The sequence below is a fragment of the Vanessa tameamea genome, chromosome 27 (genome assembly GCF_037043105.1).
Source record: "Vanessa tameamea isolate UH-Manoa-2023 chromosome 27, ilVanTame1 primary haplotype, whole genome shotgun sequence".
In the NCBI taxonomy this organism is placed as follows: Eukaryota; Metazoa; Arthropoda; class Insecta; order Lepidoptera; family Nymphalidae; genus Vanessa; species Vanessa tameamea.
Window position 1 is genome coordinate 5,855,870 of NC_087335.1, and position 121,896 is coordinate 5,977,765.

General features: G+C 33.6%; 1 protein-coding gene across 1 annotated transcript; it reads left to right on the plus strand.

Moving 5' to 3' along the window:
• The first annotated feature begins 48,954 nt into the window (after positions 1-48,954).
• Positions 48,955-121,633, plus strand: LOC113392089 (dynein axonemal heavy chain 1-like). Its single transcript, XM_064219346.1, has 86 exons — positions 48,955-49,139; positions 49,547-49,657; positions 51,162-51,284; positions 53,073-53,218; positions 54,360-54,501; positions 55,369-55,454; positions 57,538-57,642; positions 58,447-58,591; positions 59,501-59,627; positions 59,937-60,058; positions 60,605-60,694; positions 61,261-61,340; positions 61,499-61,586; positions 62,210-62,428; positions 64,013-64,130; positions 64,968-65,109; positions 65,834-65,975; positions 66,404-66,631; positions 66,727-66,825; positions 67,001-67,144; positions 67,472-67,652; positions 67,866-68,026; positions 68,721-68,820; positions 69,409-69,600; positions 70,373-70,550; positions 70,713-70,845; positions 70,976-71,203; positions 71,439-71,577; positions 72,174-72,352; positions 72,473-72,636; positions 73,159-73,335; positions 74,050-74,173; positions 75,544-75,641; positions 76,672-76,744; positions 77,756-77,873; positions 78,310-78,488; positions 78,947-79,109; positions 79,607-79,717; positions 80,338-80,429; positions 82,912-83,066; positions 84,174-84,291; positions 85,367-85,570; positions 86,723-86,936; positions 87,554-87,716; positions 89,382-89,500; positions 90,310-90,515; positions 91,194-91,356; positions 91,437-91,597; positions 92,346-92,561; positions 92,984-93,078; positions 93,943-94,081; positions 94,951-95,113; positions 95,671-95,840; positions 96,839-97,060; positions 97,804-97,965; positions 98,320-98,497; positions 98,688-98,818; positions 99,099-99,204; positions 99,832-99,986; positions 100,117-100,305; positions 100,690-100,819; positions 101,666-101,813; positions 102,079-102,182; positions 102,907-102,983; positions 103,909-103,976; positions 104,642-104,771; positions 105,273-105,416; positions 105,986-106,152; positions 106,705-106,930; positions 108,059-108,254; positions 108,982-109,175; positions 109,750-109,904; positions 110,825-110,924; positions 111,694-111,826; positions 112,269-112,402; positions 113,160-113,301; positions 114,427-114,551; positions 115,603-115,767; positions 116,730-116,882; positions 117,545-117,680; positions 118,415-118,550; positions 119,258-119,353; positions 119,463-119,593; positions 119,678-119,859; positions 120,618-120,747; positions 121,412-121,633. The coding sequence occupies exons 1-86, from the start codon at positions 48,972-48,974 to the stop codon at positions 121,624-121,626; spliced, it is 12,561 nt and encodes a 4,186-aa protein (XP_064075416.1). The 5' UTR covers positions 48,955-48,971; the 3' UTR covers positions 121,627-121,633.
• Positions 121,634-121,896: the final 263 nt, after the last annotated feature.

The following is a 121,896-nucleotide window of genomic DNA, read 5'->3' on the forward strand; positions in this document are numbered from 1 at the left end:
TTTATATTGTTTAATATTAGAATAGAAAATATGACCCTGGATAATTACGTCATAGTTATTTTTACATATGGCAATAAAATACGGTACATCAATATTTCTTTGTATATTCATTATAAATAAATAATATTTTTTTTATCTTATCTGTGCTAATAAAGAACTAAAATGTTTATCTGTATGTGGGGGTATCCTCCAAATTAAAAAAAAAAAACGCTGGTCGAAAAGTACATAATTCCTGAAATATATTTAAGACGAGTAGTAGCAATTCTCCATTTTAAGTACTCATATTCCTATTCAAATTTGTTGTTAAAACCTAAAATTAACGAATAAACGAGATGAATCATAAACACAAATTAGGCACGTGAAAATTCAGGTTAAGATGTACGCATTCTAACCACTGGGCCATCTCGGCTCTTATCTATTTTTATATAATTGATACTTACTAACATTTGAAACCCTCGCTCCGTTATAAGATATTGAAGACATATTAAAGGACAACAAAATTAGACTGCGTTTCAGATTACCAATGACGTCGTTTATCTAACTCAAACAGTTAGTTAGGGGATAATAGTGATAGCGACTGAGGTGCCAACAATACTAATAGGACTGTCAGTTATAACTTTTTTTATTTTTCATCTAAAGTAACACTCTGTTTTTCTGCGGCTGATATCCTGTTAATTTTTCTATATTCTTTAATGAATAAATAGTTTTTATTCGATTTTTTTATAATAAATAATATATTATTATTATTATTTTAAAAATAGCCATTGTTATATTAAATTAATTAACAATCATCAATCCATAATCTACTTGCATTTTGTCATTTATAAACTTTTATTTTTTATCAAAAAAAAACAATCTTTAAAATATTTAACATTGTAAAATTTGAAATCCAGCCAAACTAAGTTACGAGAACTGGTCGTAATTACACTTTAAAAGCTGTGGATGACAACCCTGAGTTAGTTCGGAAATCAAAATGGCCGCTCCTGTCAATTACAGTACGCCGCGCGCCCAAAGGCCAAGAAAAGAAAAAAGAAGTAAGGGATAACGATGCTCCCGAGTGCATAGCACCAGTATCGGTAAATGTCAAAAGGCCATGCTATTAAAGCGAGATGAAATCGATTTGGACCTCAGATGAGAGATTGTGTTGGAAGTGACATTCGAAATAGTAACAGTTTTGCCGATAGCTGGACAAAATCCTATATATGTATAAGTTTCACCACAGCCCATAAACTTTTACTTGACTTGAAAGTTAATTGGAGGTTTAGGGAGCAAATTCATCGCGTAGTTTTCGTGTCACCCTATGTGCGGCCGTCATAACAATTCACTCTCATCTTTTTTTTCAAAACGAGCGAACAGAAGTATATTAAAAAAAAAACATTTGAAATTGATTTTTTTGATAACTTCAAAAAAATATCCATAACCATCATTGGTCAGAATTGGTCGATCTCGATCTGCGACTCCCTATTATAAGACAAACTAATCGATGTTAAAGTAATCGATGTTACATTTGTCGAAACAACTGATCGATGTTAGCCGAATACATCTTAATCATAGAACTGCAATATTATCAGCATAATACGTTACTAAATTAAAAATACAACTACACCCATTCTTTTGTCTGGTTTCATTTAAATATTTATATTTGTAGCATATTTCAAAAGAATTTACACACACATTGAAACGTTACTATTACAATAGCTAACGCTCCACATACGTCTATCAAACGTCAAAACTGTTAAAGCTTTTAACCTAATAGCATCAGAGACTTTTTATGCTCCATACAAAACAGGATATCCGCATTTTCAGCTAACGTTCTACAAATGAGATTAGTTTAAAGAACATAAAGCGATACGTGGTCTAATATGATAATGCTTGTATTTTAAAAAGTCATTTTTTGTTATTCTTCTCTTTGGAAAACACAACTGATACAATTAACGTTATATTTTTCAAGTATAATAAATTATAATTTCTGGACTGGCAAAAGGGTCACCTGTTGATTTGTAGTCACTACTACTTATACACATTTGCACGGTAAGAAATGTTAACCAATCCTCGTATCGCTCATGTGCCATCAACAGTGGAAACTAAGATGTTATAGATTGTGCCCATAAATACACTGGCTCACTCAACCTTCAAACCGGAACACTTTTAAAATATTTCGGTTTGGTAGGTAGAAAATCTGACGAGACGATGGTACCTACACAAATGGGCATACTACAATGTCTTAAAATGTCCCACTGACAGGCATAAGCCTTAAGAGGAGTTCTTAAGGAAAAGATTCGGAGTTTTGTCTACCACCGTCTCCAATACGGGTGAATGGGACACATAGATATTTTCTCGATTTTTTTCTTTAGTAATTATAATGAAACTGTACTGTGAGATTATTTTCATTATAAGCATCTTCTCGAGACGTCTTTGAAGCTGTTTATTAGAATATGACTAGTATTATCATTAGGAAACAATTCATCTTTAACAGCGTGTATTTGACTGTTAGTTTTATGTAAAAAAATAGATATATCGTGGGATTCCGCTATATATTAAGTATTTAATAAAACAATGGAATAAATTAACATAATAAAAAACATTTTTTTTTTAATGTTAGAGGTGGCAAACGAGCAGGAGGCTCACTTGATGGAAAGTGACTACCACCGCCCATGGACATCTGCAACACCGGGGGGCTTGCAGGTGCGTTGCAGGCCTTTCAGGAAAGAGTACGCTCTTTTCTTGAAGGTTCCCAAGTCGTATCGGTTCGGAAAAACCGCCGGCGAAAGCTGGTTCCACAGAGTGGTTGTGCGAGGCAGATAATGTCTTAAAAATCGCGCTGTTGTGGATTTTCGGACATCTAGGTGGTGTGGGTGATATTTTGAATTTTGGCGAGATGTCCGAAGGTGAAATTCAGCAGCCGGGATTAGTCCGAACAATTCATCGGAACATTCCCCGTGATAAATTCTGTAGAAGATGCAGAGCGATCCAACATCTCTACGCAAAGCCAAAGGATCAAGCAGATCGGAAAGGGCTTGATAATCGATAATTATTTATATATATATTTTTCTTATCTTATATATTAACTAGCGACCCGCCCCGGCTTCGCACGGGTGCAATGCTGCCACTAAATATACTGCTTATCTTACAACGTTCACAGTTTTTTAGTCGTTAGACAATACAAACCGCTATGTCTCTGCCTTTTAAATCTGTAATATCTTGAAAATGTTTATTTAAATTACATGATGTAAAGCGCAATCTTGATCCTAATTAACTTCAAAATTTATTTAAGGTACTTAATTGGATAATGATTAATGTTGTATTGCTTAAAATCGCTTCGAAAATAAGCCATTATTTCTCGTAAAAAGTAAAGGATAAAAAATGGTTGTTGTAGGTTATCAATAAGTGATAGACATATACCATCGCTGACTTTTTTGAAGACCTTTATAAGGTATACAATACTATAGTACATTATTTTGTTCTATCTCGTAGGGTTAAGCCACGATTTGCAATGTAAGCGCAATAAAGGATAAGAAATAGTTCTTATAGGTTATTCCTTAGAGATTAGATATATAACATTTATGAACTTTTTTGTAGACCTTTTTGAGGTGTACATTATTGTAGTACATTATTTTGATAAAAATCGTAGAGTCACAGCCAGTGTTTGTAATCTAAGCGCAAAAAATGTGTTTATTTACGACATCATTTCAGAAACCTCTAAAATTATCAGTGTTTCTCTACAATGTTGAGCATGTATTATATATATAAACCTTCCTCTTGAATTAATCTATTATTTAAAAAAAAAAAAACATCAAAATCCGTTTTGTAATTTTAAAGACCTAAGCATATATAGGGACAGACAGCGGTAAGCAACTTTGTTTTATACTATTTAATGATAGCATAAGTCGATTTTAGTCCCATTGATTATGTGACGATAGCTGCATATAAAAAAACGGTTATGAACTCATTTTGAAGAACTCCAGCCATAGATGTGCAGAGAAGTAAAGAGGTTTCTTGATTGCAATTTAATAAATTGTCACAATTTAAAAAAGAATTAATTTCAGAGAGCGGAAAAAAGTTAACGGGCGATTAGACAGTGGTACTGCGGCTGTATAAGAAAAAAATTAAATATGAACATTCTTACTGATTTGACATTAAAAAATTCATTTAAAAAAGTTTTCATCATTTTGGCGTCAAATGTAGATTAGTTACTAGTGACCGTTTACAACTAAATGAAATCAAAACAAAACCTGTCATAGGTTTCTAAATTCCTAAATAACATTTTGAATAAACGCGAAGTTTCACAAGCGACCCACAAGTCTATACAATTAACCATTTTCCTTATGTAACGAATTCTGCCAGTTTACTTCACTAGTAGCCGCGTAAAAGAACTTCGTTCCAGAAGTAACGATTTAAGGAAGCTGTTTAACCTGAAGTGTTTTGTTCCGGATGTTGAACTTACTGCCCTTTCATCTCGACTATGTGTCGTTTGGCCGCTCGCCAACAACGAGTAACACTTACAAGGAAACCGAATTAGTTTCTTCGTAGACTACGTTTGTTTAATTTAGGTTCTATTTGATTTTGCTTTGTTCCAGACCGTCTGGGTAGCTACCATTCACTAACCAGATATTCTAACGTTGAACGGAATTATTAAGTATTGTTCTGTTCTATTTTAAAGAAGGGTGAGTGAGCCAGTGTGACTTCTTTATTCGCAAGCTTTGTGGTGACCCATTTGTCAGTCTGCTTAATTATAAATAATTTAATTTTGAAAAAGTTCCGATATTTATATATATAATGTCCGGGAATATTTGATATTAATAACAAGGATTAATTGCGATTTATTTGTGTGCACATTTGTGACATAATAATCCTCCTTTGAGTAGATTTTGGAACTCATTCCACCACGCTGTTCAATACAGGCCGTTGTATACAAATGTTGCAGATTTTAATTTAATTTAGATACATACAAATTCCTCATGATAATTTCCTTCCCCGCTGAGCACGAAATGAATTATAAACACAAATTAAGCACATCGAAATCCAGTTGTGATTTCCTGCGTTTGAACCCACTGGTAACTGTGAGGGGGTTTAATTTATTTTCTTTCTATAATAATGACTACCTGTGTACCAAATCACAGTTGACGCTTAGGGCGAATTCAAATCACGCATCGGTCCAATTAAAAGTTATTCGTTCAGGAATTATCGGTAAAAATTCGGAGTTTGCAGATTGGCAATATTTCCATATTTCGGAAAGCACGTGAAATCTGATTTTTTGTCTGATTCTTTTCTAGATATTTTCGATTCCTTTTTAGATTCATATATATATATACTATACATATAAATGGTTTGTCGTACAAATTATTATCAACGCGCAATACAGCTTCTCAGTGCGCATCCGCTAAGTTAAGATTTATGGGGGGGGTCGTCTTTGTTTGGAAAATTGGTGTGAACTTTACTCGTGTTCGCTCAAGAAGGTCAGCTAGAAAAATATAATCATTCATACGACTAGTTCGTACTTAACAGATATATTATGCACATATTTATATAATATATTATATTATATATAGTATAAAACAAAGTCGCTTACCGTTGTCGGTCTGTCCCTATGTATGCTTAGATCTTTAAAATTACACAACTAATTTTGATCCAGTTTATTTAAATAGATGAAGTAATTCAAGAGGAAGGTTTATATGTATAATACATGCACAATATAGTAGAGAAACACTGATCATTTTAGAGGTTTCTAATGTGATGTCGTAAATAAACACATTTTTTGCGCTTAAATTACAAACGCTGGCTGTGACTCTACGATTTTTATCAAAATAATGTACCACAGTAATGTACACCTTAAAAAGGTCTACAAAAAAGTTCGTAAATGTTATATATCTAATCTCTCAGGAATAACCTATAAGAACTATTTCTTATCCTTCACTTTTTACGAGAAATGATGGCTTATTTACGAAGTGATTTTAAGCAATACAGCATTAATCTAAATTCAATTAAGTATCTTAAATACATTGTGCATTTAATATAAGGCTCTTTACAGTTTGTAATTTAAATGGATATTTTCGAATATATTACAGATTTAAAATTCAGGGACATAGCGGTTTGCATTGTCTACTGACAAAATAGCTGTGAACATTAGCAGCCTGTAAATTTCCCACTGCTGGGCTAAAGGCCTCCTCTCCCTTTGAGGAGAAGGTTTGGAGCATATTCCACCACGCTGTTCCAATGCGGGTTGGCGGAATACACATGTGGCTGAATTTCGTTGAAATTAGACACATGCAGGTTTCCTCACGATGTTTTCCTTCACTGCCGAGCACGAGATGAATTATAAACACAAATTAAGCACATGAAAATTCAGTGGTGCCTACCTGGGTTTGAACCCGAAATCATCGGTTAAGATGCACGCGTTCTAACCACTGGGCCATCTCGGCTCATAGCTGTGAACGTTGTATATAAATACAGCGACCGCCCTTGATCGCACGGGTGGGTCGCTAATATCCTATATTGAAAAAAAGGACTACAATATAAGCAATTCTGATATCATAATCGTCGTAAACTATTGAAGCGTTTTAATTAAAACTAGAATTTTAAATGTTAAGACTGGGATCATTTCTGTAATCTTCTTAGTACCGGCTAATCAAAGTTATATAATAGGGGTATGTTTAAGCCTACCCTGTTGGACTGATGGCTAGCTTTACGGTTACAGGATCCGAGGTCCCGGGGTCGAATTTCGAGTTCACTCAGTAAAGCTCCAGGTGCTTAATTTGTGTTTATAATTCATACCATCCTTGGCGGTAAAGGATAAGATCGTGAGGAAACCTGCATATGGCGTATGAACATCTGCCAATTATATCCACCTACCCGTATTAGAGTAGAGTGGATTCCAATCTTTTGTGTACGGACCCACTCATCAGATATTCTATCGCCAAACAGCAATACTTAATATTGCTGTGTTTAAAGGGTAAGTGAGCCAGTGTAACGACAGGCAAAAGGGCCATAACATCTTAGTACCCAAAGTTGTTTTCGCATTGATGTGATGTATGGAATGGTTATTATTTCGTACAGCGTGACTACATACGAAGTGACTTCTTTGTCCGTCCACCTATTATATCCTCGCACAGCCACTCTGTGGAACCACCTTTCACCAGCGGTTTTTCCGAACCGATACAACTTGGGAACCTTCAAGAAAAGAGCGTACACATTTCTTAAAGGCCGGCAAGGCACCTGCAAGCCCCCCGGCGTTGCAAATGTCCATGAGCAGTGGTAGTTACTTTCCATCAGGTGAGCCTCCTGCTCGTTTAATTTTAGCATAAAAGAAAAACAAAAGTACAATTGCTTTATAGATTAGCTTTAAATATTATTTATGTTGAAAGATGACTATGTACGGGTACTTGTACGAACTAGTGTGATAAAAATATGCACATTTTTATTTCGTTTCTGACGAATAAGTACTGAAGCTCCATATAGCCTACCCATACAATGACCGCATAAAATAATTTCTCAGTGTCTTATTTATATTAATAATTTCGTGCAGGTCTACAATACGATCAAACGTTAAAAAACTATATATTTTTTAATCGACAACATATATCCGCATAATTCGTATAATCGAGATATTTCTGTATTAAATTCATAAAATTCAATGACATGACAGTTCAACGGGCGGCCATGTTTGACGTTTACGGGTGCGTTCAGAAAGTGTGTTCTAAATAATAATTTCGGCCATTGGTAGCTAGTATATTTATATTTGTTTAGTTTCGTTTATTTTACCCGAGCTAAGCAGCGCGTTTTCATATAGTAAATAATAATCTCAGCATATCCCGTTGCTTCAAAGTAACGAAAATTATAACTTGTAGCATTTTTATTTTTTAAAAGAACTTTAGTGAGGTTAAGGAGCAAACTTCGCGAAATCGATGAAAACATCACTAAAGTTAGGTGTTTAAAGTTACTCAGGCAACTTAAGTAAGTTACCCGTCGAAACTAAGTTGTTTTTAGACTTGAATGAAACTAAGCACTTCGGACGTACAGCATTCAGTATATAAATTATAAATAATCAATTTAGACGAAACACTCGGTGCGATAGAATATTAAAATCGTAGGAAAAAGTAAAACTATAGTTTTATATGTATATATTATTATTTTTCCACTGCTGGGCATACGACTCCCCTCCCTATTGATGAGAATGTTGGCGCTGTTTCAGCGCAGATTGGTGGACACATGTGGAGACTCTCCAATCAATGCACAGGTTTGCGCAAAATGTTTTCCTTCAGCGTCGAGCACAAGATAAATTTCCGTGGTGTTTGCCCCGCGATTGGATACAGAATCATCGATCAGGATTGTAACCAGTTGATTACCCAATATACCACCATGGCGGTTAGTTATATTTAATGATATAGAATGGTACCATTTGGGTATCACCCCATTAGATACGTATTGTTAATGGATACATGATTCATTTTATGTATCAGGCACTTGCCCGGCTTTGAACCCGTGAGTAGGATAATAAATATTAATAATAAAGGTCTAAATTTAATACAATTGTAGCATATTTAGGTTTTATGCATATATTGAAACGTCAATAATTTTGTCCATGGTATGATTTTGACGTATGACGTACTTCCCTTCTCGTGTGGGCCGCAATAACGTGTGCATTGGAGTGCGCCGCGCTTCAAAATTAGCTAGTCTAACAGACTATTATCCTTCTCCTATAATATCACCCATCCCTTGGCTGTGTTCTTCGAGTGTGTGAAGACCAAGGGAGCGCTCCCAAGAAGAAAGTCTCTTCAAAAGTAAGAGCCCAGATTTCGAGGTAACAACTCCCCTGTTTACTCAACTAAATACAGTCCATTTATCTCTCGCGTGTACAAAAATATTGAAGCGTTACTTATTTTAAACAAATATCTATTACAGATCTAGAAGAACACCGAAGACGATGTGAACTCGTGAAAGAAATCCAGTGGATTATTTTTTATTTTTTTCTCGTAGTAATAATTATTAATTTTGTTTCAACATGACACTGTACAAAACTGGCCGCTTCGCCGCAAATTTTCAGTTTATGTCCGCACTGTGTCCGGATTCCGGAAGTCATACTGGCAGTTGACTTCCGGACAAACAGCGAAATCATTGTAATATCGACTTAATTGTTATATTTGTTAATTTGTTATTATTGTTTAATGCAGACAAATCGCAACTTAGATTAAAAATAAAAACAAAAACAGAAAGTATAAAAAGCTAGTAAAATAGTTACAATTTAATAATTTGACGTAAATTAATTTTAAATTCACTAGTTTTCGAGTTAAATCTATCTAATTCTTTACAATGTATGTTATAATGTTTGCATGCACGTAACAGGAACATATTCTTCGTAATATCACACTTACAAAATGGTACAAAAAATAAAGTTTGATTCCGCGAGTTAAGGCGAGGACAATTTAAAATACATTATTAAGGACACACATAGAACCTACAAAGTTATGGATAATTTTCTATAAAAATAATTGATCCCTTAAACTTCTACGCACGCTTAACGGGGTGATGATTAGTCTCTATAATTACTGAGGATCAACATATTTCGTATGATATTTTATTAGCTGGCTGTCCTACAAACTTAGTGTTTTATGGTCATAACTATTAATAAATTTCGATATACTAAGCATACTAGCATCTGCAAATTTTTCCTCCTCATGGATTTATTAAATTCAAAATTAGACCAGCTTGTATTCTATATTTAAAACGATTAATAGATTTCCGGTAATTTAAACCGCGTAATTACCACAGATCCATTATCTATGTAATTACCAATAGTGATGTACACTAACGACCGTTATCGTGTATCGATAAAATCAAGCGTGTGATGGGTGTTCCAGGTCACTCACTGTAATGATTTGGACCGATTGTTCTGTCAATAGCTAAAGAGAGCAGTGCCAATATTATCGTGATTGGAACTATACCGAACAGTGATATAGTCGAAATGGTCGATTGGATGGAACGTGCTCGTTAGATGTTGAGTTGTTCAAGCGTTTAATTTGCATTTCACCTCGTGATTCGCGACTGTTAAAGAAAATATTGCAAGAAAATCGAATTATATTGAAGAGAAAATTACATTGTACTTACTAATAGTGAAGTCCTCCCGCTATGCCTGAACACGATAAACTCAAAAACAACTAAATGGATTTTCATATAATTTGCACTCATTTATACGATAATTTGAAAACGGCATTAAAATCCGTTGCGTAGTTTAAAAGATCTAATCGTACTGACGTCGAAACGACTTTGTTTTATAGTATGTAGAGTTTCAAGTATGAATGGTCGTTTTACAGAATTGCAACAAATATTGTATAAAGATACCATTGGTTCGAAATGTAAATTTTACCCAGAAGAACCGGCAACTTAGTAGTTTCTTGTTTCCAAGATTTGAAACAGAAAGTTGTGTCATTTAAATTCAATTAAATATACCAAAAATTCTTCCTGAAAGCAGGGCCGGATCTACCATATGGCTTTTTGGGCTTCAGCCCAGGGCCCCGTGGATTCAAAGGGGCCCCAGTTAAGTCAAGTCAAAGTCAAATGTAAGTCAATAATGCGAAAGAATGCATAACTTTATTAAATTAAACAAATCGTACGGTTTGCAGTCCAGCGAGTCCTGCAATTAGTCAAACCCATTCAATTAATTTAATTTAAGTCTACGTTCAGATATGTCTGAGGTGGGCCCCTAAGTAGTGTTAGCCCAAGGCCCCCTAAACTTACGGTCCGGCCCTGCCTGAAAGTCAACAAGCATTAGCTCCATCTTTTTTATCACGTATATAATCTTGTTTGGAATCATATGATTTATTTACTAATGTTTTTTCTTAATAGACGATTTGATTTTATGAATTGACAAAGTTAAAATTACAGGAACATGTCTCAGTCCTGTTGTTCGGCAGCAAAGTAAATGGTGTAACGTTGTAACCCAGTGTCTGGTAGTGTGCCAATAAAAGTGTCATGAAGCTCAACAGTACATGACTGCTCGAAAATATTTTTCACGTTCGAAATATCCGAGTTACTAACATCGAGCGTTGGAGTTGAAACGCTATAAATTTTTCACCTCTAACGGTCTCTCGTTTACACTTAATATTTTTCGTGAAACAAAATATTTTGCTCGGAAAGCAATATGGCGGGACATAGTTCAGTTAGTGTGCCGTCGTTTTTAATTAATTACCGAAAACAGAATCGTGAAACGCGATATCTTTTTTATCAATATAATAATGCGGATAATATTGATTTTTTTTTTTATTGCATTCGTTGGCGGACGAGCTTATGGGCCACCTGATGGTAAGTGGTCACCACCGCCCATAGACAAAGGCGTTGTAACAAATATTAACCATTTCTTACATCACCTATGCGCCACCAACCTTGGGAACTAAGATGTTATGTCCCTTGTGCCTGTGATTACACTGGCTCACTCACCCTTCTAACCGAAACACAACAATACAGTGTGCTATTATTTGCACAAAGCCCTACCACCAAGTAAAATATTCAATTAATTTTATTAGGTACAGCATATTTTTCTTTACTCTGTACGGATGATCGAAAGTGCACTTAGGAGACGTTGATCTTCTAGATTTATTATTTATTTATTTATTTGAAATAACATCGACATATTCACAAAAACAAACGTATCAAAAATACAGAGACTAATGCAATGTAATAAATCAGGTATTTAAACTAGTCAATTAAAATAATGAAGTAATACACTCTTAAATTAATTGCCAGTTAAACTACCCATATGGCATAAAAATCTAAGTTTTCAATTTAGGTTGTAATATATGTAAAAATGTTGCCATAAAAAATACATGTGAATATGAATCAAATATGAATTGAAAATAGTTAATGTATAAATCTTGACCGCGTGGAATGGTGGCAAGAATGCTAGCATTTCCCCGTTGAATCGCAATTCCGATCCTCTGGGCCAAAAACGAACCAGCCCTCCTGTCACCAGTGGAGGCAATAAGGCGAGGTATTATACATTTAATGAAGCTTTTTGCCCTACTACTCCAAGGTACCGGTGGATTTATATTTAATTTAATCATGTATAATGTCAATAAATCCTTCTTGGGGCAAGGTATCCGTTTGTATAACAAAATTCCGCAGATATTTTTAACTTTGCCGTTTCATAAATTCAAATCATTTGTAAAAAATCCATTGGTAAAGAAGGCATATTATTCGATACAAGATTTTATAGATGATTAAATATCGTGGAGTTAATGCTTGTTGACTTCCAGGCAGGAGACATAACATACATATATAATTGTATTTAACTAACATGACTGTATTTTTAGATGTTGAAAAAGAGTAACTACTGAGTTACTTTCTTCTTGTTGTTCTTCTCGGTAGAATCTACATTCCGAACCGATGGTAGCTTTACTTTAAATAGTTTGTTAAATGACGATTCAAAAGTGCTTGTAAAAGCCTACTTGAATAAACTATATTTTGATTTTGAATGACTGAATGATTCAAAAGTACTCACAAGAGCCACCTTATTAAACTATATTTTGATTTTGCTTTGATTTGAAAGTGTACCTATCTACATACGTACCTACTAAAACTACATAATCCTGACAAGCATATTATCACAATGGCATCTAAATTGCTAATCAATTTCCGCTATCATAAACATCTTGAGAAGCCTTTGATGCTGTCAATGAATATACATACGTGTCAATAGTTTTTCATTATTCACGGAATTAGTTGCCTTATTAACAGACGCTTGAAATTTGTACTGCTAGTCTGATAAATCGTTGTATATTTATTAATATTACAATATATATATTTTTTTATGTTATAGGGAGCAAACGAGCAGGAGGCTCACCTGATGGAAAGTGATTACCACCACCCATGGTCATCTGCAACACCAGGGGGTTTGCAGGTGCGTTGCCGGCCTTTAAGGAATAAGTAAGTTTCTTGAAGGTTCCCAAGTCGTATCAGTTCGGAAAAACCGCCGGCGAAAGCTGGTTCCACAGAGTGGTTGTACGAGGCAGAAAATGTCTTGAAAATCGCGCCGTTGTGGATTAATTGTTTTATATTCACTAGCACAACAATAATTTACTTGGTGGTAGAGCTTTGTGCAAGCCCGTCCGAGTAGGCACCACCCATTCATCAGATATTCTACCGCCAAACAACAGTACTCAGTATTATTGTGTTCCGGTTTGAAATATGGGTGAACCAGTACTACAGGTATAAGGGACATAACATCATAGTTCAAAGGTTGGTGACGCCTTGGTGTGATGTGGAGTGGTTGATATTTCTTACAGCGCCAATGTCTAAGGGCAGTGCTGACCACTTAGTATCAGGTGGCCCATTTTCCAGTTAGCGATAAAAAAAGAAATATGAAATCAAACAGCAGGGTTACATTTTTTAGTACGTTCATCTGTCCCCTATTATCTTTGAAGATATATATATTTATACCAGTAACTACTTAGTAAATATATATACTAAGTATACTATTTAGAGTTAGAATATCGGATGAGTGAGTCGTACTCACCCAGGGCTTGCACAAAGCCCTACCAAGTTATATAACTATCTTACATAAATTTTTGTTCTTCTTTACATAAGATCTCTTTACCATTCTAAACGCTCAAGATGTTTTAAAACATGACACCGAAGTAACAGTTCTTGTAATGAGTCTTTAAACGTGACTAAGATCAAAGCGAAACTTACAATGACGACAAAAGGAGAAGAAATTGTTTGACATTGAAATATGAAAAATGAATATTGTAAATAAATACTACGTTAATTTTCTATATCAAAATTTATAAAGAAACGAAATTTTTATTTATATAAGTTAGGTAGGCGAACTAGATATAATTAATTTGATGATTTCTACTCCCTCATAAAAAAGACTCTTTAAGCATTTAAGCTCAGATTTTATTTGTAAAACGAAAGACGGATGGAGCGCATTAAGCATTATAGTGCAATAATAAAAGCGAATACAACCTCAAAAGCGAATAGAAATGTAGTATGTAACAATGCGTCTTCTTGTAAATACTTTTTTATGACATACGTAGGTGGACGAGAAAATGGGCCACCTGATGGTAGCCAGTCACTACCGCCAGCGCTGTAAGAAATATTAACCTTTCCTTACATCGCCAATGCGCCACCAATCTTGGGAACTAAAATTTTATGTCCCTTGTGCCTGTAGTTACACTGGCACACTCAGTCTTAAAACCGGAACCTTGTATGGGGGTAGGCTCTATCACCAAGGAGGCCTACATTAATGCTTATATCGTTTTATTATTGTACACCTTAAAAAGGTATTAAAAAAAGTGATGGTATCTGTCGCTTAGGGATAGCCCACGACAACAATTTTTTATCTTATTATTATTTATTTTTACGAGAAATAATGGCTTATTTACGAAGCGATTTTAAGCAATACAGCATTAATCCTTATCAAATTAAGTAACGCAGGGACATCGTTGTTTGTATTGTCTAACGACTGAAAAACTGTGAACGTTGTAAGACATTCTGTAGTATATTTAGTGGCAGAAGTACGGGTCTTAGTATTACGTAAAAAATACATACACCATACAAATATATTCTAATTATACAAGCAAAGGTACACGAACTTGATATGTAGGCGCGTAAAAAGTTTTACTTCCCCGGCTTAATTAAAAATAGTTTTTAATTATATACAAATAATTACAATAAAATAATCATTTTTATTATTGAGTAATGTAATTATTTCATTTTGCACCGCACTGTGACACTCACTTGCAAATTTAATCATTCACAATTTGAATTTGTGATAAAATATTGTTAAATAAGATGAGGTGTGAAGTTGTCTATTTCGAACGACTTGACACTTTATTAGCGGTTTATACTCTGTACAAGATAGCTTGATCTTTTTGACAGATGTAAATTTTTTGACAGATGTAACTTTGACAAATGACGAACATATTATTTTCTTAATTTAATGATTTTAAAAATATTTTAAAAAATACATATACTTAATACGAAAGTTCCTAAAGATTCAAGCGTTATCCGAAAATTTTAATACTTTTTATATTAAATATTATTGCTTCAAAGTAAAATTTAAATAGAAACAATGAAAATAATAGACGCTTGTACAATGTTACATCGGTCGGACGGTAGGGACGCGAATAACAGGCAGTAACTGCTACAAATATCGATTACGAAAATCCTTAGTGAAGATCATTGTTAAATTATTGTTACGAACGGAGGTCCTTTTGGTTGGGGTCTCTTTGGCTGGTATAACTGACTTTAAAAAAAAAAAAAATGAATTCTAATTTGAATTACGCATTCCATCGTTCCATCGACTGTTATATATGTTATATTTTCTGTTTCCCATCACTAGCACGTCTGTCATAAAGATCAAGCTAACTTGAACAGGGTATAGCGAGCAACTTCATAGTGTAGTTTTCGTGTCAACCTGTGCGTACGTCATTTTGTCGTACCGCGCCTAATGAAGTATAACTTCGAAAATACTTAATTGCACATAATTATTAATATTTAAACGACTATTGCCTCGTAATCAGAGATTAGTTTATCATCAAGGATTTTTGGGTTTGCTTATATTTCGAGTCATTTAAATGTTATCACGTACAAATTGCTCGTGATGAGTCTCGCTCTTAAAATGTACTGACGCTATCACGAGATCACTCGTTTCATTTTACAGCCTTAAGGGATTATTTGTTTTGCATCAGCAATGAATTGCAAATCGGAAATATTATTATGGTGTATCCGATTATAATAATGGCTCGAGGGTACTTGAAAAATAACATCTTAATCAAACGATTTGTGAAGATTTATTGGCTTTAAATAAATTGAGAATCGCTTGAAGCGCGGGTTTTATTTCGTCTTTTTCTAATGTTTTTCGTAATTCATCGCCTGAAGATCTTTTATTACTGGTGTTTGCTCAATCGAAATTCGATCATGATTGTATCGAAAATTTGAGAAATAGTAATTTGCGTCAAACATTTATTTTTACCTTGGCAATTAGCAACATTATATCCTCTTGGAAAATGGGCTTGTACCATTGGACGGTCTTTAGCACAGCGCTCGCCCATTGGTCAAATCAAAAAGCGCGCGATTTCCCAGTTTCATGTTGCAAACTTCCGTCCCTTTTCACGAAATCACTCCTACAGATTGCTGGCTTCGACTTTAAAAAAATTAAAAAGAAATTCTAAAAATGAATTTGTATTTAACGTCGCTTTATAACAGTAACAGCCTTTAAATTTCCCACTGTTGGGCTAGGGCCTCTCCGATTGAGGAGAAGGCTGGAGCATCTTCCACCAATGCTCCAATGCGGGTTGACGGATACACATGTGGCAGGATTTCGTTGAAGTTAGATACATGCAGGTATCTCTGCTCATTTTATCGGCTCGCTTTATATCGTAGTTTAATGAAGAAATATATTTATATTTAATTTAACCTAATGTGTGTTATACGGAGCTAGACATTTCTTAATATTAGACGAACATGGCGATTTGGTACACTATCGATCTCCAGTGCGTAATGGTCTCAGTAGCAATGAAGCAACAGCTGCGAGGAAAGTAATTACGCGGATTTCGGATAATGACATTTAATTAATTACGAAGTCGAATTAGGATTTATTTGTGTTAAAATTGTTTTCGATTGCTTTAATACTTTTTTTTTAATAAAAAAAATGAAAGAGTATTATTTAATTTAATTTAGTTTAATTAAACATTCTTAATGTAGGGCTTTATACATGTAATAAAATTGGAGTGTCTGTTTGTAATATTAAAATACCCGCTTTTTACTAAATACATATGTATGTATACACGGTACTTATACCAAAATAACATATTTTTAAATTTTTTACTGTGTCTCTGTCTGTCTGTTTATTTATTTCGGCTAAGCTCTGGAACGGCTGCACCGATTTTGACGGGACTTTCACTGGCAGTTAGCTGATGTAATAAGGAGTAACTTAGGCTACAACAAAACCTATTTTTTTATTCAAACGCGCACGATGTCGCTGGCACAAATTGTCTAGTCTAGAGTAAAATATGTTGACATATTCTACCGCCAAACATCAATACTAAGTATTTTCATGTTTCGGTTTGAAGAGTAAGTGAGCCAGTGTAATTCGTGTTTATTCGTGGTACCTCAATTTTGAACACTCGTCGCTTAAGGAGATTCTGATAATCAGCCGACTTTAAAACAGTTTGATGAACTTAGCAGCGGTTTTAAGTATAAATAGTTTTCGCACGCTTAGTAGATCGATTTCCTCAAACAGCTTTTGGGTTGCATATCTAAAAGGCTTCTTAAGCATCGTTTTGATCACTGATCTCTGGGCTCTTTCCAATTGAAGTAAAGATGTCTTAGGTGCACTTCCCCAGCTCGTAATACAGTAGGTGAGTAATGACTGAGTTAAAGGATAGTAAACAGACTTTAATATATCTCTCGTGGCTGAGACGCGAAGTAGGCGCATAATGCGCCTACTTCGCGTCTCGCGAATTTGCTGTTTTACGTATACGAGATGAAAGGGATTTTATCTGTGTTTTAAAGCTTAAATTGGTGTCAATAATTACGCCGAGGTACCTGACAGTATCAGTGGGTTTTATAGATTCACAGCTGCAGGTATCCACAGAATTGCACTGGTGTAATTTTATAAAGGGTCTGAAACGCGGCGACGAAGCCGATGTTTTATAAAAACATAGAAAATTTGTTTTTTTATAATTTAATGTCAGGAGATTTGACTGAAGCCAACACAATATCTGCTTCATTCCTTGCTCCGCAGTCCGTAACGCTTCATCCCACGACCCTTCTTCATATAAAATAGCTGTGTCGTCTGCGTAGCAAATTACTTCTGCATTTGTACAAGAGTGTATGTCATTCATATACATTATGAATAAAGTCGGGCCAAGAATGCTTCCTTGCGGTATACCAAAGCTAATGGGCTGTAAATCACTTGCATGCTTCCCAATTCTAACACTGTTTCCTATCAGTGAGATAGCTTTTGAACCATTCCAAGGGAAGACCCCTTATTCCAAATTGTTTTTCTAGTTTTCACAGAAGAATTGGAAATGATACAGTATCAAATGCCTTGGCCAAATCGAGGAAGATACCTATACTGCATTTATTACTATCAAGTTGTCTTGCAACAGTAGAGGTAAGCAAATTAACAGCATCCTCTGTCGATATTCCGGTTCTGAAGCCGAACTGTCTTTCCGAAATCAAATTGTTTATATCAATGAAGTTAACGAGTCTCTTATTAACTACTTTTTCTAAAAGCTTCGAGAAAGCGGACAGGAGTGAGATGGGCCGATAACTTTCAATGCTATGTTTGGGTCCACTTTTATATACTGGTGTAATAGAAGCAATCTTCCAATCATTTGGAAACACCCTATGTTAAACTTAAATTTAAGATTTTTGTAAGAGGTGATACTATTACTTTTCGGATTTCCTTTAATATGGCGTTGGAAATACCATCCATACCTGAAGATTTATTCGTTTTAAGCGAGAGAATATACGATTCTACTTCAGTCTCATCGACAGGCTGTAAAAAGAAAGAGTTTACAATATGTTGGCTATTTATGTTAGATGCTAATAGTTCTTAATTAGTGTGGAAGTTACTTAGGGTATTCTGAGCCAGTTTTTGTCCCACTGTGGAGAAGTATTCACAATATAAATTAAGAGAGTCATGAGGACTTTGGGTACCGCTAAGTGATAGTAATTCTTTTGGCTCTTTTCTCTTGCAGTTTAGATGACATATTGATTTTATTGTCTTCCATAGTTTCTTAAAATCTTTGGTGCTATTGGACAGTTCGTTTTTTTCGTACTCAGACTTTAGTTTATGCAGTAAATTGTTGCAGAGGTTTCTATAACGGGTATATGTAATGTGCAACTGTTGGTCATTTGGTGACTTCCGTGTTTTCATGTGCAGTCGATCTCTGTGTTTCATGCAACGCAGTAGCCCAGGAGTAATCCATGGCTTGATATTAAATTTTGAACGACTAACCATAACTTTTCGCGTGTGCTTATTAATTATTTCGTCAAGGCGGCTGTTGAAATCTTTCACTACTTGGTTTACATCAGTATTTTCAAGGACTGTTGTCCAGTTCACTTACGATATTTCATTTTTAATAGCTTCTAAATTTCTTTTGATAGTAAATCTCTCCCTTTTTGTTTGTTTGTTTAGGATAAGACCAAGCAGTATCATGTCGTGATCGGTTATATCTGTGTTACAGATTACACCTACTGCATTTGCAACTGAATTTACAAAAATATGGTCAAGGCATGCTTGTCCTCTTGTAGGTTTTGAAATTGCGGGGAAAAGACCATGTTCTGCTAATAGGAGAAGGTATTCCAGCTGTTGGTTATTTGGAGAAATTATGTTGATATTAATATCACCCACAAGTATAGTGGTTTTATTCTTACTAGAAATATTATTCAATATATTATCAAGGGAAAATAGGAATTTATTAATATTGCTGTACGATGGTGGGCGGTATACTCCCAATATAGTCGCAGTGTTGTTTAGTATCAGTTGCAAACAATTTGCATCAACAATAAAAGGCTCTGTGATGCAGACAGTTAAGTTATCCTTTACATACGCTACGACACCACTGTTTTGATTAATATTTTTTTGAGTGTTACAACTGGTGTAGTTTTCTATTAGAGGAATAATTGTAGAATCGTCAAGCCAACATTCTGTTAAAATTATAAAATCTATAGAAATACCCACTCTAGTAAGTACCGCCATAAAATAATCGAAGTTCTTATTCGAACTTCGAATATTCAGCGACAAAACTTTAAGGTTGTAAGACTGTGTAATTGCGTTACAACAATCTTCAGGCGCCTGTATTGTATGGCAGTTTATACAGACCGAGTCTAAATCATTGTCTGTATTATTGAACATTACAATACAAAATAATTATTGAGACCAAAAAGTTTAAACATTTGACTAAAATACCAATTGTACAGTACAGGCGCTACGTAAGATATAAATACATACACCGTTTCATACACAAAAATAAATGTAACAGTTTCTACAACAGTCTGGACGAAGTACATTATTTTCATTTGACAACTATAATATTCAATGATCCTTATTATTATAAGCTCTCTATTTAATTTAAAATTAATATATTTATAACGAAATAAGACAAGAAATGTAAAGATATAGTAGCCGTAGTAAATAAAAATAATTTGTTTGCGATTCAAAGTAGATATCTTTTCAGCCGAGATGGCCCAGTGGTTAGAACGCGTGCATCTTAACCGATGATTTCGGGTTCAAACCCAGGCAGGCACCACTGAATTTTCATGTGCTTAAATTGTGTTTATAATTCATCTCGTGCTCGGCGGTGAAGGAAAACATCGTGAGGAAACCTGCATGTGTCTAATTTCAACGAAATTCTGCCACATGTGTATTCCACCAACCCGCATTGGAGCAGCGTGGTGGAACATGCTCCATACCTTCTCCTCAACGGGAGAGGAGGCCTTAGCCCAGCAGTGGGAAATTTACAGGCTGATTATATCTTTTCATTCGGCACATTTAAATATACGCGAAAGTTCGACTGCGCACTGGCAGGGCTGGTCTATCCTCGCGTTGCTTGACAAATCTATTTCCATGGGTGCACCAGCAGTAGGTATAGCCATTTTCTTTACACTTCGATCGTGCTTCACGAAAAAGCTGCCTGTTTTCCTTTGTCAATCGTTCATTGTAGTAAGTTTTACTCGCTGGTCCTGTTATATCGAGATCGGCGCTACTGATATTTTTCCTTAATTTTGCTGCTTTGATTATTTCGTCTCGTTTATTTCTACGAAGAAGACGTACTACAATAGGTCGGGAGAATTTTTTATTATTTTCAGAAGACAGCGCAGCCAGAAGTGCCAAGTGATGGAGGTTTTCGCTGGCACTTTCGGGAACTCCAGCTAATTCTAATTCATTGCTCAGGTGTTGTTGCGCTTGCACGTTAAGCTCTTTTTGTAAATCGGACACCTTTCCTTCGAGAGTTTTAACCTCGGCGTCACGAGTTTATAGAAGTTTTATGCGATTTTCGTTGATTGCTATAGACGATTCAAGTCTTGTTTGGCAGCAGTTTAGTGATGCCGTGGCAGCCTCGAGTTTTGTTTTTAATGAAGAGATTTCTCTTGTAAGAAGCCGGACCTCATCTGCCAGTTCCTTTACCTCGGAGTTAACGTACATGTCGCAGTGAGAAGTATCCGTTTTTTTCCTCAAGGTAATGTTCTCTTCCGTACAGCGTAACGGAGTGGAGCTATTATCATCCCCCTTTCTTTGCCAAGCACAACAGTCTGGGCATTTCCATATATTTTTCATGTCGCCTGATAATGCAGTTGTATTAATGCACAACGTGCAGAAACTTTTTTCGCAGGCAGTATTTGAACATTTTATACAGTTCGCTTCTTTTGTGGTTTTCATACAGCCCGAACATTTCATTGTCTTATAATAAAATTAAAGAGAAAAATAAATAAATAAATAAAATTATATTGTTAAGTCGCGCTGATCAGTAGAGTATCCCGTAATACCGGGGTTTGATCCTGTGCCTTGGCAATGAACGTGAATAAAACAATCCAGCGGTATGCACAAATTGCTATGCAGTACTCGTGGTACTTCGAGAAAGTAAGTGTAGTGTTGTCCAATTTATTAACGACTGATGTGACGGGTTAATGAACTTTGTTTAGAGTTTATTGAACCGACAGAAACGACACTTTAAGTTACTTTGAATCGACTTGCAACAGTTTTTTCAATTGTTTTTGTTTTCTGTCTAACACTGATATATATATTATTATTTTTTATGCATTTACTTGTAACTCCAAGTTTACGTATTTAATGTAAATATCTACTCACTGATAGTAATTCGAATTCAAACACTTTTCCTGACACAAATTCAAAGCACAGCTTAACAACACGTCTACCTGCGATACCGACCGAGCGAATATCGTTTAAAAATACATTCCATAATAACTAGATATATAGATTTCTTAATCGCATTTTGAACGCTTTTGAAAGTAGAAACATATCGAAGCTATTTCCAATTATAAAGCATTAAATTAATCTGGCTAAACGCTTAGTATTTTTAGTCAAATATAATTATAATATAATTACACATAAATTATAATTAGTTGGATCCGCGTTACTCCAGCTAGGCGTAAAATTAATAGGAAGTTCTAGTCAAGAAGATAACCCAAGCGCTCACCACAGAATATCGACCGCCTCTCAGTATACGCATCACATGACTTTACATTTCCCAATTTGTCGTCGCTGGGGTCAGCAATTAAACTGACTCATTCAGCGTACATAACAGAATACAGGAATACAGGGTAAACAGTCAATATAGCCCGGTAGACGAATCGCCTTAGATTAGAGATATCTTAAGAAGTTCAAAGGTTTAAATAACTAGATATCACTGACTTTTCTAAGGAATTTGGGACTCACATATCGTGCTATAAGGTTGAAGAAAAAATTAGTAGAGCAATCCTGCGTTTGGTCGAAGGTTTTATAACAATCGTATATCCATTGCACTTTTGGAGGGTAAAAATGCTTAACAAAAGAGAAAGACTTATTTTAGTAGTACAGCCTTGTGGAAGATAAACTCAAAAACGAAATCTGCATGTATGAAATGGAATTCTGACCAATTTGACTAGAGCGATGGAAAAAATTAAAACACACTAGACAATACCAGTAGTAATATATCCAGCAATACGTAAAATAATGATGAAGAAGGCCGAGTGGTTAGAACACTTGAAATTTAAACTACGAAAGTTATCTGCAATTCTTAATTCCTGTTTATAATTTTCTACTCTGTGGCCGAGGAAACAAAAGTATAGAACTTCCTCCTCTAGAGGACGTAAAGGCCTCTGATCAGCAGTTGATTTATGGGCTGTTGTTAGGCAATATAATGTGCGTGTTGCAGTAAAAAAAAAATCATTGCATATACATATCTGTAAGATTTGGTCATATCAATATTTCATCGGCTTACGCGATTTGTTGGGGCGTGAAAATATTGTGTAAATGTAAAATTGTGAAACAAAATAAACAATAAATTTGAACGAAAATTGTAATCCTGTTTTACTTCTATTTGTGTTTATGCAAAACAGTTTTAAAACCCAAACAATGTTTCCAAATAAAGTTCGCATTTCGTGTTTAAATATGTTTCACAAACACCAAACTAAGTTTGAACTAAAATCTTGTTTCAAAAACTTGTAGGCTAATGAAAATAAGGTCGCATCGAGAGAGCTCCTTTTACAGACCGGAGAAATTACAAAAGACATAACAGATGTCTATATTCTGATGATGGACGATTTTATGCTTGAAGAGACAGCTTCTGGGATAAGCTACTTACAAAGACGGGTTTGCACAAAGCCCTACCACCAAGTAATGAATCGATTTTTTTATTTAACACTTACATAATAAAGGTGTATTTCGCTTAAACAAATACATTTTAGTATGATTTACGTTAGATAATCGCGTTTCTGGCATCACGTCACTGACATCAAAACTATTCATGCATGCGAATATATGTACATAAGAGGAAACTCCTTAAGTTGTTGAGTTTCACGGCATTCCAGCATTTAGTAGAACACTTGCAAACGTGATCATAACTTAGTTTTGTCTGCCTTCAAAATCTTAACTTAGACAGAATTGGATAGGTTGAAAAACATGGAACTATTTTACGTTAATTCTCTAGCTGGATATCGTCGAAACCCGTCGAAATTGTGGAAAACCTTTAAAAGCCTTAGTATGGTTTTTGTTCCTAGTTTGTATTAAAGGAATCCAATTTGTTCGCACCAAATTATCAGAAACCGTTGCGCTATTTTTGAGTTGTAATTTCAGTAATCGTAAAAATTCGATACTAATATGTCTGTCTGAAATATAACTAGGAACAAATACAAATAGGAATTACGTCCATTATGATGAAAGTAAAAGTTATTTTCTAATAGTATTTATTTATTAAAACTTTACCAGGCGATTTTTATCTTTTTAAATGACTAATATCGGTCTCTTGGTAGCCCTAATATTTTCTCCTTAATTACGTCATAAAAAACTTAAAGATAGTTTGGATTTTTTTGCATTATTGTGCATTGCATATTATTTCTAAATAAGACTTTAAGTATAGATACTGTACCAATAACGATGGAGTTGAAAAGTATAATAGTTATTTACTGAAATATTATTGAAAATTTACTGAAAAATTATTTACTGAAATGAAAACATAGGTAGACGGGTGTGTAAACGGTAGAGCTGATGGTTAGTACTCACCACCACCCATAGACATTGTAAAATCAAAATATACTTTATTCAAGTCGGCTTTTACAAACACTTTTGAATCGTCATTTAACAAACTATATGAGTATAAGTGAAGCCACCACCGGTTCGGAATGCAGATTCTACCGAGAAGAACCGGTAAGAAACTCAGCAGTTACTCTTTTTCAACGTTTAAAAATACAAAGTCATGTTAGTTAAATACAATTATACTTAAATGTATGTAATACATCCTACCTGGAAGTCAACAAGTATTAAAGTAAGTGTAAGAAAATATTTCTTGTTGCTGTTAACATACATAAGTCGTCACTAATTCACTACCAACTTTTAATATTTATTATTGTATAATGTAGTTTTGTATATCCTCCAAATTTAGTCGTTTATGTATATTGTTAAGATTATATTTATAACTCATTCCGATCTTAAAAAACAGAGTAGAAATACTTTAACTTCCGTTAAAATACTTCCTAAAAATATGAGATACTGGTTTACCATTCCAAATTCAAAAGATTAAATAAAGTATTTTAAGCGATGTTATTTTTTAACCAATGAGATATTAGCAATCACAAACCGATCTATTCGAACGTACTTTTCTACCAGTACTTGTATTTATTGTCACGTTTCGTTTATGTATTTCATAATATTTTTAAAACTACTTTTTCGACTTTCAAACTGTAGGGTTATCCTCTAAACTCGAAACTCGCCGACGTACATAAGCTTGAAATGTCAGAATATGATACGCGACGTTATAGAATACACGTATCAAAATGGCGTATAACCGTACGTCGGTTGTCAACATTTCACGAATGAGATTCTAAGTGTTATCTTATAGAATTTTACTGCTATAATATTCATATTTAAACTGAATAGGCATGTTATTCATTTTGTTGCCATTTTCCCCTAATTTACAAATAAAAATGGTTACTGAGAGTTTTTTATATAAAATAGCTGTGATATTTTTTTGTACACATTTTGATGACCCAGAGATCTTTTATATAAAGTTTTTTATGTTTCTGTTAAAGTTTCGGCGACTGCATTGACATTCTCAGAGCAAGGACGGCTTCGTTTTGGCAAAGACTGAGAATAAGTACTCATTATATTTTGACTATTCGTTGACAATATAATCCTTTCACAAAATTTTGCCTTCGTCGATGCCGGAACAATACTTTTATTAAAATTTTATTTTCTTTTTATAAATGTAATATTTTGATGACTGTCTATTTCTAACTATGGGTTTGATTTATCGATGTATAGATGTTAAATATCTATACATCGAATCGGCGAAGATCTGCTGATGTTCAGTAAAAATATAAAATAACGCCAAAATTTATAAAAATAAAATGTAAAAAAAGGCACGGGCAACTGTGAGCCCGTGGATGTTGTAAATTAATTAAAAAAAAAAAAAAACTATGGGTTTGATTATTTACCTGAAAAAAAAAAAGTTATTATTATTATAAAACGAGAGCAAGAACTAACTAAATACCAAAAGTGGATCTTTAGCAAATTTACGCATAAATATAGGTATGACTATTATATCAAATTTTATGAAAATAATACAGGCAAACTTTTTTCAGTACCAATTACGTCACGAGAGCAATTAAGTTTTGTGATCGTTCATCGTCAAACGTCGATTCTCTTCTGCTCCAGCTAAGCTGCCTTAATCGAATTGTTTCGAAAGGAACGTTATATACTGTTGGTTTTCGATCGTCATTGGTTCTACTAGCCGTCTCATCCCATTTACCTTTATATTAATTTTCATAAAATTTCACGAGATTGCCATCAAAATGTTGATACTTTGACATTATTTATGTTTACATTTTTAATTTAATTGTACTAAAAAAACATTTGATTGTCATGTAATAAATCTTAGAGATTTTATTTCATTATTATTATTTAGTCTATATCATATCTAATTCCAGCTCATATCCACAGTAACTTTATTAAGATTTGTTCACACAGCAGTTTGTCGGTGATATGGGCTTAAATTTTTGGCTAAAACTTTTGACATGTATAGACAACTGGTTTCTTCCATTAGATAGGTAAAACTGTCCATGAATTCAATGGTCTTTCTGTTTTCACCTTGTATCAACAGCAACTCAATCGATTTGCAAAAATTGATACTATTGTGATGATTTTTATTTATGTTATTCTGATTTAGAGATTGCATTGACACTTTTAACACTGTTGCATTGCGGTTGGCTGGTTGAAAAAGCAGCCAATCACGATCGAGCTCAGCTGACCTATTGGATGATCGCGCACGTCAAAGAAGTTGAAAAAAAAAGAAGGGAGACTGGTGTCAGACTGGGATCTCAACGGGGTCATCTTAAAATGAAGGGATTGATTGTACAACTTGGATAATTGTGCCGATTAAACCTATTCTGTTAAAATAAAAGTATTTACATTTAATTGAACTGAGTTTGGATTTACGAAACTATTATACTTACTTTGTATTTAATACACCTTGAGGTCCACTGCATTACGGTGAACGCCAGAGCGATGAAACTGATAGGGTTAAGATAATCAAGAGCGCCAAATAAATAACCAACATAGCATACTATTTGTTACATCTGACCGAAAATTGGTAGAATCACATGGTTGAATTACATTGCGTTTTAATAAAACATACCCCGTTTATAGCGTTAAGCCAAACCCGCAATGGACAATGAATGAAGCGATATTAATTTGCTTACCTAAGTTATATGACGGATTTGTAGTAGACCAGAGATAGATTAAAGATCATATGCTGATAATTTTATTAATGTTGCGACGAAGTGATTATTACCCATATGTCGGACGTTATTAGATTAAAGATAAAATTATTGAGATGTCCAATTTTCTTGTCAATAATCACCCTTAATATTTTTAAATCCGAAACGTAAACGCACAAAGGTTTTTCTGTTTCACCAAAATAGCTTTTCACGCAGTTTGTTTGCTTCGAAACTGCAGGTATTCCGAATCGAACTGAAAACCGAACCTGAACCGAAGCAGACGTGAATCGTTTTGCACATTTTTGCCTAAATTGGTAAAGCGTTTCATCGAATGTTTCCAACATTCTCGTTACTATTCCACACTATGAGCGAGCAAAATTTAATTTGCGTGTCTTAAAGTATTTAGTAAAATTAAGCTTCTTGTTGATAAATAAGGATTTTTTTACGATATTGTTAATTTTTAGATAATCAAAATCATATCATTAACGTTGATAGAAAAATCTCCTAAAATAAAACAAAGTTTTTTGTTCGACAACCTGAATGTAGCGGCGTCAGAAAAGTTTTTTTGCAAATGGGCCACCAGATGTTAAGTGGTCACCACCGCCCATAGACATTGGTGCTGTTAGAAATATTAACCAAGCCCTTACTTCGCCAATGCACCACAAACCTTGGGAACTAAGATGTTATGTCCCTTGTGCCTGTAGTTACACTAGCTCACTCACCCTTCGACCGGAACACAACAATACCATATATTTCTGCTTGGCCGCAGAATATCTGACGAGTGGGTGGTACCTACCCAGATGGGCTTGCACAAAACCCCTACCTCCAAATAAATGAATGGATACATTGAAATGCAAGGAAGTCAAAGAATTTGGTGATAGTGGCCATTTTCATCGGGTACCAGCCACCTTTGTTTTTATTAATAAAAAAAAAAAACAATTTTAGCAATTCCCAATTTTAAGGTATAACTTATATTCCTATTGACCCCTTGGTAAAAGTAGGGACGACAGTATCCCAATGATCGAACTTGCGACTTTTTACTTCGCTAGGCAGCTCTAGTGACCCTTTTGCGAGAAAAATAATATGTGCGCAAACAGAAATGTAATATCTATTCACTTTACTTCTTTGTCATAAACAATTGTAAATAAGTAATGTACCATATAAATTACTTTATCCTCAATATAAATTATAAATGTATTAATTGTTAAATAGTATATATACAAATACATACGACGTGCTAGTTAATCTATAATACTAGCCTTTGTGGAGAAATTAGTATTAGCAACGTCTGTTTAAGTTGGTAACAAGTCGGGACAAGTTCCACGAAGTTATATTGGTTAACGATGTTCCGAAATTAATTTAAGTGGACAGATACTATCTTAACTCTCCGCTGTACAATTCGTAGTAACCAGAGTTCTATCTTGTAACAAATCTGGACTAATGTTATGATTTAAATCAGATTTAGATGGACAATGTTTTTTTGTAGTGTGTACACCGGTTTTCTTGGGTACGCCACTCCGAGGTCCCGGGTTCGATTCCCGGCCGAGTCGATGTAGAAAAAGTTTATTCGTTTTCTATGTTGTCTTGGGTCTGGGCGTTTGTGATACCAACGTTACATCCGATTTTCCATAACACAAGTGCCTTAGCTACTTACATTGGGATCAGAGTAATGTATGTGATGTTGTCCAATATTTATTTATTAATTAATTAATTTTTTATTTTGGTAACGAAACTCTGTGTCAAAGATCATTTTTAATCTGTTGCGAGTCCCGTTACGGCTACATATTAACGGATTTTGATAATTATTTTTGCGTTGGGTTCAGGGTAATGACAAAGTGATCCCAGCTCAATCCTCATGGTCAATTTCATAGATATTGGACGTTGTTAAATTTTGATTTGACATCAGTAATTAATGTACATCCTATGCTAAATTAAAGTACTTTTTTTAAATTACTTTTTATATTATTTCTTGGGAAAAAAAGCATTTACGTTGTTTGAATAAAAATTTCAATTATAGAATAGAAGAATTAGGTTTCAGAGATTGTTCCGTCGAAACCGAATGGTCTGTCTACTTGTTAAGCATGAAATAACACGTTCAAATGTGGTCTGAAATTCTCCTGAAAATGGTTTATGAATTATGTCAATTTATGCCTTTTCAAATTATCTAGTGCTTGTAGACCGTACGTAGGTACGAGAAAATTCAAAGCGACGCTACTAAGAGGAATGGGCGTCTGTAATTGTGTTGATATTCTCTGTATAGGCGAATAGTCTGTATTAAAGTTCCTATTAGTTTTTGAGACTGGACATAATTGACTTTTGGTGGTAAAACTTTGATAGTGATAATGATCTTTTTTCTGATTTTCGAATAAGCCATTTTTAATTTGGATTGCAGGAATTATAATGGGCACATCGCAAAAACAGACGCGTTCTCTGTTCCCTTACTCTTAGCCAGAAGTTTAGCGACCAGACCAAGAAGGCAATAGTAAAACTTTGCTACAGTTCTTGTACATGAATTTATAAGGCGAACTAAAACGAAGCCAGACTAAATAAAAAGTAAGTTATACGGATATATTTAACAAAGCCCAAATAAAATCTTTTCACTACTTGATAGCTGATGATGAGGGCTCTAATGACTTTTTAGTTGACCTTGGGAATGAAATGATCGCCTCCAGGCTGTTTCAAATAACTAAAATATAATTATTATTGTACATGCAAAATGGAAAAAAAAAAAAAATATCCCGCTGAGTTTCTTTCGCCGGTTCTTCTCAGGTCCGAGGTGCTAAATTCCGAACCGGTGGTAGATTTTTGACAATCAATAAGCAAGTGTAAACACTTCTATATTGAATAAAGATTTTTGATTTGATTTTGATTTGATTTGATTTGATTTATGCAAGCCCGTCTTGGTAGGTACCACCCACTCATCAGCAATACTTAGCATTGTTGTGTTCCAGTTTGAAGGCTGAGTGAGTCAGTGTAAATGCAGGCAGTAGGGTGACGTAATATCTTAGCTTCAAGGTCAGTGGCACATTAGTGTTATGCAAGGAACGGTTAATATTTCGTACAGCACCGTTCTCTATTATTAAAATGATGTACATATTTTTTTATAATTTTAATCCATACATTTATTTCCAGAGAAAGATGTAAAAAAAACTCATAATCATTTTTCAAAAAATGTTCGGTTTAATTCTATCCAAAAGAACGAATTGAACAAAAGACTAGAGTATATATATTTTAGCAATTCCCAATTTTAATAGTTATTACTAATATTCCTATTGACCCTTTGCTAAATATATATTTACACAGCTCTTTGGAAAATCGAGTTTTCGAGTATTTAATTAATTTTTCATTCCTCTTTATTACTGAGACGCAATTGTTTTTCTTACACCCAAAAAAAAACATCTCCTGCATACAACAATTCTACGTAGCATAAATTGAACACTTTTATTTTACCTTTTCTCAACTCAAAGCGGACAAATGGAAATACAACGAAACAAAGAACGGATTTTATGTTTCCTTTGTGACAGTAAAATTGAGATTTAAGCGATAAACTCCCATTAGTCTATCTCTTTGATAACAAATACATAACCAAGGTCACAACTATTATATAAAAAATGCTAAATAACGCCGATTTGGCCAAGATGGCTCAGTGGTTAGAACGCGTGCATCTTAACCGATGATTTCGTGTTCAAGCCCAGGCGGGCACCACTGAATTTTCATGTGCTTAATTTGTGTTTATAATTCATCTCGTGCTCGGCGGTGAAGGAAAACATCGTGAGGAAACCTGCATGTGTCTAATTTCAACGAAATTCTGCCAACCCGCATTGGAGCAGCGTGGTGAATAAGCTCCAAACCTTCTCCTCAAAGGAAGAGGACGCCTTAGCCCAGCAGTGGGAAATTTACAGGCTGTTTATAACGCCGATTTATATAAAATTGTTTATCTATTGCTATTTTAATTCTGACAATTATATCTAAGTGCTTAAACGTACTTAAACGAGCAAACAAGATCTACCACCAAGCTTTTGCTTGTGCAAAACTATGTAAGTACCATCCGCTCTACACATCATTCTACCGTCAAATGCAACACTTAGTATTGATGCATTTATAATAAAAACATATATTTTATTTTATTATTTATAAAACCATGTCATCGCATCTGTCTGTCTATCTGTCCGAACGCGATAAACTCAAAACCTACCCAAAGGATTATCATAAAGTGATTCACGCGGAAGACTTAGGTGTAATTCATTAAGTTTGGGGGGAGGGTTAAGGGTTACAAATGGCTGAAATATGCCGATGATTGTTGAAGATGTCGAAAAAAATCAAGCGATTTGAGCGCTTTACAGAATTGTATATTAGACGTTGTATATTGAAATTATACGTTGCAAGCATATAATACATACCTTTATTTAACCGTGTTAAGCCGTGAACGAAATATATCAATGTTTCTATTTAAGCATCATGGTTACAAGTATTTCCAATTCATCGCAGATTTGAAACACCTTCTTGTGAATATTAAACAGACCGAACTCTGTTAAATGGATCGGTCCCGCAGGTGTTTGAATAAGCGATTAGTGTACGTGAAATATTGAGTTTCACGGTTCAGTTGCAGTTATTTCCAGAAATTCTGTTAATGTAATGTGCTGTCTAAGTTATCGTGAATTAAAACATCAATTTATGTCTCTAAGAAGCGAGCCGGTTGTGTGAATTACTCAATTCAGAAAATTAGGTCATCCAAATACCAAATACACTAATTTTATAACTAAACTGGTCTATTACCACAACACAAGTTTTAATAGATCCGACTTCATACGAATTTATTTCTAACCAGAAACTGCTATATAAAATGTTATGCTTATTAATTCCAGAATTCCGGACTATCTAAAAAAAGTTTCAACCCCTAATTTATAATTATATGTATATATTTAAAAGGTCATAGGTATTATATATGATTATATATACGGTAATCGTATATATAATCATATATCTTGATAATAAGCAACATTATATGTATCTCGTCGGAAATTGGGTTAATAAAATTTGACGTTCAACTTTAGTACCACGCGCACTCATTGGTCATATCGAACAGCCCGCGCTTCCTAGGTTTCACGTAACAAACTTACAACCCTTTTCATGAAATGAATGAAAAATGAACTCCCACGGATTGCGCGGAAGCCAAAGCAAAGATGCTAGACTTAAAAACTTAGTACTTGTTGTTTTTCAAACAGAATATATTATATAAATTTAATTCTAATGTTGAATAAGAGTAACTTTTGATTTTCGTGACGGACCTCGGTAGAATCTATATTCGGAACCAGTGGAAGATTTACATTTTATACAGTGCTATAAAATGACGGTTCAAAAATGCTTGTATAAACCTATCACGCAAGTAAGAAGTTTAGTCCCTTGTCAGAACTTAGATGAAGGTTAATCCGTAACTTTGTAGCGATATCTTTCCGATCGTGTCGGATTTCCATTCCTTTTGATTGTGTGTGTGTGTGAGCCCAGAGAGAGTGTAACTGTGTTTGTACACACTTTTGCCCTGCAATATCTCCTATTGGGATGGGTAACCATTAAAAAATGAAATTGAGATCCCCTATTTCAGGAAATGAGATGACCGTCTTGAGCGAATAAATTATAATATAATTTATTTATGTAAATCAAAAATTAAATTATTAAATGAAATGATGTATTATTGTAGAACGAAAATTGAGTGACGTGGCAAGGAAGTGACGTCACCTTTCAGACGTAGAAATAGAAGGACGCATCTATTTTGGGTTATCAGGGTGGTACAAAATTTGAACTGTCAGTGGCATTCTTGATGAATTTCATAATATTTTGTTGATATATAACTAAAACATAGTTAATCAGTGTCCGTCACTATTTATTTTAAATTTATTTGTAAATGGTCGATTATGTGTATTTTTTTGTATTTAAGGCTGGTAAATACCTGAGGTACCTCAAGTGTTACTTAGGTGTGAATATCACTGTCAATGGACATACGGCTGGTGATTAAGGTGAAGGTTCAGATGAGAAATATGGTCTTTATCCTGGTCGGAAGATGGAGCTTCTGGCAGCATTTTGTCTAACTAGCCGCTAGGAGTCTCATTAAAGACCAACATAGTACCCAATGAAAGAAGACCAGAAACACCGCGTTCCGGCGTTCAAAAGCTGGTATAGTGTACTAAATGCTTCTGTATGGTGCACCCATTTGGACACTGTCACCGCCCGTAACTGAGCTTTTCTGCGGAGAGCGCAGAGGACAAGCTTTGATTAATTGTAAAATTACTTGACATACCCAGGGTAACTCAGATTAAATTTTCTTTTAACCGTAGTTATCCTCGGGAACTGCATTTAGGAGCTCATAAGGATTTTTTTTTTAATTTATTTATTGTCATTTACTTTTTACTGTTAAAAAAAAGGATCAAATTTTTTCAGACAAATTCATAAGTTTTACCTCCCAATGCATTTGAAACCACACAAAGCCTTTGACGTTTGATATCACACTCGCAGTATCAGATATCCGTGCCATCAGATTATGTTAGTGAATATGGAAAAGGGCTCCCTTATACGGCTGATATTTGATATTAGTCTTCTCAGCAGAAAGATATAGATATGACAATATATCTGATGTATTTAATGTAAAACATTACTATTATAGTAATTTTATTTAAGACTAACGAACCGCCCCGGCGTCGCACGAGTGTAATTTATTAATAAATATAATTGATACCCCGTAACACTCAGGAATAATGTAGTTTACCAGTGAAAAAATAAATAGTATCTTTGTTCTGGTGATTCCTTACAAACAAATTTTACCTTTTTATAATATCATAGAAAATAATTTGCCGATTGTTGCCAATTCTTCTCGGCAGATTTAGAATTTTCCTCGCTGGGTTGCTTTTCATTCAATTTAAACTGTAACAACGATTTATAACGTACATATAAGAGCCTAAAGGCCGAGTGGTTAAAACGTGCGAATATCGTCTAATAAGTCAAACGACCACTGAATTTTTTTTTAAATTATTTTTATACTTCAGTGAAATTCGAAAGTCGAAACTCAAATTCCTTAATTCAATATACAAGCGATATTCTTACTTATTGATTGTCAAATTAAAGACTACCACAGACTATGAAAAGGAAATACTCCGACCAGAGAAGAACCGGCTTCTTCTCAGGTCAGGGTCTTCTTTTTTTTCGAACCGGTTGTGGTGTTTAATTTGACAATCAATAAATGTTTAATGTGTAATGGTTCTATATTGAATAAAGGAATTTGATTTGATTTGTATAAGCTACAAACCTTCTTTTTAGTAGAGTATAGCCCAGAAGTAGGACTTTTACAGACACTTATAAATAAAAGTATAAAATAGTACAAATTTTCTGGCAATCCCGCGATTATTCAGTTATAAATAAAATTAAAATCATAAACGAAAATACTAGTAAAACAAAATGATTTCACAAAGTTTTTTATTTATTTAACTTGATAGCAATCTCTTGGGATTGAATTGAAATGCCTTAGAAAATATATTTTGTAATTTTAAAATCTTAATTGTTCTTTTAACAGAATATAAAGACGCTGGTGCAACTAAAGCTAAGATTTCGATAGTATGTTAATTTCATAGTAGCGCATTGGTGGAAATTCGACCTTAAATCAGTTCTAATAAAATATTAGATGCGTTGATTCGAACGATAACATAACATAACATAATCAGCCTGTCAATTTCCCACTGCTGGGCTAAGGCCTCCTCTCCCGTTGAGGAGAAGGTATGGAGCATATTCCACCACGCTGCTCCAATGCGGGTTGGTGGAATACACATGTGGCAGAATTTCGTTGAAATTAGACACATGCAGGTTTCCTCACGATGTTTTCCTTCACCGCCGAGCACGAGATGAATTATAAACAAATTAAGCACATGTAAATTCAGTGATGCCTGCCTGGGTTTGAACCCGAAATCATCGGTTAAGATGCACGCGTTCTAACCACTGGGCCATCTCGGCTCGAACGATACGTAGGAAAAATGAGGCTCAACTGGACGATACCTCGTGTTAACACTTGTGGGTTTTATGAGTTTTAAATTAATAATGATAATTGGTGCACTTCAATTTACAATATTCGGACAGCGTAACGTTGTGCCAGGAATGATTAAAACAGCCGAATGTGCTCCTTTGGCGCGTCCTACCTTCTTTATACAAAAATAATCGGAAGTCAGTTTACGAACTATTAAGGTTAAATTAATGTTCACAGAGTAATTTATTACTATGATGATTAACGAAATTATTAATAATGAATTATAGAAATAAGGTATTACATTGGTAAATATGATTGAGTAGTTGTTATATGCCACAACAGCTGGGCGCCTATGTTCTACTTGTTAACAATTTTCACTACTACAATAAAAAAAATCAAATTAAAAAAAATGTGTTTGTATTTCAACTTTGACATGACGTGGATTTTCATTGGCAGTATGAACGTAAACTATGAATGTTTCGTAAACGTAAACGTATCGCAGTGTGTGGTAAGTTTATTTTATATTTTTTAAATATTTCTAATGCATATTTTATAAAAATATTAGCTTTCTGTATTCCTTCTCCACATAAATATAAATATTAAAATTGTTTTAAAATTCAAAAAGAGCATTATAGAGCTGTCCAGTCGGCTTACAATCTTGGAGCTCGAAACTCTCTTTGGGATGTTTTTACCTAAATTAGAATTCTTACAGTTGCAGAGTTAAGAGATCACCGGCGCCCAAAGACAACGGTGCTGTAAGAAATATTAACCATTCGTTAAATACTCAATGCGCCACCAACCTTGGGAACTAAGATGTTATGTCCATTGTACCTGTAGTTACATTGGCTCAGTCACCCTTCAAACTGGGACTCAATAATACTAAGTATTGCTGTTTTGCGGTAGAATATTTGATGAGTTGTTGGTACCCACCCAGACAGCCTTGCATAAAGCCTTACCGCTAAGTAGATTTCAGTTTTAAAATAATTCTCACTTGTAGACGAATGTTGAAAAGATGCAAAGACTTGCATAAATATATTTATTCAGAAAAAAATATGGTTAAGGGTAGGTTAGGGTATAATGTATATTTACAATAATATAGATTGGATTTTGATAGAGATGGTGTTTAAGCAATATGCAAACGAGAATTAAAGATAAACGAATCCAGGTTTCCGTCTTCGTAAAGTACCTGGGATATAGACTAGACTCATAACGAGTTCAAAATGATCTTTATAAAATGATCTATCAGAAACAAAAGAGTTCTTACTTTTAAAAATGTTTTCAAGTGATTAAAATTGTTTTTCTCGACTTTTAACGTTGCTACTGTTTTTTTTTTGCGACGATTTTCACTGTAAAAACGCTGGAACTATTTAAAAAAGTATCAGGAACTATAGAACTCAGCTGCATGTCCAAAGATATGCTATTTATTTTTGATCTACTGTGAAATGATCTACTACGGGAAAATGGCAGATCACTTCGTTAACTTTAAGGTAAAAACGCCAGAAGTGTTTCTAAAAACTATCAAAAACTATAGAACTCTTCTGCGTGTCAACAGATCTCATATTTAATTTTGATCTGATAAACAATGATCTGTTAAGTTCACACACATATTTTTTATTTAGGTGGTAGGTCGTGTTTTTTATATGGGTCATTGTAGGTTCTTGACGTAGCATAAACAATAAACGTGTCATGGTTGCCAGTTGACATTACATAAAGAGATTTTATCTCACGAAATATTGCGGACTAAAAAATCATTATTTCTTAACGATGCATAATTGTATATAGGTTTCTCTCGGGATGTATTTTGTTTCACTGTCTGTGTATTCAATTTGAGAAAAACGGAAACTCCTGAGTTTTTTTGCAACTTCTTCTCATAGACCACATTCCCAACCGGTGGTAGTTTTACTTTACATTCCTGTAACATGTCAATTCAATTGTGCTTATAAGAGATGACTACCTCTTTGGTCCAGTGGCTAGTTACAGTCTTAGGCTAGTAGGTCTTGGGCTCAATCCCCAGGTTCACGCGATAAAAAGTAATTGGGTTTTTCTATCCAAAAATTCTCATTAACAACCCGAAAGCCTGGAAGTTGGAAGTGATACACTCCCATGCCTCAGAACGCCTGTAAAGCCGTTCCAAGGAGGAGTACTTCCAAGGATAGTAAGAATTTGCCGGCCCATCGGCTTACGAGATTGAAGGAATAGAGAGTGCACCTGTGTTTTCGCACACACATGAGCACTATAGAATTGGAACAGTTCCTGCGTAGTTGGCTGGTCTCCCTTGGAATTCGCCGCCGTAGCCGACATCGGTCAGAATAACATCATCAACATCATCACAAGAGCTGTTATGATAAAATAATATTTTGCTTTTGGATTTATATTAAAGCTAATTAAATGAACCCTTAATTAAGTAGCTTGGGAAAATATTTACGTTCCTATTTGCAAAACTCGTCAATTTAAAGCGGCTTTAAAAATAGCTTCGATTAAATCCAATAATTTGAACTCGCTTTAAAGTGTATTTAAATATTATTAAGTACTATTATATCAGGATAATTATTAATTTATGATTGCGATAAGTTTATTAGTGAATCACAGGAATTCGCTAATTAGTTGGGAAAGAGAATCGAGACTTTAATTAGAACTGACCTAATACCGAATGAGAAATAAGGGTTGAAAGCGTTTAATCCGAATGGTTTTAACTGACAACTACTCAACTGTGGTTAAACTAAATGACCCACTTTGACAATTCATAATGAAAACGAACGTACATTTAATTTGATTTATTGACAATCGTGGGTTTTAGCACAATGTTACTAACTGTAGCATAAAGTTGACGACCTCCGTGGTCGAGTAGTGTGTACACCGGTTTTCATGGGTACGCCACTCAAAGGTTCCGGTTTCGATTCGATTCGATCGATTGTGTATCATATAAGGTACCGTCGTTACTTCTGATTTTCCATAACACAAGTGCTTTAGCTACTTACATTGGGATCAGAGTAATGTATGTGATGTTGTCCAACATTTATTTATTATTATTTAAAGTTGTTAATGGATTAAATAAATAAATAAACTACAAAAAATATATCAAAGAAATTAATCATTATTTTTGATTTTGAACAGGAATTGAATGTTCAATCTTTATTGAGCTAAAAATTAACTCATTGTTTGGAAATAGTAGAAAAGCCTCGATCATTACCGCCGTATTCACGAGTTTTATTAAAGAGTCTGTGAGCCAAATATTTATCAGTCATTTTAACAAAAAATACTGCACAGAAGTTTAGACTCTTATTAATAGAATTTATTGAAAAAAGCCTAAATAAACATTGTGCGTGATTTAACTACAAAAAAGAGCAGTTTGCTTACTGTAGAACGTATTGATAAAAAATATATATATTCCAATATTATTTTTGAAAAAAAAAAAAAACGACTATCAAGCTAAATTCACAATACCAAGTTCCAAACTTCATTTCTACAAAGCTACATCGTTGATGGATTCAATTATTATAAAGTTATTACTACATTTATACAGTTTACGTCTTAGGGAAAAATAATATTTATTTAAATTACTGAGATATAATATGGTTGTTTGTAACTTATCTAATACTAGCTGTGCCCGCGACTTCGAGCGCGTTTGAATTATCATTATTATTATTTAATTAACAAGAAAGTTATTGTTGTAGCCTAAGTTACTCCTTATCAGCGGCTATCTGCCAATGACAGACCCGTCAAAATCTGTCCAGCCGTTCCAGAGAGAGCCGGAACAAACAGACAGACAAAATTGTAAAAAAAATATACTTTGGTATATATACCGTCCGTGTATACATATATATGCATTACAAAACTGGTTATTTTAATATTACAAATAGACACTCCAATTTTATGATATGATATGATATCCTCTGCCATAAACCCATGTTGAAGGCTAGCTTTGCTCGCTAACAATAGCTACATTTAGTGTGCGAGATACCGAATGTCATTTTAATTTGAAACAGCTGCTATTTCGTTCGAATTACTTTAAAAACTGTTTTTGCGCCTTGGACTTCGGTAAACGCAGTTACTTCTTTTAAAATATATTCTCCCTTAGCGGTATACCGGAGTATTAAAAGAAGTGTACTTAAAAAACTTTTATTTACTGTATCTTTTTAACATTCAGTACAAAGAACTTTTAAAAACTATAGATGCATAAATATCGGAGCCTCCTTTATAATCAAATATAACTTTACTAGATGAACCCGCGGCTTTATCCGCGCAAAATATATAAAACTTTATAGCGCAATATCCTCCTATTTTACCCCCTCAGGGGATGAATTGTAAAAACTAGCCTATGATCTTTCTTGGAGCTTAAGCTTAATCCGTATTAAAGTTAATCCAAATCTGTTCAGGGGCTTACTCGAGAAAGCGTTACAGAAGAAAATGAGTTACTTTTTCGTTTTTAATATTAATAATGTAATAAGTAGTATATCTACTTAAAACTAATCTAAGTACAAATATCCTTAAAAAAATTAAAACATCTTCTAATAAACTTGATTGGTCTAATAGGCACAAACATTATTTAAGTAGAAAAAGTTCATTGGTTCTCTATGTTGTCTTGGGTCTGGGTGTTTGTGGTACCGTCGTTACTTCTGATTTTCCATAACACAAGTGCTTTAGCTACTCACATTGGGATCAGAGTAATGTATGTGATGTTGTCCAATATTTATTTTTATTATTATTATATATATCAGTTCAGCGGTTTTAGCGTAAATAGGTAACAGACGGATGTACTATCGATTTTATAATATTAGTATAGATTTATTTTAAAACTTTAATTATGAATAATATATGTATAAATATTATAAGCATATTAGTTTAATACATGAAAATGAATACGGAGAAAAAATGTGATTTAGTAAAAACTCTGTTTATTTATATCCGATGAATTTAGTTTATAATTGACTTAATAAATAATGTATATAACTGGATGGTTTCAATATTCGACCGCACTGGCCCGCTGCTGCTCGGGAAGTGTCGAGTGCGCCGGTCAGCCGTTGAATCATTCCTCTCCGACTCCGTCGAGCGCCAACGGTTGGCGCTAGCGTTCCATTGACGTTCCGATGACACGTTTCCGACATATATATGACGAAAATAAAGATTCCTTTATTAACTCAATTAATGTACCAATAAATTGATAAAATTATTGATCATAATAAAATCGCTAAGAAGATATATTATATTACTGTTTGCGTTTTCGTATCTTTAATTTTTACTATATATTTATTTCATTTAAGTGTATCTTATCAATAAACTAGGTAGGTATAATTTAATTAAACCAAATTAGCTTTTACTTGAAATCTTTCCCGTCTAAATCTGCCGCTATATGAAATCGATTATTCAGTTGCATATTTAAAAGATTCGTGACGGATGTCAATCATGAAACATTTTTTCAAAACTTGTATGAATTTTACAGGCAACTAGAATATAATAAACACGATGTTGCTCGAAATTTAATAAAAAAACACGTATTGAGCGTTGCGTGTCCGTCATCGGTGGCATACGAGCGCCCGTTCACATACGCCGTAAGGCGTTATCTAACTATTGTATACCCTGTTCAAGTTAGCTTGAACTTATTGACAGACGGGCTAGTGATGGGAAACAGAAAATATAACATATATAACAGTCGATGGAACGATGGAATGCGTAATTCAATTTTTTTTTTACCTTATTTTTCTAAAAAGAGTTTTACCAGCTGGAGACCCCAACCACTAGTCACAAATAACCCCAGCCAAAAGGAACACCGTTCATAACAATAACTTAACAACGATCTTTAATAATGATTTTCTGTTATCGATATTTGTAACAGTTATCGCCTGCCATTCATGTCCCTAGCTATTCAAATTTGCAATTTGAATAATAGAAAAAGTCTTAAAATTTTCGGATAACGCTTGAATCTTTAAGAACTTTCGTGTTATACGTATATTTTTTAAATATTTTTACAATTTTTAAAATAATTAAATTAAGAAAATAATATGTTCGTCATTGCGAAGTTATGTCGATCAGAAAAATTTACATCTGTCAAAAAGATGAAGCTATCTTGTACAGGGTATAGTACTAGTTGTCGTCCGCGGCCTTCGTTTTAGGGGTTCGTCATAAGACGTTAGGCATAAAACGTAGTCTGTTTCTCCTTGGGCTTCAAGCTTGCTTCTGTATTTCATCAAATTCGTTACTTGCATTTATGTTATTTGTATAGATTCATTGACGTTTACGTTATAAATAAATATCTGGCGTGTATCGTTTTTATATTTTCAAAGTAAGTATTATTTTAATCTAAATATTACATAATCTAAGGACGTAATTTATTTTAAGGGAGATTTTAACTTCTTTTCGATTTTAATCTTCACGAAGAGTAAATGAGTTGTACTTAATTCAAAATCACATTCATACATTCCTGACACAGTTCAAAACCAATAATAGAAGGCGTTACTTGTATTTTAATTTGATATAATAATAACAGATTCATTCTCTAAGAACTTGGTTTAAACTCAGAAATAAAATTATATTTATGCTGTTTTCTTGTATTATTTTATAAGAATTATAAACAATGAAAAATATATATCCGGGAGTCAATTTTCCCGCCATGACAAGTATCTGTCAATGTTCATGTTGACAGATTAAAAAGATAATATAATAATGATTAACTCGCACGTGACATTGGCGAAATAATCTGTGCCTTCTCGGCACAAGTAAAAGCCGATATTATAAAAAATATTAATAATAATGATTAATATAAAATCTGATAGATACTCCTGTATAATATACAGATAAATATAATTCGTATATTATTGAATATCAAGTATTACATTCTAATTGATTCTTAAAATTGATGAACGGCTATTTGGCTTTTATATTTTCTTACACAATATGATATAAATGTCTGGATTGCACGTATTGTGGAGTGTATCTACAGATGCACTCCAAAATACATGCAATAATGTTTTACATTATAGTAGCAGCCTGTAAATTTCCTTCTACTGGGCTAAGGCCTCCTCTCCCTTTGAGTATAAGGTTTGGAGCATATTCCACCACGCTGCTCCAATGCGGGTCAGTGGAATACACATATGGCAGAATTTCGTTGAAATTAGACAGATGCAGGTTTGACGATGTTTTCCTTTACCGCCGAGTACGAGATGAATTATAAACACAAATTAAGCACATGAAAATTCAGTAGTGCTTGCCTGGGTTAGAACCCGCAATCATCGATTAAGATGCACGCGTTCTAACCACTAGGCTATCTCGGCTTATTCCACTACGCTTATCAAATAGAATTTCTATTTATGTCATTAAACGCTGATGGTTTCATGAAAGTCTTCCTCGAAACTAACCTCTTCATTCAAAGTACGCCGCATAAACCGTTAAATATGTTTATAATAAACACATGTATGTTTGGTAAAACGTTATATAAGTAGTGTAAATACTACTCAGGAAAGCTCTGCATACAAATCAGTCTAGGAATATCTTAAGAGTGGCTTGTAACTTGTGACGAGGAGTCAAGAAGCGTCAAAACGTGACGACGGTGGTCCAAATGTGGACAGTTTTAAAAACCTTACGAAAATAATATAATCAGTGTACTCGGTGGTGAGGTTTTGTGCAAGTGCACTCATCATAAATTTTACCACAAACCAAAAATATTTAATATCGTTGTGCTCCAGTTTCATGAGTGGGAAGTGTAACTACAGGCACAAGGGACATATCATTTTAGCTACCAAGTTTGGCGCATTGGCCGTAAGATATGGCCAATACGTAATACCAAATATCTGTGGGTGGTGACCACTTACTATTAGGTGAGCGTCATTTTCCCGTTATTATATTTATATCATAAAAATATATGCATAGAAATAATGAGTTAAAAACTCGTGAAAAGGAAATCGCTGTGGTGAATTCATAAATCTTAATCCAGCCTAAATCCGGACAAACCATACTGAGTTTTTAGTTTAATGGTGTTTATAGCTCGTGACGGCAATGAACGGATAAAACAGGAACGTCAGGAAAACTACCAACACATGACAGTATAATGTGATCTTGTGATTCTGTCTGACTGACTCACCCTTCAAACCGGAACACAACAATACTGGGTACTGCTGTTTGGCGGTTGAATATCTGATGTGTAGGAGGTACCTATCCAGACAAAGCACAATGACATCAGATATTCTACCTCCAAACAGCAGAACGCTGTGTTATTGTGTTCCGTTTCGAAGGGTAATTGAACTACAGACTACTAATGTAACTACAGGCACAAGGGACATAACATCTTAATTCTCAAGTTTGGTGGCACATAGGCGATGTAAGGAATGGTTAGTGTTTCCTATAGTTTCCTATAGCACGATTTTCTATGGGCAGTGGTGACCACTTACCATCATGCGGCACATTTGCTCGTCCGCCTACCTATATCATATAAAAAAATAGAAGTCAACTCTATCGCTTCAGCTTATAAAACGCGTCGTGGAACACGTAGTACTTATATACCTAACATTTGCTTTCGAGTGTATAAAAGGCATTGTCTGCTCTATTGCAAGTTCTTTGCAAGGGTCATCGTTCGCTTGTAGCTTCATATTTAAGCGGATTGAGTCGTTTTCATCTTAATGCCTTGCTATCTTATGAATGATATGTTTTAATTATTATATTTTGTGATGTTTGTATAATTAGACGGATTATTATGGAAGTTAGCAAAGATTACGAGTAGTTTTCTTACAGATAAAATGTATATGGGCAGTTGTGACCACCTACCATCAGGTTACCATTTGCCAGTCCTATGACAAAAAAGCCTCTGCACATACTTATAATTCTTCCGCAGTTAGTAAGTCTCCATTGAGATTGATCACCACCTCCACCACCAATTTAACAGAAAACAATATATCATCAAAAGTCAAAGTCAAAAATCTTTATTCAATGTAGTGATTACACTTGCTTATTGATAGTCAAAAATCTACCACCTCATCAAATCTACGTCGTCATTTATAAAAATTATTTCGTGCAAACTCAAATTCGTTTATTGAATATAGAAGCATTACACTTACTTATTGATAGTCAAATTAAACACTACCACCGGTTCGGAAAAGAAGGTCTACGATAGAATCGATTTTTAGTTGACAACATATGTCCGCAAAATTCGTATATATATGTCGCATCCTCCGCACGTTCGGGCTCAGATCGCTCTTCCTCCATTACTCGGTGCTCAAATAAACCCATTAACGGACTTCTCAATATCTTATTTTACGGAATCAAATCGGTAATAACAAATGAATGAATGCCAGCTCCATCAAAAATGCAGTGTTGCCGTTTCGCAAAATCGATTCCATCCAATTGTCCACTTGACATTTCGATATCGAGAATTTGTTAACTAGCAACACCGAGGCATAGTTCTTGATCGTGTTAGCAAATGGCGTTGCTCGTTCCTCGACATATATTAATAATTTCGTGCAGGTGAATGATAGACCCGATCGAAACCTATCCACAAGTTTGAAACTTGTCCAAAATTATAGATCGTTGAAAAATAATGATTTTCGATAACATACATACGTATATCCATAAAATTCGGTAAACTCAATGCAAAATTATCAACAATCAATTATTAACAAATGATAAACGACATTTGTTTAGTTTTATTTAATTTACCCGAGGCAAGCCGGGTTTACATCTAGTATTTAAATAGTACAATGTTTGTCACAAAGGTTGTTTATAGGAAACTAGTTGTAGCTGGCAACTTCGCTCGTGGTTTAGGGGTTGGTCGTAAGGTCCTATGTCCTTTTTTACAGTTCAAGCTTGCTTCAAACCAAATTTCGACTAATTTAGCTTATTGGTTCCGAAAGAGCATCAAAATCAAAATATACTTTATTCAAGTAGGCTTTTACGAGCACTCTTGAATTTTAATTTTACAAACTATATTAAGTGAACCTTAAGCTTAAACACCGGTTCGGAATGTAGATTCTACCTAGAAGAACCTGCAAGAAACTCAGTACTTATACTTTTTCAACATTCAAAATACAACGTAATGTTAGTTAAATACAATTATACATGTATATAACATATGCTGCCGGAAAGTCAACAAGTAAACAAACAGACCGATAAACTGAGTTACTTTCGAATTTATAATAATGGCATCAAGTGTTTCCATTTATTCAATATACCATTCATGACGATTTAAGTGTTGTGTGTACAGTTTACAAGCAAGCACACTTGAATACATTTCGACTTCCTGCAATGAATAGAATTATTACATAAAACAAGACAACGTCGGTAAAGTTGAAGCGTAAAATTTCGAAATTTATTGTTTGGTTAGCTTGTAATTGGTCTGAAGTTACAACTTTTCATTGCACTCTCGTTCCTGAAGTCGTTAACAAAGCGTTCGGTTTGGGAAAGAACGCTCCGCCGCAATGATAAAATGGAACAATTTATTCCCCTTTCAAAGATAAATGGCTGAGAATTTTAAAATTGTTGAATTACCTGTTCTTTAACTTTGGAGGGTAGTTTCATACTTTAAATTTGTTATATTTATTTCGTAACATCATGTTGAATTATTAGTTTATTTTTCAGGTTAAAATATAGGATATTTTTACTTGGTGATATGGATCTGAACAAGCACGTCTGGGTACGTCCATATGTGGTACCTACTCATCCAAATCAGTTGCAAAGGGCATTGATTAGTGTGATGATTTTTGTTTTCCTGTTTGACGGGTGAGTGATTCAGTAAAACCAAATTATGATGTAAGTTCTTACTGTTACAATGTCTATGGGCGGTGGTGACCTCGAACCATAAGGTATCCTATATGCCGTGTCATTCAACAAACAACAGTGGAATAGTATTGACAAAATTTATCAAAAATAGTCACGTTACGCAAACTAGCTTGCGACTCTCTCAAATTTAAAAAAAGAAACACTATCTTAAAATAAATAGTGTGTAAGCATTTCTAGAATATTCCCCGCCTCCCCCATATCTCATTGCTTCCACTGGTGACTAGAAGACTGGTTCATTTGACACCCAGACTATCGGAATTGCGATTCAAGGGGGAAATGCTGTTAGCATTTTTACAAACATACAAGAACTCATTGTATTATATTATTTACCTTTATATACGTTGCTTGGCTTACGTGAATTTTCCAAAAAAATTGCATACTTTTACTTTTTGTTCTTACATATTTCGAGAATATTCCCGATACAAAATAATCGCTGAATATAAAAGTAAGGTCGGCGTCGGTGCTCACGAAAGCAAATTGATTAATTTGCCTTATGGTAGTGGATACGTCTCGTCTCTTCGATGTTTAAATTTCACCCGCTAATAATAGCAGGTGAAATTTATATTTGTATAAACGAAAACTCTGAACCTCAGCAAACTATTAAGCGTTCTTCAAAATCGTTAGTCTTTATACTTTGGTAATAAATCACATCTTATTTTCAATGACGTTTTTTAGGTTCCGTACCCCCATTACTAAGACTACGCTTTCCGTCCGTCCGTCTGTCTATCCGTCTAGAACCAGGCTGTATCTCAAGAACCGTGATAGTTAGACGGTTGAAATTTTCACAGATTTCTATTGCCGCTATAACAACAAATACTGAAAATAGAATAAAATAAATTATTAAGGAAGCTCCTATATACCAAACATTTTTATACATACGGAACCCTTCGTGCGCGAGTCCGACTCGCACTTGGCCGGTTTTGTTATTATTTAGCATGTAACGATATATAAAATCAATATTATTACGCCTGGAAATTATAAAACTGTTTATGTGTACAATATATGAGTTTTATGTCATTGAGCGTACTTTATTTTATTTTTTTATGGCTTTTTGCGTTCTTTTAATATTCGTATAAACTTGGATACACGAGACAATTTAACATCGATTGAGGAAACTTCAATTAATCCCAATCCGAAACCGAATACTCCGTTTATATTCCGTAGGTTAGCAAGACCGCGTGCTTTTACTGGCAACAGTATACGGAAATTTATATTCATAACGTACAGACAGCAGAAACATAACCTATCAAAAACGACTCAAATGATTCGAACACTTAAATTTATTTTATAAAATACGAACTATGTGCTACAATTTTTATTTTGTTTGTGGAATATGCTTTTGTGAACCCTATCTGCTATATTAGGGGGTAAGTAAGGCTTAGATGCTAAGAGACGGCCTTTAAATATAAATCACAGGTATTCTCTCACTGTCATTGTTGGACGTCTATTTCCCGCTAGACGTCATTGAAAAAACTCTTGCTCCCACTCACGTGCCACGGTCTTCTTTCTTTCGGATCTGATAACGCTTTGCAGACTGCAGTTGGGTTTTTCTACCTGCTCTAGGTTTAGGTCCATATTCGGTTAATTCCCTTTGAGTAGCAACGGTTACCTGGTAAATTTATTGACCTACAATGTCAAGGCCTCCTAGGCCTAAAGGTACCTCGTGATCACACCGCCACCAAAACCAGCGAGAGGTCTCCACCTCCAGGAAAAATGATGATAACAATATTGAAAATAATATTTTTATGCAAACAGTACATCGCATACAGGGCTTCCCGTAATATTCACGCGGATGTGGTTCTCCGTAAGATTCAAATCACCACACGGTCCGTATTGTTCTCAACCATGTGTTAACTATTATTCTCATTACGATTGGAACACCATGTATAAACTGTCAACAGACGATGACTGGACCAAATATGGTCCATGAACGTACTGGGTACGCTCATGTAGAGTAATCTGATAGTTATCATTATTTTTATTACCTGTATCACATGCTTCAGTTTCTAGGACATGTTAATCTGGTCTAAAAATTTAATTCAAACTCGAGTAAGCATAATTAGTGTTCATAATTGTTCTCGTGCTCGCTCGAAGAAAACATCAAGAGTATCTACAAGCGTATGATCCAAAACTTTCTTGGAGTTTCTTTTCCCCTGTATTAGGATAATCACTGGGTTTTACTGTCACTAAATTTTTATTTTCTGCCTCGCACAACCACTCTGTGGATACGACTTGGGAACCTTCAAGAAAAGAGCGTACTCCTTCCTTAAAGGCCGGCAACGCACCTGCAAGCCCCCCGGTGTTGCAGATCCATGGGCGGCGGTAGTCACTTTCCATCAGGTGAGCCTCCTGCTCGTTTGCCACCTATAACATAAAAAAAAAATTGTGATTTACACTTAAGCGCAATGGATCAGCGTGGAGTAAGTCCCTAATACTTATCCTTAACGTTAATTGTGGACAAAGCCAAGCAAAATTAATCACAATCACAGAATCTTGTTCAGAATTGTTCTATTCCTATAAAGATAACTGAACAAATTTCTTAAATTACGTAACCTTAAAAAATGCCTTAACTAAATTTACACTGACACTAAAAATAATTTGTTGGCAATATTATTTTAATAAATTTCATTGTTTATCTTTTTTAAAATGTATATATGTCGTGGATTCAAATGGATAGCCATAGAAATGATCACTATTATCGTCCGACATGTTGATTTTACTAAGTCAGTCAGTACGCACGTCTGGCGCTGGCGCTGTCCCAAGACCAAAAGACAAAGTGCCTCAATCGGCAAAGGCCACTACTGATAGATACACCATTAAATCTTTTTTTACATCAGTCGGCTGTGTAACAAAATAGGTATTATATTTTTACAATTGACGTCTGACTACAGACAACCTATAAAACGTTAAACGTCAAGTTGTGTGTTATAGTATTCTAATAAAAGAGGTCGTATACCCATGTAAATTGATCATCTCTAACATATATCTAAACACACTATTTTATCTCACTTCGATTTATCTTTTTTTTTTAAGTTATATAACTATCAGTATATAACTTTGAAAACTGTTCTTCTAAATTTTATTAAAAAAGTTTTTATATAAGTTTTTTCAGCCAGTTGTAAAAAAAGTTTAATTGTAAAAAAATTGACATTTAAGACAATAACAAAAATCGGATTAGATTTCAACTAGCGTAAATAAACTGCAGAAAGTAAAATAAATAAATATTAAAATATAGCTTTAAGAAAATAATCCTTAATAATATCAGAAGATGCACAGTCGAAAGAAGAAGATTAAACGACACGATGTGGTCTACGACAATACTGATAGAGATTCGATCCCCAAGAGGGGATATTATTCGGAACTGGTATCTAATATGACAAAAGAAGATGCCTCAAGGCAAGTCTTCGCTAAGAAACGTATGAAATTACTTCTCCAGGTAATCTAAGATACAAAATTAATTAATAACCCTTGAATCTGAACCTGAAATTGGGGCCACCGGGCAAGTACTAAAGTGTTCATGTGCCTATTTGTGTTTATAAATCATCTGGTGTCGATGGTGAAGGAAATCTGCCACATGTTTATCCATCGTGAAATGGAACAGCGTTTTGGAATAGTCTCCAAACTTCCAACGGAATGGAGGCCTTAAATCAGCCGTGGAACCTATACTATACCAAAAGCAAACCAACAACTAGACGAGTCTAGAAACTACTCATACAAAATACTACCAAGTTTACATCATAATTGAGGACAGTATTATTTACATTACGTAGCTGTTAAATATCTGCTGTATAGAAACTTACTGATTGAATAATTGTATTTGTTATGTTAACTAAATTTGTCCAGGCAAAGACGGATAAACTGGCACCTATGGTGATGTCGCTGCCGAAGCCGCAAAAACCAAAGATCCTGCTGCCCCCCGGACGCTGGACAACATATAACGAAGAAGACAGCATAGTAAGTTTTAACTGTTTATATATATTGAAGGAACTTTGTCTTGACTCAGAAACAAAACGATTTTTCTTAAGTGTTCTCATATAATTGTATAATGATTATAAATTGTTTTACTCGATGCCAAATAAATAAGACATCTGGATTTCAGTTTTCCGCCATAACGAGTATCTGTCAATGTTGCCAGATTAAAAATATAATATTATTAGAAATCAGAAGCGGTTTTAATTTTTTTAAAAGTACAACCTTATTACCTAAAACTAAATTTATAATTACTTCAATAATTATTTGGAATTAAATGAGACAAATTCTTTCAAAATCAAAACAAATAACAATTTATAAAATATGACAAAATTTAAATAAAACACATGTCTATCTCGCCCGACGGATGCCAACAAAATAGGGCGAGGCGCTTTTGTATCTGTAGTTATGTATTGCTGTTGGCCCTACTGGCCTTTACAGCGTCACCGAACGTTGGGGCGAGTGCTAAGACTCTGCCTTAAGGTGAACCCTTTTGGGCTCGAAAGTGACGTTCGTCCTGAGGGTGTCTCCTATGAGATCGCACCTCGGCTCAGAACGTAGTCGGGGGGCGAGGCGCTGGTATTCAGCCGATTATGTAGCAACCGTCATCATAACCCCACTCTTAACTTAAGAAATCTCCAACAATATTATAATGATTAAAATACAAAGTGACGTACTCCTATGTTGTATATAGATATTAAATATAATATTTAATCTCAAGTATTATATTCTAATTGAGTCTTACAATATACTCGTGAAATAAAAAAATGGCTATATAAAAGTATTTTTATGAATACAGTATTTTTTTATATTTTCTTGATTACAGTATTTTTTAGATATTTTTTTTTTGTTTGAGGTATTTTAATGTAAATATTTGAAAAATAAAACAGCTTATCAGAAAAAAAAAGCTTTTCTTTAAATTTTATTCATAAAAAACTTACCATGATATAAAAATATTATAGAACTATAAGTAAATCATAGGAAACAGTAAGAAAGTAATCATTTATAGGGTTATTTAAAACAATCTTCGGTGGGATACCTGCATTGGAGTAGGCTAGCGGAATAAGCTCCAAATTACAAAAGGAGAGTAGCCCTTAGCCCAGCAGTCGATTATTTACAAGCAGTTTAAGCAGCTATTTTCACATAAACTAATCGATCTTTTTTGGATAAAGACATTACGCGTTTCCCCACTTAAAATGGGGGTGGTATGTAAGACTTACCTGAGCGCAGGACCACTAGTACACCGGAATACCCACTAAAACACCAATGGTACCATATTTAATATTATTACTCCTTTTTAAAGTAAATGAATGTGTAATACATTCAAAAACCAAACTCGTCATAAAGTCATAAGTCATATTTAAGAACTAATAAGAAGTGGTCTGAGGGTTCTTAAAGAAGTTGTATTGTTCATGAAAATAACAATTCTAAAAATAAAAGTATCTTTATGTTGAAAAGTTACCGAACGAACTATTTATTTTTATTTCAGCAATTTCCATTTGAGACGTTCGTGCCAAAACTTCAATTTTTGAGCGTCGTACTGCCAAAGGAATTGCCAAGATTAGTCAAGATCGAAAGACTGCGTAGGAAATTCTTAGCGGCCAATATAAAGGTTTGTACGAAGGAACAATGAATTTAATATTCGCACAAGCACAGATTAAAACAAACTATTTAAGTTCTAGAAATGTTAAAATATATTTTCAAATTAATACAATTAACATCTTCTTGTACAATAACTAGAAGCCTGAATTGACCTTAGGGAATGCAATGCCCATGCAATCTTAATTAATTGTGACACATCATTACGATATTGTTGTCTTCGACGTCAAACAACAGTTCTGTTAACAAACATCGATCACGACGCATGAACTGATGTATGTACTAGCGCACATAACTTAGCCTTAAAATTGGTCACGATGACCAAAAATAAGGCAAAAAGATCAGAGAATGGATATTGAATGCGTAGGAATGAATCACATGTCTAAGAGTACCATAACATACATATATAATTGTATTTAACTAACATGACTGTATTTTTATATATTGAAAAAGAGTAACTACTGAGTTTCTTGCCGGTTCTTCTCAGTAAAATATACATTCCGAACCGATGGTAGCTTTACTTTAAATAGTTTGTTAAATGACGTTTCAAAAGTGCTTGTAAAAGCCTACTTGAATAAAGTATATTTTGATTGATTGATTGAATAATTAAAAATGTTTCTGGCTGTCTAGAGAAAGATTGAAAAAAAACGACTTCAAATTATACTATGGGAATTTAAATTATAAATAAAATTCGAGCCCATAGAAATTTCACCCTCTGTTTTGCTGCCACCCTTAGGGTGGTATTGTTCAAATTGAAATGGAACCAAACGGGAAGTATCCCAAATAAAAGTTAATTTACCAAATCGGTTCCCAAATGACGGATTTCTGAGGTAACAAATATGAAAAAATACAACCATCGAGAATATTCTTGCTTTTTTTTTTTGAAGTCACATAATAAGAAAAATAATTATGTGCGAGGGGTAACGTTGGTAATAATGGATTGATTGAAAATATGCCATAATACAGGAAAAAGTGGGGAGAGGCTCACAGGAAAAATTAAAATATTTCGTACCATATTCACTGTTTTCCAACAAATATTTATAAACCTTTTTTTAAAACGAATCAAATTATGTCTTATGAATTATTGCATGTAAGAAGTTGCATTCGTGATTAAAATTGGGATCAAGTTAATATTTTTCAGGTTAAAATTTGTTATTTCACTATTTAGGTACAATAAGGTAATGAGTGAGCCAGTGTAACTACATACATATATGCACAAGGGACGTAACATCTTCGCTCCCAAGATTGGTGGTACATTAGCGATGTAAGGAATGGTCAATAATTCTTGTTAATAAGTGTATGGGAATTGAAGGCCACTATAAGGTAGTATATTTGCCGGTTTGAAAAAAAGTTACATAAGTATTTTTACTAGTAGAGCTATTTAAATCGCCACAGATACAAAACTAACTTTGCCGTTTCATAGATTCAAGTCATTTGTAAAAAATACATTGGTAAAGAAGGCATATTATTCGATACAAGATTATATTGATGATAAAAAAGCGTGGAGTTAATGCTTGTTGACTTACAGGCAGGAGACATAACATACATATATAATTGTATTTAACTGACATGACTGTATTTTTAGACGTTGAAAAAGAGTAACTACTGAGTTTCTTGCCGGTTGTTCTCGGTAGAATCTACATTCCGAACCGGTGGTAGCTTTACTGTAAATAGTTTGTTAAATGACGATATAAAAGTGCTTGTAAAAGCCTACTTGAATAAAGTATATTTTGATTTTGATTTTGAAATCAATTTTAATTATATTAAGCGTATTAATTATAATCATATTTTAATTTGAAAGAAAATGCTTCGAGAACGCGACATACAACCCTACCTGATAATGCCTCCGTCTGAATATCCTCTAACGGACGAAGTATATTATGGACTGTACAGCCCTTTTCCGAAAATGGACTTGGAATTATTCGATAACATCGAATTTGACTGTAGGTAAGATGATTAAATTATATAAATCTTTTATATGGAACCTTCAAAAAAAGAGCGTACTTCTTCCTAAAAAACCGGCAACCCTGGTATTGCAGATGTCCATGGGCGGTGGTAAACACTTTCCATCAGGTGTCTCCAACTCGTTTGCCCCATATAACATTAAAAAAAAAACTTCTTATTATATATTTTTAAGGAAAAAAGTAAAATGAAAATTGAAATTTTGGTACTTGAATTTCGAAATAGCAAGGCATAAACCAGAAACCGCTAGTCACGAACATCGCACCGCTCGGTGATCTCGCCCTAATTGCTCCAACTCCTAATTGTCTATTGGTAAAATGCTTTATTCATTGCATGTGTACGGATTTAAGCTTAAGCTTTTGTGAAGTGAAATTATAATAAATGTTTTGAAAATTTTTTACTCTTGATATATTTTCGACACATTATCGTCGGACATATTCTTGGTGTGCTAGAGGAAATCTCTTTATCTTAAATGGGCATGCTACTTCTAGTACTCTTTTGACATTTTTATCATATTTTTCTAATATCTGGTACGTAATACATTTCAATTCTGTGAGATGATGATTGAACCTACTTGAATGAAATGAAATATAATTTAATTTTGTTTTTAAGACATTGGTATTGAAATAATATGTCAATTAAAATAATAATGCTTATTTAGTAGCTAGAAGGTTTTCTTTACCTATTTTAAAGTATATTCTAACGCCAAACAGTAGTACTCGGCCTTGACGTATTCCGGTTTGGAAGGTGAGTTAGCTAGTGTACAGGTACAAGGGACATAGGTAACATCTAAGTTCCGAAGGTTGGTCGTGTATTGGCGATGTAAAGAATGGTTAATATTTCTTACAGCGCCTTTGTCTATGGGTGGTGGTGACCACTTACCATCAGATGGCTCATTTGCTCGACCTATATATCTATATCGTAAAAGGATTGTATTGTTACTGTATACGTGTATCCAATAATGCTGACATATCTTGAAACCCGTAACACAGAAAACCAAAACGAAATACTGAATAGTGTATAGACTCTGATTAATTAATTTGTTAAAATTACATTTCGAATAATTTCTCTAATTACCGCGACTCGTTTGATCAATTTTATCTTTAAGATTTTATTTTTTTTACAGAATACCAGAAGAATGGTTAGGACTTGGTTATATAGAAGGGGAACAGTACCCTTGCCCGGGTCTAGCGTTTATACCCAAACAGGACAATAAACCAAACAAACCATCGACAGATACGATACAAATCCTTAATAATTTATATGAAGTAAGTTATTGTAAGTAAGTCACTTGCTGGTAGGACTTTGTGCAAACCCGTCTGGTTAGGTTCAACCCACTCATCAGATATTCTACCTCCAAACGGCAGTACTCAGTGTTATTGTGTTCCGGCTTGAAGGATGAGTGAGCCAGTGTAATCACAGGCATAAGGGAGATAACATCTTATTTCCCAAGGTTGGTGGTGCATGTAAAGAGTTTTTTTATAATTCTTAAAGCGCCAATGTCTATGGACCACTTACCATCGTGTGACCTATTTCGACAACCATAAAATAACACAACATATTAAAGTAATCATAATTATTATTACTTCTAACAGCTACATAAAATCTGTCAGAATCGCCATTTTAATTTTATTTTAAGCCGTCTTCTGAAAAGAAGAAGATTATCTATTCGGCATTTTTTATAGTTGTTGCATTTGTACCTAAGGAGTTCGTTACATTAACACTGATTTCAGCCACAGCGGCATTCTAGAAAGACACTAGCCTGCTATCTATATAGCTAGATTTGCACAGGACATAATATTATAAAGCGCAAGTATTTGCGTGAACACAAGTAGTGAACTCCCTTCCTTTTATGATTTCATGGGACTCTTATGATAAAACAATAAAAAGCGTTTTCTGTAATGTGTTGTTTTTCATTTCGCTAATCCCCCTAAGTTTTTATTTATTACTAATTAGTGGTATCATCATGCAATAGGTTGTCAGGTGTTTGGTATAAAAAAGTACGCCAATGTCCTTCATTGGGACTCATGCTTGCGTCATACAACATATAGACAGACAGATAGGCAGACAGATAGGCAGAGTTACTTTGTCGTTAGTATGAATGAATGTTATAATATTTTTATGATTTGTTTCAGTGGACGAATGTAGCCGCCTTCAGTTATGATCAAAATACTGATAAATGGGAAGTGATGGCTTTGGACGGATCGAAACGATATTTCACGTACGATGATTATTTATACTATACTTAATAGGAGGTAAAAAAAAACAAACTATGCCTTAAAAATACTTTATTTCTGTAATGGATTTCTACTACTCTTATAGTCATCCATCAGTATAGTCAGTAACTTTTTGTGGAGCAATGTACACGGTTCTACAACAGGATCTCCGAAAGCGAACAAAATGCCTCTGTTTAAAAAAAAAAAAAGAACGCTTGTGTGCGAAAGGTATATTACACAATTAGTGAGTCCATGGTTGATAGTAGACCTTGGGAAAGAAACGGGGAGGATTCCCCTGGCTATTTCTGTTGATATTGAATATTTGTAAATAATGGCCAATTTACAAAAATGACCCGCTGAGTTTCTTTTTGAGTCAGGGTATTTTCTTTTCCGAACTGGTGGTTGTGTTTAATTTGTCAATCAGTAAGTGTAATGCTTATATATCTAATAAAGGAATTTGATTTGATTTGATAGAATAGTAGCGTCATGCGTGGACAATCAACCAGCAATCATGCCTTCGAACTAATGATTGATTTTTTGAAGTGATAACTTCTTATTGGAGAGTAAATCGCTTCGTTACGTAACGCGTTACGGCGCCAGTCTATCTGGCTTCTCTTTCTCTTACGCATACGGCAGCGGAAGCAGGCAATAATGATACTAATAATTTACACACAAATTGCTAATATACATACATATTCAACAATTGTTACTGCGAATAAAATACATTAATAATCAATAAAAGATTTAATTGATAACCTTTCCTTATATTGTCCAATTAATATACATAAATTTTAAGTAAAAACCTAAGCTTTTACGCCTTTTAAACCTAAAATTCTCAAGTTAAACAATTTTAAGATAAAATAGTCCAGCTTACCATGATTTTTTTTTATAAATGTATGTTGTAAAATATATGTCTTACAAGCTGTCAACATTATCTACTATATAGTAAAAAATAATCCCGATTCAAACACTCGATTCGACACTAAAAACCCAATAATAATAATAAATGTTCCACATTTAAAAGCTATTCGATGTTTTTTTTTCCCGCCGGAACAAAATAAATTATACAGGCAAATTGAAAACAAGAAAACCCAAAAAGACGGCAAATGAAATATTTAATTTGAGAATTTATTTAGCTCTTTCTTTAAGTTTACAAAAATGGACTTAACTTTACAACACAGTAGGCCAATTATTTATAACTTCTATATATTTATTGGCTTTTCATCACAAAAATAAATTAATATTATTTCGTAATACGAATATACTAGACGAAAATATTTTATTGCCCCTGATATTATTAAATAGTAATTTCAATTGAAAACGGTGACTATATTATTTGAAAAGGCGCCACAATAAAGTCGCCTATTTTTTATTGTATTTGTAATTATGACTGTTGGGTTCCTAAGTTTTTTTTAGTTACTATTTACAATATATAATGATTATTATTACTGCGTCCTCCGCCATAGACAATACTGTAATGAAAGACAGTGAGATTTGGACGTCGACGACGACAAACTAATTAGTTTTACCAATAAGATATTCTTAACAGATTATTGCTTTGTTCAATTCACTGGTCTCTGTATTATTTATCATATTTGAACTTAAATTAATTTTAATAATATTATTTATATGTATTAAATAATATACATTATTTTTGTTTACAAGCGCTCTGATATATTTTAACCGCATAAATAACGATCTTAATATTTTTTTATGATATATTGTGGACAAGCAAATGGGCCACCTGATGGTAAGCGGTCACCACCGCCCATAGACAATCGAGAATGTTCCACCGACCTTAGAAACTTAGACGTTATGTCCCTTTGGTTTTGGTGGCGCATTTGAGTTGATTAAAATTTCTTACGACCACGCGGTGACCACTTATCAGGTGGCCCATTTTGTCGTTCGACTACCTATTACAAAAAAAATAATCGTTTGAAAATCCAAGAATTCATGCAATCGAAAACGGTATACGCTCCATCTCCGTGTAACGAATTCCAAAGTGTTCGGTTGTATCATGAAAGCGGGAAACACAAACTCCCCTTCATATAACATGTAAGGATTCCTTTAAATGATTTTCGATTTCAGCATTCCTCGTATAAGATTGATGTTCAAAGCTGATGATCCCGACACGTTCGCTGAAAGAGTGAAGTTTGCAGTGAATTTGCGGAAAGAAGTGGAGAATAATTTTAGGTGAAATAAAATGTTTTAGAATTTGTGATCCTTTTGTATTTAGCAGCTCACTTGTGATGAGACGTTTGGAATGAGACCGGTTTAATTTTTCATTATCCGATTTCCCAAGCAAGATGGAACCAATTTAAGCCACCTTCGTCGTAAGATAATATTTATAAACATTCATGTGTCGATAACGGATTCGACGCGTCCACTCCATAATGACAAAAGTCATTGTTTTTCCAAAAATTGTCAAGCAAATCTCGATAAACTCGAAAAAAATGTGATAAATATTAAAAATTGTTATTACGTATCCTTTTATATTAATAACTCGAAGACAGATCGTTGACAGGAATATATCGAAATTATATGTTGAAAAGATATTTTTTTTTTTATCTATTTTTAATCTGACTATATTTTTAGTAATGTAACTCAGAATTACAATATACCTGACTCTTGAACTACACTTAACGCTGTCGTAGAAGCCGGTGCTAAAATTAGTTATGGCATTATGACAATTAATAATTATTTCTATTCATAAAATATAAACAAAAACGAATTTAAAGACTGCAGTAATTTTCTGAACCATATTTTCTTAATAGTAATAAAGTTTAGATTATTACAAAATCCATATTTAGTACATTAAAATTCTCAAGATTACAAATTTGTATTACATTTTTTCATAATTTTTTTCAAGGAAAATAAATCATATGAATTCACTGACGTATTTTTCACAACCATATCTTAACTGCATACGGTATTGCCGATTCGTAGAATTCGAAAGAATTTAATTAATAATGTAAACATCGAATGACATACTTTTAGGTTTTATTTATACTTGGATTGTTTGATCCTGGATGGCTTACCGAGGATACCCTTAAACTATATGCCGAATATCATGAAGTTGGTTCTCATCCATCGCCAAGCGAAGGACGTTGATGAAGATCATCTTCAGGGTTTGAAACAAGAGGTAAGTATGTAAAGATTTTTATTTTTTTAAATATTTAAACAGAAATACAAATGGGCATATAGAAAATCTTTGATACGTTGTAAAACGTATGATTCCTTGTAGTAGATGTTGCTCGCAAACATTACTTATATTGGCGCTATAAGAAATATTAACCATTGCTTACATCTCCAATGCCGCCAACCTTGAGAACTAAGATGTTATGTCCCTTTACCTGTAATTACTGTAGACTCTAGACTAACTCATTCTATATACCGGAATACAAAAACACTAAGTATTGCTGTTTGGCAGAAGAATATGTAATGAATGGGGTGTTCCGACCCAGATGTTCTGGAGCAGCGCGGTGGAATATGCTTAAAGCCTTCTCGAGGGAAGATGAATCCTATGTCCAGAACTAGGACAATTACAGGCTGTTATTTACGTAGTTCAATAACGTATAAACGCATTAAAACAAAGTACTTATGTTTGCCAATATAATTGGTGAATGACCAGGACTTTTCCGAGCAGTCTTCGACCGACCACTAAAAGTACTAAAATAATGAATATCGGCAATTAATAGCAAGTGTTAATAATAACAGCACTCGAAAGGGTTAATCGAATACAAAAATATTTTATGGGCGAGATAAAAATAACCAATACAGACAAATAATAGCCAATAATGTGCCAATGTTGGGGATTTTCGCTTTTGAAATCAGAATTTGGCCCAATCGGGTTTGCTTACGAAGTGTCGCCGCATATATTTATTCTAAATTTTAGTCTGGGTTGATCCAATAATAGACTGACTAAAAAGTTTGATCACGTATGTTTTGTACATACGCTACTCAAAACATCAAAATATTTTTAGCAAATTGTAAGAATGGTTATATAACATACGTACATATTTATACTAAAGAAAATATTATTTTGTTGCAGGCTGAACTTTTATACAGGAAAATTGAAGGCAAAATGAAAATAATAAATACTATAAAAAAATATCCGAGGTTATACAACTTCATAGATCCGCCGAGCAAGGACTACGAGCCGCCGGTACCAGATTATGGTACAACAGATTTTTTGAAATTGATATTTATTTTTTAATCAAGAGTCTTTTATGCGTAAATTATGTAAAGACAAAGTCAGTTTTAGTAAATGAAATCTTTTTTTGTCTAGTCAAATTAAATTAGATCAAAATTTGAAAAAGTGGATTAGGATGGAAGAACTTTTAAATCATCAAGCGTTTTCCCGTACTACCTACGAACACATAATCGACGGCGTTATTTTTGCCAACTTCCTTTTTATTAAAGAAAATAACTTTAGATTTTACATATATATTATATTACATGTATATATGAGTTTCGTTCCATTTTAGGGCGCTACCCGTGTGAAATGATAGATTTTTCCGGAAGAGTGAAGTTCAATCAGTGGAACTCACTCTACGTTCTCACAGAATCCGTGTCCTGCATTCATTTAGTGGTAGACGAATGCCTTAAGGTTAGATATTATTCGAAAGAAGTTTCTTATTGCAAGATACTCTACATACACTTGGCGAATACGAGTTAGAACAAAAATTAAAATCAAATATGTCTCAATTGTTAATTTGTTTAATTATATACGTATTTTAATACATAATATATAGCAAGAGAAACTTTATTCCAATCGGATGTCTCACGACACCATTTTTTGTCTATGGTATTAATATAAAATGTATTTAACCTTTTCAGGTTAACGTCACTAGGATCAAATTTTGTTTGATATTGAAAATTTTGATCATAGTGACCTTTCAGTTTAAATTGATTCAAACTAGCATATGGTACTTCATATTTATGATATCAAGGGCAAGAAACTTAAATTGATTATGATAAGTTTTTAATCGATTGAAAGTGAATTAATCTTTCCTAATTTTATTCATTTTGTTCTTATATGTAATGAGGAATTCTTAGTAAAATCTTGTATTCATAAAATACTGCTGATATTATAATTAAATCACTCTTAGTTTCCTTGGAATAGATTAAAGATATGTACAATTTTTAATTTAAGGTTGAGTCGATGTTGTTCTTTACAACAAACTATGGCCGAAATGTAAGTCTCGCAGAATTTGATGCGGCGCAACAACACTGTACGTCTATGGTAAGATTATGTTTATTTACAACAATACAACTATCATCGCCTTAAGAATATATCAGAAAGGAATATCTGATTGTTGTCGATGCTTAACTCACATCTGAACTAATAATGTTTGAGGTAAAAATGGTTATAAATAAAAATTCAAGTAAAGTGACAGCCTGTAGATGATTCACTATCGGACTAAGGCGTCTTCTCTCTTTGAGAAACATTGCGACGAGATTTGCCTGCATCTTAACCGATGATTCCGGGTTCAAACTCAGGCCAACACCACTGAATTTTCATTTGCTTAGTTTGTATCTATCACCCCAATAAGTGTTCAACGATGAAGGAAAACAATGTAAGGAAATTCTATAAATATATGTAAATTCACACATACAAACAACGTGCACTGGAGATTCGTGGTGGAATCTATGAATAGATTTTTGAAAATTGAAAGGTATTTCAAAAGGTATTAAAACTGTCATAAATTACAACAACAATATCATTAAACAGGAAAAACAAAAATAGAAAAGGAAATTTGATGGCTTTATCAAAATTGTGTCGAAGTAATTTGTCCCTTTTGATTGCAGATGCTTAAATACCTTAACATAACCTGGTTGAATTCAACAGCACATGCGATTCGTATGTCTTACAGGGATGTCGGAAAAGGGTAAATAAAATCACAAATAATTTACACGAAATAATAAAATATTTCCGAAACTTCGCTATTAGATAAGTTTGGTTATGAGTTTTATCAATTTTGTTGTTTCCATTATATATTATTACATAATTTTTAAGTTGAGAATGTGATATTTGCATTAAATTCAGATGGTTTAATATTTACGAAAAGAGCTGGGAATTCTACGGTATCAGTAAGCTGTGCAGGTTCATGCAGCTCGTCAGATTCAGAATGCAGGTGATCTATATTTTAAATTGTTTCAAACAATATGATTACCATGTCTGTAACTCGATAATTAAACGAAATAGTTCAATTAATGTTTGATTTGGATATTATATCATTAATTATTTGCTAACTCGACGGTTTCAATGTTATGCAAATTATTTGACTGGTACTTCTTAGAATATTTATCGTAATTAGGTAATCAGAAATGCGTCGTTTAACATCGATGATAAAGTAAGCTAAGTAATTACAACGATAAGCTTATCTGTATTAGCCTCAGCTCGTCATCAGTCGAATCAAATCTTAGATGATTTGCCACCTGTAGGGCTAATCCGTATCAAGAAACTCGAATCTCACCGCAGAAAACAAGCGTGACATGGCGGAATGTTATGTATGATATTGACTATAATAATTATAAAATCTATAAGAAAACACGTATCAAAATGGCGTTTCACTGTAAGTTGATGATATTATCGAGTGAGATACGAAGTGAATTCTTACAGAATCGCAATGCTGGTGTTTGTGATGTTTTTAATTAAATGTGACAACAAATCAAAACTATAATTGAGACATATTATGAAATCAATGATACAATCCCTTTACGGTATTGAAGCTAATAAATTAAATTGATATTTTAGTATGCTTTACGCTTTTGCATCGAACAATCCATGGCGATGTTCGTCAATCTCTGCGAAACGCCATGTCTGTGTACGTACTGGTGTGAGGAGGACTATGAATGGGATTCGAGTGACCTCATCAATACTCCCTTCCGTTCGGCGGCTCCGACACTCTTCTACTTTCATCTCATGATGTCAGCTGAAGGTCCTTACTATACAACGCCACCGGATCAGTTTGAAGTAAAGTTCATATTATAAATTTTAAGATATACTGTATAGCTTATTCCAATTGAAGTAGAAAAAAGATAAACAAACTTCAGATTTACGCCTTACATGCGATTTGCTAATAACTCAGCAATGTTGTGCACTACTAAGAGTTTATGATTAATATATTTTTAGGAATTAGAAGCGGTTTTACTTAAAAAAATATATATTTCACAAAAAAACAACATACAAAAGATAGAAATTAAAATCACATTTTAAATAATAAACTTGATTAGTACTAAATATTACAAGATTTCAAAATTAACAATAAGCAAATCGTAATAAATGACAAAAAAATAACAAATCGGAATTTCAAAGTTATAACACGTTCGTTCAGCACAACGACCCAAAACAAAAGTGAACCTGAGTAGACCACGCTGCCTGTTTTTATAGGGTATCGGCAGTTTTTTTTTTTTTTGTTAATTAATGCAGTTGTCATCTAATAAAATCTTTATTTAAAATACAACACTATTGCACTTAATCAGTTATTTCCACTTTATTTTACTTCCAAATTTCCGATAACAGTTTCGTCGACGTGAATATTCAATGTGCAAATCCATAGTGAATATCATAGATTAATCAAGCTCTCGACCAATGATATCGCGTCAATTCGCTGTCAAATGTTGTTTGTTTGGCTTTTTTCCTGTTATGGTTGGAATAGAGTATATATATATAATTAGGGCCTGCTTTAATTCGTATTCAATTGAAAAAAAAAATTGCAAATTGTTACATGAAATTTAGGTGCACATTGCATGTTAGATGGACATAAGCTATTTCAAAAAACATATAATATTTAAATGTTCATCAGTATTCGTGTAGCTCCTCAGCTAATCATAGTTTGGTGAATTAGATTTCGTTTGCATCATTTAGCGTTTCATCAATACGGGTCGTACGTGTCAATCTATTTTGACTTAGAATATGAATCGCTTAAGCCAAACAACAAAAGTATCAACTTGGTCTATTTTTATAATTCGAATTATTTATTTGAAATTAATTATTCCATAGTTTTAAATTAAGTAATAAGTTAAATTTTATTGACTACATCTAGTTTAGCAAATTAATTTGCATATACTAAATATTACAGCCGAGATGGCCCAGTGGTTAGAACGCGTGCATCTTTACCGATGATTTCGGGTTCAAACCCAGGCGGGCACCACTAAGTTTTCATGTGCTTAATTTGTGTTTATAATTAATCTCGTGCTCGGCGGTGAAGGAAAACATCGTGAGGAAACCTGCATGTGTCTAATTTCAACGAACTTCTGCCACATGTGTATTCCACCAACCCGCATTGGAGCAGCGTGGTGGAATACGCTCCATACCTTCTCCTCAACGGGATAGGAGGCCTCAGCCCAGCAGTGGGAAATTTACAGGCTGATAATGTTATGTTTATGTTAAATATTACATAAATAAATATAAATGTTAAATAAATTTGTCAGCGTACTGACGGAAATAAATTGACGAGATGAGGGTTAGGGTTGGTCGAACATCGCAATATATTATTATCGTGGTCATTATCGGTGACTTTTGATGTCATATGAATGCCTTGTTTATTTTTAAAAGGTCGTTATTCAGCGTCTCTTCCGTGAGATGTTATATCGCTGCCATTTCATACCGCAAGTTCACCCGAAGATTATGACTGGCCTTGTATTCGATAAGGAATTGTTCCTAACTTCCATTGGTAAGTACTCGATGAAAATATTTATAAGTTCTTTTAATCAGTGAATAATGTGTCTTTGGTATTTGGTTCATACAGATAAGTAGATGGTTAGTAATATCTACCGGATAAAAAATGGTAAGCTTTCATTACACGGTCAATGTGTCACCAGCCTTAGTAACAATGTTGTTAAACCCCTTGTGCCTGTAATTACCCTGACCTACCATTCAAACTTATTTTTATTTGAATTATATACGAAACGTCAGTAGCGTAATATTTTAAGGGCCGTCTAGGGTCATTTTCATCCCATTCCTAACTCAAGGTTTAAGCTTAATTGGTGAGGTAAATAGCAATATTATTAAATCCTCATAATGGAGCATTGCTACTATTTAAAAAAAAAACTACAAGAATTATTGCTGTTTGGCGGTGAAATAAATAAAAGGGGTATGTATCTACATAGACAAACATAAATTACGAATAAAGGTCTATGATAGAGTCAATCGAAACCTATCCACAATTGTATACCGTTAAAAAGTAATGATTTTTAGTCGACAACATATATCCGCAAAATTTATATAATCGAGATATTTCGATATTAAATCAATGAAGTTCAATGACATGACAGTTCAACGGGCGGCCATGTTTGACGTTTACGGGTGCGTTCAGAAAGTTGTGTACAGAATGATTATTGTTAGTTTTGACCACCTAAATAGACGTTTGATAATCACGTTTATAAAAAATATATGTTAAAAGTAAATGATAAACCGTATTTGTTTAGTTTTATTTATTACACCCGAGCGAGTATAGAAATAATACCGAATCAATAGTTTTTAATAACAGGATTGATGGTGTTAATTGCAGGTCTTATGGAGCCAAATGTTGTGGAATACAGAGAACGGCTACTAAAGGCATACAGGAAGGCGATCATACCCTTACTGGCATACATGCGTCAATACGATTGCTATAAAGACATTTATATGTTGAATATTGAAGAATATGTCGAGTAACGTTTTACTATTTCTTTATCAGTCGAAATTAATATTACATTCATTGTATTTAATTTGATTTATTATTGATTTTTTTCGGTCGTTTGTACGTATTCGTCTATACTAATATTAGAAATGCGAAAGTTACTGTCTGTCTATCTGCTGCTCTTTTGCGGCAAACGCTGAACCGAATTTGATGAAATTTCATATGAAATAAGCTTGAACTCCAAGGTAGGACATAGGTTACTAGACTTACAATGCCTTACATCGAACAGACGAAAAAGTATAAAAACGCGAGCAGAACCGCAACCGACAACTAGTATTATATATTTTTATATGTGTAAAGATTGTCATTATTTTAATAAACTTAAGGCCTGTAAATACCCCACGGCTAAGGTCTCGTCTCCTTTTGAGAGGATGGTGAAAGGAGACTGTCACATTTTTAAGAGAGCTAAGAGAAGCTGAATTACGATTCAACGTTTATACGATATTGATTCTGAAAAGTTATAATTTGATATTTTTCCGTTTTTCAGAGAAAAATTTTGGAGATTTTATGTTCGCGCTACTCACTTCATTTTATTTATCACGCTCACTTCATTTTTTCACGCGAATACACATGTAGCACAGTGTCATGGAGCACATGCAAATTTCCTCACGATGTTCTATGATGATTTCCTTCAACGCTGATCAAGAATTATGAGATTTAATCACTTATAAAATTTAAAAAAAAATTCTTTGAAGGAATTTTCGACAAGAAAAACATGCTGCATCTGAAACAAAGGAAGAGGTTCAGGTGCACTACGATGCGAAGCAAGATTTGATCTGGCGACTCCCCCAGTATATTAATATAGGACCATTCGCAATAAACGTTGATACATTGAAGGTTAATTAAGTTTTATGAAAATATTTACAACTTAAAAGAAAGAAAGAAAGAAGAAGAAAGATGAGCCGAGATGGCCCAGTGGTTAGAACGCGTGCATCTTAACCGATGATTTCGGGTTCAAACCCAGGCAGGCACCACTGAATTTTCATGTGCTTAATTTGTGTTTATAATTCATCTCGTGCTCGGCGGTGAAGGAAAACATCGTGAGGAAACCTGCATGTGTCTAATTTCAACGAAATTCTGCCACATGTGTATTCCACCAACCCGCTTTGGAGCAGCGTGGTGGAATATGCTCCATACCTTCTCCTCAACGGGAGAAGAGGCCTTAGCCCAGCAGTGGGAAATTTACAGGCTGATTATGTTTATGTTTTTAAAAGAAAATAAAATAAAATTTGGTACATTAAAAAATAATGTCGATACTTTTTCAGCAAATGTTAGTAACAAAGCGATCCGATATAATTAAAGCGTTACTAACAATGTGGTCGGAAGAAGTACGTCTCGTAGTTGAAGATGTAATTCAAGCATACAAAAATATAATGAGAAAATTAGGTGAAAAACCCAATACTATAGAGCACGTATTCGAGATAAGAGAGTGGATGGAGTCTATACCGTTTGGGTTGAAAACTCAGGAAGATATAATGAAAAAAGTTCACACGGTAAGTCAGCAGGCACCTATTAAAAAACACAAACGAAATTTTTACTTATTGAAATAATTTTAAATGAAAATGAATAATCATAATTATTATGACAGGATTATGAAGTACTGGATGTGTTTTTTACTCCACTTGAAAATGAAGACTTTAAAGCACTATGGGAAGCTATTGGATGGCCATTGAATATTAATAAACAGGTAAGTAGTAGGTAGTTGATAATCTGCTATTTAAGCATACTGGATAAAAGGCCTCCTTTTCTTTTAAGGAGATGGTTTAGAATTTATTGCAAAACATATTTCGTTAGATTAGAATAATTTGTGAAATTATAAAATAAATAATTTTTATATAGGTGTTTTCAAAATTAACTTGTAGGTGGTTGCAACGACAGAGTTCTTGGAAGAAGAACAAGAGAAATTCTGGAAACTTCATCAACAAGATGAACAAACATTGTCTGATAAAATCGACATGTTTACAGCTCAATGTATGGCCCTTACGTTACAGAATGATTTCGGAAAGGTAAAAATTCTGACATACTTAAATATTTATTATCGTGCAAATAATAAGACATTTTGGCTCATCGGATACTGCACTGTCGCTTATAATTTTTTTTTTAAATATTCCCTGAAACAATACTCTTGGAGTCTAAAAATTTGAGCGTTATTGATTTTGGAAAGGTCTATTTACCTTTGATGATGATGATGATGATTCCTTTGAGATATTTCAAAATGGATTTCGGTAGATTTATGTATCAGATTTTGGAAATCTGAGACTAATGTTTTTTTAATAGGCAATGTAAATATACTCGAAACATTTAAGTTGAGAGCATCCTGTTTAAATTAACAGGTGCATGAAATAGCCAATGATATAAAAAAAGCTTGGAAAGGTATGAAAGAATCACAGGATTGGGGACGCGTGCTCAATCAGAGGCAGAAATTGTTTGGGCAACCAGTTGTTCCTTTCGCAGATCTCAATCGTTTAGTAAAAGAATTCGAACCATATAGAAACTTGTGGGTAACTGCGTCTGGTAAATAACATAACGTTTTTTTTTTATATAAGAGTTATTTTAAAAAAAACATAAATAAATTAAGTTAGGTTTTACTAGTTTCACAGTTTTTAATAGTCCGTTTCTGTTCTGTTACGCCCGAGAACGAAATGACTCGTAAATAAAAATGGAACACGTGACAATTTAGTTCAAATTTTGGTCGAAATAATTAATTTATTACGTCGTCTGAAACAGATTTCCTAAAGTCTCGTGAGGTGTGGTTCGACAACCCTCTCATTTATGTGGATGCGGATTCAATCGAACCAGCAATCAATGAATATTACAAGACAATTGTCAAATGCATACGCGTTTTTGCTGATCTACCCAAAGTACAACATGTTGCATTGACAATACGAGTAAGTGTGTACATATTACAGATGTATTTAAGATCATATAATTATGTCACTCTTAACCAAGGTCTTGTCTTGTTTCGGAGAATACACCTTGGAACTTATTCCACATGCTGCTTCAGATAGAGTTAAAATGTATACATGTGAAATGCAAATTCAGGTTTCCTTATGATACCATAAGGATATATAACCATTTTATGTACCACTAGGAAAGAGATGAGGTATAAACATATGAAAACTCATTTTTGCTACTCCAGTTATGAACTTGAAACCTTCATTTAAGATCTTTCACCTCGAGTCTAAGTCATACATTTTTCATGTTGATAATCCATATTATCATCTTTTTATCTATACTAATATAGGTGTGAAAAAATATCTATCTATCTTTTTGTTACGGCTAAACCACAGAATCGAATTTGATGAATTTTAGTATGAAGCAAGCTTGAACAGTTTTCACATATATTCTACACAGTAATACTTGAGTTTTTTTTTTTTCGACTTAAAGAATGAGTGAGCCAGTGCTACTACAGGTATAAGGGACATTTCATGTCTGTTCCCAAAGGTTGGTGCTACATTGCTAATAAAATAAAAAATTCTTACTGCGCTATTGTATATGGGCAGTGATAATGACATTCCATCGGATGGTCTATTTGCCAGTTCACCTATTTGTGATATAAAAGATCGATGAGAATTGTTTTAGGATGACATGGACGAGTTTAGACCATTGATTCCCGTTATCCAAGCTGTCCGAAATCCAGGAATGAAAGAACGCCACTGGAACGAATTTATGGAGAAAGCAGGTAAGACTTTCTTTATGTATTAGTGCATTAACATTTAAAAAAAAAAATTACTAAAATTAAAACAATGGAATACGTACCAAATATTAACGGTTTTAGCTGTACATGTTGTTTAGAGGATAACTAGGCACCCAATATTGTGTCTTTTTCTTTCGAATTCCAAATCGATTATGACGAAAAGAGAGAAAACAGTGTTTAACTAAACACACACTAAACAACACGAACGACGCCGAAGTTTCAGTAATTAATTTTGCAACGTTCAGGAGGTCAAAAAAAACCGAATAATTATCAATTATTTATTAATATTATATTAATACAATAACTGTCTTGTAACTAACGACGGGAATAAAAAGTGATTAAAATAATGTTGCAATTGATAAAATTAGAAATTAAAACGATGCGGCATTGAAAGGTTAATACGGGGAACTCGATCAATACGGGAAACTCGTGATGTGATCGCCTTCGAAGCTTCCATCAGCTTGGTACTTCAGCATATTCGTGGTATTAGGGTTCCGTAACAAAAAATCAGAATCACCATGAGTTTTACGAAAAATCCTTCCTACATAAACTAATACATTATAATTAAAACAGGGATAACAGTGACAATGAATGAGAAACAAACCTTTGCCATGTGTCTTAAACAAGGCGTGGCGCAACACGCTGAAATGATTGCTGAAATTGGTGAACTGGCAAGTAAAGAATACGTAATAGAACAATCCCTTGACAAGATGCTCGCGGATTGGGCAACTAGAGCTATGGAAATGACACCTTATAAGACAACTGGTAATTATAGTTTTCTAATATCATATTATTGTTTTTTTTTATAACATGTCCTGACTGACTGACTATCTAGCTAAGCGTAAGCTATTAAAGTTATGACCTTGAAATTTGGCGAGTAGGGTTGTTTTATTGAGTACACCCACTAAGAAAGGAATTTTGTAAATTTTACCCGTAATGGCGTGAAATAGAGATTGAAAGTTTGTATGGAAGTCCGTAATAAGTTAGAAATATGACAGTTTATTTTTGGGATGCTGATTAAAAATAAGTGAATTAAACACGTATTTAAGCGTTTATGGATATTCTACGCTAAGGGTGGAAGTCCGTAATTTTATAAGTTAGAAACATGACAGTTTATTTTTGGGATGCTGATTAAAAATGTGTAAGTACGTATTTAAGCGTTTCTGGAAATTTTACCCTAAGGGGTGGAATACACACCGATGTGGTATACAAAGAGTGGTATAAATATATTCAACTTTCACGCGAGCAAAACCGCGTGCAACGGCTAGTACATTATATATGTATTTATATAATTATACATTTAATGCTTGTATCAGAAATTAAAACCCCATTTTTGTGGACATTTGTACACCTCTTCGCCTCTTTGTTCAACTCGCAAGTCTTTAAGTAAAGGTTGTCTGGAAGCTTGTATTCGCGTGATAAAACCCCCTTTTTTAAAATAATTTTATAACATTTATCCCTTTTTATATGCCTTGAAATAAAATATTGACATATATTTACAAAAAATCCTTTGAAATACACCTAAAATTCAAAATAGGTACGTTCATAATGAAGATAGCAGATGAAACACTTCAGCTATTGGACGAGCATTTACTAGCGACGCAACAGCTTGGCTTCAGTCCGTTCAAAGCGGCATTCGAGCTTCGAATTCAAGAGTGGGATGATAAACTTCGATTAACGCAGAAAGTTGTGGATGAATGGATTGAATGTCAGAAGTAAGTGCATCATGCTTTGAAGTTTTTTTAAGATACCTTTTGGATTATAACAAATAATTTCTTGAAGTAATCTCAAGCTTAGTAACATGATTTTTCAATTTATCTTTTACGTTTATTTCTTAACATTAAAACAGTTATAATTTTATTTTTTTTAATGTCTAGAGAATGGATGTATTTAGAGCCAATTTTCACCTCTGAAGATATATCACGACAGTTACCTTTGGAAGCTAAAAAATATGGCACAATGGAGAGGATTTGGAGAAGAATCATGTCTGCAGCGGCAGCGTGCCCAAAGGTAGCATAAAAATCCAATAAACATTCTGCAACTCATTATGAAATTAAAGAATCATAAGTATTCAAAATAGTTCGTATAATCAATAAATCCCAGATTTTTTTTTTAATATCATAAATTATTCTCGGCACAGATCATGTTGATATGTCCAGATAGCCGTCTATTGGACAGTCTAGTGGAAGCTCGACACTTGCTCGCTGTCGTGTCTCGAGGACTTAATGAATACATGGAACTTAAGCGTCTAAGATTCCCTAGATTCTTCTTCCTCAGTGATGACGAACTCTTGGAAATATTATCCCAGTCACGTAATCCGAGAGCTGTTCAACCTCATCTAAGGAAATGCTTTGAGAATATTGCTAAGGTCAGTCGTCATAATATTTACAAGAACTGTCGAATATCTCACGAAAACACTTTATTTTGCCATATTTATTTATCAAACTTATTTTAGTTAAAACTGTGAAGTTGCAACATAGTTGACCTAAATAATAATATTAAATGTCATATGAAAGAGTTGTAATATACTCATAGTAATAAAAAAAAGCATGCATAATAAAAAAAACGAGTGAACGAGAGAAATCTAGTAATTTAATTTACAGGTAACCTTTGAACCGGACTTGAAAATAACTCATATGCACTCAAGTGAGGGTGAGATTGTCGAGCTTAAATACAAATTTTATCCCAGCACTAATGTCGAACAATGGCTACTCCTTTTAGAGGATACTATGAGACATTCGAGTAAGTAAATATCATTACGTCTTTATCAATCACATTCCTTGAATTAAAGTCTTGTCTGAATCGTCGATTATTATGACCAGATCATTGTTGGTTATATTGAACTAAATTTCGTAATTTTTAAGTATCCACTACACTTACTAATATTGCTGAGCATCTACTAATATACGTACCTGATTATTAGTAATATTTTCAGTTATATCTGAATAAAAAATTATTCTATAGCAGTTTTCTTACGCAGCTAAGACCTTGTGTTAGGGGGTCATAGTTTTTTGAAGTGTATGCTATGTCCTTTCTTAGGGTTTTAGTTTGCTTGATACCTAATTTAAACAAATTGATGCTTTAGCCGAAAACGTAACATATTAAAAATAGTTACTTCGACATTTATAATATTAGTATAGATATATTAAATGTTTTGTGTCTGACAAACCGACGGTTTACTTTCTATTGTTCTCAATATTTACCATTTTTTCCTTTCTAAATCTGTGATCTTGATTTAATTCCAAAGTTATCAAATATTAAATAAATAGACCGGAATCCATATACAAATATTATTATAAAAGTTTTCATATACTTAATTTAATTTAAAATGCCGACAGTACGATTAACGCTGGTAGCGTCTATGGAAGAAATATGGACTCTTCCACGAGCTGAGTGGGTACTACGTTGGCCTGGGCAAGTAGTGATTGCAGGTTCTCAAACAGCTTGGACGGCTGGAGTTGAAGAAGCAATTTCTGATTACCGTATGGATCTGTATTTTGAAGAAATGTTACGACAGGTAAGTTTCATCATCAGGAAATACATTATCGTGATTGAATCTTCATTCAAACAAAGAATTTCAAACGTATTAATCTGCAAGTTTAAGTTAAATATCTAGAATTTCCTTTTTTTTTCTTAGCTGGACAGCTTACGTGCACTAGTAAAGGGTGAATTGACATTCTTCCAACGAGAAGTTCTCTGTGCATTAATCGTAATCGAAGTGCATGCAAGAGACGTGACAAGAACATTAGTCGATGAAAACGTTAAAAATGTTACCGATTTTCAATGGATTTGCCAACTAAGGTAATAAAATAATCCTAACTAAAACAATAGTTTCTTTTAGTAGAGATATGATGGTGATAATTATGTCGTATTGACCATCAGTCGCAATCAAGAGAATAAGAAATAGTCCAGGAGTTTTTGTTAATGTAGGTTGTATTAAATTTGAAGAAGACAAGTTTTCGCAACACCAGTACGCCTTCATAATCCGGTTGAATGGCAATCCAACACGACTGAAGAGAGTTCAGGCGAAGGATTTAAACTCATTTATTTGCTTATGCAACTCATAAATTAGTATATTAGATTAGTCATAAATAGTTGAGGTATGTGGACTGTCAAATGGGCCACCTGATGGTAAGCGGCCACCACTGCATTGGTACTGTAAGAAATATTAATCATGCCTCATTGCACCACTAACCGTCGGAACTAAGATATAATGTCCTTTGTGACTGTAACCACTAGTCTAGGAACCCCCCGCTGTAGAATCTACCCAGACAGACTTGCAGAAAAAACTAAAATAACTGTTAAATTCATCATCACCATCAGATACTATCAAATAATAAAAGATATGAGACCTCTAGAAGAAGATGAGTCACCGGAAATATTTCAAACCGAAGAGCGTTTGGACACGTCAATGTACTACCGACAATTTAGCCAAAACTATTGTGACGTTCGGGCTTTGAACTCTATATTTACATATCAAAACGAATATCTAGGAAACAGGTTATTATATGCATAAATAATTAATTACATATATAAAAATTACTTTAACGAGTATTATGAAGAGATTCTACTAACATATCTGGATTTTGTGTCAAAATTAGCAAAAAAAAAAATTTCCGCTGACTGTTTTTCGACGGTTCTTTTCAGGTCATGGTATTTTCTTATCTAAACTATTAGTAGTTTTCAATTTAACAATAATTAAATAAGTATAATGCTTTATATTGAACAAAGGAAATTGATTTGATTTAAATAGAAGATTTAGTAAATTAATTTGATCTCTATCTTGTCTGGTACAACCTTTTTGTTTCGTTGTTATTGGAAAACAAAACATTTTTTTTATCCTCATTCTTTATTTAAATATTATACTAAAAGCTGTCGAAGGCTCGAATTTCTAGTTTAGGTTTCGTGTCATTATTAAAACGTACGTTATCAACTACTGAGAAGAGCTTACATATGACAAACATATAACATAGATCAATCACGTTATATCTTTCGGTACATAACTATTAACGCCACAGCAGCAAAAAAACCCTATATTGGTGCAAACGTAGAATTTTTTTTAATTCTTTATTTCTTATATCGTTCACTGACGTGTTCATTCACTATGTCATCATGAACGAAAAGTAACCCTCTAAGATATACTCGTACTAAATTTAAAATTACCGATCCTTATTCGTAAAATATAACAAAATTAACAAACAATATATTTGACAGTGGTCGTCTCGTGATCACTCCCTTGACCGATCGTTGCTATCTGACGTTGATGTGCGCAATGCATTTGAAATTCGGCGGTGCTCCCGCCGGACCAGCTGGAACCGGCAAAACTGAGACTACTAAGGTAGTAAAACAAAAATCGCCTCTAACCACTTGATAAATAAATAATATTAACCTTTGTGCTCTCTTGGGAAACGTATTTTTATTTTTTATGATATAGGTTGGCGGACGAACTAATGGGCCACCTGGTGGTAAGTGGTCACCACCCACCCATACACAATGGCGCTGTAAAGAAATATTAACCATTCCTTACATCGCCGATGCGCCACCAACCTTGGGAGCTAAGATATTATGTCTCTTGTGCCTGTAGTTACACTGGTTCGCTCACCCTTCAAACCGGAACACAACAATACTCAGTACTGTTATATGGCGGTAGAATATCTGATGAGTGGGTGGTACCTACCCAGACGGTCTTGGACAAAGCCTTACCACTATCTCCCTACTCTATCTCTAATTTCATAAACTTGTACATAGGCATTTTTAAATTTAATGATTTACTATGTAGTACGAATGTTCGTTAATCTCGTTTGTCTTTTGTATTATATATGTAAATAACTGTTTCTCGAGACAACATGTCCACTTTCAATTTATTTCTAAGTTAGATTCCGTATTTCTTCTTATCCTAGGAACTGGCTGCCGTTGCGTCCGATTTAATTTTGATCGGTACAGTGATTTTGTTTTGATATCTACTTTCGCATTTACAATGTTAGTGTGATATGTTTAGAGTAGGCTAGATAAAACAAGCTGTCCGAAAAAGCGCGCCCAAAGTTTCTGTTATGACTCCCTTCTGTTTTGTGATCGTGTAATTGTGACGTTATGAACTGTAAAAATACTTCTAGGTTAGTAAATGAATTGAGGTATTATCTACCATAGGTAAGGACTTTTGTGGCTCAATTATGTTAGCTGTAGTTTATTTTAAAATAATTTATTGTGATGTTTAATGTTGATGGGATGGTATGATGTCACGTCATAACCAAAAGGACGACGTACTCGATTTCATAGTATCTAATGAACGATCGTTATCCAGCCTAATCTAAATTTGTGAGTATGATCAATTAAATTACACACAATTTGTTTGACTGTGTGTTCGAAAATAAATATTAATCTACTGTATGAAAATCCGGCTTCGTTCGGGTAAAATAAATAAAAATAAACAAACATGTAATACTAACTACCGTATCATTGTACGAATTTATTATTTAGAACGCACTTTCTGAACGCACCCGTAAACGTCAAACATGGCCGCCAGTCTGATCTGTCATGTCATTGAATTTCATTGTTTTAATATCGAAATATCTCGATTGTGCGAATTTTGGGGATATATTATGTTATCGAGTAAAAAATATATATTTTTATAATGATCTATAATCGTGGATAGGTTTCGAAATGATTAATATAGGTATATTAACATTAAATTTGTTTTATTACTTTTAGGATTTAGCAAAAGCGTTAGCGGTACAATGTGTAGTATTCAACTGTTCCGATCAACTCGACTTCATGGCTATGGGAAAATTTTTCAAAGGACTCGCAGCGTAAGAGTTATTATTATTATTGAAATCTGTGTCTAGAAATAGTAAAAATATATCTCGAAATAAATATGGGTAGTTATTTGTCTATATTTACGCAGAACCGCTGACGTTGATCTCGTCATCGGCTCTGATGTAATTTTAACAATGGTACGTTTACAAGCTTATATGGTATTGCTAAAATGTAAGCAGAAGTGTAATTTTAATTAAAACACGCAAATCAGTTTAGAATAGTAAACTTTAGTTAACCTACACGGATTTTACTTACAATGTTTCCTCCTCGGATGTCGGTAACAAAGTGCGCTCTGCACTCAAATCAATCCTCTTTTATTAAACCGCCCGCCCAATGATACTTTATTTTATAACAGACGGATATCTTACAATCTTATGATCTTTTAATTCGTCATGCTGTTTTAAAATAAATAATAATTATTATATTGTATGTATATTTATATTTATAGTGTGTATTGTATATTATTTATACTGGTATTTTACTTATTTGCAATTTAAAATAATTGTAAGCTTTGTATGTATCAGAAAATCATATTATTCTACTGTAATTATTGTTAGTATAATTATTTGTAGGCATTAAAAATGTATATATAAGAATTATAAATGGTTTACTGTAACTCCGTGTGGAATGGTGATAAGAATGCTTGCAACATTTCCATGTTGCATCGCAGGTCGATCCTCGGGGAAAAAAATGAACCAGCCCTCCTGTCACCAGCGGATATAATAACGCGAGGTGTTATACTTTTAATGAATTGCTATATATAACGGTTCGTCAACTTGTACTGTTTACGAAAGCATATGTTACCGTTTTTGACAAATGAGTGATTCTATAATTCTAAGAAATATCCCATTTCATAATGCGGTGCGATGTCATTGGAGCAGCACCATTTTTTAATCTGTGAGATAATAATTAATAAGGAAATGGACATTCAATATTTTAATCATTGTTATCTATGATTCTATATTTAAAAATAAAGATAGACTTTGGATTATATTCACCAAAAATTTGGTCAAAAATCTTCAGATCAGGAGCTTGGGCGTGTTTCGACGAATTTAACAGAATAGACATCGAAGTGTTATCAGTTGTCGCTCAACAGGTAAATTGCTTAAGTTGTCATATGAATTAAATAATTAATTAAGATTTTTATTTCAGGCAATATTTATTTAGTTATACAAAACTGTATACATATCATTACAGGACATGGTTGTCCTAATTCGATATTACAGCACGTTTAACAATATTTAAAATAAGTCTACATTATATATGATATAGTCCAAGTGGCTATAGTTATGAGTGCACTCAGGCTGCAATAAAACAAATCTTACCCTGTCGGCTATGACGTTGAGGGTACGTAACGTGCGCGTCACGGTCGGTGTCTCCGCCACACATATCTATCTGGGGCTCACAGACTCAACTGTCTTAATACCCATAGCTATATATGCTATCCATAACTTTGCAATTTTTCCATTTCTCATCACTAATTTTATTTATCTAACTAAGAGGAATTACACATTAAAATACATAAGTGTTTTGTGTCTTGTGTAACCGATTACACACACAACGTCTTCAATCATTTTGAAACTTGAATAGACCTGTATAAAAAAGTCATTACGCGTAAATTCATTAGTGTTAGTATTTTTTGTAAGCCCCTCCGGGTAGGTAGCACCCACTGATCAGTTTAGTAATCAGCCAAACACAAATTATATTGCTGTGCATTTAAATGAGGAATAGTTAATATTTAGTAAATAGTTCACAGACATTGCCTATTGAATGGTAATGACCGCTTAAAGTGCTCTGAGTAAATAGGCCGCTATAAGACTATAAATATAATTCATCTTGTAATTCAAGAGACTACTTGAATAAAATTTATTTTTGAGTTTGACTTGATGTTGTTGAAATTTATAATATTACGAACCACTACAAATTCTACTAAAAACTTTATTAACAGTCTACTTAAAAGCAATTCTCCAAAATATTTTCACAAAAATAATACCTTGAAATTTATCGTTGTAGTCTTATATTTTACATTTAAGCGGCTTTACGTTTTATAAAGTCAATCTATTTTGCTTTATAAAATATAATTTTATATTTTATTACTTCCGGTTAGGTGGTCACGATACAAAAGGCTCAAGTCGCGCGCCAAGAAAAATTTATATTTGAAGGTTGCGAGTTACCCCTTAAGGCTTCTTGTTCGGTTTTTATTACCATGAATCCTGGATACGCAGGTAAAAAACAAAGATATTTAAAAATATCCTTCAAATATCTCTTTTAAATTCTAGACTATAGTCTATATATATTTAGTTTAGCTTTAATCTTGATATAGTGATATATCAAGATTAAAGCTAAACTAAATGATCGACGACCAGACAGACGAAGCTTACTCCCAAGTTGTAGGTTTCTTAGAGGTACATGTGGCAAATTTTATAAACGTATTCAGTTATGATCCCTCCTTCACAATATATAAGAGTCAACGAATCAATAGCCCAATTTTTGGGTACATTCTAGATTATTCTGTATATTATGAATATGTTTAAAATAATGGCAGGAAATTGCAAAGCGCCGCTTGAATAAAAACAGTAAATACTAACACTGCTCTGACACCTTCCGCATCTGGTATAAGTTTTTGTAAAAGTATGTCGAAACTATTTGAATGTTATCTAGGCCGAACCGAACTGCCCGATAATCTAAAGGCACTCTTCCGACCAATTGCAATGATGGTACCAGACTATGCACTAATAGCAGAGATATCATTGTTCTCGTATGGTTTCTTTGAAGCGAAGATTTTAGCTGGAAAGATTACGACAACGTTTAGACTTAGTTCTGAACAATTGTCATCACAGGTAAATTAATTTTAGGTCAGTTTTATTCAATGCATTATTTATATTTCCTCAAAATCGTATTCGAATTATAAATGTAAGTTGGCTGAAAGGCTGTTTAGTATCCCAAAATCAAGCAAGCAGTACGTTAACGACCTTTTTTGGTTGTATTTAAGACTGATATAATTTCTCAAATATACCCAAAAAATGCGAAAAATTTTGTGCACAATTATTTTAAGAATGCCAAACTTTGCGTTTACAAATTAAGCTAAGTTTTTATGTGTATTATATATAACTATAATTTAGCTCGTGCTCAGCGTTGACAAAAACGCTAGATTCTGTTTCTCCAAGGCCGAGAAAGTATTGAAGCCTACAATGAGAAATTTCCAATCATTTTGGCGATATCAATCATCAGAAAAAGTATACCAGTTTACAATAGTTTACTTGTTACCTAAAATATTTATGATTTGATACCTCAATAGGAACATTACGATTTTGGCATGAGAGCTGTGAAAACCGTGATCCTTGTAGCTGGTAATCTGATCCGTCAAATGCCCGACGGTGACGAACGACAAATTGTTCTACGAGCTTTGCGTGATGTTAATGTACCAAAATTTCTCGCTGATGATTTAGTTCTTTTCAATGGTAATTATGATCATACTATTTGATATATTACATCCACAATTACTCGTTGATCTTATGACTAATTTATAAGGACATAAGAATTCCGAGGTCCTGGGCTTAAACCTCGTACCACCAACATACTTATGGCGTTTTCTTGTCAAGATATAGTCAGTTGTGACTCAGCGCTTGAAAGTTGCCAGTGTTTATACGTCTACTTTAGATAATATTTTAAGGATATTTTTAGAAATTTTATTTATATTAACGCTTATTTAATAATAATAAAACTTAAATTCTTTATTTAAAAAATGATTTATCTTATTGATGAAGAAGAATAACTACTGGGATTTTTAACGGTTCTTCTCGTAAGAAGATTTTTTTTAAATTCCGTTTTTCGTAAAAAGTATATTTGAATAAATCGTAATATTCATATTTTTTTCTTTGATTTTGAACAAACCATTTAACATTGAGATAACATTTTGTTTTCAAAGTTTTCTTTTAACACATAACAATAATTCCAGGAATAATTTCTGATCTATTTCCGCGTGTGGAAATACCTGTAGTGGACTATGGTATCATGGAGCAGTCAATACGGAACATGTTGATCAAGAAAGGCTATGACGATCTTTATAGTATATATCTTAATGTATATATTTAATCACAATCTCCTAAGTACTAATATAAGTTTGTAGAAGCTTATTTGTTTGAACGCGCTTATCCGACGAGTCGTATACTACTTCTCATCCTGACTTCTCACTTTTACAATTAGTGATTTATATAGTCCATTATTTTTTCCAATATCTCCAATTATCTCCACATTGCAGTCAATTTATACAAAAACTTAATGATTTATACATCTAACCCTTCGTAATTAATCACTCTAGAGGGAGGACTTTGTCAAATAACATGTAGTGATAACACCATACATTGCCCCATGGGAGTTGTAAAGTTTAACGTGGGTCAAACCGCGCGAAAATGCAAGAAATCTTCATCTTCCTTATCTTCATTTTCCAAATGTTCCAAGCTTTGGTGTATTTTTGTAATTTGGATTTACGCTTTTTTAATGTGTCTTTGTGTATTTATAATATGCCAAGCAACATTTCCGACACATCAAATGCCATTAGAGCGCTGTGATAGATTTGCCTTAAAATAATATCGCCGATAAAAAACACTTAAAGTGAGTTCGGTAAAACTTCAATATTTGGAGTCCCCAGTGAGGAATGAAATGAATATTGTATAATTTTATTTACAGCATTTATATTTAAAATCATTCAATTATATGAGACGACAGTTGTTCGTCACGGTTTAATGTTGGTTGGACCTGCTGGTGCTGGAAAAACTAAGGTATGACTTTTGAAGATTTTTGTATATTTTGGAATTAATTTCCTGTAACGTTGTAAGTCTTAGCGTATGGGAGCTAGGCATATGTGTAAGATTTTTATCATCAGCAATACTTGTGCTATAGTATGTGTGTGCTATAGTATGTGTGTGCTATAGTATGTGTGTGCTATAGTATGTGTGTGCTATGGAATTTAGTAATAATAATTGGTCCTTGAATGTACCGATGATCACGTCGTTCTGTTTATTATTTTTTATGAATCGTCCTATGGTTTCGGTTAACAAAATACTATTATATCAATATATTTGAAGATATCTCATGTTTATTAAATAGCACGAAAAGCGTGTGTTTCATTTTTTCCGACGGTTGACGTCACGCGACACTAGTGCTGTGCACAAAGTTGACAGTATCATTTCTAAAAAAAAAAAAAAGACAAAATTTAAATTGCATTTGCGTAATATTATATTCCTTAATTTAATATTTCACAAATTAAATCAATTTATTTTATTTTGTGATTCGGATATTGGTTTGATTTTATCGTCAGATAAAATTAATTTACATTTTGAAATACATATCTTGTTTAATTTACTTACACGACAGAAATATTTGAGGACTTTGATTAATTAATTAAATCATTTAAAATATTATTTTAATTTAATAGTCTACAATGTACTATTTTACGAGACTGCAAAATGACGTTCTTATTACAAACGTAATGCCTTCGTGTAATACTTTAAACAACATTTAATAGAAGATTACAGGAAAACTCATAATAATTTCTGATGGTTAAGTAATCTTAAGCGCACCGATCAATCCTATCTCCTAAATAATCTTCCTTTCAGGGAAAAATAAATTTAAAATAAATTCTGTACTTAAATTAAACACTTATCGTTATCGATAAAATTTAATCGTTTCGATAGTTACATCATTAGTAGTAGACACCTGCGCAATATAATAACATATAAACTAGAAATAGATGCGCGGTATGTAATTGAGTTGCTTCACGTTTGGATGTTATAGCATTCGAAAATGGAATTGGAATAAAATTTAGTCACGTGGGCTTCCCCTCTTCTGAGTATATTCGCATTTTTTTTGTAACGTAATTATTTTAGGCTGCTTACAGAAAAAGCGTTATACCCCCTCCCCTCCAGGCGACCTCCTTCTATTTCTCTCTGTCTTTTTCTATTATATACGGTTTTATATAACATTATTGAAGTGATAACTTCTTATGGGAGGGTAAACCGCTTCGTTACGTAACGCGTTACGGCGCCAGTCTGTCTGGCTTCCCTTTCTATTACGCATACGGCAGCGGTAAGCAGGCTCCTTCTCTCTCACTCTAACCCACAGCGCTAGCAGTATTTCGGACAAACGGTTTTTTTTTTAAGATATTACTACTGTGGGGCGTCCGAGACACACGCTTATTTTTTTTTTAATGTTTTGTTTTTGTTTTAATTCCTTGGGATTTGTAATATCTATTTTAATTCCTATTTAATTATTCTCAAGCGTTGTTTATTTCTTTCATTGTGTCTGTTATTGCATGCATATTGTAATGTAGCAAAACCTACTTCATTCCAACCGGGTGCCCCACGATAAGTGTCCACTGACTTACGCCATTTCTTTAGTATGAATATTATCGATATCGTATCATACCGTTAGATTCTTATTAATAAAAATATTTATACATTATCAATACGTTGATTAATTTTTTAACTTTTGAACTGTGTTTTTTTTTTTTAATATTTAATTAAAAATGGGAAAGCAGAGTAACAAATGCCACCTCTAAGAAATATTGTCCTTAAGTCGCCCATGCGTCACCTAACTTGGGATTTAAGATGTTATGTCCCTTGTGCCTCTAGTTACACTGTTTAGCGATAGAATATTTTATGACTGTATAGTACCTACTTAGATGCGTTTGAAGAAAAACCCTACCACAAAGTAAATCTCAATTAATAAAATAAACGAGCCGAGAAGGCATAGTGGTTACAATGCCTGCACCTTAACTGATGATTACGGTTTTCAAGCCCAGGCAAGATTGGAAACCACTGAATTTTCATATGCTTAATTTGTGTTTATAATTCATCTCGTGCTCATAATTGGTGAGTAACCAGCATGTGTCTTAATTTCATTGAAATTCTGCCACATGTGTATCCACCAATACGCATTGGAGCAGAGTGATGGAATAATCTCCAAACCTTCTCCACAAAGGTAGAGGAGGCTTTAGCCCAGCAGTGGGATATTTATAAATTGTTACTTTAATGCACGTTATTGGTTTTATGTGTAACTGTTCATACCGCCAGTGATAATTACCATTAGTATGGTGGGTAGACTTTTTTTGGACGCTGACAATACTAGTACCGATACGAAATCATAAACATAATTCGGTATAATTATATACATCAATAAAACGTCTTTGTCTCGAAAATGAATAATATTTTATTCGTGTTTGATAAGTTTGATTAAAGTTCTAATAATACGATTGTCTTCTAGTGCTATGAATTCCTCCGAGACGCCTTAACGGCTATTAAAGGGAAATTAGCTCCGGACGGCTTCCCTTTCACTCCAGTACATACTTTCGTCGTTAATCCGAAATCCATCACAATGGGACAGCTTTATGGAGAATTTGATCTACAAACTCACGAATGGTATATATATATTATATTAAATAAACAGACAAATATACAACATCGAATCTATATAAATGGACGGAAGGAAGACAGATATAGAAAATATATAGCATACTACTTATACTTTTAAATTTAATAAAAGAACATCAACCGATTTCAATCGAAAGTCTTTCTACACTTTTAAAATAATAATGCGTAAAAGAGATGGCAATACGTATTAACTCTATGAAAGTACGACATTCAATATCTCTTTTTTATGATACATAATATGTATATATGTATATATTTTTTATTATTCATAATATGTATATTATAGCTTATTTATTTATTACTTACTTTACTTTACTTAAAACTCAAAATATACATATATTGAACAGAAGGCGGCCCGCTAATGCTAAAAATATTTTCTACTAGTCAACCTTAAGAAGTTCTGGGTTGTTCTGTTTGTTGTGTTGTTATCAATGTTGTGTTTATACAATAAAACGGACAATTATTAAAAAAAAAATTTCGATGTAAATACTCGTGTTTAGTTTTTTTTACAGAATTTAGAGAAAAGGTGGATCTTGAATTAACAAAAATTTTCTTTCCTATTCATTAAAAATTCAACCTCATTAAAGTGGTTTTTGTTTTCAGATTTCCATTTATTTGTAGTCAAGAGTATGTTTTCTTTAATTATAGTAGGAAGAGTGAATTTTCTACCGGAATAATTAAATTATAAATTAATTTTACTTAAATACCTTACTGCCAAATTATGATTATTCATGTTATCAACAACATTCGTCTATTGTCTGGCAATACTCTTATTTAAAACCTGTAATTCATACCGGTTGAGTTATAGAAATTTTAAATTAAAAAAAATCAACAAAATATTGGTCCTTCGAGTCGGATACAAATAAGCGACCTATGGATGTCCATATCAGATGTAGTATATTATTGCTATTACAAATAAAAGTTGTGTAGTAATTGCCCATGACCGAAATATATACATATGTAGTTACACAGTCATCCTTTTAACAATCTAATATATATGAATACTTGATAAATGTCCTCACAACATAATATCCAGTCAGATTAACCTACAAATAATTATAACAATATTTGAGGTAAAAATGTTATTATTCATAGGACGGACGGCATATTGTCGAGTTTAGTCCGTGCTGGTATAGCGGTCGAGGATACGGACAAAAGATGGTATGTGTTTGATGGTCCCGTTGATGCCGTGTGGATTGAAAATATGAACACAGTCAGTCTAATTCATTATACATGTCAATCTCAATTGTTTATATTTGAAATTATATTATACAAATGTGATATTACATGTGCACATCAAATAATAAAAGTGGATATACGAAAAAAAAAAAACATTAAATAGAATAGGATCAAATCTGTGCTTTAAAAAGGTTATTAATTTGAGGTTTAATAACCTCTTTAAACTTTATAACTCAGTTTTTTGCCAGTTAGTTTTTTCTGAGTAAAATTTCATTCCATATTTTAATGGCGCTTGAAGATTTATTCATATCTGAATTTGCCATTAAAATATGTAGATAATTATATTACTTTACGATGGTGTGTATTAGTATGAGTGAGTAACGCTCGTACTTATAAGATGTCTTTGTGTGCGTCAAACAAATATTTATTAAAAATAATTACTTGAACGAGAGGCGCGCCTGCGTTATAATTATTCGAAGCAGTTGCTGATTTGTTTTTATTTTATATTTATCAAAAAACAAAGACTTATGTTGTAACATCAAGGGATTTTTTTATTCAATATTATCAAAAACAAATCCTAGCAGCCTATTGCGTGCATATTTGAATTGTCAATTTATAGGATTACATTACCTTAATTTAAAGCTACTGGAATGTTTCGGAATGTAGATTCCATTAAGAAGAATTGGCAATAAATTCTCTCTATTTTAATTATAGTTACTCTATTTTGATAACCAGTTACATATATTTTATTAAATACAACTATTGAATTATCATCACAAATCTACGCTTTTTTATCATCTTTATAATCCTTGATAGATTAATACATCTTATTAATCAAAACTTTGTACACACCCGCCTGTGTACCACCGCCTGGGTACCACCACCCACTTATTAGATATCAAACAGCAATAGCTTGGCATTGTTGTGTTCCGATTTGAAGGATGAGTGGACCATTGTCAATACAGGCACAAGGGACATAGCATCTTAGTTCCCAAGGTTGGTGGCGCATTGGCAATGTAAGGTTCATTTCACTAACAGCTCTAATTTCTATGGGCTAAATTTTAAATTTACCAATTGGCAAAGCTTATTTTCTTCACTTAATGTTCTAGGTATTAGACGACAATAAAAAGTTATGTTTATCAAGCGGAGAAATAATGAAGCTAACGGATAGACAGAGAATGATATTCGAAGTAGCTGACTTGGCTGTAGCATCCCCAGCCACTGTATCACGCTGTGGTATGGTATACCTTGACACACAAGTTGTAGGTCTGCCACCTCTTATTAACGCTTGGATGAAGAGTAATTTACCGTCGGTTAGTCAATGTGAAATATTGATATTTTTATAGATGAGTTAATACCAGGCCTGTTATAAAATAATTCAGTTGATTGTCAATGACGTGATTTTTTTTAATTTATGCCATCACTGTGACTGCGGTTTTACTGAATATTATTAATTTATTTATTTTATTATAATAATAATAATAATTTATTGGTGCAAAAGTAAATATTACTTTTAGATAAGTACTCTATTTACACGTGGTTTGGCACTTTAAAAAGAGTAAAACTTATTATCCTTTATGGGTTATTTACATAACCTGTGTTAAGGATAATTATTTTATTTTACTTATAATCTTTAAGATTTGTTTTGTTGTGTAATAAATCTTTATTAATTTTTAATTTTTCTTTATTAAGATTATTAATATATTTGGAAAACGTGAAAGACGTTTTATTTGAATATCAGGTTGGTTTAAAAATAATAATAATGTTAAATGTCCAAGACGTGATCTAACAATACAGCAGGTTTAATTATTATTAGTTTTTTGTGTGATCGTGAGTATATCGTAAACTAGACACACTTTTTGTGAGCTGATAACCGACATAAATCTCCCATGAATTTGAATATTATGTAGCCAGAAGCCTTGACACATACGGTGAAAGCAAGAAATAGAATCGTATACTCAAAACAGCCCCGTCTAAGCACAACAAGCGTCTGTGCCCTAAGTGCCATAATAGATGCTAGGATGCAAGCAATGTTTTGGCGATCTGTATTCTTTGCGCAAAAAAAGATTTCATTCGTCCAATTTCGATAGTTCAAGACTTGACTATCATTAGCGGAGCCCCACGTAATACGCGGCGCCCATTTTTTTCGCTACCCCTGCAGTTATCATCCAACATCGATAACAATAAGATTCGAATTTCGAATTTATTTTATCGTTTCGACTAATACTTCCAATTTTCGTATTAATGGGTTGTTATAATCCGGTTATAAAATATATATGTGTTGATGTTTTATCCTTAATTACCCGAATACATATTTCAAAAATAAATACAAGCCAATCAAAAATTAGTTCGCTTTTTTTTCTCGGCTGTAGTTACAGGTTAAAAGATTGATTGGTATAAGATAATCAGTATTTTAAAAAACTTATATACAGAATAGAGGATTTTTAAAATGTCTTTTTTTTTAGATTGCTGATAATATTAGAAAAATCCTCCCGAATTTAATAACAACTTACTTGTATCCGGCTTTAAGTATAGTACGATCAAAATTAACCGAAATCGTAACATCGATAGATTCATCTTTAGTACTAAAATTCTTGGAACTCTTGGACTATAGATTGAGACCTCTCACCGGTAAAGATGATAGACCGCCTCCTGGAGCTCCCTTCTTGGCTATGATGCGTAAGTGTACAGCCGATAATTGATTATTTTTTATATTTTAATTAATTTTATTAATAAAACTTTCTTTACTATTTATTTTTAATTTCTGGTTTATTAATTATGCATGACCAACTTTTATCATCATACATTTTAATGTATTTTATTTATTTATGTCATCGGTCACCACGGCCACGGCCAATAGAGATTGGTACTGCAGGACATATTAATCATTCCCCATATGACCAATGTGCCGCCAACATTACCCAATGTTGGCGGCTAAGAAAACTAAGAAGTTATATACCTTATGCCTGTAGTACACTGGTTTACTCACCCTTCAAACTGGAAGACTGGAAGTTCTAAATGTTATTTTACAATATATTATGAGACTACCCAAACGGACTTGCACAAAGCCCTACCACCAAGTAAATAATCAGATAGCTAAATCAGATTGAAACGGGGGTGCCGTTTCAATATCATCGGTATTGGATCTGATTATGTCTTTATTTAAGATTCCATTTGAGCCCGTTTTTGAAGTTTGATTTTATTTTTTTAATAGAATTTTATTGACTCTACTAAAATCGTTTAACGTTACTTGATCATTTAAACATTTAGTTATTATATTCTTACTTTTTCTAAAGCGAAATTGGCTCCCTGTTGGGTGATATGGTCAGTGATATGGTCTGTGGGTGCAACTTGCGATCACAATGGACGAACAATCTTCTCTAATTTTATGAGAGAGCTCATGCAGGAAAACGGTACAAAGCCACTATTCCCCAAAGAAGGCAGAGTATATGATTACACGTAAGAAAAATTATTTTTTTTTTTAATAATTTTATAAAAATCATCGAAGTAAATTATTTTTATATATATTAGATACTTCATTTTATTTTTTCATACGAGAGTGGTGGGGGGGGGGGATATTATTCCGGGATAAAAAGTAACGTAATCTATCACTGTGCCAAACATTCAGATCCATTCGGCCGTGCTGGCGTGATTCAAAAACAATAAAAATATTCTCTATTTGAATTAAATGTTACTTAAGCTACCACCGAAAAGTTATATTGACTAACAAACTTCCGTCCATCCCAATTTTGGCATTTATAATTTTTTGGCATTTATGTGCCTGGGTTTAAACCCTAAACTGTCGTTTAAAATATACGTCTTCTAAACACTCGGCCATTACGAATCTTTTTTTTTTATTATTTACTATTTTGTGTTTTTTTTTTTTTGCCATTTCTGGTCATTGTTAGCCGCAACCGCATGTTACATACCAATTAAAAACTGTGTTGGGTTTAATATTAGATTTATGCTGAATGGTTTATTTTTAGTGATTTGGGACTTGCTACATTCTGAAATATTAGTACTATTTTCGTTTGAAATAAATTTGTTTACATTTATTTTAATGATATTTTTAATGACGCGCTTGCACATACACACACACACACATGCGTTCATTATATTAGAGTACATATAATAAAGAAAATTTCTTTACCAAATTAGTTCGATTTTTTTTTGTATTGTATACTTTTTTCCTCTTTCTTAGTACTCTCTCAATATATTTAAGCATAAATTTAAACTTAATAATAAGTTTAATAAATGTAAACACCGATTGGGAAGTCACTGGCCCCTAAGATACGGGTTCTACTAGTTTAGGGGTACAGGGCCTCTTCGATGTATTAACAATAAATATATTTGATTTGATTTGTTTGATTGTTTTTTAATATTAGAATTTTAGTATTTATTTAGTATATAAAGGTCAATTACGTTATTTAATTCAGTTCATTTATTATATATTCAAGATAGTATTCGTTCGATCACTTGGCTGGCATCTTACGTATCGCACGCTTACGAATAACGGATAGTAGGATAAATTTATGAAGATGACAGATAACAGTTCCAGTGTTGAATATGTCAAAAGTATAAATTTAATAACAAAATTCTGCTATACGACTAGCGAGCGAAAATGAATTGGTTTTTTGATAGAGTAATTTTTCTGACTTTTATTTACTTGGTCGCAAAATGGGCTATTAATACCAAACTTTGTTTTCTTTTGACGTCATATCACAGCGACTTCAACGATTCATACGACCATTTTAACGGACTTTTGTAAAAAGGGATTGTATTTTTTTCCCATTTAATATGTAGGTGAACGAATATATTCGCCACCTAATGGTAAAAAGTCACTACCACTGATTGGTCATACACAATTCCTCACATCATCACTGCACCATCAACCTTGGGAGTTGAGATGTCATGGCTCTTGTGCCAGAAGTTACAGTTGTTCCGGTTTGAAGGGTGAGTGACCCTCCAAACCGGAATACAACATTACTAAGTATTGCTGTTTTGGGGGTGGAATATCAGATGAGTGGGTGGTACCTACCCAGACCGGCTTGCACAAAGCATCGCCAAGTAAATATTGTTTATTTAGTTTTTAATTTAAATTTAAAATCAAAACATATTTTTTAGTTTACACGATGGTGGTTTCACTGACCCAACTGATGATGGTGAACCCGCTAATCCATATTGGTATAACTGGATGGATAACCTTGAAGAGTATGAAGTTGATCCTGAGTGGCAGTATGCAGGTACGGCTTCTATCACCCTGGAATTGGAAATGGGGTTTTTCATTTGTTCATCTTCCATGTAGATCTTCAGCCATAATTATGGACATATAGACATGGACTAGACTGAAAAACTAAAGACACCTTACAGCTAATCTATAAAAGTCTTTTTCGTCCCACTGCTGGGAAAAAGCCTCCTCTCACTTTTGAGGAAAAGGTTGTATGGTTTTTTCAACGACGCTGCTCTAAAGTGAGTTGTTGGATACACGTGGTAGATTCTCATCCACAACGTGTTTCCTCACGATGTTTTCCTTCGCCGCATGAGATGAATTATAAATACAAATTAAGCATATGAATTCAGAAGTGCTTGCCCTAGGTTTGAACTCATCGATTAAGATTCATGGCTTGTAACCTTAGCCATCGCAGCTCTGGCAAATACATAATTTTGCTATAATTCTATTGTCACTTGGATTCGTATTTATTGGTAGTTAGTTAGTTTAATTTGACTATCAATAAGTAAGTGTAATGCTTTTATATTGAATAAAGGAATTTGAATTTGAGTTTGAAAAAATTGATTATAATATTAGAAGAACCATACGGATCGTTCTGTTCAGGAGCGGCTTGAAATCCTAGAAAAAATGTATTCTTTATTGTACTTAATTTTCAGCCTATTTTATTTATCGCAAATGTGTTTCAAGAAACGAATTATTAGCAATTTAATTATCATCAATACGAGTACATATTATAATGCTCTATTATAGTTCATTGGATTTCTTAATATATCAAAATAAAAGTCAACCATTGCTTATATCGTATTTATTTTTACATCTTAGATATCGAAGTTCCAACATTAGACAATGTCCGTTGCGCGGCTCTCCTAGGCTACAAGATCACCAACTACAATCACGTTATCTGCGTCGGTCCGACCGGAACTGGAAAGACTGTTACGATATCATCAAAACTATCACGAGGGTTACACAAGAAGTTCATTTGTGAATTTCTCGTATTTTCCGCTAGGACTTCCGCGAATCAGACACAGGTATTTATTTTTGTTCTATTTTTAAAATACTTTATCAGTATCATAGCTAATTTGCTGGTAAACGCTTGTAAGTCTTCCTTTAGAGCTACTTAAATATTTGCAGAAAGTCGTATGGAGAAACATTTTGTTTTTATTGTGTTAATCCGCAAATAATGCGTCACTTCTAAATTGATTGCTCGATAGTTCTAATGGTTATCTTAAAATGGTAATGGGGTAGAAACAACTAAAATTATTACGTACTAGCTAAACGCCCCTACTTCGTAGAGCTAAGAGGAGTAACAACACAAATATTTTTGACAGACAGTTGGACCTATAGTTTCAGAGATCTCGTGATGATTGACATTTCACTTATAAGTTTTCTCATAATATCCAATTTTTTTTTTGTAAGAAACTTCGTAGGTACGAAGTATTAGAAATGTTACAAAAAAAGATCGATAAAATCGTTCTCGCGGTGTGGCGTCACCAAGGGAAATTGGGATTAATTTATATATATGTACATATATAGAGGTTATTTACGTTAAATGTTCGTAACATTAGCGCTTATTTTCTATATTAAAATGAAATGAATTATTACTTATTTTCTATATTGAAATGAATGAAATAGCAATTTTAAATAATGATTTTTATGACTCGCCACAAGTTTGAATAATAATAATTCTAAATTTAAATTGTAATCAGGATGTAATAGACAGTAAACTAGAGAGACGAAGGCGTGGAGTATTTGGTCCACCGCCAACGAAGCGACAAGTCTTCTTCATAGATGACCTCAATATGCCTGCGTTGGAAGTTTACGGTGCTCAACCACCAATCGAACTTCTACGTCAATTTATGGATTTTTCTGGTAATTATATTGTTCTCCTCTGTTGAGTTAAAATTTCATTTTATTTAAATTTTTCCGTTTATACTTTTTTAAATATAAAGGCTGGTACGATCGCACCAACATTGGTGAATTCAAGACTCTAATAGATGTTGGCATGGTGGCTGCCATGGGTCCTCCCGGTGGAGGTCGTAATCCGGTTACAATGCGCTTGATGAGGCATTTCCATTATATAACCTTTACTGAAATGGAATATAGTAGCAAGGTAACTTAACGTTAACTTTTTATTATAAATATCATTGAGGAAGAAGAACTTTTGTACTTATTCGTTTAATCTTAGCTCATATTTGAAACTAAAATTAAGAGGTGTTTTGTAAATAGGTTTAGAAAATGGGTCACCTGATGATCAGTTGTCACTACTGCCCCTTGTCATTGATACTATAAAAAATCTTTATCATCCCTTGCATCGCCACAAACCTTGGCAAATTTGGCAAGTTATGTTCCTTTAGTTACACTGGCTCACTCACTTTGAACCGCAGCAAAACCATATATTGTATACACCCTTAGGGGGCTTGGAAGTCGGTTATTCCTCTTTGAATTTATTTTTTATTAGTAAGGTTATGTCATTTCTGGTATGAATAATAAATAGACTACTTCTTCTTCTCGAGTCATTTGGTATTTGGAACATGGTGACTCAACTTGGCTAATATATTTATATTAAATTAATTTAATAAATAATATTTTTTTGGTGATAGGGCTTTGTGCTAGCTAGTTTGGGTAGGTACCATCCACTCATCAGATATTCTACCTCCAAACAGCAGTACCCAGTATTATTGTGTTCCGTTTAGGGTGTAAGTGAGGTAGTGTAACAATTGGCACATAACATCTTATTATCCAAGGTTGGTGGCGCAATGGCGATGTAAAGAATGGTTAATATTTCTTACAGCGCAATTATCTATGGGCCAAGGTGACCACTTATCATCAGGTATCATAAACAAGTTAAATTTTTCCAGTATGGTATTTTTAATACAATTCTAAAATCATGGACGAGAAATTTCAAGGATGTCACTATAAATGAAAACTCATTCCTTAAAAGTTCCATTGAAGTTTTCAATTGTCTGGTAGAGGAACTCTTACCAACACCAACAAAATCTCATTATACTTTCAATCTCCGAGATCTCAGCAAAGTGTTCCAGGGTATTCTGATGGTTGATCCCCTAAATGTGAAGGTTAGTTTACAAAAACTAGTTGTCACCCGAGACTCCGCTCGCTTTAAGGGTTGGTCGGCAATTATTAGATATAAAAACTTGTCCTTTTTTGGAGTTCAAGCTTGCTTCATACTCATTTTCATCAAATCTGTTTTACCGACCGACAGAATTACTTTCTTTTATAATATTAGTATAGATTATTATTATTATTAAAGTGAATTTCCTGTCGAGACTTGCCAACGTATAGCGGATCTAACTTGAAATCAGAATAAACATAAGTTTTCTTCTATTTTTAATTTTTCACTATCTCAAGGCTATTTCAGATATTGGTATCCTATCAATAGTGAGAACTAAATTATCAACTCCATTTGATTAATTCATCTTAGTTTTAGCTGCTACATTTTTATTAGCTATATTTATTTCATCATTACGATCTACCGTAGGAAGAAAACGATGTGATACGGCTTTGGTATCATGAACATCAGCGCGTATATCAAGATCGACTTGTTAATAGTGAAGACCGGATTTGGTTCATTAAGTAAGTTTAACATTCAAATGAAAATGTTCTTTATTTATATATGCACTTAGAAGCACTTTTGAATGTGACGTGATAAAGTTAAAGCACTCTTCGCAATTGAGAAGATCCAGCCAGTGAACTTGTTTTTTTAGTATTTAATGAATTAACTTTAAATATAAATTATTTATAGTTTATATTCCCTGTAAGAAATATTGAGGCAAATGACTACCTGCTGGTAAATGGTCATCACAGTTAATTTACTAGTTCGTTCACGATTCAAACCGGAATACAATGATACTAAGTCACTGAGGGGGTGGTACCTACCTTTTTTATGTCATAAGTAGATGGACCGGCAATTGGTCACCTGATGTAAAGTGGTCATCACCGCCCATAGACATTGGCACTGTACATTTTTAAAAAGGGAATGTATATTTTTTTCCATTTAATATATAGGCGGACGGGTATATTCGCCATCTAATGGTAAATAGTCACTACCACTGACTTTGGGGTCCTTCAAATATTAACAATTCCTTACATCTTCACTGCGCCACCAACTTTGGGAACTAAGATGTTATGTCTCTTGTGCCTGTAGTGACACTGGCTCACTCACCTAAGCCAGAACATGACAATACCAAGTATTGCTGCTTAGCGTTAGAATAGCAGATGAGTAGGTGGTACCTACCAAGACGGACTTGCATAAAGGCCCTACCGAGTAAATAGTGCTGTTTACAGTTTAATGTTATTATTTTAATTTCTGCGAATTTACAGAGTATTTTAATTAACGAACGATACGATACGATACATAAATAATAAAATTCATTGAAAGTTCTGAGTATTCCAAAAAAGGGTATCAATTTAAAACATTTTGCCTTTGTTAAATTCCAGTTTGCTAAATAAAAAGATTCGTACCGAGTTTAATAAAAAACCAAATGATGTGATCGGTGGAAGATTGATGCTGTTCGGTGATTTCATGGACGTTGGAGCTGATGATAAGAAATATGTCGAGATTACGGATAAAGAAGAAGTAAATAATTATTTTATTGTATCGTAGTTACCTTGTTTAAGCTTTCTTATATATTAATAGCTTAAGCCAATTATTGTCCCAGTGATTATGGGATGATAGCTGCACATTAAGCCGAAGATGTGCAGAAAAATAAAGATGATTCTTAATTGCAATTTACTAAATTGTTATTTTACAAATAATCAATTTTAGAGAGTGTAAAAACGTTACTGACCAGCTAGAGAACAGTGCTACGGCTGCATGAGGAAATAAAGTGAAAAACGTAAACAAAATTAAAATAAATTCTTTCGACGAACTCCAATTTTATCTGAACTAATGTATAGTATCAGACATTTAAAGATTCATTAAATAATGTTTCATAATTTTCACGACAAATGTAGATAAGTTACTTGCAGTTTACAATTAAATGAAATCAAAACAAATCCTGTGACAAGTTTCGAAATTTCTAAAAACTCTTTTGAATAAACGCGAAGTTTCGCAGGACCCACTAGTAATATATAAGTAACGATTACTGATATTCAATAATCATCACTACGTATTACGTTTTACGGATTAAAATACTAAATGATTATGGTATTTAATTGAGATAATTCTGAATACGAGTAGATTGTACGTAATATTTTTATTTTTCATTATTCTATACTCATTCCGGATCCGGGTGGGAGGAGAAGGGATAGATGCCCTGTGTTCCTTTTTTGAATTTCTGACAACGTGTTAAGACGTGAAAGCGTAACAAACCAACAAATAAACAACTCACACTTGCATTGATAATACTAGTTAGCATTTAGATTTACCCTAATATATTGCGTAAGTACTAAGCATTTTTATTTATTTTTTTATAATCAAAAATGTAACTTTGTGTTCTTTATCAGCTGGATGAAGTCCTGGCTCATTATCTAAACGAATACAATCTGGCATCAACCGCACCATTGGATCTCGTTCTATTTGAAGATGCCGTGGGGCACCTTTGTCGCTTGGCACGTATCATGAGGCAGCCTATGGCTAATGCCCTTCTCTTGGGTATGGGAGGATCTGGTGAGTTGATCTCTCGTGCTAAATTTTATTACTATTAACGTAGTATGATATTTAGATCTGATGATTCTTGGTGTAGAGTAATATGTATGAAATATTCATTTTTACTAAATGAAACAAAAGTTTTGTAGTAACGCGTGGTGTATAATGTTGAATTGTTGGTAATGTTCTGAAGAAAAATATCTAACTAATTGTATCTAAGTACACTATTACAAAGACATTTTAAAGAATGAAATATATGTTGTCTGAAGATCGAATGACTGACTGAATGACTTGCATGAAATATTATGCCTTCTAAGCTGAGAGAAAATCTATCAAATATAAAAATATATTTTTAAATTATTAATAAATTGTACATAACATCATAAAAAACTTATTTACCTGCGTTACTTTGTTGAATAAATAAAATCTAAATTTGTAAAATAAATAAACAGTTTTGCTTAAAAATCTTATTGCTATACCACCCAAGCCACGCGTCCGAGTGTTTGCCATGATTTTTTTGAGATTGGATGCATCTATTCGGTTTTAAGCGACAATAAAGAGAAAATTGAATTGATCAGGTCGCCAGTCCTTATCCCGCCTCGCAGCCAGCATGGCGGAACTGCAATGCATGCAAATTGAAATAACCAAAGCTTACGGTCAGGTCGAATGGCGCGATGATCTGAAACATACCATGATGAAAGCCGGTGCTGATAATCGTGGAATTGTTTTCCTGTTCTCCGATGCTCAAGTATATCACTGAACTATTTTATATTAAATAGATAAAATATATTACATCGACTATGAACCTATAGAATTAGGTTATATGAAATTTCAGCTCAGTGGAAATTATTAGGTCGATAGAAAGCAACAAATTGATTTTTATACAGGTTAGGTTGGTTTATATTTTTGAAGGTCGATGTTGTTTGCATCTTTAAAGTCTGTATCACTTTGAATGTCACCTATATCAGTTATTAATTGTAAGTGTTTAGTGATAAATTGATGGTATAAATATTTCAATAAATAAACAAAGAAATAAACGTGAACATTTGTTTTGATTTGCAAAATGTTATTCTACATCGTTTATATTTTATAAGTATTTGTTTTGTATTATTTAACTGAACCACTAGTTCGTAACAAGTAAATTACGTTCAAAAAAGTATCTACAATGAATAAAAACAATACCATCAAAAAGATATCCCTTTTAAAAACTGAAGCTGAAACATTTTCGCAAAGGCCTTTAATTAGACAAAGAAACAAAAGTAAATTGTAAATACTTCTAAACTCCTAAGAGCTTCTCCTCGTGCAGATGAAAGAACGTATGTTACGACAAGTTCCTTCAAAGATTTAAACGAGACAGATAATCTCCTAATTAGTTTACATAATTATACAATATATTAGGAAATCTTTCATATTTATAAGGTTCGTCATATTAGTGGTGGGGTTTTTATCGTTGCTACCGGCAAACAAAAGCGAAAGACAACAATACTTAGAATTGTTGTGTTTCGATTTGAAGGGTGAGCTACTGTTTCAGCATAAGGGACATAGCATCTTAGTTCCCAAGGTTGGGGGCACAATGGTAATGTTCATGAGCAGCGGTGCGCCTCGGGCCGCCTTACATTTAATTTTTAAAAAAAAAACATCTCATTGTTTATTTATATCTTCGAAAGAAAAAACAGCTTTGTTTAATTATTCCTGTCTAAAAAATATTTATATTTAAATTCGTTTATTTTAAATGTTCTTTTTTAGATAAAATTGGAATCATTTCTCGAAGACCTGAACAATATACTGAGTTCAGGCGATGTTCCGAATATATATGAAGCTGAAGATTTGGACTCCATATATATGTCTGTTCGTCACGCAGTCATGGAAATGAATCTAGCAGCGACTAAAACTAATCTGTTCGCTTGCTATCAACGTAGAGTTCGGAGCAATTTACACATTGTTGTAGTCATGAGTCCTGTTGGCGAAGTAAGTTCATTGAATAACAACTTAACGATTATTAAGTACATTATATTTATTTACATAATAATTATCAATTAAAGCCTTAATTATATGAAAATATTAAAATAGTTACATTAAAATTTATTACCTTTGGTTTGGTTAAGTTGAATATTTTTGTATATTTTCAAAATTATATTATTATATGTACAATAAATAAAATTTACTATGGTTCATATATATAATTATAACAACATATTATATATAAAGAAAAAACTTTATAAGATAAGATTAGAATTGTCGATGGTTATTTTATGTATTTTAATACTAGTTCCCGTTTGTTGCTCATCCGCGTGCGAAGGCGCCAACGGGTGTGAGGTGCTCTATATCCTGTTTTATAACTTTACAACGTGTTAGCAAAATTTCATGTTTATCGGTTGAGTTTATATGTGAAAACGTTAAGAATAAACTGATTCTTACATTTATAATATAAATTTGAAAAATATTTAATAACTACAGACGACGGACAGACGACTAATATTATACTTTATTGTTTCTTAGGCATAACAGTAAATTAATTTTATACGTTTGTTACTAAATCAACTGTCAATTTAACTAATGCGGTAAATTCGTTTTTCAACTTCTTAAACAAATGCTTGCAAAAAAACAAAAGAAAAAAAATTGTAGTCGCAAATGATAGTTTAACGAAAGCGTTGTTATCTAACGATAATGTCGTTTAAAAACTAGTTGAACAACTTTTTTATCCATATCAGATCTTCAGAGCTCGTCTCCGCCAGTTTCCCTCCCTTGTGAATTGTTGCACTATCGACTGGTTCAGTGAGTGGCCGAAATCCGCCCTCCAATCCGTTGCAACACACTTTTTCAATAACATGTTGGAGCTTCAGACCACTGATGAAGTCATCGAATCTCTAGTTGTAAGTAATTATCTTATTAGTAATATATTATTTTGTTTTCTTTTAATTATACAGGCAGGCGGATACGCAAATGGACCACCTGATGATAAATAGTCACCACTGTCGATAAATTTTGGCGCTGTAAAAAATAATAACCACTCCTTATCGCTGACGCGCCAGCAACCTTGGGAGCTAAAATGTTGTGTCCCTAGTGCCTGTAGTTATATTTTCTTACATAAAGCCTTACCTATAAGTGTAATATAACAATAATATGTAATGTTGACAAGGAAGAGGAAAATTTAACATGATATAATTTGCTAAAATACCATAAGTATGCACTGAACCTGATTTTCACTAAAAATCTACAATTTTCAGTCTGTTTGCTGCTTCGCACACCAGAGTGTGGTGGATGCGAGTGCTAAATTCTTGGCTCAACTCAATCGCCTCAATTACGTGACTCCTATGTCTTACATGGAGATGTTAGCAGCTTATGCGGAAATGTTCAGAAAGAAACAGAAGGCTATACTCATGGAATCCAACGCTCTGAAAACAGGTAAAAATTTAAATTTATTGGCATAAAAGGCAGAGTTCAGACTGATATATACATTTCTAACATTTTTACTATAAATTCTGTCTTATTGATAATTGTAAGTACGATAAATATTCATGGTATGACATAAATTCTGAGCTAACACCAAAGAATTATTATTAGAGCTATTTTTTTTCTACGATCAAATTTAAAGGTCTAAACAAACTAAATCAAACTGAAGTTGAAGTGAAGCAGCTTCAAATTGAATTAGCTGAACTGAAGCCGTTGATGGAAAAAGCTGCTGATGAAACCAAAAAAGTGATTGACCAGATAGCAATAGATACAGTACGTAACAATTTTTATTCATAATAAATTATTATCTATATCTATTCACTCACGATGGCACGTCCCTCCGAGCTAATTATCGGCGTACGTGAGTGACGGTCTTGGTTATAAGATGTCTTATTGTGCGTGAGATAACTTCTGTCAGAATAAAGACAGCAAAAAAATATCAAATTTGATTATATTTGTTAATGCACGCCAATAATTAAATAAAAATAAAATGTTATTCCTTATGATTATGTTATTACCGATATTTACTTGATTGGTATTATTTATTTTATAGGAAATAGCTGAAGACGCTAGAATTAAAGTAGAAAAAGAGCAGGCAATCGCGGAACTGATGGCTAAGGAAACGACTGCTATGGCTGAAGATGCACAGAGAGATTTAGGTGATGTTGAATTTGCCTTAACATTAAACGTTCAATAGATAGTATTTATAATTTCTATGTTTATATTGTATTAAATATAATAAATATTAGATTAGAGTATATCAAAAGATACATTTTTCAAATGATATATATAATATGTAGCTTACCTGTTTGGGATATATTCCAAAACAATAGAAGCCGTAGTAGAATCAAAAGATTTTACCGATGGGAAGCTGTAAGTCAAATCAAGTAAATCGGATCAAAATCCTTTATTCATAAGAAGCAATACACTTGATTAAGTATCGAATTGAAAACTGGTTTGGTAAAATGATACCCTGAGCTGAGAAGAATCGATAGAACAAGATCAGCAGGTTCTTTTTTGGTCAATTTATGATTGTAAAATTAATGATTATATTCAATATAAAAAAGGAAAATTCAGGAGGCGATCGTTTCAGTCCCAAGATTCTCTGTTGCTCTTTTTTACAAATTCATTATAAAATATTCATGAATTTCTATTTAATTATGTATGACCTAAAATATAAATTATGTCCAACGTGTGCTTAATAATAATAATATATTTTTTAAATTATACGGTTTAAAAGGATAATATTTTAATTATAAATAAATTTAACGTGTCAAAATTACTAGACGAAGCAATGCCAGCACTAAGAGCAGCTGAAAAGGCCCTACAAGAGTTGAATCGTAATGACGTCGTTGAAGTTAAGGCAATGAAAAAACCACCAGCTGGTGTAGTTCTTGTGATAGAATCACTGTGTGTGGTATTCGATATCAAGCCTATTAAGGTACCTTTTTTTACTTTAAATTTAAGAACAGTCCTAGTTTTTAAATAGTACTGGACCAACAGTCGTAGAAGGCTGACCACTCGTATTTTAAAGTATATATAATCTTGACTATTAACTATTCGATATGCAGGAACCTGGAGCATCATTTGGTCAAAAAGTGCTGAATTACTGGAAGCCAGGGTCACAGATGTTAGCGGATCCAACTGCATTTCTGGACTCGTTAATGAAATATGACAAGGAATCCATTACAGAAGACATGATAAAGAAACTAAAGAAATACGTTAGCGACCCTAACTACGAGCCAGGCAAGATATCGAAGGTATGAACAAAAGCTGAAATTACTCAATAAGTTTTTTTTTAAATGTTCCTTTGGGCCGTCAGAATAGCAAGTGGTCACCACTACCAAAATAAATTGGCACTCTAGGTAATATTAACTTTGGGAACCAAGATCTTATGTCCCTTGTGTCAGAAGTTACACTGTATCACTCGCCCTTGAAATCGGAACATAACAATACTAAGTCATGTTCTGTGGTGGTAGAATTGTGATCAGTCTGTAATACATCAAGTATCCCATTTATTATGATAATACTTCTGGCTTAAGATATTAATATCTCAAATTATATACATACATGTATTTGATCCTAATATATATTTAAGATTTACCTTAAACGAATTTAAATTAATTTTAATGTTTCAACGTTAGGTGTCAAAGGCGTGCATGTCTCTGTGCATGTGGGTGCATGCTATGTATAAATTTTATCACGTTAATAAAGCTGTCGCTCCTAAAAAGGAAGCTCTTGAACGAGCTACTAAAGAACTAGCAGCAGTCGAAGGTACACAATATTCAGCTGTATTGCTTTCGACATATTAAAGTATTGACAATATTTTAAGAATAATATGATATAAAATTTTGACATATATTAAGAAATTGAATTCTTCCAAATACATATAGTTTTATTATTTTGTGTAGAGATAGAAAATTAGTCTTGCTTCTAAAAGAACCCTCAGTTTTTAACTGTTCATAATATTATACTTAAATATTAAATTTTTCACTTTATCATTCGGTAAATTACAAATCACGTCCATCTATAGAAATATAGGTAATTAAATGATGTAGAAAATCGAAGACTTCCCGATATATGTCGAATATTCCAAGAAATTAACATCGTACTAATAATAGAATTTAAAATTAATCAAATATTAATTACAATTAGTGGGTCTCCCGCGAATCTTTTTCAAAAGAATTTTTATGAAGTTCGAAACCTATGACAGGTTTTGTTTTTATTTTATTTCATTGTAAACTGCAATTCACTCATCTACATTTGGCACTAAAATAATGAAACCTGTTTTAAATGACTTTTTTAATATCAAGTGTACATTAGTTCAGTTAGAATTTTTCTTATACAGAATTATAGTACCGTAGTACCGCTCTTTAACCGGACATTAAATTATTCCGCTCTCTAAAATTAATTATTTGTTAATTCTTAACAATTTAGTAAATTTCAATCAAGAATCCTCTTTAATTTTCTGCACATCTACGGCTGGAACTCTTCAAAATGAGACCATAAACGATTTTTTATGTGCAGCTATCGTCCCATAACCACTGGGACAGAAATCGGCTTACGCTATTAATATATATGATTGTTTTCAAATTTCGAATAAAATTATCTTGTTAATAGCTGTATTGGCGAACGCAAGAGCAAAAATGCAAGCGCTTCTAGAAGGTATCGCGAAATTGAATGCGTATCTGCAAGAGAAGGAAGACGAGAAGCGTAAGATGGAAGAAGATATCAATCAATGTTTGGCAAGGATGGATCGAGCTAACAGGTTTTTGACTAAAAAAAAAGCTTTTGTTCACTCCATACGTGTATATCTAATATAATAAGATTGTACAGCTGATAACGAGTTTACGACAGAAAATCACAATATCCTTTGATTGGACATATTTGAGATTTAAACATAGGAACTCGTGATCAGGAGCAATGTGAGCTAACCACAATGCGTCTATTTTGGCGTTTCTTTTAGTTTTAAAGCAGTTTTGACGATAATTCAATTATGTATTTTATATTCGTGTAATATATTTCTTTTTTAGGTTATTGAACGGTTTGTCAAGTGAGCGAGTTCGCTGGATACGGACGATAAAAGAGCTGGATGCCGGTCAAGTGTATCTCATTGGAGATATCATGTTGAGCGCTTGTGAGATTGTTATTTTCTTATAAACTTACCGCACTAGTTAATGCCCCACAATTGGGTAAGGGCGAGGAGGAGAATTGCGGCCTATTTTATCCGAAAATAGATTTCGTTCAACCAAATTCAAATCCAGGCAAGAACTACTCAATTGACATGTGCTTGGTTTCTGTTTAAAATTAATGTCGTGCCAGTCTGTGAAATAAATTATCTAGGAAACTTCGGATGACAATCCGATACTTGTCTATCAGATGCAATAATATTACACCATGTTATATAATATGATGGGATAGGCTAAAGCTGAGAAAGTAATAATAAAAGCATCAGGATAAGCTCTTAACGCCAAGTTTTCCGACTCCGCAAAGTCAATATTTCCTTCTTGGGACAAGGCATCCGTTTCTACAATAATGAATAATAAAAAACATGTTATTCAATACAAGGTTATATAGATGCGATAAAAAAGCGTGGAGCTAATACTTGTTGATTTCGAAACTCAAATATATACTATGTTATTTACATATTATATACGTAACTACTGAGTTTCTTGCTGGTTCTTCTCGGTAGTACCGGTGGTAGCTTTACTTCATATAGTTTGTAAAATGACGATTCAAAGTGCTTGTGCCCACTTGAATAAAGTATTTTTTTAAACTATTTTTTTTTATTTAAGCTCCATTTCGAACATAGCATAAATTTTATATTTTCCTTTTATATCTGTTGGTCTTTTTATATAAAGGTGCTGTGGGCTACATCACACCTTTTACAGATGAATTTCGTCGAGAGCTACTTTCGCAGTGGATAAAACATATTGTGGTAGGTCAATCACATTAATGGCTTAATATTTTTAAAAGTAACAGCAACTTGTGAATCCCACTGCTGGGTTAAGCCTGTCGAGGAGAAGGTTTTGGAGCTCGTTGCCCCGTAATGCGTCATCGTTACGAGATAATAATGCTGGTTGTTGAGAATTGTGCTAATGGCCGTTTGCTGGTCACGTGACGAACTCGGCTTTTTTGTTATGTTTGATAATTATTATTATAAGTAATGGATCTTAGAAATATATTTACTATTACAAATGGAACGAATTTTAATTCGATATTCGCGTATAATTAATCGAATTTGAAAGAGTAATTTTTCATATTCTTATTTGAAGGAAAATATTGTGGCAATTTTCAATGGAATAGATATTAGATATTAATTATGTAGGCTATAAATTTACCATATATATATATGATTATTGATTGCCTCGTATGACTCTCCCCACCGACTACATTCTGAGCCGAGGTACGATTTCAGAGGAGACACCCTCAGAACGAACGTCACTCTCGAGCTCAAAAAGGCTCAACTTTAAAGCTGCGTCTAGTACTCGCCCCAACGTTCTGTAAAGGCCAGTAGGGCCAACAGCACTACTACATACACGATACAAAAAAAAATACCTCGTATGGCCATTAAAAAATATTTGGCTTTTATCGAAAAATTCTCAATACCAGCCGAGAGCCTAAATTGGCGAGAGTTAAATCCTTTCTCGCCTCGGAAAGCACTTAATGTCGATAGTTTGCAAAACTCTTTTTGAACGTGTTCGATTTACCATCCCATTTGATTGTGAGAGTTAGTGATCGATAGCGTTTGTGTTTGTGAACACCAAGTGTGCACTATAATACGTCCCGACTACCGCTAAAGATTGGCCGAGACCAAAATCGTTCAGCGTTCACCATCATCATCCTATATGATTATTTTTTAGGATGTGAAAGTACCTCATACGGAAGGAGCGACGCCCCTATCCATTCTTGGAGATGCTGTTATTATACGGTACGTACACTTATTAAACTTGACTACTTGCCTTTCGATTTTGAGAAAATGTAAATTGACGGCTAGTTTTAAGCCGTAGAAGGAAAACATTGTATATTTATAACTTCAACTAACTCAGTTTAAGTTTAAACTTGATAATAATATTCGGATTATCCTTAACTAGTACGCGAGTTTGTTAAAGTTAATATTTCCAACAGATAAAGCCGAAGATTAAGATGCGTAAGTTTTGTTTAAAGCTGTTTTTAAACTTGCTATAATAAAAACATTCTAAGAATATGCTGAATAAAACAAACAAAACGAGCAGAGCGAATACAGCACTTCTATAAGAAGTTAAATTAATTAATAATTACTTGGTGGTAGGGCTTTGTGCAAGATCTTCTGAGTGGGTACTACCCACTCATCAGATATTCCACCTAGCAGCAATACTTAGGATTGTTGTGTTCCGGGTTGAAAGATGAGTAAGCCAGTGTAACTAAAGGCACAAGGGACATAAGATCTAAGAACCCCTAGAAGTCGGTAGAGCATTGGCGATGGAAGGAATTGTTAGAATATCTTACGACTCCCATATCTATGGGCAGTGACGACCACTTTATTATTTGGCCTATTTGCCAGTCCACCTGATTATGATGTATATCTTATTGTATTTCGACTCATTTATTCAACAGAAATTGGCAAATGTATGGTTTACCCCGTGATCCACTTTCCGTGGAGTCCGCAGTGCTGATGTCCAACTCCAGAAGATGGCCTCTCATCATCGATCCTCAGACTCAAGCCAATAAGTGGATCCGTGCTATGGTAAAGTGGCATATTTGTATTGTTACCGCTGTTGATTTTCTTTTTACTGAAATGAGTAAATTGTTAAAGCATGCGTTACACATTGTTCATATTTAAATATAAATGCATTCTAAAAGCCATAATTGAAAAACAATATTCAAAATGTTGATTTTCCTAGTAAAAAGACACGTTAAATATATTTTATACTTCGGCAAAATAAACACGCTTTCTTGCCCTAAAATTAAATTAAATTTCAAACAATTTTTATTCCCGCAAAATCGCTGTCAGACGTTTTGATGACGTAATATTGGTAAAAACAACGATTCAACATTAACAGCTATAAATATTTGGTTTTTTGTGGGAAAATAATGAATTATATATAATTTAAGTAATTTTTATCAAATTTCATAATTTACTCGTATTTTACACTAACGAAAACACCCTATTACTGACTTACTTATTCGAACCCAAATCTAAGAAAAGTAATCAAGATGTCGTTCTACTTTTCGTTAAACTTTTCAGGGTAAAATCGAAGGGATTGTAGTATGTAAACCAAACGACAGAGATTTACTCAGAAATTTTGAGTCTGCGCTGAGGTTTGGCAAGCCAATACTTTTAGAGAACGTCGGTCAAGAACTGGATCCGGCACTGGATCCTGTGTTAAAGGTATTAATTAAACCTTTTAAGATTTCAACTTGATTTCACTTTGTAAATTAATTGTAATGTAGTTGTTTTTATTGTAGATTTAAAATAAACGTGTGTCTCCAATTTGTATTATCCAGCAATTCGAATGTTTGGAAGGATAAACTTCCAAGCAAGCTCGCAGTCACATTTATAGTATTACTAAAATATATTTTGAAATGATTCCGTTTTTCTAGACTAATATTACAAATAGGAAAGGAAAGCTGTCTGTCTATCTAATAATCTTTTACGGCTAAACTAATAACCGAATTAGATAATATTTGATAGTGAAAATGTTTTTTTTATACCAAAAAATATTACCAAAAGACAAGACGCGGCGGAAAAACGATTATTATATATAAAATAAGATGAAATTAATGTTTTTCAAGTCCAGTCCTTAATTTAAAGTGGACGAAACTGCGAAGCGCTATCAATTTTATAATAATAATATTTATTCGTTTATATTTTATTTTTATTACAACAAAAATTCAAGAGTTTTAATTATTGTTTGTTTTCAAAATATTACTAAGCTATAATATATTTACTTCTTCCAGCGACAATATTTCCGTCAAGCGGGTCAACTGGTTCTTAAATTGGGAGACTCGTTGATTCCGTATACCGCTGGTTTTCGTCTCTACATAACCACAAAACTGCCGAACCCTAAGTATACTCCTGAGGTGTCCGTCAAAGTACAGATTGTCAACTTTGCACTGGTACCAAGGTAAGTAGATATTTTTTTTTTTTTATGTCATAGGTGGCAAACGGGCAGGAGGCTCACCTGATGGAAAGTGACTACCACCGCCCATGGACATCTGCAACACCGGGGGGCTTGCAGGTGCGTTGCCGGCCTTTAAGGAAAGAGTACGCTCTTTTTCTTGAAGGTTCCCAAGTCGTATCGGTTCGGAAAAAACCGCCGGCGAAAGCTGGTTCCACAGAGTGGTTGTGCGAGGCAGAAAATGTCTTAAAGATCGCATATTGCGAGAACACAACTGACGATATTAAAAATGAATATTTGTGTTCATATATTAATCTTTCTATCGTTATTCGTAACCCTTGATCAGCAAGTCAGTAGCCAACGGTAGCTTTTGAATTACGTCATCTAAACGAAATTACTGTCCATAAGCAAAACGAATCATAGTCACTTAAATTACATGAAACGAAGTAAATTTTTAAGAGAACAAGTTTTTAAAAACTTGGATCTATATAGGCATTTGATTTAAAGTCACGTGTAATTATTGGGACTTTTATCTAATTCAACATTTGTCCTTGCTAGTGGTTTGGCAGAACAACTCCTATCAATCGTAGTAGCCCAAGAACGTCCAGACTTAGAAGAACTACGAGGACAGCTTATTGTATCGAGAGCACAATTATCAACCCAACTAGCTGAAATGCAATCTGATATTCTATACGGTCTGTCTAACAGCGAAGGTTCCCCAGTAGATGATCTGCCTCTAATTCTCACTCTGGAAGCTATTAAAATAAAGAGTGCTGAAATATTGGTAAGTAGTCTAATTTTCTTCTTTATATAACAAATAATTAGTTAAGTTCTAGATACATTACATTACATACATTAGCAGCCTGTAAATTTCCCACTGCTGAGCCAAGGCCTCCTCTCCTTTTGAGGAACATATTCCACCACGCTGCTCCAATTCGGGTTGGTGGAATAAACATGTGGCAGAATTTCGTTGAAATTAGACACATGCAGGTTTCCTCACGATGTTTTCCTTTACCTCCGAGCACGAGATGAATTATAAACACAAATTAATCACATGAAAATTCAGTGGTGCCTGCCTGGGTTTGAACCCGAAATCATCGGTTAAGATGCATGCGTTCTAACCACTGGGCCATCTCGGCTTCTAACCAGTGGGCCATCTCGGGTCAAGTTCTAGATAATCCACTCAAAAGTGAATTTGTTATTAATACTAAGGTTATTGAATATATTGCTAACATCTTAGCTGGTTAAATTTTTTGACCGCGTTAATGATTATAGACATCGGTGATCACTTAACTCAGGTTGTACATTTGCCAGGCAACATACATAAATAACCTACAAAAAAGCATATTTTTTAATATATATAATGGTGTAATCATAAAGATGATGTCCTCATGATTAATTGAGCTGAAAGCGGGTTATCTGTGGAAAGGCAGCGACCGGTGAGACTTCAGGCGCTGGACTTTTTCTTTAAGTGATTTTTGAGACACGAGAAAGAAAACATTGCCAATTTTTATATTTCTGGCAATTTTTACGATTTTCTCGACAACAAATATCAAGAACTTTTAATTGGCCCACCCCGAAACTCATTACCTGCACCCTTATAAGGGTGGCTTATAAGTCAACAACCTTGAGATGTAAAATGTAGAAAAAGAAAATTAAGAGAATACGTTCATTTCTCAACGTGGATCCGTATTCATTCAAAGACCAGTTTAAAGTGTAACACACAAATATATATGGCCAAAAGCATTTATTTAGGTTAGACAAAAATATCGCTCTAATCAAACTGATCAATTTTTTTAATTTTCCGCAGACGTTCCAATTGCGAATAATTTTATAGAATATAAAGACGTTACTTAAATTATGGTATGGATCATATTATGAATTATATTTAAACAAATCTTTTCCATTACAGATTAAAGTAGAAGATATAGAACGGACATCTGCTGAAATAGACGAAGCCCGACAAGGTTACGTGCCTGTAGCCAATCGTGGTCAAATTTTATTCTTCTGTTTATCTGGCATGGCCAACGTTGATCCAATGTACCAATACTCCTTGGAATGGTTTGTCAAACTGTTCATACGAAGCATGGCTGAAACGGAGCCGAATGGTGATTTTCTTTTTCGATATATTTATTAAAAGAAAATACATTAATAAATCTAGCTTATATTTGATAAAATTTTAAGTGATGTTCGTTAAAGATATCATTCATGGTACATACATTTATTTTATTTTTATAATTAGACTCATCACATAGGCCCATATAAATAGGAGTATGATACGAAATTTTATTTTCTAAAGTTGTGAATATTTCTATGATAATACGATATTTTTATATTCAAGTCCACTGTTAAACTTACTTGAATTTGAATTATTTCAACATTATCGTTATCTTTTCTGTCCTTATATTAGAATCGATACTAAGCAAGTAAATAAATTTTACGGCGTATAATTTTGTTCGAGCCGAGATGGCCCAGTGGTTAGAACGCGTGCATCTTAACCGATGATTTCGGGTTCAAACCCAGGCAGGCACCACTGAATTTACATGTGCTTAATTTGTTTATAATTCATCTCGTGCTCGGCGGTGAAGGAAAACATCGTGAGGAAACCTGCATGTGTCTAATTTCAACGAAATTCTGCCACATGTGTATTCCACCAACCCGCATTGGAGCAGCTTGGTGGAATATGCTCCAAACCTTCTCCTCAACGGGAGAGGAGGCCTTAGCCCAGCAGTGGGAAATTTACAGGCTGATTATGTTATGTATTTATGTTATAATTTTGTTAACGTAAATAATGTTTTTTTTTTTTAATTTCGAATACTTTATTCTTTTTTTCAGACGATATAATCGAACGTGTTGATATAATTATTGAGCACTTCACGTTTCTCCTATATCAGAATGTGTGCAGGAGTCTTTTCGAAAGACATAAACTTCTCTTTGCGTTCCTTCTTTGCGCTCGAATTTTACTCGACAAAGGAACCATTCGACACCAAGAGTTTAACTTCCTTTTGAACGGTGCTAAGATTGAAGAGGTAGATAGCGTTTCTGAAATATTTGAGAAACTTTGTGATATTTGATAGTGACATTATTTCTTTCTAGATATTATTTATTCTAGTCTCAAAAGTAGTAAGGTGGTTTGAAGGGTAAATGAAAATATATATAGGCAGAGTTGATTTCGGTGGTCAATTTGCCAGACTACCTAATTTTAATTTAATAAAATTGTATGTTTAATATTAATTAAGATAGATAAAATGATTCTGGTTTTTTCATGGATTTAACTCGTGTTTAATCATCATCTCGTGCTTGATTGTGAAACAGCGTTAGGAAACCTACACGTGTTGGACGAAAATCTGCAAAATTTGAGCCGCTTGGTAAAGTAAACTCAGTCTTCTAAAAAAAGGCGAGATCTTAGTTTACAGACTATTACATTTATGAAATTTTATTTAATAATCGGGAGAATTTGTTTTTTTTTTTACATTTTGGTGAGACGTAATACCTATAAGTTATTAACATCCTTAATTAACCTTTGTCAATAATAATCTTCACATAATCTATTTTATAACTATTCAAATAAAATAGTTCGTAACTAAGTGGCTTTATTTAAAGGAATTTGAAAATCCAGAACCAAAGTGGATATCCCCAAAAATGTGGCTAGATATGATGCAGCTTGCCTCTCTGCCCACCATGCATCAGTTTGTCATTGACTTCCCGCAACAGACGAAGTTCTTCAAATCCTATTACGACGCTTGGAACCCACATAAGTAAGTTTAAAGTTGTTAACAATTTTTCAGATTAATTTATTGCTTTAAGGAATTAATTTCATGACGATTTTATATATTACTCTTTTTTATAACATAGGTTTGGGATAATTGTTTGATATTGATACCGTACGTACAGGCCTTAGTAGTTTTAAAATTAAAAGGAAACAATTGATAACTCTTTTTTTTTAATTGGGTCACGAATATTTTTCGATTGCAAAATCTATATATACGAACTGATTCCAGTAAAACCTAAGATTTACCGATTTTGAATGGTAAATGTCCATAAAACTTTGGGATTCGAACTTTTACCATCATTCACTTGGTAAATCTAGGTACATGTTAGGTTAGGTTAGTTTGGAATGGTAAAAGTCCGAAAAAGTCGTCCCTTTATAATGAATACTTACATTTACCAACTCAGGTCGGTAGTTCGAGGTTTTACAGTAACATATACACCTAATAAAAAATAGACAAAGTAAACATTAGTTAATCGAAACAAATTATATAAAAAGCAATGACTGCAATTGTGTTCAAAATAGGTTTACCATTCAGATTCCAAGTTGGACCTCAAAACCCAACTCTGATTTTAAATAGCACTCTTTGTGGCTGTGATGTGACTTGTGTTATTTATAAATATTAATTACAATTAGCTGTTTTCGGTAAAGACGTTTTCATTGGTTTAGCTGTGGTTCCGTCGTTGAACAATAACACATTCCACGATTATTTTAACATTTTTTATTAAGTACTTAATACACTATAGATATTTATGTCGCCAACATTTGCTATTAATTTGAAGGCTATCAATTTTGCTTCGTAGCTGCATTACCTATATTTTAGATTTAAGGGCAGTTTTTAAATTAATGTATAGTTAGCATATTATTTGTATTTGAAAAACTAATTTATTTATATTTTCAATTTTTTAGATTACCATATCCGAAACCACTAGATTCACAATTGGACGCTTTTCAAAAATTGCTTGTGTTAAAATGTCTGCGACCGGATAAACTTGTACCTGGACTTCAAGTGAGAAGGAATTTTCGATGAAATTAGACCACTTACGTCCAGTTTCTATATTTAACGAATCGTTACAGTTCATCAGTAGTCGAACGATTTTCAGTTACGAAGAAAAAGCCTTTAAAACCTGTTATATACCACATACATCTTACTTCGAAATTTAGATAATGATTATTAAGTACACTTTTGAAAAACGCCTCGTAAAATAAAGTAACCGAACGTAAAGTGGTAACTATGTTATATTTATTGTAGTTGGTTTGTGATCCTTAACTTGGTAGCATAATATTTTTTAAATCATTTACTTTCCCAAGGTTTTAGGACAAAATTACTCGTCTTCACAGGCTTTTTCATTTCTTTGAATGCATTATACTATTATAGTATTTATTTGTAATTGATTGTTTAAATTTGAATCATTTCATTCTTTGAATAGTTTAATTATTTTATACAATAGCATATAACCTTTCAACACAAAGTTTTTGATTACGTAATCAAACACCTAGAAATATGTTGTGTTAATAGTAAAAAGGTATGTCTATCTAAACTTATCTAATGGAGTGTGAATATGTAATGAGGAGAATGCGATGCCATCCCGGCAGCCATCCTCCTGAGAATTGCCTGAAACAAGACACGCGAGGCTCTCACATCCACAGCCCTCACCTTAAATTTTAAGCTAGGGACTAGACAAACCATAATAATATATTTGTATACATTATAATCCAAATTTGTAGATCTATTGCGATGAAACAACTTACTTATTTTTTAAACTGTATTTAAACAGGATTACGTAGTGACAGGCCTAGGTGCAAGGTTCGTGGAACCGCAGCCGGCTGATCTCGCCGCCTTGTTTGCTGAATCTGATCCTCTAGCGCCTATTATATTCGTGCTATCAACAGGAACCGATCCTGCTGCTGGTAAGATTGTATTAGTATCACAAAGTTAATTATTTCTTAATTACGTTTTACCTGTATAAAAATTTTCCCATCTGGGTACCACCGACACATCAGAAGTTCAACCGTAAAACAGCAATACTTAGTATTATTGTTTATTAGTGTATTTATGTATAAGTGTTCCCGCTTGAAGGTTGAGTGAGCCATTATAACTCCAGCACAAAGGATATAATATCTCAGCGCCCAAGTTTGGTGGGACATTGGCGGTGTAAGAAGTGTTTAATATTTCTTACAGAACTAATGTCTGTGAGCGTTAGTCACTTATCATCAGGTGGCTTATTTGCTAAATAAAAAACCACAAAAGTTAAGGTTTGTCAAAATAAATATTCCGTTTTTATTTCATTTCTATCAGCTTTCACTGATCACACTTTGAGATATAATTTGACTTTGTTGCGATAAATTTTAGATCTTTTAAAATTCGCTGATAAAATGAAGATGGGAAAACGTTTCGAAAGTATCTCCTTGGGTCAAGGTCAAGGGCCGCTGGCCGAAGCAATGATGAAGGTCGGCTGTGATTTTGGTAACTGGGTATTTTTCCAGGTATGTAAAGTTCAGGAAAAGTTTTGATTGCTTATACTTTTTAATTAAATATAAACCAATTATCCTTTTTTGAATATAATTTAACGAGATAAATGAAACAAGGTTAGGATATTGAGGTAAAAATATAATATAAACAATTGAAATAATTTCTCGTGTAATAATTTTACTCATCAGATATTCTACTGCCAAACAGCAGTACTGGGCATTGTTGTGTTCCGGTTTGAAGGGTGATTGAGTCAGTGTAACTACAGGCACAAGACATAACATCTTAGTTCGTAATGTTTGTGGCGTATTGGTGATGTAAGTAATGGTTAATATTTCTTACAGCGTTGTCTATGGGAGGTGGTGACTAATTTGCCCGTCCGCCTAACTATATAAAAAAAAAAAAAATCTAATTGACTTCGTAAATAGTGCACTCTAATTGTGATGCTATTATTTTATTTATGTAACAATACAATGTATTGTTTATTTCCATGATATCTTAAATATAAAAACAAAAGCTGTCGTGGAACACCTGGTTGGAACGAAGTTGTTTTCGCTGTCTGCTATGTATTAATAATAATATATACAATGATATAAAATAAAAACGTTTGAGAGTAATTAAATAACGGGATATAAAATTATGAGTAATAATCCTGGTCCTATAACGTGACGATTTTTGACATTTTATTCTTGTGTAAGATGCGTAAAAAACTTCGTTACAAAAATAAATGTTTGTTGCTGTTTTATCACCGATTTTCATATATTTTGTTGTAAGAACTGCCATCTGTCGCCATCATGGATGCCGGTACTAGAACTGAACGTTGAGCAGATTGTACCGGAACAAGTTCATAAGGATTTCCGACTATGGCTCACGTCCACACCTTCGCCGTTCTTTCCAGTGGCATTGTTGCAGAATGGTAATATACGTATATAGATTTACGTATTCCAAACGATTTGCTAATAACACATCTTTATTGTGCCCTATTAACAGTTCTGGATTCATATATATTTATTTATAAGACAACACCATTCCACTTAACTGCTCATATCCGCTATAATTTTACTTCTAAAATTCCGGTAACAGATTCATCGACGTTCGAAACGAAAATCCATATTGAATATCATAGATCTTTTGACTTAGTTTATTTAACTTTTGTCCTCTTAGACCGACGATATACCAACACCGACAATATACATACGCATTATGAAACTAGTATTAAAGTTTTAACCTTTACTGAATATTTGAACATTGGAAAAGCTTTCGTGTTTTGTATCCAAAGTTTTAGTAAACTCACGTAACATGATGCCAGTCAAAACATTTAATTAACGTAACACACACATACAACCGTGATACTCATTTATCTATAGCTGAAATATTCAAAGTAATATTAGCATTCCAAACTTTTGCTGTCATATATTTGAAAAATTAAAACCTGCTCACATTACACAAAAACTGGTGATATTTTTACGAGATTTATTCAGCGTTTACATTAGTACTACACTTCACTAAAACATTTATTCTAAAAGCCTTACCTTTCAACTAATTTTGTGTCAAAAATTCCACAACATATAATACTACCTGCGAATATTAACACACATCACAATGATCTTTATTTTATTCAGTAACTTGCTTAAATTATGTTATCATAAACAGGAACAGCCTGTAAATTTCCTTCTGCTGGGCTAAGGCTTCCTCTCCCTTTGAGGAGAAAGTTTTGAGTATTCCACCACGCTGCTCAAATGCGAAATTAGACACATGCAGGTTTCCTCACGATGTTTTCCTTAACCGCCGAGCACGAGGTGAATTATAAACACAAATTAAGCACATGAAAAATCAGCGGCGCTTGCCTGTGTTTGAACCCGTAATCATCGGTTAAGATGCACGCGTTCTAACCACTGGGCCATCTCAGCTGAGCTCAACGATCACAACTAGAAAAATATTATAGATATATTTTTGCTTGACGTTAAATTTTATCAACGTCCAAGAAATTTTAGATCTAGACAATGTTATTGAGTGATTTATTCTTGTCATACATTTTTAGGCTACAAAATGACAGTCGAGCCTCCGAGAGGGATTAAAGCGAACTTATTGAAGGCTTATATGAATCAAGTTCCCGATTTTACAGACTATATTAATTCAAGTGATAGTAAAGTACCCAATTTTAAGGTTCGTATTAGATGATATACACGAATATTTTTAGGATGGTATTATTTTGAAGTTCATTTTATACTAGTTTGTTTGTAGGAAGTTAATTGGTGCAAGCCCGTATGGGTTTGTGCTATCCACTCATTAAATATTCTACCGTCAATGATATGATTAGTGGTTAAAATTTCTCACGGCATCAATTTCTATGGACAGTGGTGACCACTTATCAGGTGGCCCATCTGGTCGTCCACCAATCCCGTGCTATATACCTACATGATAGAATGAAAACATTTCATTTAGTTTCAAAAAAATATAATTTGACATTTTTTATAAATTCAACTTTAATACGTCGCATAGAAAAGCACTTTTGAATCGTCACGTTACAGTGTCGAATTATATTTAAAGCCACCATCGGTTCGACCTAGAAGAACCGGCGAGAAATACAGTAAATACTCTTTTCCACCATTTTATGTGCGGAGTATGACAGGAAACAATTATTTTTTTACTTTAATATAATCTTGTATTGAGTAATATGCATTACCTCTCAATGTTTTTTGATATGTGCTTTAAAATTTTTAATAGGTCAAAATTAAAAATAGCTGTGGAGTCTTATCATGGAAACGAATACTGTGATCGAGGAAGGCATGTATTAACTTTACGAAATTGGAAACTAGGTGTTATTAGTTTACCTTTTTTCCTCGTGTCCCTACAACGATTGTCAACGTTTCCTTAATAAAGATGTATATTATTGTAATTACATATTACTTCTTGATGATGATAATTTTGGTCATGGCGGCTTATTTTGTCTCAAAGGAGCCATATTAGAGTACACAAGAGTGCGCCTAAACACAGGTGCACTCTCTATTCGCTCACTATTATAATCCGATGGGACGGCAAAACTTCAAAATTCCAGACTTCGAGCTGTTTTTTGACAGAAAACCCCAAGACCTTTTAGTCGGACCGATCTGGGGTTTGAACTAAGAACCTCGGGATCTGTGGCCTTATATCTAGCCACTAGACTAACGAGGCAGTCTATCCCTCACATACTCAACATTCTCTCTTCATGTTTTAGTGGTTACTCTTCTCGTTGTGTCTCTTCCATGGTGTTGTTATCGAGCGTCGTAAGTTTGGACCTCTCGGCTTCAACATCCCTTATGAGTTCACTGATGGAGATCTCCGCATCTGCATCTCACAGCTTCACATGTTCTTAACCGAATATACTGAAGTACCTTTAAGGGTAAGTTTATACTAATTGAATCGAACGACGCTTGATTCATGTTTTTGTTTTATCAATAGGCGAACCGGCAAATGGGCCTTCTGTTGGTAAATGGACACCATTGCGAATAAACAATGGGCCCTTCAAGGAATATTAATCATTGCTCCACCAATCTTGTAAACTAAGATGTCATATCCCTAGTGCCTGTAGTTACGCTGGCTCACTCACCCAAACTGAAACATAACTATACTCAGTATTGCAGTTGCTTTGTAAATACCCCGATGGATTTGCTCCCCGCCATTTCTTTAAACAAATCTCTCAAGATTATTATGTTGTTGTTGCTTATTGAAAATAAATTGAAACGATTTTATTTTGCGGACGAGCATATGAGCTACCTGATTGTAAGTGGTCATCATCGCCCATAGTCAATGCCGCTGTAAGAAATATCATCCATTCCTTGCATCGCAAACCAACCTTGGGAACTAAGATCTGATAAGTGGGTGGTACCTACCTACCTGGCTTGCACAAAACCCTACCACCAAGTAAAGTTAGTTAATTTTAATGAGTGTTTATATCCCGTTCAATATAATTTGACTATAATACAAAATCTAAGTTGTTAAAGTATTTAGTTTAAACCTGATCTATCTATTTCAATCATCAATGATTTGGCATACGAACGAATACAATACTTTTTTGTCTAAACGACTGGCGTCTCAATTTATATGTGAATCTGTAAATTAGTAAATTTATTATAATAATACCTTGTTATAATTATAATGTTCAATTATGTAATTATGAATTTATTTTGTAATTAGTTAAATTCTTTAATTAACTCTTTCCATATGTTATTTTTAATTGTTTTTCCACATATTTTTGCGCCCGTACCTTTTTGAGTTGTCTCGATATGTTTTGATATTTTACGGCTCCGTTTAATTTCTTATTAATAATTTTATTAATATAAAATATTTCTATCTCCATGTCAGATGTTAACGTACACAGCCGGACATATTAATTACGGAGGACGAGTAACAGATGATTGGGATAGGAGGTGCCTCTTGTGTCTCCTGTCTGATTATTACACAACTGCCGTCTTAAATGATCGCTGTATTTTTGATGAGAGTGGCGCTTATAAACAGGTCTCATAAATTATTTTTTATAATTAGTGATTAATATGGTCGGAAAATATGAATTTGCAGTTCTCTGTGTAAAAAGTATATTTTTTTTTATGGCATTGGTTGGCGGACGAGCATATGGGCCACCTGATGGTAAGTGGTCACCACCGCCCATAGACAAAGGCGCTGTAAGAAATATTAACCATTCCTTACATCACCTATGCGCCACCAACCTTGGGAACTAAGATGTTATATCCCTTGTGCCTGTGATTACACTGGCTCACTCACCCTTCTAACCGGAACACAACAATACAGAGTACTGTTATTTGGCGGTAGAATATCTGATGAGCGGGTGGTACCTACCCAGACGGGCTTGCACAAAGCCCTACCACCAAGTAAAACGACAAAAATAAAATGAGGTTCGGTAAATATTGGTTGGGAAAGAAATCTTCGGAAATATAGAATATAGATATAATATTATATTTAATAATGTCATGACTGTCTCCTTGGTCTAGAAACAAGCTAATACAGATATCAAATAGATCTCACGGTCCTGTTTTTTGTTTATTAGTTTAAATTTTTTATTTTATGCGTGTCTATTTTTACTCGAGCGTCTCTAGTTCTTTCTTCTATTTAATTTATTATTTCTTTATTCGTTCCTTATTTGAATATACACATATTTTTAGCAAGCCTCTTGGTTTACAATTGATGATTATACGCGATACATCCGCACTCTTCCGCTAAACGACGACCCTTCCTTGTTCGGTCTTCACAGCAACGCCAATATCAGCTACGCGATGTCTGAAACTACAACTTGTATCAGTGAGTCTAGCCTTAGCTTTAATTTTATTAAAACTGTCTTTAATAACTCTTGGTATCAACTATGTGATTGTATTTGTTGTTTCCAATAGTTTATTGTAATTAATAAATTTAAAAAGTCTTCAATTTAATCAATACGATGTCAATGAAACTGTATATTTAAATCAATATAACACTTAAATATTCAAGTAGAAGTATTTGTAAGATGCTTCTAGGCTATTATCATAGTAAAGAAGCAGCATTTAAAAATTCCTTTCATCAATTAAAGCTATCTTCATGGTGCTCCAATGAGGATGGTTACATAAATAAGTGGCAGTTTTTTTATGGAAATTAGACACATGTATCATGCAGGTTTTGCCAAGATGTTTTCTTTCATCGCCGAGCACGAGACGAAGGATAAACATAAATTAACGCCCACAATAATAGGTTAAGATGCATGCGTTCTAACCAAATTCAATTATCTTTATTCAATATAGAAGTTAAATACTTTCTTTTTGATTCTCAAAATTCTACAACTGATTCGGAAAGAACACCTCAGAACTGAACCTAAGAAAGAAACTAAGCGGGATTTTTTTTTTGTTGTCAGATATTCTTGTTCACAATCATAAGTTATTTATTTTTTAAACGGACTGAAGGTGATCTTTTGATTCACAATCTTGTCGGCTCAATCTCGATATCAATCGACTGTTGTCATGTAATCAATTTATTTAATCTAAAGCTATGATAAATTCGGCTAGATACTTTGAGCAATTTACAACCGAAAGAAGTAAGCGGAGGAGGTGGTCTTACAGCTGAAGAAATGACGGAACGAGCTGCTAAAGAGATACTTAATGTATTGCCACCGATGCTGGATCAGAAATTCATCGCGACTACGTAAGATTTGATTTTGATTCATTACTGTTTTGATAATAGACAATTTGATAAAATTTAAAAATAGCTACTCAGACTGTGATAAGTACATTAAATATAAACATAATTACTCAAATCATGTATTTATTTATTTATTTATTTTATTTGCAGTTTCATGCTCACACATACAATTAAACTTTAGTTTACATGAAATAAACCCTGCTAGGGCGTAGCAAATGTTAGAGAGACGGACGTTTTATCACAATTTTATCTGTCAGATATTCCTCGAGTGTGTAATAGCATTTTTTTTTAAGAATTTCTTTTAACTTATTTGGGTAGCTTGGTTCATTTATATTTTGCTTAAATACGTCCGGCAATTTATTAAAAATTTAAGAAGAAGAAGAAGAAGATTATTAGGTATTTAAGGATAAGTTCTTTTTTGTCTGAGACGATCAAATATAATAGAATAATTTGGAACGAAACAAAACAAAAAACTGTTCTACTTGGTGGTAAAATTTTATGCGGCCATCAGTAATAGTATTGTTGTTGCATTTTGAGAGGTGAGTCAGTGTAAGTACGGGCACAATAGACATAACATCTTAGCTCCCAAAGTAGATGGTGCAGTGGTGATTTATGGTTTTGTTAATATTTCTTTCATTACCAATCCATATGGTTAATTTAGCAAAAAAATAAACTTATTATTAAAATGATCTATCAAATTGAATTTTCAGATATCCTGTATCTTACAAGGAATCCTTAAATACGGTGCTAATGCAAGAAGCAATACGATATAATAAACTGTTAACAGTCATTAACAGTTCGTTGAAGTAAGTGATGAAGTTTAAAATCATATAATTCAAATTTAACACTTATGACTTTCTTATTTTTATCTATTAACTGTGACACGTATAAGATATATGCATGTTTTTAATACAGAGACTTACAAAAGGCACTAAAAGGCTTGGTGGTTATGTCTGAGGCGTTGGAGAGTATGGCGGGTAGCTTGGCTCGTAACGGAGTACCAAATATGTGGAGCGCGAGGGCGTATCCATCTCTAAAACCACTTGGTGAGTTTATTGTTTCAAATAACTGTATTCAAAGTCTGCATCTAATTATTTTGAAGATTTCTTCTTCCGTTATTTTTTTTACAGCGGCATGGGTAAAGGACTTATGTCTCCGGGTGCAATTCATGCAGCAATGGGCCGAGGGTGGGATCCCGAAAGTGTTCTGGATATCCGGCTTCTACTTCCCTCAGGCTTTCCTCACGGGTGCTCTGCAAAACTACGCCAGGAAACACGTCATTGCTATCGATACGGTCGCTTATGCTTTTGAGGTATTCTTATATAATAATAATTATCTTTTAATCATTAATATTTTACACTTGGGCAATACATATCCCATAAGAATTATTAGGACTAGTGGATCTCCCGCGAAACTTCGCGGCATTTTGGTACGTATGGACAGGTTTTGTTTTGATTTCATTTCATTGTAAACTACAAGTCACACATTTACATTTGGCGCCAAAATGATGAAACCTTATTTAAATGAAAATTTTAATGTCAAATAGTACACATTAGTAGAGTTAGAATTAAAGTTAGTTGATGACAATTTACTGAAATAGAACTGCTCTCTAACCGCCCAGTTACTTTTTTCTGCTCTCTAAAATTAATTATTACTCCAATTATATCCGTGTACTACAACATGCTACGACTGAAGTTTAAGTAATATTATTTTTAGAGAATTGATTAGCAAGAACTCAATTGGTTTAACCACATAAATCATAACAGAAGACACTGTAATTTATGTGCGTAATTTGTTTTTATATTTATCATATCGTGCTCGACAGTGAAGAAAGACCATCATGTGGTAATCTATGTGGGTTGCCTGAAATTCTGGTATAGCTAATGGATCAGCGTGATTGCATCAGCACCCTGATTCTCCGTAGGAAGAGAAGAGCCTTTGACCAGTGCAGAATTTAGACATGCTTGTACATTTTCGTTCATGGTGCAATTGACTAAGTTCAATTGAATGCACAGTTGATTATGATTCAGTTTTGGTAATTTTATTAATTATAAAATTTATTTTTACAAGACTTTGCAAGGTCCTCCGCAAAAGAAACCGGACGACGGATGCTGCGTAAGCGGTTTGTTTTTGGAGGGTGCTCGATGGAATTCCGCTGATATGGCGCTGGAAGAAAGTCGAGCTAAGGAATTATACACTGGTTGGATAATACTCTATTTTTATTATTTAATAGAAATATCATCGGCATATTCATACGTCGAGTGTCGTGTCAATGTCGTCACAACTTTATATCGACGTGTTCTTAATAGATGACGCTGGTTTGTAAGTATGATGAAGGAAGAGTGAGTTCATCGTGAAGTAACATTTGAGTGTGCTCTGTGGCCTGTGTTCCATTTGATTGTTACCTATGTAACCACTTCTGAAGAATCGATATATATGGGTACCCGTTGAAGGGGACGGACACGAGAAAGATTGCTCGGTTGGACGCTGGACATAAGGCTTTGCCGTAGTGGGATGGAACGGCTAGGGACAATAATATTAACTTAATTACTTGGTGGTAGGGCTTAGGGTATATAACATATACTTATCACATATTCTAGTGCCAATCAGCAATACTTAGCATTGTTGTTTTCGGGTTTCAGTGTGCGTGAGCCAGAGTATGTATATACTGACGCAAGGCACATAACATCTTAGTTCCCAAGATTGGTGGCGCATTGGTGAAATGAGGGATGGTTAATATTTCTAACAGCACCAATGTCTATGGGCGGTGGTGACAACTTTACATCAGGTGGCACATTTGCCGATCCGCCTATAAAAAAAAAAAAATTATTATGGTGCATAGTACTAAGACTCTTATTTTACAGAAATGGCTATAATCTACATGAAGCCGGAACAAAATCACCGTCTTGCGTCTGGTCTGTACGAGTGTCCGACATACAAGACCCTGATCCGAGCTGGTACCCTATCTACTACAGGCCACTCAACTAACTACGTGATGACCATCGAATTGACCACTCACAAGCCTCAAGGTCATTGGATAAAACGAGGCGTTGCACTGTTTTGCGCTTTGGATTATTAATATTGTTAAAATACGATACGTATTTGTCTACGTAAATTTATTCAGAAATAAACTTTGTATGTAAATATTTATGTTTTTCTTATATAGTTAGTTTTTAACAATTGTGCACTTTTTAAACTCCAAATACTTCTCTGCTTATAAAATACAATATTCCTTGTCAGTCCAGTCGGATTTTCTGTCCAAATAGCATTAAGTACAAATATCAGCTTGTTCATTTCCCACTGCTGGGCTATGGCCTCCTCTTCCTATGAGGAGAAGGTTTGCCGCTTA

What these genes read in the sequence shown, in the direction of transcription:
- LOC113392089 (XM_064219346.1), top strand. Translation starts at nt 48,972, where the DNA reads ATGCACAGTCGAAAGAAGAAGATTAAACGACACGATGTGGTCTACGAC. An exon ending in TACAGAATGATTTCGGAAAG is followed by an intron (nt 67,145 to 67,471) that starts GTAAAAATTCTG and finishes TTAAATTAACAG; the next exon opens with GTGCATGAAATAGCCAATGA. An exon ending in GTAAAGTACCCAATTTTAAG is followed by an intron (nt 114,552 to 115,602) that starts GTTCGTATTAGA and finishes TTCATGTTTTAG; the next exon opens with TGGTTACTCTTCTCGTTGTG.